The following is a 144,179-nucleotide window of genomic DNA, read 5'->3' as shown; positions in this document are numbered from 1 at the left end:
ATTTGCTTACCACTTCAATTGATGCATATTCCCAGGATTGGATTTTGGATTCTAGTGCTTCATTCCATGTTACTCCCCATAGGGAATGGTTCTCCACGTATGACAGTGGAAAGACAGGTTGTGTGCATCTTGGAAATGACTATGCATGTGACATAGTGGGAGTAGGTGACATAAAGTTTTCTTTTGCAAATGGGTCTACATTTATTTTGAAACATGTGAGACATGTGCCTAAGTTGACCAAGAGTCTTATTTCAGTGGGTTAGCTAGATGATGCTGGTTTTCACACCACTTTTGGCTTTCAGAGTTGGAAAATTCAGAAGGGCTCTATGCTTTTGGCCAGGGGTGCCAAGTGTGGGACTTTGTATCCCTTACATGTATCAGGGGTATTTGATCACGTTATTGCAATAACCGAGCAGCCAAGCACTTCTTTGTGGCATTGCAGGTTGGGGCACATGAGCCAGAATGGAATGAAACTCTTATGCCATTTGGGTTATGTACCGCATTTGAGTTTCTCTGATTTTGAATTTTGTGAGCACTGTCTCTATGGGAAGCAGACTAAATCAGCCCATAAAAGAAGGGGAAAGAATGAGTTTAAAAAGCTTGATTTGGTGCATTCAGACATATGTGGTCCGATGCCTACACGGTCATTAAGCGGGACTGAATACTATGTGACATTCATTGATGATGCAACTAGGAAAGTGTGGGCTTGTGCTATAGCTCAGAAGAGTGATGTGTTCCAGGTATTTCAGAAATGGCTGGCCTTGGTTGAGAATCAGCCAGGTAGAACGCTTAAATGCCTATGGACTGACAATGGTGGAAGAGTATCTCTCTCCTGACTTTCAGCATTTCTTTGATACATGTGGGATTAAGAGGGAGCTCACATCCCCTCGTACTCTAGAACAAAATCTAGTTGCAAAAAAGATGAATCGTACCATTCAAGAAAGGTTGCAATGCATGCTTTCCAATGCAAGTCTTTTTGGTGGTTTTTGGGCTGAGGCAATGAAGACTGCAGTGCATGTAATCAATAGATCACCTAGTAATAGTTTGGATGGTGGTATTTTTGAAGAGACATGGAGTGGCAAGAAGCCCTCTTACTCTCATTTGCGTATATTTGGGTGTGAGGCATATGCACATGTCCCAAAAGAGCTTCGAAAGAAGCTAGATCCTAAGTCTAGGAAATGCATTTTTCTGGGTTATGGTGAAAGTGGAGAGATGGGCTATTGTCTTTGGGATCCAGAAGCAAAGAAGATCATATGCAGCCATGATGTAGTCTTCAGTGAGAAGAAGATGCATAAGGAACCCATGAGGGATGTGGAAATGAGGAGAATCAGTTTCCAGGATGTGAATCCACCTACATATGTTGATAGATAGCAAGCTATCCATGCACCAAATGTGCAAGAAATGGTACCACCAAGTACTCCCACAGGTATACAATTAAGAGTAGATGATGGATCATCTTTGGTGGAAATGATGAGCCAAATGTGGCTGATATGCAGGTGGTACAGCAAGCTGAAATGCCCTTGAGAAGATCATCTAGAGTGTCTGATAGGCTTGTTCCAGGGGTAGACTATGTGATGCTTATTGATTGCGGGGAGCCTTCTTGCTACAGAGAGGCTATGATGCGCGAGGATCAACGCAAGTGGGAGTATGCTATGCAATCAGAGATGAGTTCACTTATGAATAATAAGACTTGGGACTTGGTTTCTTTGCCACATGGAAAGAAAGCATTGCCATGTAAATGGGTCTACAAAATGAAGGTCACAGGTGATGATGTGCCTAGGTACAAGGCCCGTTTGGTCGCTAAAGGTTCAAGCAAGAGAAGGGTGTGGACTTTGAGATGTGCATCTACTTTGGTAAAGGAGACATGCATGTACTTGGCTACACAGATTCAGACTATGTAGGGCATGTGGATAGTAGGAGATCCACTTCTAGTTATGTGTTCACCTTTGCAGGTGGTGCAGTGTCATGGATGTCTCGCATATAGAAGTGCGTTTCTTTGTCTACAACAGAGGCTGAGTATGTTGCAGCCACAGAGGGTTACAAGGAGGCTATATGGCTTGATCAGCTAGTGGGAGATTTGGGGATTCATACAGGTGTACAGACATTGCATAGTGATTCCATGAGTGCTATTCAACTAGCATGGAATCCGATCTTTCATGCAAATACCAAACACATTGAGGTCAGGTAGTACCATTTCATCAAGGAGGTACTTGAGGACAAGCGCATAGAGCTTGTCAAGGTTCATACAGATGATAACCCTGTAGATATGCTGACGAAGAGTCTACCTAGTCATCAGCGGTTTGAGTATTGTTGTGTATTGATGGGCATTGGATAGTATGCTCACTGGTTGTTCTCCCTTAAAGGCACATTGTCCTTTAAGTGGGAGGTTGTGTAGGTTAAAGGTCACTGTGCCTTTACCCCAATTATGTACAATACTCAAACACATATATAAATGAATGAAAAAGAAGATTAGGGTGGTTCTGCACCCACCAAAACTTGTGTGGCTCTCTGTTTCTCTCTCTCCCTCTTCCGTTCTTGCTTCCGTTGAGAGCACTCTCGACTATAACAATCTTCCAGATGCTAGAATGTATAGAGATTCCACATGAGCAACAAGAATATAAATATTGGAAAGTAGAATGTACACGGCAATGCTGTATCTTTTCGCAACATTGCATCTTTTTCCATGCCTTCACATGGAGATAGGTTGCGCCCAACTACAAATGAAATAGTGATTTTTGAGTGTTGCAAGACAATTAGGAATGCTTAATGCTTACAAAGTGCTCAAGGCAAGTATCCATTTTGGTCTAAAATTTCATATCAGGGTATATGCATGGTAAGGTGGTACACTTTTAACCGGTTTTGTGAAGCCTTGAGGATGTGGTTTTGAATATGAATGTGTTTGAAATTTAAAACCCGTTAAGAGGTTGCCATAAACAACCATCACGTTAACAGTTGGCAATCATCAATGCATGCAACACTTTTCCATGCATGTCTTTCCCTTCACACTTTGCATCATCACACTTTCATGCGTGCCCTACCCTACACTTGCCCACCCACACAGATCGAACTCACATTCCTAAGCTCTTTTTCAGGTACATTGTGTGGGGAATGCTCGGTCTGTGCAATGCCTCCCATTCAGCCCATTATTGGTAAAAGGAAGAACAAGGTGGATGAAGGTACACCCTCTCCAAAGGTGAGTTTTCAGTATTGGGTCTCCTTTTTAGTTTTGTCTCCATTAGTTGCTTGGTCTTCAGTATTCAATTGAATATTCGCAAGGCTCCTTTTTTGCTTCTAGTTATGGGATGGGGGCTACAGTCAATAAGCCACTGGCATACTCCCAAGGTAGAAGTGAGAATGCTAAAGGCCTTTTGCAAAACAAAAGATGACGTCAATCACGAGTATGGGTTGAGTATGGAGGGAGAGAACCCAAGGCCGGCTTACCGAAAGATACGTAACCATGAAGGATTGGCTTAAAGTGTTTTCGAAGCTTCCTCAAAGGGTCCACAAGGTTAAACTCATGATTGTCAACAAGCAAGAATGCTACACATAATTTTATACATTGTACAAACAGTGTTCTCCGGGACCTTCGCCAAATTCTAAAGTTAGTCTTGCATTTGCAAGAGGATTTGTATTTAAAGTGCGCACATGGACAATTGATTGGGCCAAGTTTGGAGAGAGTGTTGTGAGTAAACTACGTGCAGAAGGTGGCTTTCTTAGAAAGCTACAAAAGTGGTCCACCAATCAGTGGCCTCCTCAGTGGCATTGCTGGAGCATCCATTAACACTGCATGTACACTAGGCCCAGAAGAACTTAGTGAGGAGATTTTGGTAACCCAAGTTGGTGATACAACTGAATCTTTGCTACCAGATATCTTGGGGATGGTGCAATAAAAATTGCAAAAGGCCGTGTTGTCTATGGATTCATGGGCTGGAAATGTGGAGAGTGAAAAATGCGAGATGCATTGAAATGAGGGCATATTTGGATTGATGGCAACCCTCAGGGAAAGGCTAAGTACATCAGATAAGGCCTTGGAAAAAGCAAAAACGATAGTGTCAAGATGCTATTGTTCTAGAGCAGCTCGAAGATGAAGTGGCGGGCTTATGAACAACATTGCAATACCCGAATCCTTCTCATCTAGAATCATATGACAACTTGCAAACCTTTGTTAAAGGAAGCACAGGTGATGATTGTATTGACTAATTGTTCTTGATATTTATCTTGTTGGAGAAATTAGGAGTTATTTACATGCACCCTAGACCTCTCACATTTCTCACTACATTACTTATTCTCATGTATAGTATGCTTACATGGAGAAGACCACGGAAGTGTAACAAATGAGATTGCAAGTTGCATTTATTGAACAAATAATTCATCAAAGGGGAAGTATTTCATTCTTTCCACAACTACCAAAGTTACAAAAAGAGATGTGCATACTCATCATCACCTAACTACAATTGCATTGCTTGCAGTATGCCCTTATCTGAGGATGATGACATGCTAAATCTTTTGATTTTGTCTTGAAAGCACCCATACCACTCGTTCTACTTCGCACATGCATGACTTTTTAAAGACAAGTGCCTAAACAGTAAGTCATCTAGGAGATTCCTCGTTCTGCAAAAGCGATGGTGTCTAGAAGACAAGGGAGATCTGTCTTGAAGATTCCCAAGAGAGGTAAGAGATCAACATCAAAGATAGTTTTGATACTGGTTTCCACAAAAGTTGGTTTACATTAATGCTATCACAATTGGGGACTAAATAATGGTGGATATTATGTGTAGTGGTATAAAGTGGTATCTATCCCTACTAATCTTTGAGAGCTACCCTTCAATATGTTGTATAGTCTATAAAATATTATCTATCCCTGTTAAACTTGGCAGAGATACATTTCAACATGGTGGATATTGTGTAGTGGTATAAAGTGGTATCCATCCCTATAAAACTTGGAGAGCTAGCTTATTTACTATCTAATCATAGGAAACCTATTGTAATACCTGTATTGTACTACTGACATCATAATTATGCTCTTAATATCACTATTAAATTTGTTTGGATATTTTCTATTGATATGAAGTAGTATTTGTGAGAAGAAACTACTATTAAACTTAGGATAAACAAGATGTTAGAAAGTAGAAGTGTTACGCTTATTGTAATACCAGTATTTTACTCCTAGCACTACTATTCTATTATTAGTACCACTACTGAATCAAATACTAGATGGAAACTAATGCTTATACACTATTGGTATGAAGTGGTATCTACTAGTATGAAACCACTATTATATTGTTAACACCACTAGTAATGCAGATAGAACACATTAGCATGTCACTAAAATAAAAATATATCTCTAGAGTGACCTTTTCTACTTTGATATGATATTGTCGTAATCAACTCCAACACAGGCATGTGGGACTACAACATGTTTAGGTCCTCCTCAGATTAATTTATTTGTAGGTAGTGTTGAGTTATGCTATGGTACCAATTTCTTGTAGGAATAGATGGCTTGGTGCAAGCTCTTTATGCAAATTGTATGCTTTGGCAACTACTATATCCTCACAAAAGGAGGCATCACTTGAATGATGCATGAGAAGCCCAATCAATGGAAATATAGTACTTGGGAGGGGTTCATTGTTGGCGATGCTGATGAAAGCTATGACTCTCTAAAACAAGGAAAACCAACATCTAGGTAAGCAGGCTACACCCTCAAAGAACCACACTCCAACCTCAAAGAAAGAGATGGGTTAGTTGAACTTGGGCTCCACATTTCTAACTCAAATTTAACACGTTTCATGATTGCGTTTGGCATCTCATTCATGCATTGAATAGAAAAATCAGCCCAGAGAAACTTAGGGAGAAGCCCCTTAACACATTCCATGCGATTGGCGGCAAAGGAAATTGAAGAGAGGGTGCTTGGATCAATGGCCTCCCTTGAACATGGTGGGTTGGAATTGTCTCTATAGCTGGAGGCACATGCAAATTGCCTTGCATTAAGAGCCTAATTCCACATTGTTTTTTATTCATGTAGGTGACGATAATGAGACACTCGAACAAATTGCTTGAAAGAAGACGAAGCACACATCCCCCTACAAACCAGGGCAAACCACCAAGAAGAAGAAGACTAGCAAATGTGAAGGTCAATGTGCCAAGATGGATATCAGATACCTAGGTCCAATGCTAATTGTATTCTTATTTTTGAACTTTTAGGTAGGGAACACTGGCCAAACACAACACTAGAGATATGAATGGTGCAGCATGAAGTGAAGGCACAGATGAGGTTGACGTTGACCCTGTATTAGTAGTAGCAAGCATGACTTGGGTTAATACTAACTAAACTATAGTTAACTAACCTAACCTAGCCTGTTAGTCTAACCTTACCAAACCCTAACCTAACCTTGTTTAACACTAACCTAAAGTTAAACTAACCTAGGCTAAGACTAACCTAACCTAACTAAGGTTAAAAATAACCTATGGTGAGTTAGGCTCTTTCTTTTCTTTTCTTTTCTTTTTCCCCAAAAACTGAGGGGGGTGGGTGGGTGGGTGGCGGCCGTCGGGAGGGTGGAGGAGGGGCTGAGAGGGGATGGGGGTGGGAGTCGAGGGGGTGGGGAGGGGGATGTGGAGAGGAGGGGAGGTGGAGAGGAGCAAAGGCAAGAGGAGGAGGTGAGCTAGAGTGGAGATGGCGTGGGCAGAGTTGGCATGGCATGGGTGCCGATGGCGGAGATGGCGAGGCGGGCGGAGCTTGCTGCACACTTGTTGTGGTTACGTAGTGCAGGGAGCAGGGCCTTAGGGCTCTTAGGATTAGGATAGGGAGTTGGGGGGGGGGGGTGCTGGGGGGGGGGGAGGGGGATAGAGGGGGGGGAATGGAGGGGGGAGGGGAATGGAAGGGGGGGTGGAGGGAGACGAAGGGTGGAGGGGGGGGGAATGGAAGGGGGGATGGAGGGAGATGGAGGGTGGAGTGTGGAGGGGGGGGGGGGGCGGGGGGGGAGGGTGGTGGTGGAGGGGGGGGGGGCCAGGGGGGTGGAGGGTGGAGGGGGGTGGAGAGGGGGAAAGGAGGTGGAGAGGGGGGGTGGTGGTGATGGAAACCTGACGGACGAAAAACTTGGGCGAAAAGTCAAAGGGAGGAGGAGATGGTTACCTACAATGCTCTTCAAGTCTTTCTCGATGTAACAAGATTGTTGAGGGGGAATGGACAGTGGGTGGATGGTTAGGTTATCGCTGTGAGAAGGGCTCAAAATAACTCACCATGTGAGGATGGGAGTAGGGTGGTGGTCGATGGAGAGGGAGGAGGGTCTTGCGCAGGGAGAAGAGGATGGAGGCTAGATGTGGAAGAAGAAGAATGAGGGGGTGGAGTGGGTTTTTATAGGAATGGGTGTAGGGTTAGGGCTAAACCCTAAACTTTTCTCAGGCCATAACTTTTCATGGTTAGCTCGGATCGCTCTTCTGTAAAAGGTGAAATGTTTGAAATTGCGAGCTCTATGTATTGATGCCCATTACCTAGCTTGATTTATTCTTCAAATGGCTTCTTTTTAAGAAAAAAAGAAAATTTCTTAAGGTAGTAACCCAAGGTTGATGCTTGCGGTTGATATGTTTGGCTAGAGTTGGAAAAAACAAATGACTCTCATTGCCCTTGAGTGTTACGTTCGTGAAAGTTCGTAGTAGTTTGTTTTTTACACAAACTTGTGTATGTCTACTCGTTGCGGTGCCAAATGTTGGGTCTTTCCCATGGCTTCCGCATGAAGAGTAGGGTATTCTCAATATGCAAGGTTTCAAGGCTTTTTGTCACCTACAGATATTTTGTTGTTGTCATTTGTAGTATACGTGTAGCTTAGGACCTCAGGTCGTATTCTGGTGAGAGATGTAGGCTTAAGTGTAGTAAGAAAACATTGTGCATGCATGTATGAAAGGAACATGCATCATCATGGTTGGGGTAATGAAGGCTTTTGCCTTCATTGGTAGTTTAAGGTTTAGAGGGAGGTTCAGGGTTTAGAAGGAGGTTCCAAGGTTCAGAGAGAGGTTCCAAAGTTTAGAAGAGGTTCTAGGGTTTAGAAGGGTTTAAGGGTTGGAAGGAGGATCCAAGGTTCAGGGTAGAGTACATGGTGGAGAACTCGTCTGTGGGGGTTAAAAAGGTCACTGTGCCTTAACCCCGGTTATGTACAATACTCAAACACATATATAAATGAATGAAAAAGAAGATTAGGGTGGTTTTGCACCCACCAAAACTTGTGTGGCTCTCTGTCTCTCTCTCTCCTTCTTCCGTTCTTGCTTCCGTTGAGAGCACTCTCAACTGGTATCAGAGCCCGAGTGATCTAGCTGAGCGTGCGTGAATGCTAGAAGCTCAGCAGCTCTGTGGGAGGAAGGAGAAGCTCTGTGGGAAGCTTTGTGGGTGACTTTACTTGCATCCGAGTGTGCAGAGACCTTGGAGGAACCTTTGGAAAAGTCACTTTGGCTTTACAAAGTGGTTTTGAGAGCCTGTTAAGTGGTTTGAAAGAAAAAGTCGTTTTTTGAGCTTTTCCCTGTTCCGTTCGATGACAGAGACTCCATATTGACTTGTAGAGGAAACTATTGCTTGCTTTTGGTGTCCACATTACTTCAGGAGCTTGGAAACACCTTCATTCTTGAATCTGGGATCATTTCATTGGATTTCTGACTCACTGTGTCAATTCCTGCGTTTTTTGCCCGGGTGTTGGAACTCAAGTTTGGAGCAACCATTTGCAGATCTGTCAGTTCCGGTGGACTCAGGAGGTCCTAAAACTTCTATGTTGCTCATCATTCGCACTCCGGTGGAGTTTACAGATAGCTCTGTTTCCAAAAACGTTTTTCAGTCCGTGTGTTGGACCCAGTGATTGAGACCACGGTTTCCAAAACCGTCTGTCCCATTGCGTTCCCGATGCCCAAAAACCCCTACCTGTCAGTTCTTGCATGATTCGGTGGAGGATTTTCAGAGTTATAAATCTCTGTGTATTCGATTTCGTCTCTCTGTTATGCATTTTTTCATACTAAGGTTTTGAAACCTTAGATTTATGCCACATGGCAGTGGATAAGTGTTGACTCCCATTTCTCACTCATCGGTTGGGATTTTAGAGTTCTGGCAGAAGAGAGATATTTGTAGATTTTCTTGCTGAGTCCGATTATGCAATGGCGCCCATGTTTTGAAGCATCTCAGGTTCTATTTTCAGTAGCGCTCATTACCGAGGGACTATGATTTCTTGAGCATACCTTATGCAGATCACTCTGGTTGTAGTTTGAGTAGTGTGCGCTCATTCATGGTATGTATTGGGTTGCAGTGGATGATTTATAGGCCATTTGGATGCATTGCGGTCCTTGTTGGATGCGCTGATAGGCCCAAATTGCCTTGTGGGATGCTATTTTTTATGGACGCTTTGCACATGGATGCTATTTTATGCTGAGGGACACCTTTGACACATTGCTGGTGATGATAGTGCTATGCTCTCTTGGATGAGATATTATTGATGCATATGCCAGTGGACGGTGTTTATGCTTGAGTCATTTGGCACTTATTGGCATTTTCTTTTGGGTCAGATTTGCTCATATGGATGCATAGTATATGCACATGAGTCATCTTTTGATGCTTTGAGCTTTGAGTTTTGGTGATATTTCACTCTATTGTGGCATACACATTTGGGTGCACCTGGTATTTATTGTGATTCTCTCTTGCAGGCACTAGCATTTGGGATTTTGCTTTATTTGCATCATGGCATCCTCTTCCATGTCTGAAAAGGAGTTTTTCAACATTAAAAAGTTTGATGGGACAAACTTTTCTTTGTGGAAAGAACAAATAAGGGATGTGCTTATTCAAAAGAAGCAGATTAAACCCTTGGCAGGGATTGAAGCTAAGCCTGCAGATATGTCTGAGGATGATTGGAATGAGTTGGATGCATTAGCAAAGTCTACTATTAGACTTCATCTTGCAGAGTCAGTTTATTTCACAGTAGTAAATGAGCAGACTACGGAAGATTTGTGGAAGAAACTCTGTGCCACTTATGAGAAGGAAACTGCCTCTAATAAAGTTTACCTCATGAAGAGGTTGTTTGAGCTGCAGATGAAGGAAGGGGTCTCCATTGCTTCTCACTTAAATGAATTCAATATTATTTTCAGCCAGCTTCAGGCTCAGAAAATGAATTTTGATGCAGAGACTAAGGCAATATTTCTCTTATGTTCATTGCCATCCTCATGGGATACCTTCCGTACAGCTGTCAGTAACTCTGCACCTGGTGGAGTACTGAAATTTGATGATGTTGTGGGTAGCTTGTTGGCTGAGGAGATTAGACGGAAGTCTATGGATGGCAACAAGCAGGATGCAGCCTTAAATGTGCAAAGGGGCAGATCACAGTTCAGGGGGAAGTCCCAAGAAAGAGGGAAGTCTCGTAGCAAATCCAGGGCACGGAAGATTGAGTGTTACCATTGTGGCAAGAAGGGCCATATGAAAAAGGATTGCTACAAGCTGAAAAGAGAGCAAAAGGATAAGAAAAAGAATGCAAATTGGGGTGCAAATCAAAAGGAAGAGAGTCCAAGGGAAGACAAAGCAAAAGTGAAGATCGAGGAGATCAATGCAGTCACACATGATAGTGACAATGACGTTCTCTTCATGTCTACTTTATCTGTAGAGTTGCTTACCACTTCAGATGATGCATATTCCCAGGATTGGATTTTGGATTCTGGTGCTTCATTCCATGTTACTCCCCATAGGGAATGGTTCTCCACGTATGACAGTGGAAAGACAGGTTGTGTGCATCTTGGAAATGACTATGCATGTGACATAGTGGGAGCAGGTGACATAAAGTTTTCTTTTGCAAATGGGTCTGCATTTGTTTTGAAACATGTGAGACATGTGCCCAAGTTTACCAAGAGTCTTATTTCAGTGGGTCAGCTAGATGATGCTGGTTTTCACACCACTTTTGGCTTTCAGAGTTGGAAAATTCAGAAGGGCTCTATGCTTTTGGCCAGGGGTGCCAAGTGTGGGACTTTGTATCCCTTACATGTATCAGGGTTATTTGATCATGTTGTTGCAATAACCAAGCAGCCAAGCACTTCTTTGTGGCATTGCAGGTTGGGGCACATGAGCCAGAATGGAATAAAACTCTTATGCCGTTTGGGTTATGTACCGCATTTGAGTTTCTCTGATTTTGAATTTTGTGAGCACTGTCTCTATGGGAAGCAGACTAAATCAGCCCATAAAAGAAGGGGAAAGAAAGAGTTTGAAATGCTTGATTTGGTGCATTCAGACGTATGTGGTCCCATGCCTACACGGTCATTAGGCGGGGCTGAATACTATGTGACATTCATTGATGATGCAACTAGGAAAGTGTGGGCTTATGCTATAGCTCGGAAGAGTGATGTGTTCCAGGTATTTCAAAAATGGCTGGCCTTGGTTGAGAATCAGTCAGGTAGAACGCTTAATTGCCTACGGACTGACAATGGCGGAGAGTATCTCTCTCATGACTTTCAGCATTTCTGTGATACACGTGGGATTAAAAGGGAGCTCACATCCCCTCGTACTCCAGAGCAAAATCCAGTTGCAGAAAAGATGAACCATACCATTCAAGAAAGGTTGCAATGCATGCTTTCCAATGCAAGTCTTTCTAGTGGTTTTTGGGCTGAGGCAATGAAGATTGCAGTGCATGTGATCAATAGATCACCTAGTAAGAGTTTGGATGGTGGTATTCCTGAAGAGGCATGGAGTGGCAAGAAGCCCTCTTACTCTCATTTGCGTATATTTGGGTGTGAGGCATATGCACATGTGCCAAAAGAGCTTCGAAAGAAGCTAGATCCTAAGTCTAGGAAATGCATCTTTCTGGGTTATGGTGAAAGTGGAGAGATGGGCTATCGTTTCTGGGATCCAGAAGCAAAGAAGATCATACGCAGCCATGATGTGGTCTTCAATGAGAAGAAGATGCATAAGGCACCCATGAGGGATGTGGAAATGAGGAGAATCATTTTCCAGGATGTGAATCCACCTGCATATGTTGATACACAGCAAGCTGTCCATGCACCAAATGTGCAAGAAATGGTACAACCAAGTACTCCCACAGGTATACAATCAAGGGTAGATGATGGATCATCTATTGGTGGAAATGATGAGCCAAATGTGGCTGATATGCAAATGGGACAGCAAGCTGAAATGCCCTTGAGAAGATCATCTAGAGTAACTAGACCGCCTGATAGGTTTGTTCCAGGGGTAGACTATGTGATGCTTACTGATTGCGGGGAGCCTTCTTGCTACAGAGAGGCTATGATGCGTGAGGATCAACGCAAGTGGGAGTATGCTATGCAATCAGAGATGAGTTCACTTATGAAGAATAAGACTTGGGACTTGGTTTCTTTGCCACATGGAAAGAAAGCATTGCCATGTAAATGGGTCTACAAAATGAAGGTCACAGGTGATGATGTGCCTAGGTACAAGGCCCGTTTGGTTGCTAAAGGGCTAAGGATAATAGCCTGATAATCTTGGCACTATATGTGGATGATATGCTATTGGCTAGCAAGAATACTTATGAGCTAGATGCATTAACGGCCAAGTTGCATGAGGCATTTGATATGAAGGATTTGGGACTTGCAGGTGATATTCTTGGTATGCGCATCACGCGTGATCGGAGTAGGAAACTCCTTTGGCTTTCACAAAAAGAGTATGTTACAAAAGTATTACAGCGTTTCAATATGGAGGGGGGGAAGGCAGTGAGTACTCCATTGCCTCCATATGTGAAATTGAGTCATACAGATAGTCCCAAATCAGATGAGGAAAGGGCCATGATGGCCAAGGTTCCTTATGCATCAGCAGTTGGGAGTCTTATGTATGCTATGATAGCTACTAGACCAGACATTGCATTTGCAGTGGGAGTTGTTAGCAGGTATATGGCTAATCCAGGAAAGAGGCATTGGGAGGCAGTTAAGTGCATCATGAGGTACATGAAGGGTACCAAGGAGATGTGCATTTGCTTTGGTAAAGGAGACATGCGTGTACTTGGGTACACAGATTTAGACTATGCAGGGGCATGTGGATAGTAGGAGATCCACTTCTGGTTATGTGTTCACCTTTGCAGGTGGTGCAGTGTCGTGGATGTCTCGTGCACAGAAGTGCATTGCTTTGTCTACCACAGAGGCTGAGTATGTTGCAGCCACAGAGGGTTGCAAGGAGGCTATATGGCTTGATCGGCTAGTGGGAGATTTGGGGATTCATACAGGTGTACCGACATTGCATAGTGATTCCATGAGTGCTATTCAGTTAGCACGGAATCCGGTCTTTCATGCAAAGACCAAACACATTGAGGTCAGGTACCATTTCATCAGGGAGGTACTTGAGGACAAGTGCATAGAGCTTGTCAAGGTTCATACAGATGATAACCCTGCAGATATGCTGACGAAGAGTCTACCTAGTTAGCGGTTTGAGTATTGTCATGTATTGATGGGCATTGGATAGTATGCTCACTAGTTGTTCTCCCTTAAAGGCACATTGTCCTTTAAGTGGGATGTTGTGGGGGTTAAAGGTCACTGTGCCTTAACCCCGGTTATGTACAATACTCAAACACATATATAAATGAATGAAAAAGAAGATTAGGGTGGTCCTGCACCCACCAAAACTTGTGTGGCTCTCTGTCTCTCTCTCTCCTTCTTCCGTTCTTGCTTCCGTTGAGAGCACTCTCATCGTCTCCCTTGTAGATCATGGAGGTCAAGGGTTGAGGGACTAAGGGTTTAGGGGGAGCATAGGAGTGGGAGAGGAAGGTGTAAGAGCATGGGGAGGAAGGAGAGACAAGAGAAGGCAGGAGGAGGAGGAGGAGGAGGAGGAAGGAGGAGGAAGAGGAGGAGGAGGAGGAGGAGGGAAAAGGAGGAGGGAGGAGGAAAAGGGAGGAGGAGGAGGAGGGAGGAGATGGGTTGCAAGGTTGGAGGAGAGGGGAGTAGTTGCAAGGTTAGGACATGCTTTTGGACATGGAGTGCAAGGAAGCATGGACACTTGGAGACAATTGCTTGGAATACCAAAGCAGAACAATGCCCCAAAGAGTGTGGGCTTCATTCTATTATGAGGTATTTATACAAGTTAGAGGGCTTCTCTCTCTACATATAGGAATTGTAAGATATTCTCTCTCTACATGTAGAACTTGCATATAGGAGTTGCATGTAGAACTCGCATGTAGAACATGCATGTAGGAGTTGCAAGTAGAACTTGCATGTTGAGGATTCCAAAGAGAGATTATTCCTAGCCTTATGCAAGTACAAGCGGAGCTTTGCCGCTACTCCTTCTGCTGCTTATTTGAAACTTGCTGCTACTTTGTCCCGAAGGTCTTTGAGCTTCGGTGGTAGTTCATCCACATCTCCTTTAGTTGTTTGAAGGAGGTCAAATGGTAATCGATGATTGATTCTTGGTGGACTCACTTGGTTTACTCCAATAATGATTGAAATTATGGGATTTCCCCTTGATTCATCCTCTAGGCTTTCGACATCGGTTTCTTCCTGTGTCGTCATTTGGAGTATGCCTTCTTGGCTTAATAAATGTGTTGATGCCATTTTAGCACTAGCTTTCACTTCCTCATCTTGTTTTTGATGCTCTTACTATTCATGAAGTCGGAGTTGAGATATGGGGTTGTCGTCTTGGTGGCATTCATTCTTCTATATGCGCATTGCTATGCCAAGAACTTTAGTGTACACAATTCAAATCAATATGCATTATACCTAAGTTTGAACTTGTGCGAGACTGTTGGAGCCCACCATCTTTCAAAAACATCAGATTGAGATGATCTCATCCCACTAGTCTAAGTTTTATGCTCCACCCGCCCGGATATGGTATACAGATGATCATAGTGTTGTCCTAATAGTGCAAAATGCTCCACGGCACACAATCAATCAATCTCGATCTTTAATTTCCGAATAGCTTATTGGGTATTAAAACTTGTAGGATTGCTAGTGTTAACGGAATACAAGATTCCATTATCTGGGGGGAAAGAGAGGACTAAACTACCAATGCATTATCGAAAGGAAAAGCTAATGTTTGTCAAAAGTTTGAGATATTCCTACAGCAGGGTAAAACACACTTTTCTATCTCTCATTGCACAAGGGGAAGGGAAAAGACATGAGACATTTCATCAAAAAATAGAATTGGAAATACAATGCATAGAATAGATAACAATCGAAGCTATATTGTCTTTCATTCATCATCAGAGAAGATGTTACAAGAACTCACATCGCGTATTCTCTCTCTCAATCTCTCATATTCTTGCCATATCCGACTCGATAGTTATCATTTTAGTTGCAACTTCTAACTACAAAGACGCTTAACTATTCTGATACTAAAATTGGGTTGATAATTTTACCCCTCAACAAAGTAATGGAATGAGCTACAAGTAGGAGGCATAGCAGGCTAGCTACAAATGTAGTTGAAAAATAGAGGCCTCAATTGTTCATACTATGCATAATGTGGTTGATGAGCCTATGACTAGAGTTGCTAATGCTAATGTAAATCAAAATGAAGCCCCACAATCACAAGTGGGTGAAACATCCTCCACGCATAATACTCATGAGGGTTCTAGTCAAGGTATGGCTATATCCTTTTGCTTTAGCTTTGCAGCAACACAAAGGAGAATAGAAATTAGTGGGGTGAAAAACATGAGTTTGTCGACCTGAAATAGGAGCTTGAATCAATTTGCACGACTAGGTTGGATGAATGCAAATTTTATAATGGAGAGAAATTTGGAGGTGGCCTCATATAAGGGGTTACCTATTTGTTTTTGCAAATAAATCTATTGCACTTTGCCATGCTCAAGAGGTAGCTACCACCTCTCAAAAATTGAAAGTTAAACTAGAGGCAAGTGGAAGAAGGCAAAAACATTGAATTTGGAAGGTTATGAGCAATAATTCCAACGTCCCATCTCACACCATTCCAGCACAATCTTAGACTCCAATAATACAACCTTACACAAGTAGTGATTTGCCCAAGCTCATTTCAATAGTATTGGTGCAAGCACACCTCAATTAGAAAACTAAGAAACACCCGTATCTACACCATGTAGAAGCAGAGTTGATGCTCAGAGTGGGATTTAGAACAATGAGGCAACCATCAATTATAATGGTTATTTGGATCTAGGACTTGGAGATGGCCTGATACATTCTTGGTAAATTAATTTTGTGTTTTCTAGTTATCCATCGAGAATGTTTGATTGAAAGATGCATGAAATGGCATCGCATGGTATGGTCATATTACCTCCTACTTATAATTCTTTGTAGACAACTATACTAAGATCACATTAATCATAGTATTTTTCATCTCATGCATAACACAAGATGCACAATTATTTCTAACGGATGGACAAATATAAAGGAATATCCATTATTGAATGAGATGATTGTATCAGCTAGAGGAGAGGCCTTTCATAAGTCCATTGATTCACAAAATGAAAGAAAGTTTAAGGTTTAAATAGAAATAATTATGGTAAAAACCACAAGGGAAATAGGCCGGCACGAAGTTGTGTAGATCGCTATCAACAATGCAAAAAGTTGTAAAAAGGCTAGTAGACTATTACAAAGAAACTTTCATTCAACATTTGTATGCATCAGCATGCTACACTCACACCTTGAACTTGGTGCTGAAAGATATGCCATGGTTTGAGGGGATTATGCATGATGCTCATGAGATTCTTAAGTTTGTACAGTTGCGTCAATGGCTTGAGGCAATATGTAATTCAAGGGTCGGGTCCACAATGTTAAGTGCATGCAGGGATAAGATTTTGCATGAACTCTTTTTTTTTTTATTTTTTGGGTAGAATGCGGGTTTATATTATGAAGTCAAGAAGTTATACAAGTTCTTTTCATCAACAAAAACAACAAAACTCCTTGGGGGAGACCGTACTGAGATGTAAGAGTCTATCAACAATTGATCTGGGAGGTATTTCAGTTCGTTTCCTCCTTCGGCACTACGTGGGATACCACCTTCATGACAATTGTGCCTGGAATGTGAAGGTAAGGAAATGGGCATCGTCATTTTTGGACCTTCCCTAGCACTTTTCTAGCTTCTCTAGCTGGTCTCTAAAGGGTTTGCATGAATTGCTCCCTCGATTTCATTGCGCACTTTAGCTGATACACTTGCCAGGTCCATGCGAGACATCGATCTTTTGTATGAAGGTAGGCTTGGCGGAATTTTTTGCACTTCAAGAGGGGATGAGCCTTTCTGTGCTTGTGCATGTATGACATTTTGCATCGCTGCTCTCTCTTAAGGCGCACTGGTAGGTATCAAGCTAGGATAAGGAGAAATAGGAGGAGGAGTAGTGGTCTATAGCAGCAGGGTCCGGATTTCATTTTCTTGGTGTTGAGGCTGTTCTCTTTCATTTGCTTACTTCTCCACAAGTAGTCGTATCTACTCCAGCAAGCTGTTTTCTTCATGGGCAAGATCATCCTCTTTCTGAGTGAATGCCTGTATGTGAGTCTAAGCTGTGAGGATCTTCTGAAGAATGTCACTGCACTCCTGGTTGGACACATGAATTTCAGAAGACATTAGTAGCATCAATAACTTTATCATTAAAAACTTTTGCACATTGGGAGAACCAAATTGACCAAAGTGCCAAGGCTCGGAAGGTGTTCTAGTTTGGTAGGGCTCTGTTAGGGGTGTCTCCTAGGAGGAGATAAGTGTGATTTAGTGGTAGTCGAGCATGACGGATCTAAGTTGAAGACCATAATGTTTTGTACAGTCTACAATTGAGGAGTAAGTGCCGAATGTCATTCTGGGCATTACTACATCGCTTGCAGATGCCTTCATCGTGTCCGATCCTACGAGATCTTTTAGCAGTTTTGCATGCACTCTTACACATTACAATCATTGAATTGAAAATAAGAATTTTTTGATTTTGACATTCCATTGTAACATTTTTCAAAGATGGACGTGTGAGCTAGGGAGTAGGCTGATTAGAGATAATGGGATTATATGAAAGAAAAGATAGCATCACCAGCATTATGTGCCTATCATCATTGTGCTAAGTACTTTGGAATCAAAGGCCCCAACCATTGGAAAAGCTTGGATGCACTTTTTGAGCATAGATCAAGAAATCATTACTAGAAATCCATCCATGTGTCAAAATAAGAAAAATGTTAGAAGTTCCTTCAATGCACAAAAATAGAAGAATTTATGGAATTTCTTTAAAAAGCGATGGAATAGAGCTCATAGTCACTGCATAGTATTTGGTACCTCCTTGATCTAGAGTGGTGGAACATGAGTCTTGAATAGGTCCCTAGCACTAGCCGAATCTATACTTTCATATAGATGATGAATGGTGAATGGTGCTAGTTGTGGACTTCTACATCTGATTGCCATGAGGATTTTGGCAAAACAAATTCTCCAAATCAAGTTTTTAAAGGAATTGGAGCCACTATAAGTACATCCACAATACTTGAAGGAGCACACTTCTAGAAGGTTGAGCTAAGAAGCTTGCATATATTTATTGCAATCATAAAATGTGGCTTCACGTTACCTCATGGCTCCCTCTTGGCACCTTTCATTTTGAGAATATTATCTACACAATGCTACATTTATTACTAAGCATTATAAGGAGCTAGCTAAGTACCGATGTGTAAAGAGGGTTTATTTTCATCCACCAATGTACAAGCACTAGCCAAAACTATACCTACATTGAAATGGTGAATTGCGAATGGTGCTATTTATGAACTTCTATGTCTGGTTTCCATGAATATTTTGATGGAGCCACTATAAGTACATCCACAACACTTTGAGGAATAAACTCCTAGAAGTTTGAGTTAAGAAGCTTATATATATATATTGCAATCCTAAAATGTAGACTTTTTATTTCACCTCCGTGCACCCTCGCTTTCAACATAGCATCACCACCTTCTTGAGCTTGCTTGGCTTGCTCCTCTACCATCTCAAACACTAATAATGGCTTGTTCTCCCCACCCTCAATAATGAGGTTTGTCTTGTTAGATTGTAAGACTCTATTTTTTAACAACACCCAGATTGCATCCCATTACTCTACTTTTATGCAAAGCCCATATTGCATCCCCTTACTCCAATTGTGATGCATTGACATCATTGTTAAAGGTGGTCTTGCAACACACGATTCTCCAAAGCATGCACATAGACATTGCCGATCTTTAGGATTCAAACCAAAGCAATGCATTAGACTCTCATTTCACGATGCTAACGGGTTTTGGTGTCTACTTCTAGAAAACTCCTTGTATCCTCTATATCTCGCTCTTTAAATTTTGCAAGCTATCTATGCTCTTTATTATGGCCTCCATCCCTCTCTTAGACATGCTATTTATTAGGTTTAGTGATTTCTCTTGAAGCACTTAGTTAACTCACTTGCATTACACCTTTGTTAACCCAACACGCTTGCATTAGAGCTTTGACTTGATGCCATTTTGCAAGAAAACTATGGATACGTAGAGCTTTGAAATTGCATGCAATTTCTACGTATGTTAAGCCACAAGATCCATGTACTAGAACATCTTATGGTGTACAAATGTCTATTCAATAAACATCCTCCATAATGCTCAACTAACATATTCTATGTGCATATGCTGTATGCATTCACTAAAGTTGCTTCTAACACACAATGACACATACACATGATTGTATCCATGCATGACATATGAAACATGCATAAAATGTATTAAATGATTTAAGATTAAAGTTATGAATGTAGAACTACAATAGAACATGCACCATGCATGCATGACATATGAAACATGCATGATACAAAACAAATTTTATATAGAATGCATCCATGCAACATGATATAGCATCCAAATGAAAAAATGAACAAAAATTTCCCTTCAAGAGATTCTAGGCACCTACACCTAAGGAATAGTCCCATCTAGCCCCTACCTTGTGAGTGTAGGGACCAGGTTCTATTCCCTATCTAGGCTAGCCTCTAAGGTGGCTTAAACCCTTCCAATCTAATTTCCCACTAATATTACCATAAATACTTATGGCATTTGTTGTTGGTAGTAGTTCTTCTACAAGTGGTAGTGGTAGTAGTCCTACAAGTGGCAGTGGCACTAAATGTGCATTTATAAGTGGTAAATTTTTCATGTGGTAGTGGTACATTTTTCATGTACTAATAGTACTGTGCATAATACTAGTGATAGATTGTGGCTTCCAATCTTTTATATTAAGTGCCATGCATCTTATTCTAAAACATCCTATTCCATTTTCTCAGCTAGTGGTGCAAAGAGGTTAACAAACCTTCCCTGCCTCGCTTTACTTTTAGCAGCACATACTGATTCAACTCTCTTCAAGGTTTCCTTGCCACTCTCATTAGGCCGAGCCTCCTTCTCTTTCTCATGCACTTTCTCACAAACTTGCTCACTCGAGTTCTCGATCGCTCCAAGAGGATCTTCTTTTCCTTTCCTAATTGTTGTCTTTTCTTTGATAATTCCTTCATTGAAGTCCTTAGCATTTTGCATAGCTGAAACTTTCACCCGATCATCAAACTGCACGTCCTTACTTTGCCCGATGCCCTTTCTACCAGACCTTTGGACCATTTCCATTTATATTACTTTTCAATGCATCAGGTCACCCTTCATGCAAAGCCTCCTTCTTCCTTTTATCTTGCATGCAGATTTCCTCCAACATTTGGTAACTACTCATTCACTTCTACATGTCGGGAAGGGCACTCTCGTGCGAAATGTCCCAAAGATCTACAAAGATAGCACACATCAGGAAAGAAATCTTAACGAAAGCACTCCAACTATTAGGACTTAGTAGCTCCAAACACTCTCCAAAACTTCTCGAGGATCCTTCCTCCTATCCCACAGTAAGCAAGGTAAGCAAACTCTTGGAGATGATTTTACTTATGGGCTGGATGGCACATAAAGCACTTTCACTAGGAGCGAAACGATCTGTATTCACACTGCAAAACCTCTTCTGGCATAAAGTTTGCACTCCACAGGATGGCAATGACCAAGTTTTCGCTATAACCGACTAAACTAGCAACCAACTAGTCCCTCTCTCTAGCATTCCTAACTATTGCTTGATAGAATCCTTTGCCAATGAACCTAAAATCAACCAAACTATTTTTTTTGGTAGGTGTCATTGAACCATTTTTCAAACTCCTCCTGTGGGACCCTTCCCAAGAAAAACATGAAAAATCCGGTCATGGATGCTCGAGTCCAATGCATAGTTGCTCCGGTTTAATGTCCATCGATATTTGTAGTACTCTCTTGGATTCTGCGCCATTCCCTTGCATAGGCCATCTTTTCCGAATGTTGATCTTTTGGAGATCTTTTTCCAAACAGATAAAATCGATAGGATCAATTATGTTCCTTGTAAACCTGGCTACCTCGACAAAAGAACTAGTGTTACATGTCATCTCCATGTCTGCATTCTCCACACATGTTGCACCTTTCTCAATTTGTACTCCACACTGCATAAGAACTAACAGTATCTCCCTTCACTAGTCTCTTGTCCATAGGCCTGTTGCCCGTTAAGTAGTAGTGCCCACCCTCACTTCAACAAAATCCGATGTGCTCCCTATTGGGGAAAAGGCCAATGGCCTAGTATATACCCCTTTGTACCATACATACATAATAAGAGCTTACCTTGATCTGGGTGAGTTAGCACCCACAATTTTGGTGTTCTCCCTTTCTTTGTTGCTCTCCAATAAGACCTCCTCTCCATCAACTAGTATCAGAGCTTGGTTGAGTGAAGCCAACAAGGAGACTGTAGCATTGTAGTGTTGCTGTGCCAAGAGCCCGAACTTGTTGCGTGGAGTCTCCTACTACCCGTGGGCTGCCCCTGGGAGCTATATTTTGACATATAGTAGCTCGTTTTTACTGTTTCAGCCTTATATATCAGGTTGACTCGACTGTTCCAGCAATCTATTGCCTTGTTTGAGCGGGGGAGAAGGAATATTATCCATCTACGGTCAAAAACGATCTGCTGCTCTACAATTTCAGCCACTGGAAGTTGCTTTTTTGTGACCCGAAAGCAAAAACGTCTTTTGCTTGTGGCGAACTCCAGTTGATCAAAGGCGGCTGGTACATTCAGATTTTAGTTGGGTTTATGCCTTCAAGTTGATGCATATCAAGCCAAAGGTTGGCTGAAAGTGATTGCTTACAATTGATGCATTTTGAGCCTTTGTTTAGCTGAGAAAGTGAGTATAAGTGAGAAGTGTTTTTCTGAAGTTTTGTATCCAAGGAAGGGATTATTTTTTGTGAGTGCAATACTCTTCCCACTAAGGGAATTTTTTGGACAACAATTTTCAGAATTGTTGGGCTATTTCATTGGAGTTTATGCCTCAAATGCTTCATGAAAAGTTGGTGATTGGCAGTTTGTAGTCTTGTGACAGCAGTAAAAAGTGAGCAAGTGGCTGTTTTCAGAAGTAAATCTCAGAGATTGGCAGTTGCAGTCTTGTGACAGCAGTAAAAAGTGAGCAGGTGGCTGTTTTCAGAAGTGAATATCAGAGAATCCATGAGGAATTGTCTTCTGAGTCGAACTAAGAAGTTTTAGTTTTTTGGACAATCTACAATCTTGTTTTTGAAAGTGTTTTAATTCAAGATTTAGAGAAAAAGTTATGATGCCTAGTATGCCCATGATCTACAGTTTTGACAGTTTGACAGCAGCTAGAAAAAGTGAGCAAGGGCCTGCATTCAATAGTGAATATCAAAAAATCCATAATGAATTTTGACTTGTAGTAAACTAGAAGTTTGTAGATCTATTGGTTATCTACAACTTTGGTGTTTACAGCAAAGGCAACCGAGTTACGGTCGGGAAGATATTGACAGTTCAAAACACGCCAAAACTATTGTAGACTGTTATTATAGCAGTAAAAGTTTGCAGGTGGTGGCTTCCAACAGCAGATATAAGGAAATTTGTAAGGATTTTGGACCTGCTATAAACTACGAAGTTGTAGAGTTTTTTACAAGCTACATTTTTTTTGTTTACACTTTTTGCATTGGAGCTACCGTGCAAAAGCTATTAGCTGGTTTTGGGATGCCCTGAGGTCACTTACAGCAGAACGTGTATTTGTGACAGTGACTGTGTGGCTGTTGTCATTGCAGTTGATATTTTTGGGCTTGAGTTTGGTACATTGGTGCAGTGTATCCTTGCTGTTCTGTCATCCATTGTGATGGCTTCGGCATCAGAGAATGCATTGTTTAACATTGAGAAGTTGGATGGCACAAACTTCTCCTATTGGAAGGAGCAAATCTACAATGTTCTGGTGCAGAAGAAGCAAGTAAAGCCTATAAAACGCAAAGGCATAAAGCCAGAGGATTGGGAAGATGATGAAGAGTGGAAGGAATTGGATGAGCTTGCAATCTCCATGATCATGCTCACACTTTCAAATCGGTGTATTTCAATGTGAAAGATATTGCAGGTGGTGCCTATGGTGTGTGGACAAAGTTGCATGATCTTTATGAGAAGTAGAGTGCTGCTTGTCAAGTGTATTGGCTGAAGAAACTCATAGATCTTTGCATGGAAGAAGGGACTTCAATGTCTAGCCATTTAAATGAGTTTAACACAATTTTCAATCAACTTTCAGCTCAAAAAATTGCCTTTGATGACTCAGTTAAGTCAATGTTCTTATTGGTCAACCTTCCTGAAAGTTGGGACACTTTTAGGACTACTATAAGCAATTCAGCCCATGCAGGAGGCCTGACAAGCAGTGATGTTGAGAGTAGCCTTCTCACTGAGGAGGTAAATAGAAAGAACAATGCTGGAACTAAAAGTTCAAGTGCTCTCAATGTGAGAGGGAGGTCATATTCAGGGGGAAATACCACAACAGAAATACAAGCAAGTCTAGAAGCAAATCTAGAGGAAAATCCCATGCCAAAAAGGATTTGGAATGCTTCTATTATGGAAAGAAAGGCCATTTCAAAATGGATTGCTACAAATGGAAGAACAATAAAGGCAAAGGCAAAGCTAATGTGCAGCCCAAGAAGGAAGAGAAATCCACCGTCAATATAGAGGAAGTGAATGCCATAAGTAACAACAGTGATGATGGTGACATTCTTTATGCCTCTATGTTTGAGCATGCTTTTCTTGTGACTAGTGATGATGCATTGTCACAAAATTGGATATTAGACTCAGGAGCATCTTTCCATGTCACTCCACATAAGGAGTGGTTTACCATTTATGATGCAAGAAGGAAAGGAACCGTGAGACTTGGAAATGATTATCCATGTGACATTGTTGGAGTGGGAGATATCCACTTGTCTCTTCCTAATGGTTCTACATTTGTACTCAAGAATGTTAGGCATGTTCCAAATTTGAAAAAGAGCTTGATAAGTATAGGACAGCTTGATGATGATGGCTATCATGTGTTTTTTGGCAAGAATACATGGAAAATTAGCAAAGGGTCACTTGTGATTGCTAGAGGTTCCAAGCATGGAACATTGTACTCAATGCATGTGTCAGGCATAAGAGATAATGTAATAAATGTGACCGAGGAGCCATCCGTCTCTTTGTGGCATCGTTGTTGGGACGCAGGACAAGGTTTGATAGAAAAGATTTTTTACCTAAGTGGATAATCAAAAGATCATACAATAAGTACATATGTGACATACACATCCATAATTAACCACCATTATATATATATATATATATATATATATAAAACAATGAATAAACAAAGTAAATAAATAGCAAGCAAAGTAGATAAAAGCTCTTGAAAAGAAATAAATATAAAAAACCACACCCAAGTAAATAAATAAAAGGAAAAATAAAAATAAGGGCATAAAAAGACATATTATATTAAAATACTCAAATCTATCATACACAAGAACAAGTGAACATACCGTTAATGCAATTAGTCCTATTTCATTGTCTAGCTTCGCTCTTTTGTCTTTTCACTATGCAAAGGGTGTTGTAAAATCTTACACACACACACACTTCATAATGGAACACTTGGAGACCAAGAAGATTAGCCACTAAGAATATTAGCATAGTGTGCTTAGTTACATGGTGGTCGCCTCTTTATAGCTATGAGGACGGTAGTCAGATCAACATAGTCGGTGAAGCCGACCAGTCAACCTGGGGTGTGTATGCGGCCAAAGTGATGATATTTGGACTCACCAAGGTGCATGCCACATTTCACCGCAGGTTGAATTCATGCACAAGTCGTCCAAGAAGACTTCTACGAAGTCCCTTTGGTACTCCTTGAAGGCGGTGATCAACAATTAGAGCTTACCTTAATCTTGGTGAGTTAGCACCCATGATTTCAGTGTTCTCCCTTTCTTTGTTGCTCTCCGATAAGACCTCCTCTCCATCACTCCCATCCAGGAATGCCATGGCTTGAAGTTTCAAATGATGATGCTAAGTTGCTTACTAATCACACACTCTTCTTCGTGCAAGCACTTGTCACCTTTACCAGCTTGATCGAGATTCGAATCCATCAAAGAGTGGCCTCACCATGGCCTCTTCTCAGACATCGCTCATTAAACTCACCTCATCATGACCTCTTCTCACACAACACTCTCTAAACTTACAAGACGTGTCACCACACACATAATAGGGGAAAGCTTAGCCCTCCCTCAAGTAATAGTGATTGGACGAAGCGACTTCCTTCTTTTCAAGGGGTGATGGTGACTTGTAGGGGAAGGTGGATTTGGTATGTATGAGAAAAGAGATTGCAATCCACGTCGAGGATAGGCAAATACAATTTGCATTTTTGGGGTTTGTTTTTGTGTTAGAATAGGGCTTGATTCATAGTTGTTTGGATGACTACATAAAAAAATTTTGCCTGGTGTCTAGATCATTCTCACATTCATACTGGAAATGTAGAAAATTGTATGGGACGTATTGGTTAGGGCACGTTTGTAGTAAATCTTATTGGATGACCAGAGTTCGATTCTTGCCAGGATGACCAGAGTTCGATTCTTGCCAGGATGACCAGAGTTCGATTCTTGCTAGGCCCACCAAGTTCACGTGTTTGTGCCTTGGGGGGTGAATGTATATATATATATGTATACATTGATAAATGTATACATATATATATACATTTATCAATATATGTATATGTATACATTGATTGATAAATGTATATATACACATTTATCAATGTATGGGGGGACATACTCGTGCCTTAGGCGGCATGTTGGATGAAAAATTGTCATGGGTGAATTATTGTGTGCAACCTTTATCCCAAGCCCGCCCTCCCCGTGCTCAGTTGCTTATTCGGATGTGTGTGAATCGTATCTAGGTTAGTTGCTTGTTCGGACGTGTGTGAATCGTATCTAGGTCCCGGAAAGCTAGAGGAGAGTGAGCTTGCTAGGTGGCAATGAGTGTGTTGGGGGGGGGGGGATAAGATGAAAGCAAGTAGTAGTAGTAGTAGTAGGAGGCTAGGAGGAAGGCGAGTGAGAGTTGACCAAAAAAAAAAAAATGAAGCTCTTGCAAGCTTGCAATCGCCATAGCCATAGCCATAGCCAAAGCCAAACTCTCAAAACAGTGGTCGTCCCGGAACTTCAAGTGAAATCAAACGCTCATTTTGGCCACTTATCATCTTCCTCCTTTCTTCCTCCAACCCCCTTGCTATCCTCCTCCTTCCATTTCTCTCGCACACTTCTGAGCTCCCATGGCTATGGCTTCTCCGTCACTCGCTTCAGCTCCCAACCCCCTCCTCCTCCTCCCCCCCCAGCTCCTGCTCCTCCTCTCCCCCCCTTTTTGCTCCACCTCCTCTCTTCTGCCACCAGCCTTTACCCCCTTTACGTCCTCGCCGGTGCCTCCCTCGCTTTCTTCCACCCTTCCTCCTTCTCCTGGTTCGTCTCCCGTGGCCCCTCTTCTTACAGCTTCGTCCTCAGCTCCATCATGCTCTCCATGGGCCTCACCTTGCGCCTCCAGGAGCTCCTCGCTGTCATCCTCAAGCGCCCTGTCCCGGTCTGCAATTTTCTTGCTCAGAAATTTTGGTTTTACATTCCTCTGCATGGCATGCAATTCGACGACTTGGATTAGTTGATTGTGAGTCCTTTCTGTACTTGCGCACATTCATCATCCTCTTATCCTTGCCTGGCTTTTGCAGCTCTTGCTCGGCTGCGTTTATCAATATACAATAATGCCTCTACTCGGAGCTGCTATCAGTCGAGCATCACATCTACCCGCATCGCTCTCCGCGGGGCTCGTTCTATTGGCTTGCTGCCCTGGTGGCACGGCATCCAATGTTGTAAGATCTACGAATTCCGCCCTGTTAAGCGCTCTACATTTCTGTTGTGCAACTGATAGTCGCTGTGAATGTCAGCATGCAGCCTACCATTCCTTCTTCGTCGGCATCAACGGTCCGACTAGAAATTCAAGGGCCGATGACTAGTCCTGAGCTAACGAAGCGACGGGATATTATGCAGGTCACCTACATAGCGCGTGGGGATGTCCCTCTTTCGGTGGTCATGACTGTTTGCACCACCTTTGCTGCAGTTTTCGCAACGCCTTTGTTGACTCAGTTCTTCGCCGGGGCTTACGTACCGGTCGATGCTGTCGGTCTTGCCTTAAGTACACTGCAGGTATGCCACTATCTTGTCAGTTGATTGGAAGTTAACAGTAGTCCGAATTCTGTTTCCATAAACTTGGGACTCCACTTCACAGCAAATTTTACTATTCTGTAGGTGGTATTTGTACCAGTTGTTGTTGGAGCATGGCTGCAAACTACTTTTCCAATGGCTGTAGCTCGGATTATTCCTTTTGCGCCTCTGGCTGCAGTCTTAATGTCCTCATTACTGGCCTGCAGGTAATTTCTCGTTCAATGACAATAGGCGGGAAAAAATTTCATCTTGAAAATGATGTAAAATTCCTGCAACGGTCCAAGGTCCAAGCCATCTATCAGAAAAACGTGTTATTAGTTTTAACTGTGTATTTCTGCAGTGTGTTTTCAGCAAATGTTGGACTTCTCGGCAACTTTGTTGAAATGACTTCAGGGTCAACATTGTCAGCCATGCAAACTTCAAGTTTGGCTAGTGTAGCTCAAGCTATAGCGTTACTTCATGCAGCTGGCTTCCTTTTGGGGTAGGTACGGACTAACGATATAACAAAATTTGGCCAACTTCAACAGAAAACCAAAAGTTACATCGGTGGAAACGTTGCTTCTCCATTTACCATCTACCAATTCGCTTACAAACATCTGTTGGCAGGTATCTGGCTGCCGCCCTTTCAGGACTACGGGAATCGCAACGTCGAGCTATATCTATAGAAGTAAATCATCGATAAAAACAATGCATTGCTGGTAGAAAAGTGCTGTTTTTTACCTTCTATGCTATAGAGTTGAATCGTTTACTTCTTTGCACAACTCTTTCTTCTTCATTTGCTTTCAATTTCTATTGGTGTGTGCTCGATTGAATATCGTTAAGAAGTTGGATACTGTCTCGAAGGATGACTATAACCTTTGCGACTTACCTATATGGACGATCCTTCTAGAGTAGATGGACGATTGCAGTGGGGTAGATCTTATTCTCCCTCTTTCCAGGATCATTGCCTTGGAACTTGGAATAAGTTGGTAAGTCTTAGGCTTCACCCATGGTTAGCATGCCTAGATTGACGTCAATCTAGGCTCTTTTGAACCTATTTGGCCTATTTCAAACGCCTTGTTCACCTATACATGGTGCATGCCAATAAGTAAAACATGAGCTTGTTTCTTATCAAAGGGGGGGGAAAAGCATATGCATTTTTAAAAGCTGGGTTTAGGCTCTTGGCATGTTTTTTAATACGCTGATGTTGCTAAGGCGTGATGAAACATGAGCTTATTTTCTAGTGCATCTCCATAAAAAAAGGGGAAAAGATGGCATGAGCACTTTTCTGGGTTCTATTTAAGCACTTCAAAACAAATTTGGCTGACGTAGGTAGACCAAGAGTCCTGGACCAAGTACGCAAGGTGCACAGCTATTTGCAGACAAGAGAAGAGAAAGAAGCACATGAAAATAAAACGGGGATAGATTATTTGCAGGATGACAAGTGAAATTGTGAGTCACGCCGGCTGATACCATTCAATGGAGCAGCATAGGGGTCCAGTTCCTTAAGCTATAGCATAATAGACCCTTTAGAGAGTGAGAGGACACTCAATTGGAGGGAGCTAGCATCCATTGAGCGACTCAACAAGCATGGGCCAACCTCTCAATGGCTGTGCAGGCTTGGAGACCAGTGAGTGGAGTACTCTCAAGAGCGAGGTGCATGTGGCAGGGGGGCAAGATGCCATGACAATTCTTCTAGACTATGTGGCCTAGGCAATTGGGTCCCACCTCCAGTTGTTGAGAGGCGAGGGAGGACAAATGCACTCAGGCTTGCAGGATATCTAAGAGGTGACTATTTCCTTCTATTGGCAGCTCTTTCGACTTGTTACCGAAGGAAGTTTTATTTGGCAGTAAATGTACTAATCAGTTTTATTTTGTATGATACTATCATATTCCTCTTTCATGGCTTCCTGCCACTTGGGAGTGTCCTTGGCATCCTTATATCTTCCAGGCTCTGTTATGTCTTTCATAGTAGCAATCAAAGCATGAATCACAATGAGTGTGTCAGGGGTCCTACGGACCCTAGTAGATCTTCTGAGACCTCCCTTGCTTGTGGAGGGCTCATTAATTATTTGAACTTCTAGTTTAATAATACCATCTGGGTATGGTCCTTGACTTAGGTTCATTCTCACTACTACTTGATGAAGGTTCTTCAGCAATAGGTGGTTCATTTTCTCTCTCTACACCACTTGCTTAAGGATAGGACAAAAAGACATTTTTTGCTGTGAAGCATAAGCAATGTCTCCTTCACCACAAATCTGATGATATTACACACTTCAGGATTACAGATCTTGTAGGTCCTTGCAATCATGACTATAGCCCAAAAAATATATTTATTATCCAGTTTCCTTCTATTGACATCAGGAATACAAGCATAATCCCTGAAACTAAATATCCTTAGGTGATCTATTTTAGGCTTTACACGTGTATAGGCCTCTTAAGGAGTTTTGTTTGGAATGGCTTTCGTAGCACTCTGCTTATGAAGATACTTAGTTGTGTTTACTGCTTCAGTCCACAAGTAATTTTCTTTTATTATGGGCTTTCAACATACTCTTGGGTTTCTTACCTAGAGTACAATTCATGCGCTTAGCAACACCATTTTGTTGGAGAGTAGGAGAATTAGAGTTTTCTCTTAACAGAATTCAGTAAATCTTTTTGACTTATATCTCTCCCTTTATCCGACCTAAGAGCCTTAGCCTGGTTCTTAACCTACTGGCTAGTCTGGTTTTCACCGTGGCAACGAATTTCTCTTCTTGAGGAACTACACTCATGTCTTCCGGGAATAATCTTCTACGAATCTCAGTAAGCCTGCCTTACCTTCTATTGAGTTGACAAAGACCACATAGGTTAGAGTAAATCAATTCAAGGATTTTTTTCTTGAACCTTTCTTTGGGAACTTTTCACGGCTGTGCTTTTCCATGATACATCCTTTGCAATGTCATCTTCTCCTGTCAAACATGAGATGCCATTATTTTCGTTCACGAGAACTAGGCTTTGAATGCAGAGTTTGGAGAGTGATGATGGAGTCAGTATTGCAATCACACGAGCTGGCTAATTTTATACTTGTTGGAGTTGTGAGGCCGAATCTGAAGGAGGACCTTAGCATCATGGAGTGGAAGGGTGGGAGACTTTGGCCCAGTTGTGGGACCAGGTCAATGCCCGAGTCTGTTCCTTTATCTTTCTGAATTGTACCCCTCAGTTGATGCCTCATGTGAAGCTCATGACGCTGCCTAGTATTATTTGGCAGAAGTTGGTGTCTCTCTACAACAGGGTCTCCCCAATGACGCGCGTCTGCTTGGAAGTTTAGATGTGAGTGTTGAACCTCACAAAGTCAGCTACAATGTGGGATCACTAGCAAGTTACAAACGCTTTAGCAGGATGTCCTTCACGTAGGGAAAAAGGTCTCTTCAGAAGACATCAGCATTCATCTTGTCGGAGCACATAACGTTTTACTCATCTCTGATTACGAATGGGAGGCTGAACACTCTCTACAAGCTCCCTGTGCTCTCTTCTCTAACAGATACTCATCTTAGTGACTTAAGGCATTCCTGAGATCGTGGAGCAGGAGTAGAGCCTCAAAGTTTGATTGACTCAGATTAAGGAGGAGATCCAGACACAAGGAGTTTGACATCAGAGACCAGTTGTACCTGTGATCCAGGAGCAACCTCATGGAGCGGCCAGAAGCAGCCAGCCTTGTCATCAACGAAGGCTATGAACCAGGCTGCTGGTAGAGCTGTGTGTGGCTATGAAGGCTACTCGTGGAGGAGGCAAGTAACACGAAGCGTCTTTAGTTGCTATGTAAATACTCCAGCTCCTTGGGTTTGGTAACATGTCCGCTGGTCAACCACGTTGACCTCCCATAGATCCCTTGTGTTCCTCTCCATCTAATCGCTACCTTGGCTACGGAGCAGGACTTGGTGACCAGGGGCTTGGTACTGCTCTTTTTTGTGTGCCTTGGCTTACTTCTCAGTCAGAAACTCAACCTTAGACGTGGTTCGAGTCCTGATCCACCTCTATCTCATACATAGGTCTTCTTTGTTGCTCCTGGTCGGAAGCACACCTTGCTTTTGTTCCGGATACATGCCCTTCCTGCCAAGACCCATGCACATGGCTTGATCCTGGGACTTGGTCGTTGGCTTCTTCAGGAACCAAACTTTTCATGGATGCCTGCTCAGATAGATCACTAGGGCCTGCATATTGCAGCCCTTTTTCCACCCCTTCCTGGACCAGATCTGCTGGGCAAATACCAGCAGCCTTTGCCTTTATCCAGGGCATATTCCAGCCTTAGATCTGGTCCATGTGCATCTCCAAACAGTCGCCTCCATAGTTTTGCTGTTCCGCCTCTGTCCAAGACACCTCCAGCCTTTGGAAACCATTGCCGCAGGTGCGCACTTATTCCATACAATCCCTGCACCAGCCACAGGGTGCTACGTGTCACCGTGGCATCTCCCTGCATGCCCACATGGCAGCTCATGTGCTGCCTATGTGGCAGCCCCATGTCACCTCTTTTGATTGCTTCTATGCTGCCCACATATTTCTGCACATTAAATGCAGATCTAGCCAGGGCACAATGCCAGGGTTAAAGCCTGAGTTTGTTAGCCTGGTTGAGGCTGATTCAAATTGGTAAGGGCCCATAGTTAGGGCCAGTTTGAGGCCAGTTATAGGTTGGTTTGGGACCTTTACCAGGGTCAGGTCAGCCGACCTGACCAGCTCCGGTCAACCCAACCAGATCTGGTGGGGTCAGTCGGCCAGATCAGCAGGCCTCTGCCCCCTATATATGGGGTCCTTTGGCCTTGGTTCTCTTGAGTTGTTTTGGGTGTTGTGCAGGCAGTCTTGAGGTGCAGGTCGACCACATACTCCAGTGCACCATGGCACAGTCCTGTCTTGAAGTTCTACTTGTTTTATGGAGGTTTTCTCAGCTACTGAGTTGAGTTGTTCCCTGATATTCCGTGTACAGTTCCATCTCTTTGTTTTGCTTTTCTTTACTGTCTCAGATCGCAGATCTGCTATCTATTCTCTGTCTGCATATTCCCCTGCACTTTGACATGGTCCACTGCAAGTCCTTCAAAATCAGAGTTTATGTGAAAGATTGTTCTAGGGTGAACTCATGTTCACTTGGCTAGCCTACAACCTAATTCGTATTTTTTTTTGTGAACACAAGTTCACAAAAAGTTGACAACTAGTAACTGAGGAAAATTTGAAGAAAAGCAGGGTTTTTTGGAAAAAGAGCACGTGACTTCACCTAGTCAAACCTGAGCTCACAATTGCGGTCTACCTAGACTTCTTCATCTTCTAACAATTCAAGGCTATCCAAAAGCATTACATTTGATTGTCTACACAACACAAATGCTACTTTGTGAACTCGAGCTCATGAGCAAGACATAGGACATGGGTTGAATTTGAACAAGCTTTCATAAAAGAATTTTTATCCTTAAAGGAGCTTGGGCGAGCGCGGAGGGCTTGGGGTAACTACACAAAGAATAGAGATCTCTTGAACCTGCATGTTTGCAATTATAGAGAGATTGAGCTCAAAATAAAGGGCGATACAGGATTTTTTGAGGGATCTCTAGGATGATTACAAAGTTGAGGTTAGACAAAATTTTTTAAATGCTGTGGATGAGGCCAGCATTGAATAAAATCACAGTAAATTATAAATATCCACTGTCTCGCATTGATGAGCTCTCTGACGGGTTGTAAGGAGCAAAATATCACAATAGATAAGATTGGGGGAGTATCATCAAGTACGCATTAGGATAGAGGATGTATCCAAGCAGCCTTGAGAACTCAATTGGGCATTATTAAAAGTCATGTCGTTTGGTTTGACGAATGGTCATGACACTAATGAATGATGTCTTGAGATTTGCTATAGTATTTTCAAATGATACCTTAATCTATAGTAAAATTAAAAGGCAGCATCTTCAACACTTGGGGCAAGTGTTTCACTGTTGACAGAAAACACTATTTTGTGCAAAAGTTTAAGTGAATTTTTTTGTTCAAAAGTAATGTATGTGAAATATAGTCTATCCCAAGCTCAAATTCATGTAGACCTTAATAATCACCACATCTCTCTAATCTAGAGAAATGAGAAATATTACTAGGATTTTTGCTATCAAATTTTTTGTTGCTTGGTTGGGATTTCAAAGCTTAGTAATCATTGGGTGTACCCAAGAGATTTTGGAATCTTTCAAAACCCATATGGCAGCAAATGCTTGGGTACTGTTGAGAACAGAAGCGTAGCTTTGTTATAAAGTTATGATTGTTTTTTGAAATTTCTCATTTATTTGCAATTTTTTCTGAAGTCGCTTATGGTAACGTATGTAAAAAACTATGCTATGGTCTACACTCACTATTGGGCGCTGATGACGTCAGTGGGGGGTTCATAGTAGCTAGTCCCTGCTATGCGTGATGGAGTTTATGGTTTTCAACCTTATGAGTGACTATCATGAGATTGAAACTGCACTATGTTGTGTTTTAGAGGGTGAGTTTGGGCATGTTCCTGGATTCATCTCTCTCTCTCTCTATATATATATATTCCTGGGATTCTACCATGGATTTATTAAAGAATATGTTAACTTGGCTGTTCTGATGATGGATCAACTTAAGGGAAAGAGAATGACCTTCATTTGAGAAGGAGAAAAAAGAAAATCTTTACCTTAGCTGCAGCCTGTAGATGCTAATAACTTTGCAGCATCTTCGGTGCTTTTACAAATTGGCTCAGCCCGTTGTTTTTGAGAGTAAAAAGCTAGACCAATGCACAACTAAATTACTTAGCGTATGAGGAGTTGTATGTCATAGTTGATGCTTTAAAAAAAGTGTAGGCATTACTTGTAGGGTATCAAATCCGAAATCCTATTTTTCATGAGGGTAAGACATATGCTCAATACTTTGCTTTCTATGACCCAAGGCTTGAGTTCTTGTATGAATCCTGACCCTTTGTATGGTCACCGGTGTCTAATCACTTGTTGAGCTATCCATTACATGTGGTAGCCTGACTCACCCAGGAAAATCGAATGTGGTTTGATGTTTGGTACTGAATGTGTGGGATCCTTTGAACTGAAACTAGTTATCCTGGTACAGTAAAATTGTGAACCTCCACAAAAGTGAGTAACGAAAATCGGTAATAATGGCACGAACTACACAGTAAATGTGGCATTCATACCAAATATAAGTGTTTTTGTAGCCGGATGGTACATGAATGGACTCATGCAATACTAGCTGCTGTGATTATTATGCTCTCCTTTTTCCCTTTATTTGTCTTCATTTGTGGACTGGCGTGACCTTTGTTATTGTAACTCCGTATTTTGTACGTTGCTTCTTTTTCATGATTCCATGCCGTTCTCTGCCTTACTTTTGGGTTTCTTCCAAGCATAATATGCCTTCCCTGCTCCAGTCTTTGGTCTTTTGACCTATCCTCAAGTCTGGGTTCTTCACACCTTGCTTCCTTGACCAATTAGCTGCAGGTCCTTTTGAAACAGGCGAAAATGATTAATGACTAGGCATTCTGATTTTCGAAATGTCTTTGGCAGCAAGCCCTGCTACTGGGTCTGTTTCCATTAGGTTTTTCGGTTTAAGTGTGATGAAGGCTGGAGCATATTATGTCACAATGCCCATCTGTAGAAAGGATTGATATCACTGCAGTGCTCTTAGTGATTGGTTCTTTTCACCCCTTGGAGGAGCATTTTTAAGCATCAATGAGTTCTTTTCGCTTTCTGTAGGAACTTAATTTTCGTTTGTGCTCGGAAGTCTTTGACTGTGGCTTATTTTATACAAAGAAAAACGTTGAGAGAATGCCACAGTGGCTGTCCTAGTAAACGAGTTTTTACGGCTCAAATGTGTTCAAGACGTGTTGACGTGTTGAACTCTCATGCTACATTGTCTTGGAAGTAATACACTGCTTTATGTAGCAGGTTGGGATGCAGAATTCGTCCCTGGGAGTTGTCTTGGCTACAGCACACTTTAGCTCTCCTTTGGTTGCTGTGCCAGCAGCAGTTTCAGCAGTCATCATGAATGTGATGGGGAGTGGTTTGGCAGTTGTCTGGAGACGTTTGGCACATGATGACTCGCTTCAAGAATAACTTCTGGCTGTGGTCCATCTTGATGCTTGAATTTTTTGATTCTTTTTTTATATCATTGTCTTGGATCAATCAAAGAGGGTCACTGGGAGGGAGACGCCATGATTCAGGAAAGAAAGTGAGTGGAATTCACTCTATTTTTTGTGAAGCCTGAATCATGCAAATAATTTGCCATCTTGTGATATTAAACGTACTTGGTTGTGCTTATAATCTACTTTCATTCATGATGTAACAGTTCAATTTCTGCTAATGACTGGTCCTTGTATCAACTGATGTCCTTGCTAAAGAATGAAAGGTGACTATTATTTAGATAACCAGTTCATTGCAATAAGTAGCTTCAACAAGGGATTTCGACTGAGCTCTCATCTGATCATTGTAAAGCTCTTCAAGGGCCAGCTGTTCTTACTCGCCTAGGGCTCTGTTATTTTGAAGTTGGAAGAAGGGTTAAAATCTAATTCTTACTTACAGGCACACCACAAGTGCCTTTGTCATGGCAGCATTTATTTATTTGTAAGTGGCTAAAATTTACCACCATTTGAGAGGAGCTTGACATGAGCTGAGCATATTCAATAGGCCAGGATTTAGTTTGGCCTCGTGTTTTGATGTTCAGAAACCTAGATAGAAAAGACACTCAAGCATGCAGTTGGAGCCCCCTGTTCACATTTATGGCCATTTTTGGCTGCTACCTGTCTATGTTTAAATAAACTTGTTTTATAATCCACGGCTACATTGTGGAAAGCTAGTACATGAAAGTGCAGGCCAAAGATTGAACTGTTTCTGTTGCATTTACATATCTTTTACATTACTAGTTGGTTATGGGTTCATGTATGTTTGCGTTTATTGCAGGGGTTGTTTGTTGACATGATGCCTTGTATAAGGCTTCTAAATACGTTTGGAAGCCTAGCTCTGCCTCAGGAATAAACAGAATGACCTCCTCCTCAGGATTTGCTCCTGAATGAATGTATATAGACATTTTTGTATGGACCCGGGTGAGTTTAGGGTAGGTGTATAAGCTACCTCCTCGTTGCATTTGTGCTACAAGTCCAAATCTAGGACATGTTTTCCTTGCTGTATTCCAAGATCATGCTAATACATGTAACCACATCACAATATGGGAAATCGTCAAAGACATGCTGTGCATCCTCCTTGCACATTTCTTACACATATCCATCAAGGTGGCTCCCACCAAAACGTCAACTAAAACCGTGATTCACTAGCTGGGACTGAATGGTTCTACCTTTCTTTAGGTATCGTATTTCTAAAGTTTTATCAACTTGCTTCCCCTCTTCCAGGGCTACTGGGCTATTGCAAGCCTTAAATGCCCCAGCGAAGGTTAGATGATCTGGTATGACACCTTCATGGTGCATACATGCATGACTGCAAGGCCAGTGACCCCTCTTGCTGCTTGGTTTGTCCCTAGTTAACGGCTTTCCAGGCAATCTCATCACGAATCATCAAAGACATGCCATGCTGCCAGGGACGTATCTGAGTCAAAGCCACTTCTTATTACCTTTCTCTATGCATTCTATTCTCGAAAAGTTCCTATCAGCTCAACTTGCTTTCCCTTTGTTGGGCTACTATGACACTTCAATACACAACAAAAACTAGATGAGTTGGTGTAACACCTTCCTCTTGTATCCGTCCAAACACTTTGAAGGCCGACCTTCATCTTGTTGCTACTACGCTTGATCATTGTGTTTTAGGAAACCATATCACATTTAGCATAAAACCACCAATTAATGTCCCACTAATAGATCTAACGCGAAATAGATATGTACAATTTCATCATGGATGGCTCTAGGCTTTTCTAGGCACTTTTTCCCACTAATAGATCTAACGTGAAATAGATATGTACAATTTCATCATGGATGGCTCTAGGCTTTTCTAGGCACTTTTTCCATAGGTTTTCCATTGGCTTGCTTTTGGCACTATTTTCACAAATTTCCCATCAACTTGCTTCCTTTGAGACGTTGCCAAGTTGTTGTAGGCCTTTAATGGGCCAACAAATGTTACCAGGACATGTAAGTAGTATATGTGCTTAATACATGCTGCTATAATTCTATTGATTGGCTTGGCTTCTTGGGGAAAGTACAAATTTGGTGGTTCCTATTGGCCAATCCATTGCATATGGAGCCGTGGGGATTGCCTATTTTTTGACACAACTAGTGAACTAGATTTTCTTTTTGAACTTATCATCTCATTACATCTCCTATTCTCCTTGTATGGAAGTGTATATGGTAGGCCCGGCCCTTCTGGTCAGCTTACTCCTTGATGGGTGATGACAACCCCTAAAGTGCCCATACGGTAGCCCCTAATCTACCCATATGGTAGCTTCCATGTTGCCATTACCCTTGCTAGATGCTACCATTAGGGGAGATTTGAACACAAATTAGGATTGTAAGTAAGGGCTTAAATATTGATTAGGCTCTAGGCCAACTAGGAGGCTCAAGCATTTCAATTTGAAGGAAATCTTATTCCTCGTTGGTGAAAGCAAGTGGTACCATGCCAAGTAAATCGAGTCAAAAGAAAAATAGGGTGTAACGCTTAGATGTCCTTGTCTTGGTCTTCAAAACATATATGATCCGATTGCCATTGTGAGACATAGGTTTGTTGGCCTCATCCATGGTATCTTTCAAACATGTGGCATCGTGAGTACGTCAAGAATTTAATGGGGTTAGTGATGAGGTGGTGGTTGGTGGTGGCTAAACTTGTAGACCTCATTCAAAGCTAATGGCTAGGGAGTAGCACGATTCGCACGCCCTTGGATCAAGACTTTGATTCTACAATGGGAGAATGACATTGTGCATGCATCATTGGATGCCATATTGGATCATGAGGTTGGAAGGAGGCATTGCACGTGCACCCTTACATCATTTGAGATGATCTAATGGATCATGTCCACCTCCATTTTACACCATTCCATTTGGTGAGAATGTATCCACCCCATCCAAAAATCCCAAAACAATGAAAACAAAATATCCAAAATTAGAGACCTCTTTGCGGAATATAAAACCTTGCATTGAGTACATCTTACCATGACCCTTTTTGCCAAAGATTAGGAATATCATCCATTTCCTAATCCAATCCTCACGAGGCCCTTTTCCACTCCATATCTCCCCGAATGAATGCCCTTATCTTCTTCGAACATCTTTGCCCTTGCATCCTATTATATCAACATCTCCTCCATCTCCTCACAAATGATCAAGTTATGAAGCTCATGTTGGCCACAAATACCCATAGTTTCATAGATGCATGTTGCACCACACCTTATAGCCCATCGCTATTGATTGGTTTCCATCCACTTTAACCTTGGTGATACAAGGTCATGCATCATTTTTTACCTTCAATGAGGCATGCAAGTTTCACTTAACTTGCATGCCTTATTAAATTGAGCATCATCGTAATCAAGGAAACTCAAAATACGAATCGAAATTCAACGCCTTATCAAACCTGCCACAGCACATTGAATTGATTCTGAAGTTGGCTTGCATCAAGCAAAGGGCATCCTTCCTTCTGCATTGGAGAAACATGATTGAGGAGGATGTCTAGACAGTGTACAAGGCATGGCAAGAAAAACTGGGGTCCTATGCCTGTTGGCCACCCACATGCAAAGGAAAAAATAATTAGTATAATTGACCAGTGCTTGGCTTCTAAACTTAAAACTGTTGCACAGGAATTCAAGAGGGCAAACAATTCATTGGAGCTAGGAACTGTAAGTGCAGTTGTCAAGTAACTTAGAGTAGAGAAGGAGGTAGAGATTGAACTACGATCCTTGTAGCCAGACTCCACAAATACAAAGAGGATGTTTGATCTGCAATTGACAATTGGACATATCTCTAAGACCCTGGCATGCTTGGACACCGAACATGCGGAGAACGAAGTGTTTAACGCCCATGCATGTGCATCGAACTTTGACTGTCACTAGTCTCATCTTGACTTGAAAGGTATAAATTTATTCAATGTTTCTAAGACTTGGTCCATGTTGTATCATATTTGCACAAGAGGAATATTGCCTTAGTCTTTGCATCAAAATTCAGCTTTTGAGCCTAAAGCTGGCTGAAAATACTATTAAATTTATTCAAGTGAGAAGCAATGGAGACCCCTTCCTTCATCTGTAACTCAAACAACGTCTTCATGATGTAAACTTTATTAGAGGCAATTTCCTTCTCATAAGGGGTACATAATTTCTTCCTTAAATCTTCCATACTCTACTCATTTACTACAATGAAATAAACTAACTCTGCAAGATGAAGTCTAATAGTAGACTTTGCTAATGCATCCAACTCATTCCAATCATTCTCAGACATAGCTGCATTCCCTTCCAAGGGTTTAATCTGCTTCTTTTGAATAACCACATCCCTTATCTGTTCTTTCCACAGAGAAAAGTTTGTCCCATCAAAATTTTTAATGCTAAAAAACTCCTTTTCATACATGGAAGAGGATGCCATGATGCAAATAAAGCAAAATCCCAAATGCTAATGCTTGCAAGAAAGAATCACACCAAGTACTTGGGCATCCAAAATGTGTATACCAGGTGCAAAGTTATTGACTGTTGTACGGAAGGTATCCCATGAGGATGGCAAGGTTATTTGAGAGATTTCTCTATGGATGCAAACCTAAAATTTTCCAGGTGTAAACCACTTTACTGACATTGTCTTCCACACACATGTCCTTTCCCCTGCAACTTTAGACGGTTGTCCTCCACACACATGTCCTTTCCCCTGCAACTCTGGACGGTTGCACATAGTACACTTAAGTCATTAAGGCCTTTTTTGGCTTCTTGACTCCTTTCTCTAACTTGTGTCCTGTTTTCCTTTCAGAAATTTTCATGGGATGTTTCACTCGCTGTAGTTGACCTGCACTCAGAGCAGTTTTCAAAGTTGGGAGGCCAGCATGCTCTTGCTTTGCAGATGCTACATGAATTGAAGAGCAAGAGGCATGCACAGTTTGTACCTACTGTCCTCTTCCCCGACATGCAGCCATGGGCCAAATCGATGTCTCAAGCTGGTGCATAGGTTGTGGGATGGCCCTTGAGCATGAGAACGCCATTATGTTTGTTAGTTTGCCATGCAAGCATTGTTTAATATGTTCTGTGCTTTGCCACAACTTGCACCATGGTCTCATCATGTAGGGCTTCCGGTTGCAACTATGTAACTGATGATGTTGTGAAGACGATGGTTGGGGTGTTTAGGGACAATGATACTAGAAATGCTCCTATTGGACTACAATTTGCAACATTGTAGGTCTTTGAATTTACATCCCAATATTCATCTAGACTTTAAAATAATCCTTGTAACTTGTAACCACATACACTCTCGATAGTCTGCTATTGCTTTAGTAGGTTGTATCTTGTCGCACGAACCAATCGCTACACTAACAAGGAAGTACCATGTTTCTTAGATGTACCTTCGTGCCTTTCCTATTTAACTTGTAGTTTGTATCCTCTCTCTCTCTCTCTCTCTCTCTCTCTCTCTCTCTCTCTCTCTCTCTCTCTCTTTGTGCTCCCTGGCTCCCTCCCTCCCTCTCCTTCTCTCTCTCTCTCTCTCTCTCTCTCTCTCTCTCTCTCTAAATTATTTCCATATTCTTAATTCTTATTTTTAAACTTTATTTCTTGCTTTTGCCTTTCTAGTTCTCTTCCTTTATTTATATTTGCTTGGTTTCTTTCTTGCCTCTCTCTTCCTTGCTTTGTTAGTTGCTAAATTGTTTTCTTTCTTTTATCCTTTCTTTAATTTGGCATGATGCACTTGAAGAAATTGCATGGGAAACCAAAAGCACTTTCTTGCATCTATTGATTGGTCTACAAAGATGAATTTAACTTTGAAAAAACTACCTAGCTTACATCCCAAACAAAGACATCTGCCATTCTTTCTAATTATCATACTTGTAGCACCCATAAATTAGTAAGCTATGAGCATAAGCTCTATTAAAATTCATATTTTACTTGTAGGTAAATAGGGCCATCTTGCAAATATTACCAAATGGTTTCTTCTTTCTTTCTCTTTTAACCATTTTGCATGTTGTACTTGAAGAAAAAACCGAAGAACCAAGAGAAATGGCAAGCATGTATTGATTGGAATACATGGGAGTTCATAACTTTGAAGAAACTAATTGCAATACCTCTAATCAAGCATGCATTAATCATGTTCAATACTACCTCAAGTTTTGTGCATGACACATGCAAGTTGTTGCTCAGTTGTCTCTACATTAACAATATTAGTCTTGATCTCCAAGATGAAATGTAAACCTAATCCCCACCTAAGGTATGTGAAATTTGTACCTCTAAACTAAACAAGGTGAGCCAAGAGTCTAAACAAGGTAAACTCTAATCCCTCTAAGAGTATATAGTGCCCTGTTTTGCTATCAAAGATCATTTACCTCTCTTTCCTTGGCAGTAGGGTTGCTCTTTGCTTCTTGACATGGCCTTGTTTGTTGAGACAATATTGTGTCTCTTTTGAGAGCATGCCACGTAGTTCATATTCTTATTTATCTTGCAAACTGAGCTAAGATCCATTTTGGAGAAGAAAGGCCATGCATAAGAGCCTATGTGATAGCTGCAAGCTTGCACTAACCTAATCTGTATTTTTTCTTCCTCACTTCTATCTTGTCTTGTAACTCTGGAGGCATCTGCTCTAACATGATGCCATCATTGCACCTTGAACAAGCATGAGTAGGTATCGCTTCCCAATAGCCCATGTTCATATTTGCATTTGTTCCATTTTCCTCATAAGCATTAATAAGGAGTGGGTGCCCCTTTCTTGGATCATCCATCGCTATCTTTTGGTTGACCATTTACTACAGTTGGCTAGCTTGATTCATGGACATTGCATGCTAAGCATCTAGGTTTGAAGGGAAAAAACTATTTTAGACAGGCAAAATCAAGTGGAAGTTGAAGAGTTGTAGGAAGGCAATGGTTATAGAAGGAGAATGGCCTACCATAGCTTGCAAGTGCTGGCAAGGAGAATGGTTGTGTGTGGCACTTGCAAGCCATGGTAGGCTATTCTCCTTCTATAAACATTGACTTCATACAACTCTTCACTTCCACTTAAAACATTTTTTCCCCTTCAAACCTAGATGCTTAGCGCGCAATGTCCATGAATCAAGCTAGCCAACCGCAATAAATAGTTTAAAAACGTTGAGAATATAACTTCAAAAAAGAAAATGGTTTTAGAATGTTGAGAATATAACTTCAAAAAAGAAAACTCTTCATTATCATTATCCATCATGATCACAACAACATAAACATAATACAATCCCCAAGTATCAGCCTGGCACACCATTGACTCTGCAGAGAACGAATAGGTAAAACCTCGAGATGGGGGCTCAGCAATTCAAAAGAGAGTTGATCATTTCAATATCTAGCCCTCAGCCTAAGCAACAAATCATGATTGAAGCTTTCATGTGTCGTTAATAGGTGTTTAGTTGATCTGGGTGGTTTTCAAGTGGAGAAGGCTAGTGAGCTTGAACTTTCTAACTCAAGAAAGCTCGCCCCACCAAGCCTCATCTCTAACCCAATAACTTCGAGCAAAGAAATGGCAATTATGAGTAGAGGAAAGATAAGTAGAGAGATTTTTGACAAACATAGAGGTGACTTGAAAGAAGCATGCACACATATAAAATATTGGCTAGGAAGAGCAATTTAGAGGGTGTTCCCATGATTTGCTAAGATGGCAAATATGCCCACATATGCTAAGGTTTGCTCTGTTCCCCTATCCAGTCCAAACTTCTCATTGACATATTATGGCATTGTAGGTGCCCCATTGGAATTGGAAATTTTCCCTCTCTCCCTGAGCATTGTGGAGTTAGGTCTTGTTCCAGAACTTCTAAGTCACATACGTCAATAACAACATATGAAGGTTTCAAAAGATGACTGCATCCCATATTAAGAACCTCAAAAAGCTTCAATATTGATTTGGTAGCTATGGATTAGATGATTTCAAGAATCGCTTGATAATTGTGGGGGTGGATCCCTGCCTGTGCTGGCATATTTGCCAGCTTGCAGTGTGTGGGAAAGGCCTCTTAGACATAAGCAAGCACCAAGTGGACCTAAAATTGAAGACCTTAAGGGCAACCTAAATAAAATATGAAACTTTTACGATATCAGTGTGGCTGAAGGGTAGTGTTAAAAATGATCATGCTTCATGAAGAAGTTATGCAAGATCTTCTTGTGACAATTAGGTACTTTGCCAGGAAGCATGAAGCTTTTCGACAATTATCTGTTGTAATGGGCGAGTGAGCTCACTACATTTGCCTTCTTGTTTCAGGAGGCAGTCCTTTCTTTTCTTTTGCATTTCCTCTGTTTTGCGCTTAATACATAATCATCTCCTTTTTATCGAGAAGAAAAGTTATGATATGTTGCTGATTTGTGCAAATTGCCTCTCAAAGGATTGGGTCACAAGAATGTACATCTAGACCGTTGGATTAGAAAAATTTCATAAAGGTCCCATGCCCGAACTGCCATGTGTCGACTCCCCTGGCCTTCGACGGTTGGGAAAGGTGGGTTTTTCTATTGAGGAAATGCCGGTGCCGCATGCTCGAAGTCTTCTCGAAGTTTCCCTATGCCATCTACATCAAGGACCAATAAGATGTGCACCTAATCCAAGTGAACAAACGACTCTTTGGGCATACTGCTTTTGTGGAGGTGAATGAGTTGGACAATACTTCTTTGGGATAGTGAGCCTCTTGGAAGGGGACGTTGAAGGGGAGTGTAAGGTGACATATGTCGAGAGGCAAAGCAGAGGGCGGCTAGCTGTAGCCTGTACGTATGTACGTAGTGGGCAATCAATTCACATTGACTGTGGGGCAGTTGCAATTTCCAATCTTTGCCGGGAGAAAGAGAGCCCGGGACGACAATGAGAGCCAATCAAAAAGAGAGATTGTGAGCGTGAATCAACCTCGCTGCTCACTGCTCAGCCAGCAGACCGTGACGCATCTGGATGGATTCATTGGATTGAATGGATTTAAGATGAGACGTGTGAAAGTAAAAGCGCCAAGCTGTGTGCGCGAGCGCTGGACCGTGGTTGGTGGGTGAGGAAGTATGTGCGGGTGTGTGGCTACTGACTACCATACGCCGTTCTGCCCAAAAAGCATTCGACCGCTGAGACCTTATACTTCGTCAATTGAAATTCAGGAACGTAGAGCGGACAGTGCAGAGCAAGAGAAGAAGAAAGATGGGCAATGCGCATAAAGAGATAGAGAGAGCTCAGAGAGCGCGAGGGAGAGGAATAGGGGCGAGGGACACAGCGGAACAGACGTTGATGGCCACACTGCACAGACAAAGAGAGAGGGGGTCCCCGGCGACTGCAATGTGCATATGATCCTCGAGGGGACCGGTATGGGTAGGTGAAAAACGGTGGCCTGAAGGGACGGGTGTTGTCCTCGAGAGAGAGTCCACGACGAAGCGGCTCGGAATTCAGCTTGGCCTGCCGGGTTTTGTGCCTGCACTTCAGTACACATCAACGACGCTGTCCAGTAAACACGAAACCGCAAGGACGCAGCCATAGAGATAGAGACAAAGAGCGAGGAAGAAAGGGGTACAGGGAAGGCAGGAAGAAGTAGTAGGGGGTACCGACAAAGAGAGAGGAAGAGGGGGAGACTAGGAAGGGAAGAAGAAGTAGGGAGGACAGACACAGAGAGAGGAAGAGGGGGGGAATTGGAAGAGAGGAAGAAGAAGGAGAGAGTACAGAGAAAGGCACGGCAGACAGGCAGCAGAAAGAGATGATCTTTGGCCTGCTTCTTCGTTGAGAATGGGACTAGGTGAGGTACCGCGATTGCAGAAATCCGATAACGGAGCCATTCCCAACAATGGCACGCAGAGCTCCGGTGATGATGGCGAATGTTGCTTGCTCGCATTCTTTCAGTGCGGGCATTGGTGTTGTTGGACTTCCCCCGCCAAGATCGAGAATTCTGCCATGGATAGCCCTTGTAGGAGCTCATTCCCAGCTGCTTGAACGAGATGTTGCAATCTTTCTCCAGCGAGAAATGCTTTCATTTGTGTTGATTCAGTTTATGCAGGCTCCAAATCCATGACTCACAACCGATCTTGCGTTCGAATTATGCAGACCAGCCTCGCAAGGAGATTCGTGACACGCCTCCCCCTATACAGAGTTTTGATTCCAACGGAAGTAGTACTCCTCGCAGTGAGGAGGAGCTGCTGGCGAAGTCTCAGTTGAGAAAGTTCAATTTCTATGATCTGAAGGTGGCCACGCGAAATTTTCGGCCAGACAGTCTTCTGGGCGAGGGAGGCTTCGGTTGTGTGTTCAAAGGCTGGGTAGATGAACACGGCACTGCCCCTGTCAAGCCAGGGACGGGTCTAACGGTGGCAGTAAAGACTTTGAACCGCAATAGTTTGCAGGGTCACACCGAATGGCTGGTAAGCTTTCATAGTTCACAGGTCTCATTCTTTTCTGTTCCTCATTCTCCTTATTATTGAACCCACCCTTCATCATGCAGGCCGAGGTGTACTATCTTGGGCAGCTTCATCATCCCAACCTTGTCAAGCTGGTTGGATTTTGTATCGAAAACGACCAACGATTATTAGTTTACGAGTTCATGCAGAGAGGAAGCTTGGAAAATCATCTTTTCCGAAGTAAGCCAACAGGATTGTGTTATTTGGCTAGATGTTTTTCCTTATTGAATAGAACTTGGTGTTTTGACCTTTTGAGGGGACCGATTCAGAAGGAGCTTTGCCTCTGGCATGGTCTATAAGGATGAAGATTGCTCTGGGCGCTGCAGAGGGTCTGGCATTCCTTCACAGTCGAAAAAAACCGGTTATTTACCGGGATTTTAAGACGTCAAACATTCTTCTAGATGCGGTGAGTAGTATAGTTGTTGTTGTATGTTTGGGTTACCTTGTGATAGAACCATACGACCTGTATGTAATTGACCTGAAGGAGCCATTGATAATTTCTGTAGGAATACAACGCAAAGCTTTCTGATTTTGGGCTTGCTAAGGATGGACCTGAGGGAGATAAATCCCACGTTTCCACAAGGGTCATGGGAACCTATGGCTATGCTGCTCCTGAATATGTTATGACTGGTAAGCCTATGTTCCTTTAGATGACTTGTTCCTTATGGCTATGCTGTTCCTAAATCATTGTAGCTATGCTGCTATGTAATTAGCGAGACTTTTTTATTTTGAAGCCTTCTGATTTGTCATTTACCTTTGTTGCAGGGCATCTAACAGCAAGAAGTGATGTATATAGTTTTGGTGTTGTGTTACTGGAAATGGTCACGGGAAGGAGATCCATAGATAAGTCCAGGGCCAGTGGGGAGCATAACTTGGTAGAGTGGGCAAGGCCGTACTTGAGCGAGAAGAAAAAGTTGTTTAAGCTAATTGATCCTCGTCTTGGACAGTATTCTGAGAAGGGGGCTTTCAAAGCTGTCAGCTTGGCTTATAGTTGTCTTAGCCGGGACCCAAAAGTAAGGCCACTGATGGGGGAAGTGGTGCAGGCTTTAGGGCTACTTCAAAATATGAAGGACTTGACAAACAATGCTTATCATTTGCAAGTGGATCCACGGCTTTCTCGATCTTTGCCAAGGCATGCTCCTCTGAGAAATGCACCTCAAAAGATATTTGGACAGAATGCCAGGGTTTAAGAGAGATCTCATATTCATTTGAAGTAATGGAGATTTGCAAGACCCTATCTACATGATGTTGTATGACGAGTCCTAATGCACATTTTCTGCTGGAAAGACTCAGCTAAATTTGCTGCATGCTTGCACGTCTATATGCACTAGGAGATAAATATAAGTTGTAATTTTGTTCTCCCTGAAGCAGTTTGATTTTTCTCTTCATGACTTTTCCTTTTGTTGACCTAATATTTGTAGGCTGTATACAAGGTGCTACAGCAAGTCATTTTTTTAGCTCTGTTTCTAATTGGAGAGTTGTTTGAGCCATGCATTCTTCGAGAGTCTTCTTATTGCTTTCGTCGAGTTTCTGTTTGTCAGTATGCAAGCTATCAATGTGAGTATAGTGTAAGGTTCAAGTTTGGTCATGGCAAGTTTTTTGAGATTAAGACTAGAAGCAAAATTATGCATTAATTATGAAACTCATGACAATTGAAGCACTAGATAATCTTTAAAATTTGCACATGGACACCGAGAGTGATAAAGTAGTGGATGATGATATAATAAACATAGAAAAAGGATCAAAAGGGAGCTATGGTAAAGAAATACATCTATCCAAATGTAGGCTATTATGACATTAAGACATCAACTTAACTAAAGAGCTATGTAGCCCAATAGCCAATTGGAACATTCATGTATAAATGGATGGATTATTGCTTTGTGTGCACGCACATGTGTATGCGCCTATGTTCATGTGCATGCATGTGCATGGGCATGTCTTTTCAAAAAAAAAAAGAGTGCGCGCATGTGATCTATATTGTAGCTATATTGAGTCAACAAGCATGGCATGGTAGTTCAAAAGTTAGACAAGATTTAAGCTAAGTATTAATACTTCAAACATTATCATTTTTTTAAAAGAAACTCAGATAATTTTGGTTCTAACTTTAACATTGACTAATGATAGATTTATAAATCAAGAAAGCAATATAATCCTCCATTAAAAAGCATGCAACTATAATCCTATTATGAGTCTTCTTATGAAATCTATCTACCAAGATTGCTCAAAAACCTTCAATTGTGACACTTCTTAGTATGCTGACTTGGAAGAACAAAATAATTTAAACGCCCTCATGCAAACATTTATATCAACAAATGTCTTTTAAGAAAAGTCAATCCTATTGGCAATTTTTTTGGAAACTAAAACCTATGCTATAGATACCACAATACACTATATAGCTAAACTGGTAGTATACCTAGTACAACTAATATTCACCCATTGTTAGTTCTGCTAAAGTTTGCCATATTAGTGGCCAACAAAGCCGATAAGCCTCACTAACGATCTATAAGGGATTTAAAACATTTCATTCAATGCTTCTCTTCACCAAGGGTGCCTTGACAAACCTTATCTCTTGGTATTGTATCTCTAAAATCTAGAATGCAAAGGATTCCTAAGTGCATAAATTGACAAATGCCATCTCACAACACTTTATGGAGGGGCTATGATTGTTGAGTAGTATAGTCAAAACAATATATTATACTCTATTGATATGTAACATATGCAGCCCAAAAGTTAAAGTAGACATTCACGCTTGATAAAACTAGTTCAAATGTCCTTGTAGAATAAACTCACAAACCAAGAGTTTCCCATGGTGCATGGAGGTGCATCATGACTCATGGAATGCTATGTGCTTCTTAGTTACATATAAAGAAGGGAAAAACCATGAAAGTGATTAAGAAAATATGGCTAAAAACCCACTCTCTAGTGAAAGAGATGATAGCCACAAGTAGCTTTTGCATGATCTTGACAAAAGTATTATGCATTGTGCCATGTAAAGGTCACCACATAAAACATGCAAACTTAGCTCCCACCATTCCCTCCCTAGGAGATTTTAGAAAGTTGGCAACGTCTGTCTTCTTTAGAGGAGGAGGAAAAAAGATTTATCTATGTAGAAATAAGAAGACATAAGAAAAGTAAGAAGAATGGTTCAAGACCTAGTTGGTCACCATGCAATAATTGAGAAAGGCACAACATACTTGTAGGACTCTACTATAAGAGAATTTGTGAGGCACGGGATTCAAGGTCTCTATTATCCAATGCAAGCCAAAAACTTATTAGTATTTTTTAAATATGAGATTGTACCCCCCTAAATAAACAAAATGATCATATTTCTCCCCATTTCCCTTTTGTTGCCAAGCTATCTGGTTATTAACTATAAACTAATCAGTGCGAGTGTATAGTCTACTATGAAATATCATTTATGCACAATAGCATAGGGAGTGGCTCAAGGTGTGCTCCATTGGATATGTAATGGTAGTTCAAATCTGCCTAGTTGGTAAGCTTGCAGGGTACTACAACTCTATTAACCATGTAACATCTAGGTGACTTTAGTACTATACTTCTTTAAAATTGTGCCGCATACTCTAATGCTAAGTGTGCGACTAAGCTCCAATAGTCTACAATTAACATATTCTCTTTTGAGGGTCCATGCCCTAAAATTTTTGTAAGGTAGCAATAACTACTCGAACAAAAGGTCAAGCCCGTAAAGGCATGGGGGTGCCTAAGATGCATTTGAACAATGCACCAACAAGAACTAATAATAAAGAGAGCTCCTCAAAGCAAGATAGAGTTGGCTCTAATACGAACACAAAAAAACTTGCAATAAGGAGATTAAGTTTAAATTGGGCTGAGAAAGAAGCCTTGCAATGGCCAACATCCAAGGCTTTTTTAGAAGGCCTACGAGGAGTTGCAAAGGATGCTAAGTTGTAGTAAAAGGACAAATTGCAACAAGGGCTTGATTGAGACCAATGCGAATTTCAAGTAGATAAGCGAGCGTTTTAGCAAATAAGAGGTCCTCTCAAAAAGTTTTTCTAAGGACGACAAGGTTTGGATAGACTCCAATACAATAGCTACTAGGGCAACTGCCAAAAAGGCAAATATTGGTTTGTGTATCATTATTGTTTGTCAAAAACCATCCATTCAATAGAGGTGATGGGTGAAGGCTCTTGAAATATCCCATAGTCTGGTTCAAAGAAAAAGGGTCAGTGAGCCCTTGCAAAAGCCAATGACAACTCACTTGCCTCAAGCTCAATAGAGCTTTCAATAGCTCTTAAAGTATAAATTTTCACCAATCTTCTTGTGCCACACACAAGTGATAGATATATATTTTTGTACTAGGAGTAAGTGTACATGCATCCACCTGTGTGTGTGTTCACAAAAAAAAACGTATGCATGTGCACATGCGCACGAGTGCATGTGTGTGTAAGGTCAAGTGACCTTTCAAGCTCACACAAGACAAACCACAACCCCATTCACACTGACACTAGACCTAGAAGCTTGATCACACTGAGACTCTGAAATATCCCAACAGATGTATCCATTTTATTTGTATTGGGGACAAACTGGCTATCATGTCTTAGTCCCAGACCTGAAATGTTCCTTGAAGCAAGAACACCCCCATCTAAGATATTCCATACATGTATGCATGTGCACAAATATGTGCATGCACACACATATACAAAGAGAGTTGGAGAGAAAAAGAGACAGAAAGAGGCATACATATGTATCTATAACTGTCTTTTCAAAAGCCAAATCGTGTGCATGCCAGCACATGCACACATTGCATGCAAACCCGATCACACCAGCTGCAAATAGAAACAGGGGGATGGAAAAAGATGCCAAGGGAGAGTAGAATATGCCAACTATGTGATCAAGGTATGGTTGAAACAGAAGAACACATGGTAATGATATGCCCTCACTATGCACACATTAGGGAAGAGTTCAATCACCTCCTTGAGGGACATAACAAACTGGCTGATTTGCTGCATAAAGGGTCACCTTCAGCTTTAGGAACATTTGTGTATAAGCTCTTCAAGCATAGGAATCCACCTGAATCCTAGAAGGTGGTTTCTCTTTCCACCCTCCCATCTTCGGGAGGAGCTTTCATGTACTTGTGATATTGTATTGCTCAGGTCCCATAGGCCGGTTTTGGTCTTCAGAGGACGATAATATATTCTTCTTCTTCTTCTTCTTCTCTCTCTCACACACACACACCCGTGCACGCACGCACACGCACGCAGAGAGAGAGAGAGAGAAAGAAAGAGAGAGAGAGAGAGCAGTAGCAGTTTCCCTTTCATCAGAATTCAAAGGCAAAACTTCCAACTGCTACAAGAGAGCTTGATCAAACAAATAATCCAGGTTGTTACTGCCTTGGCAAGCAATGCCAAGGCAAAACTTCCATCAATTTCCCTTTCATCAGAATTCAAAGGCAAAACTTCCACTACTACAAGAGAGGTTGATCGAACAAATAATCCAGGTTGTTACTGCCTTGGCAAGCAATGCCAATTTTGTAGAGAACAACAAAAGTATCTCTCTTTTGATCTTTGCCTCAGCCTCTGCCTATGGAATCTCTACGTAGCTAAAATTGACCATTCTGCCTAAACGTCCTTGCAACTGCAAATTTTGTATTGTCTCTAACAAGATATTTGGATCACCTCCCTTCAGTTGGTTTCTCTTCTCCAGATTGATGTTATACAACATAGAGTAGAAAATTTATCTTGCTACTAAATCTGTTTGGATAAAAATACATTTAAAGTCTACAGTTAGGCAGCAAAGGACCAGCCAATGGAACGATGGTGTCTCCTCTCTGGATTGCTCAATATCATCATCTTTTAACGCTGGCTCGTTCAAAAACAATAACTTCTACAGTTTATACCCAGAGTGAATGGCTACAACCCCTCCAACAAGGTTCTCATACTCCACGTTCTGAAATCCAACTTGTTGAATCATAGCTGCAAAACTCTCCTACATACAACAGACCAAACCCAAGAGAAAGTCTAGTCATTGTTTCATGGTGACCCTCTATGCCTTTAAAAGAAATCAGCTGAGAAGATCTCAAACCTACAGGCACCCTAATCATTTCAAACAACCAGGCCTAGATTCCCCCAGTTTTGTTTTTTTTTTTAAACCTGAGAAGGGAACTTTCTTATGCTTTCAACCAAGTACTGGTAAGAGCTTCGATCTCCAGCAACAAGATCTCCAATGGTAGGAATGATTGAGAAGGAGTAAAAATCATATCTGTCAGAACAAAATCCATTAATAGGCATTGTCTGTGAGAAACATCTTAAAAAGCTCAAATATGACCTCTGTCTGCCATAAAGCACAACATCAGCTTACAAAAATGGTATCCAAACGTTATACTATTTTCTCTTTTCAGTATTGAGCAATGGAAGATCAAAACAAAGATCAACCCTTCAGATGAAGTATGTCCCTTGTCATACACTAGTAATATTTCACAGATTACCAGCTTGCCCTAGACACAAGACTTTCAAGGCAATTCTTCATGATCTTGCACCATCAAGATAGAATGCTACTCAATGCTTATGAACACAAAATGAATTGTTACATGATCTTGTATCAAGAAAGAAATCAAGTTGCTGATGCGCCCACATGTGTGAGTGAGATTGATTCCAGAGACTATCTGGACATGGCTGATAATGGGTATACCAATCTATTTGCAAGTGACGGGTGTTACAAATAAAAAGAATTTTGTATGTAACAAGCAACTGCACATAAGACTATCATGACCATAGACAATGAATGAGATATTTAGAAGATGCCAAATAATAGACTTACAGCTGCTTGAAAACAGGGGTGTCTACATGACTAAGCTCCAGGCATAGGAACCGGCCCCCACGCTTCAATACTCTAGCACAACACAAACTTTGGAATCAGTTGGAACTATTAATCTAGCAAGGCTTGAGATTTGAATGCTTCCACATACATGGGAACCGAACCTGTAAGCCTCTTGTAAGGCCTTATTGATGTGTGTCACATTCCTAATTCCGAAGGCAATAGTATAGCCATCCATGGAGTTGTCTTTAAATTCAAGAGCCTCTGCATCCCCCTCCACCCACACCAATGACTGTGCTCCACCTAGCCCTATCCAAAACAAAGCACTCATTATGGACAGCTCAGATGTATCCCCGCACCTAAAATTAAGAATAAAGGAAAATATAAGCAGTTACAACTTATTGATTGTCCAATCCCAAATATTCAAGCCATAAAGATTGTAATGTAAGGCCCCCATCTGAGATGTAGCCAATGGGCACGCAGGAAGGATCTAAGAGATTATTAGGCTGATTCAGAGATGAACAATTTTTTAGGTTTGTCAAGGGGCAAGATCTGGCCCAGACCCACTGACCAATGATGGATCAATGGCGGGCGAGCAGTGTGGTTGGACAACCCGCTGCTCAGTATATCTATGAGGAAAACCAGCCAATTGAAACTTGTCCTTGTGACACGGGTGTAGCTGCTTTGATTAGTCGGAGCATTTGAAGTGATGATTCACCTAAGGCTCAACGAATGCGAAGATTCACCCTGAATTCTCGGAGCATCATGTGCATGGTGTACCTAGGGTTGGATAGCAGGTGAACATGGGTTACGGGATAGCATAGGGCCGGATGGCTATTTTTAGCCAAGATTGCTATATATAGAGATTGCTTCATATATAGTGCTTGTTTTATATGAAGGGAGCTATTCATAGCGTCAAGCTATTTATAGCGGGTTTCCTTTTACATAGAGGGAGGACCACTGCTACTGTGGAGTTCAGTTGAGCGCTCCTCAACTGATGGATGGGGCTTATACCCAAGCCAAGACTCTAGCCATCTACATGGCGGATCATAGGTGGTGTATCGAGGTGGATTGAGAACGAGATTCTAGGTTAGTGATAGGGTCAGATCTTTGCGGGGACGTGTCATTTGGTATCAGAGCCGCCCTCTCATGACAGGTAGAGAAGTGAAGTAGCGCACGAGATTTCTAGGTACGATTCTCATATTTGCGTAGGATTTTCCAGATTCTCTTCTATTCAAGACGAGCATATGGGTTGGCAGTTGCGTGGTAACTAGTGAAATCGTCGGATTTCTTTGACTAGTTGGGATTCCTCTGTGGTTCGCCTTTAGAGAAGGAATTTGACGCTGGATTATTGTAGGAGAATTCAGAATCGTTGATCAGCTAGTTGTTTGAGGAAGGTACCTAACATGAAAGATTCGATGAGGTTGATAAATGATGCGATTGCATGAGCGCTTGGTGAACTCTTGCGATGGGGATGATAAAAGGGGAGGATTAGGCCGTATAGGATTGGAGAAGCTGGGTGCAATTATACGAGGCTGGATTGGGCTTATGAATTAGGATGAAAGAGTAATTCGCTGCTGATTGTTGCAGGCTGCGATGCTTTTTTGACGATCTACCACAGCATAGCTTTGATTTCCTTGTACACAAGGATTGAGTACGAAAAGCAATGCTTTCCAACAATAACTGCACGATGCAAATCTCGTCCAAATGCCCTGTTTTGATCGTCTCTATCTGATGCGCCACGAGCGCCTTTCTTCGTCGATGCATTAGCGCAACAACATGGACATGCGTGGGCCTGCGTGGACTACTGCGTAGGAGATGGGCGATGCGAGCTTGGCGTTTAGGGAACCGCTGCTTTTGAGATCATTGCACAACGCTTTACTATTTTTTTGATTCGGCCAAGAATTAAAAAAGCGATGCTGTTTTTTGGGCAGTATACTTTTGGAAAAGCGTGGATGAGCTTTTCCTAAAAGCTGTTGTATTTTTTGGTTCAAAGCAGCAGGCTTTTGGGATCCCCACCTTTATAAGACTCCCACCCTTGCTCTATTTCCCCGATTTCTCCTTCACCCTCTTCGTCATCCTTCCTCAATCGTCTACTATTCATACCTTGCTTGTTGTTCCTATGGAAGGCCATCAAAGCAAACTCCATCCCTGTACTATTGCTTTATCGGGATGGAGGACGAGGCTACATCGAAGATTATTCCTCATAGACCTCATGACCTGCTATGAGAGATGGATTCCTTGATGGATGAACTCTGGGCAGCTCTTCACTACCATAAAACCCCTCAGTACCAAAAATATATTGAAGAAGGCTCGTGTTGTTCTAAATGTAGACAGCTTGTTTAAGAGTCTTTGTACCGCTTCCAAGTTATTGAGAAGCGATGAAGAGGTTGAAATCCTCAGTTTTGACAAACACCCAATTATTTTTGGCTCAACTGGATCTTTTGAACCACTCTTGGTTCAAGATGTTCCCAAATTTTGTATGAATTACGTTCTAAATTGCCTTGCTATTAAATTGACCGGGTTTTGGTTAATTTTATTTTGATTTGTAACTAAGTGGCATTTATAATTTGATGGTTTTTTCAAATTATACTTTTCTTGCCTATATCTTGACGTTTTTACGTATATGGTACATGAGTATCTGTTACATGTTAAACCAGATTTAACAAAGGCTCGAATCCTGTTGAATAGATTCATGTTTGGGTTCTATTTGAAGTTTGATCTCGATGTGATTGTGAGTTATGACGTTTCTTCGAGTTACCGTTTGGACATATGAAGGTTCTTATTGATTAGACGAGGATGAGTCTTGTTGGATACCTTCTTTGAATCATGTCCAAAGACGGGGTCATTCTGATTTAGCCCGAGGTCATGGATAGTCAGGATTCAAGAGTTGTTAGGGATGCTACCTATTGGTTTTCTTCTTTGACCTACTGGTTGGGGTGTTGTAACACAAGGGGGTGATGTAATCACATTAACAAAGGATTGAGAACGGATTTGCCACCCTGACTTAATCTGGCATCATCTGAGTCGAAGAGGGATTGGCTACCTTGATTCACTCATATTGTCCACTGAGTTTTTTATTTGCGGTATACTTTGGTGGTATGGGACACTAAGGTATGTTACATTTAAGATTCTCTGATGTGGTGATATAATCCAACGTGAAACAATACCCAACGGCCTCTAGGGTGAAGTACCAGTAGGATGAATTGGATTGGGGGCAACTTGTTTAGACTTTTTTGCAAGGTAGACTTTTTTGCAAGGACTGATCAAGATTCTTTACCTGAGAGAAGCCATGTATTTTTTGGGTTCAACCCTAGAGCTCCATAGTCTAGACTCAATCTCAAGGAGGGTTACCACATCTCTTCTGATGATGGTCTGTCAGTGCCTTGGTGTTCCTAGATAAGAGATCCTAAGAACTCGATGATCTTGTGATAGGAGCGGTTTATAGTGCACAAGTTTCTACATGATATTCGATAATGGATCCTGTTTTAAGAGATCTCGGATTGTATATTTCCATAGTCTTTGGATCACATAGGATGATGGTTGACTATATACATGTCTAGAACAGTATCATTGACTGTATATACCCAACTGAATTTATACTGATTATCCTCATGTAGGGGCATTTCGAGAATAGATTAAGGGACCATATCTTTGGTCAGAATTTTACCCATTGATACTTCCATGAAGATTCTTCCATCATGAGTTATGAACTGATGGTCTACCAGCTTTTCTCGATGTTCCTGTTTGGACATGGATTATAGCTTCAAAGAATGCTTCTTTTGAAGCAAGTGACTTCGAAAGATGGATACCTAATTGTTCTGCGATGAAAAGTCTGTCACATAGTTGCACGAAACGGCCGTTTCTTGCCAGGAAACGGAAACGGCGTTTCTTCAAGGCGTTTCTTGAAGAAACGTCGTTTCGTATACCCTTTTTTTTGTTTTTGGTGGGTTTGTTTGTTGGGTGGCTTTGCGTAAAGGGGGGGGAGGTTTTGTTGGGGGTGGTTGGCTCTCTTTTGATTAAATTGTTTTTTGCCCTCTTTTGATTAAAACATTTTTCACCGATTTGTCGCCTCATGTCGTCGTTTCCGCCACCTCGTGTGCTGCTGCTCTCCAGCTTCTCCATCTTTGATTCCTGGGCCTTGGCACCCGCAGCCTGATCTCCTCTCCATCCCTCCATTCAGCAAGTTGCTCTCCACCCTACAGGCTACAGCCTGCTCTCCATCCTCTCCATCCTGCAAGCTGGCAGTTGCTCTCCATCCTCAGCCTGCTCTCCATCCCTCCACTACCTCTCGTCTCTTACCTCTCCATCCTCCTGTTGGGGTAAAGGCACATTGCCACCCCTTTATTAAAGATATGACACCTATGACTGTCTTAAGACAGTCATAGGGGGGAAAAACCTAATCCTAATAAAACCTATGAGTTTGTGGTGTGGCTCATCACTTCACACCCGCATGTTTGGAGTCTTCTCTCTCTCTCACTCTCTCCCCCGATGTTCTTCTTCTCCTTACCTTCCCCTTCAACTGGTATCAGAGCCTCTTCCCCTTCTACCCTTGCCTACCCACCCCCTCTACCTATCTTCAGCTTCAACGGGACAGCAAGGGCAGCAGCCAGGGCATAGCGCGGGCCAGCAGGACAGCGCGGGCATAGCGCAGGGCGAGCTGCAGTAGGGCGGCTCCGAGCCGCGCCAGCAGCTGCTAGCTGCTACAGCCTTCGGGCTTCGAACAGGGCGGCGCGCAGGCACGCACGTGTACGGCCGTACGGCCGTCCGTACTGTACGGACGTCGCCGTACTGTTCCTTGGAAACTGCGACAGGGATGTGTTTTTTTTTTCGGGGAGCAGCATCAGGCATCTAGGCACGCAAGCCTAGGAAGCATTCGAAAAGGAAGAAGAAGAAAATCTCGAATTTCGAGAAAAGTACAGCAGGTACAGCGAGGAGATTTGGACTTTTACCGAGGTGCATTGTATTGCATGAAGTACAGCAAGTACTTTTCTTTTATTTCCCTCCTGCTTGGAGGACTTGTGCACAGATATCGGGATTTATGCATCTGACAGAGGATATATGCTTTTACTGGGTTTGAATCTCAGTTTACGGGTGAGCAGATCATAGGGCTTTTGCCCGGCAGTTGATGCTTTGTATGCCTTGAGGTAGTGTGGTGCCAGAGTGCACACATTTGTCTCGATTTCCGTAGTGTGGAGGTGACATTTTCTTGCAGGTCACATTTCTTGTGCAACACTCAGAGAACCTCAGTTGAGCCACGCTTGGCCAGGGCGCATCGAGTTTACTCGGTCCCTAACTGTCCATCGTTGACAGTGCTCAAAAGGTTCCTCATTGAGTGTTTGTACATTGGGATCTGTGTATGTCATTTCTACACAGGGCAGTTTTTGCATTACACTGTTAGTTGATTTTGTCAGAGAGATTTGCACATTGTATGTCTAATCCCTCATTGTTGAGGTTGTTTTCACTTGGTACAAGTGTCAGATCAAGGGGCTTTTGCCCAGATTTTGCTTGAGAGCACTTGGGTTACTGTCAGAGATCTTCAGATGCATTTAATTCCCTTGGCAGAAGGGTAATTGCTTGGGATTTATCCCATTTTCTGTTGCAGGTTTTGTGACAGGCTGAAGTGTCTGGAGCTCTTTTTTTTTCGGTGAACAAAACAGTGTATGCCAAGTGGTTTATGCATATTAAATCAGTGCAATACCTCATCTGAGGTGGGAGAAGTGATCAGGACAGCTATGCAGCAGTGTTTACAGCAGTGTTTTGTGCTTTGTCAGCTGTTGATGCACTGTTAAAGCGCTTGTGGAACAGCTACAGCATTCTGGAGTTACTGTTTTATGCCTATTTGAGCACGGTACAGTGTGTCAGAAGGTACAGTGACTGGAGGGACATTTACTGTTTTGCTGCAGATCCTTTTGACAGTAAAAACAGCACTATTGTGAGTGCTTCTGGCTCTTGATAGAGCGGGTTTTTCTGAGAAATCAGAACTTTATTCAGTCATTTTTTTTTGACTTACAGGGAGTCAGGGACTTTCCTTATCTGATATGGCATCAGGGGGAAGTGAATCATCAATTCTGAACATAAAGAAATTGGAAGGAGCACACAATTATGCATTATGGGCAGAACAGTGTTTGAATGTACTTCTGTTAAAGAAGATTTCTAAGCCCATAAGGGTGAAGGGTGTCAAGCCATCTGACATGGCAGATGATGACTGGGAAGAGCTTGATTTGTCCGCAAGGGCAGCTATCATGCTTACTATTTCTAATACTCTTGTGTTCAATGTTCAGGCTGAAAAGACCTCTTATGGCCTATGGCAGAGGCTAGCAGAGTTATATGCCCAAAAGAGTTCAGCAAGTAAGGTTTATTGGTTGAAGAAGCTGGTTGATCTTCGCATGAAGGAAGGTACAGCTATGACCTCACACTTGAGTGAGTTCAATGCCATCTTTACACAGCTTATAGCACAGGGATTGAACCTTGATGAGGAGTTCAAGGCTACTTTCTTGTTGTGTACCCTCCCTGAGAGTTGGGACACTTTCAAGACCACCCTGTCTAATTCAAATGTCACTCTTATGTATGCTGATGTAGAGAGCTCTCTCCTTATGGAGGAGATGAGCAGGAAGAATAATGCGGGCAGCAAGTCTTCAAATGCTTTGCAGGTACAGGATAGAGGCAGGACTCAGCAGAAGGGGAGATCTGCTAGTAAGTCCAAATCCCGCAGTCACTCCCGTGGCAAAAAGGATATTGAATGCTTTTATTGTGGCAAGAAGAGACATGTGAAGTCTAAGTGCTTCAAGTTCATATGGGATCAAAAAGCCAAGAAGGCTGAAACAAAGGATGCAGGCAGTGGAAGCAAAGGCAAAGGCAAGGCCAAGGTAGATGACTTGGATGCAGTGAATGTTGCAGCAGAGGATAGTGACAGTGACATACATGATGTTTTATGCTCTTCTGCTGTAATTGCACATACTTTGGTTATAGATGGCCATGACATGCACACCTGGCTCTTGGATTCAGGTGCTTCTTTTCATGTTACTCCTCATAGGGAGTGGTTTACTTCCTACACAGATACTCATGGAGTTGTTCATCTTGGGAACAACTATGCATGTCAGATTGCAGGGATTGGCAGTATACAGATAGTATTCCCTGATGGACGCATATTTATGCTTGATGGTGTTCGCCATGTGCCGCTGTGCAGTTTTGCGAAGCTAAGGGCATCAAACGGGAACTCACAGCCCCTCATAATGCATCTCAAAATGGTGTAAGTGAGCGGATGAATCGAACTATTCAGGAGAAGGTTCGATGTATGTTGTCTTATGCTGCATTACCCCATGGCTTTTGGGCAGAAGCCGTGCAAACAGCAGTTCACATTATTAACAGGTCGCCAAACAAGGCTTTGGAGTTGAAAGTGCCAGAGGAGGTGTGGTCTGGCAAGCCACCTTCATATAAGCACTTACGTGTGTTTGGCTGCGAGTGCTTTGCTCATATACGCAAAGAACTGCGCACCAAACTGGAGCCAAAGTCTTCCAGATGCATCTTTATGGGTTATGGTGACGAAGGTGAAATGGGGTACAAGTTATGGGATCCCGTTAAACGGAAGATTATACGCAGCAATGATGTCATCTTTAAAGAGGATAGTGTACACAAGGAACCCGTGCAACCTGTGGAATACAGGAGGGTTATTTATGATGATGTTGGACAGCAAAGAATGCCCATTTATATGCAGCAGCAGGCTGCTGCAGATAACCCTGTTCAAGAGGGTATACAGGCTGAAAATCAGCCAGATAATTTTGCCAATGATGCACCACTGGATATGCCAGCAGATGGGGCTGTAGAACAGCCAGATATAGTGGTACAGCCACCCGTCATGCATGACGAACAGGCTGGACAGCAGCCTAATCCGGAACATTTTGTTAGGAGGAGCACCCGTGTACAACGGCCTCCTGCCAGGTTTGTTCCAGGAGCCAATAATGTGGCTGATTTTATCATGCTGACAGATTGTGGTGAGCCTTCCAGCTTCAAGGAAGCTATGGGAAGAACAGAGAAAAGGAAGTGGGAGAAAGCCATGCAGTCAGAAATGGACTCCCTACTTCAAAATGATACATGGGACTTGGTGCAGTTACCTGCAGGCAGAAAAGTTTTGCCATGCAAGTGGGTTTACAAAGTCAAAGTGGATTCAAATGCTTTACCGAGGTATAAGGCCAGATTGGTTGCCAAGGGATTTAAGCAGGAGAAGGGCATTGACTTTGATGAGATCTTTTCCCCTGTCGTCAAGATGACTACTTTGAGAGCAGTGTTAGCTATTGTTGCTCATGAGGACATGGATTTATGTCAGATGGATGTGAAGACTGCTTTTCTTCACGGAAATCTCCATGATGAGATCTACCTGAGTCAGCCAGAGGGATATGTTGTTAAAGGGAAAGAGCAGCTTGTGTGTAAGCTCAAAAGGAGCTTGTATGGACTCAAGCAGGCACCAAGAGAATGGTACAAGAAGTTTGATGCCTTCATGCAGTCCCAAGGGTATCATAGGTGTGAGACCGATCATTGCTTGTACACCAAACGGGCAAAGGATGGCAGTTTGATGCTACTCATTCTATATGTGGATGACATGCTGATTGCCACTAAATCTCAGCAGGAGATTAGTACTTTGAAGAAACAACTGCATAAGTCTTTTGACATGAAAGACTTGGGTGATGCAAATCATATTCTTGGCATACGGATTACTCGTGACAGGTCCAAGGGACTTTTGTTTCTGTCACAGAAGGAGTACATTGACAAAGTACTGCAGAGATTTAAAATGGAAGGGGGGAAGTCTATTAGAACCCCGATGCCTCCACATTTAAAACTCAGCAGTAAGGACAGCCCCAGATCAGATGATGATAAGGCTGAAATGGCCAAAGTTCCGTATGCATCTGCAGTTGGTTCTTTGATGTATGCCATGGTTGCCACTCGTCCGGATATTGCTTTTGCGGTGGGAGTCATCAGCAGGTATATGGCAAATCCAGGCAAGCGGCACTGGGAAGCAGTGAAAGGTGTCTTGAGGTATCTCAAGGGTACCAAAGACTTGTGCATATGCTATGGTAGGCACGATGCATTGGTGCATGGTTTTACAGATTCAGACTATGCAGGAAATGCAAATAACCGGAAATCTACTACCGGTTATATTTTCACATTTGTAGGAGGTGCTATATCATGGGTGTCTCGGTTGCAGAAATGCGTTGCACTGTCAACTACTGAAGCTGAATATGTTGCAGCCACTGAGGCTTGCAAGGAAGCAATATGGCTTACTCGGCTGGTGGGAGATTTGGGCATTACAGGAGATATGCCAGTTTTGCATTGTGATAGTCAGAGTGCTATCATGTTGGCAAAGAATCCGGTCTTTCATCAGAAGACCAAGCACATAGAAGTGAAATATCATTTCATCAGGGAGGTACTGGAAGACAAGCGACTTGAGCTTGTGAAAGTGCATACTGATGATAATCCTGCAGATTTGCTCACTAAGAGCTTGCCTACAGAGCGGTTTGCACATTGCCGCCACATCATGGGATTAGGATGAGACCATTCTTATTTTATGGTCTTGTATACAGTAACTGTATATTGCTGTAATTTTTATTCTTTTCTCCCCTTTAGGCACATTGGCCTTTAGGTGGGAGGTTGTTGGGGTAAAGGCACATTGCCACCCCTTTATTAAAGATATGACACCTATGACTGTCTTAAGACAGTCATAGGGGGGAAAAACCTAATCCTAATAAAACCTATGAGTTTGTGGTGTGGCTCATCACTTCACACCCGCATGTTTGGAGTCTTCTCTCTCTCTCACTCTCTCCCCCGATGTTCTTCTTCTCCTTACCTTCCCCTTCACCTCCTTCTACCTCTCCATCCTCCTTCTACCTCTCATCCTCCTCCTCCGACTCCTTCTACCTCTCCATCCTCTTTCACCTCCCCATCCTCCTTCCACCTCTCCATCCTCCCTCTCACCTCTCCATCCTCCCTTTCAAACTTCGGATTGTGATAACTTCAAACTTGTTAGAACTTGGAACTTGGAACTTAGAACTTAGTTCATGAATGATGACACATGTTGATTGTTGAAGCATCATTCATGGATAATAGATGATACGAGATAGATCAATCATCGTAGGAATTTAGAATCATAGAAGCATGCATGATGCTTCAAGTATAGATAATTGTATTATGTATGATTTGCACTCTATTGATAATTATATTACGTATTTTTATACATAAATTGTATCATATTGCCGTTTCTTCCGTTTCCGTTTCGACGGAAGCCGGAAACTCCGTTTCTTCTGTTTCTTCCGTTTCTTCCGTTTCGGCTAGCAACTATGGTCTGTCACCCAAGAATTTGAATTACAAGGGTATTTCGTTGAGGGATTTTTTGAATACCAAGTAATTCAGGAATTAGGGTTGATAAAAATTGCAGCCCAGAAATTGACCTCGAGGGGCTCAATTGATGGGGTTGTTCGAACAATGATTTTTCGAACTCAACCTAAGATTTTTGAGTTCAAGGGTATTCAGCATGATGAATACTTTTTCACAAATCCTAAGTTAGAACTCAATAGATAAGGTTGATAGAATCATTTACCTTCAGGTACAGATTTTACCATGCTTGTGTACGGATAGTCAACGGAACTAACTCTGTGGATTCAGGAGTTACTTGATTTCTCGAGGAGAATACTCAATGATACATAACCTTGTTTAGGTTAATAGATTTACTTTCCTTGGTTGGTTATCAAAGATTGTGGTTTTGGCCCTAGATTCTCTTTGATTTGAATCTCATGGAAAGTATAGCACACTCAAACTGATAGTCAGAGTATAGTTATTGGCATTGACCATCTTCACAGAGAGTTTTCGGGCTTTCTGGTGAACTCAGGAGCTTAGAGGAAGGGGAGTATGTCATGTGCATGGTATACCTAGGGTTGGATAACAGGTGAACGTGGGTTACGGGATAGCATAGGGCCGGATGGCTATTTTTAGCCGAGATTGCTATATATAGAGATTGCTTCATATATTGTGCTCGTTTTATACGGAGGGAGCTATTCATAGCATCAAGCTATTTATAGTGGGTTTCCTTCTATATAGAGGGAGGGCCAGTGCTACTGTGGAGTTCATTTGAGCGCTCCTCAATTGATGGATGGTTTGGACCCAGGCGGAGACTTTGGCCATCTACATGGCGGATCATAGGTGGTGTATCGAGGGTCCTCAGGACGGGCTTAAGTGGTCGGTACATCTGACTTTTACAGCTTCAGTACACATAATATTACCAGCTAATATGGGATAACTAGGCATGACATCTTTTAAAAGAACCAGAATTGACTGCATTTTTTCATAAGTAATGGAAAACTGAGTGAGTGAGGTGTCATCTAACTTACCTTTTTCGTGGGACCTTTGTTTCCCAACGTTGAGCATAGCTGGATTGATGTCACAGATGTAAACACGGGTATCATCTTCAGCCTCAGAATCAAAGGACTTCCCACGCATGCCAAGATGTTCACGAGATTGAATTGCTTCTAGAACACGAAATGCAACATCACCTGTTGAAAAAACAAGGGAAAAAGAAAGCTCGTAGTGTCTCTTGGCATTGTCTTTTCGGATTCAATCAATATGCCTATCATGAGATGCAAGTTGTTCTTATGTGCCTATTATCGGATGCAAGTTGTTCATAGTCATAAAAGTGATATGGGAGATAAGAGAAAGGAAGCAAAGCAGAATGGGAAATACATGCTGCAGGTTCCCATTTCGTCTTCAATGCGAGTGGGAGTATAAAATGTACAAAAAAAGAGATCACCACCATCAATGCCAATTGTTCTGATGGATGGAAAAAATGAAGTGCAACCAGAGATGAAAGGTTGAAAGAGATGCACAACTGCTTATATTTCTGAACCCAAGTAGTTAAAATAACTTGGCAAATTTGAACCATATAACCATCACTGTGTCTTTTGCTTGCATGGAATGGCAAAAGGGATAGAAAGACAACAGTAGCGAGGCTCATCTATACTGACTAATTATTACTGGCAACAGATTTCCCCATGTGCAGACTAAATAGTTTTTCATCTTTCTCATGGACCTTCTTAATATCGACTGCTCCTACATTGGAAAACCTCACTAGCCTTACACTTGGGCAACTTACTCCACTTGTACATGCAATCCACAGGTATCAAGTATATGCTGTGAGGAAATGAGGCTCTCATGTCTTGCCACATGTCCATAACCACCATCCCGAGATACTTACTGGGTTTACACTTGTGAAAGTTCAAGCCACCTTGGATGACTTCCACTTACTACATTGCTATAAGCATTCAGTACATTAATGGCAATCAAGCTTGCCGGGCAAAGGATGCGGGTGTCTCAAATTAGCAACACCAATGACACTGAACATGATGTTTCTATGGAGCAAGAAGCTTTGGGTGCTGGCTGAGAAGTAAACATGCATTATTTTGCTGTAGTTTTTTACAAAACCCAATCAACCCAAAAAAGAAAAGATGAGCAACCAAAGAGCAGATAGTGCTTCAATTCAGGATGTTCAACAAAAGATGCCGTACCCAGACTTTTAAAAGAATAGGCTACCACTCCCTCATCATTGGCAGACCCATTGTCGATATAGAACAGGAGCTACTGGTACTTGTGGAAAGGTTACACACATTCTGATCTTCATTCAATGGGTTACACTTCGAGAATCGAATATCGGTCCATTCTTTCAGCAAGTTTCAGGCCAACCAAGTTGACAGCATGAGCTACTTTCTAGTTTATGTAAAACCAAAAGCAAATCTGTGGAAGTCATGTGGTGGCATCAAGTATCTATGCAGCATTGGCAAAGTTCTCCAAAGCTATAAGAAGGCCATGAAAGACGCGATCAGCCTCATAACAAAGGTTGTGATAGCCCAGCTGAGGAGACTGGTGCGGAACTTCCTATGGTCTGGTTCAGACGGTTCCGGCACCACCAGAGCTAGGGTCGCCTGGCAGACGGTCATTCTCCCCCAGGCCAAGGACGGCCTCGGCATCATAGATCCAGAACTGCAGAGTCAGGCACTTCTTGGCAAGCTAGTCATCCGCGGTCTGACCCCAGGAGGACAGACGTGGAAGCTCTTGCTACAGCATGGTCTCAGTGCGTGTACTCCCCAGAGAGGGGGTGTTTGGCAGCCTTCTATCTGATGGATCTTCACTTCAGCTCCTTTGACTCAGCCCCGTTCCCCCTTCCTCCGTAGCCTCATTTCGGTCTGGAGGAAGTTGCAACACAGCCTTTCCCAAGTTCCCCCTAGCTGCTGAGAGGAGACAAACCGACAGCCCCTGATCTGGAACAGCCAGGTGACAGATGATACAGGTCGTCAACTTAGAGAGAGATCCCATATCCCTTGGGCGCTCTGGGCGCGTGGGCCCGCGCGCTCGCTCCGGGTTTGGAGGGACGTCTACAGTCAACTGAGCCCAGGCGAGATGGCAGCAACAGTAGGTACGGCACGTGGGATCCAAGCTCGGCGAGCGGAGATTGATGTTGCCATCCCTGCAGGTTGGAGGATTCCCGTAGGCACTGGACAGCTCTTCCCAGGAGATGAGAGGTGGCTAGGACAGTTCACTCCACGAGGCATTCCTTTGGTGGTGGCAGGCCTCTTCTTGGACTCCTCGGTACACTTCTTCTCCATCACTGATGATAGTCGCTTACAGAGCAGAGAGGCCGTGATCGACCCACTTTGGATATGGGAGGGCCGTTCCTTGTCAGAGGTGGAGTGGGACCCAGGGGAGTGGCGTTGGCCACCATCAGAGACCTCAGAGAAACCTACCCCCTTCTTTTCTTACAGTGCACGCACGGGTCGGCGTGCTCTTGGGGCTCTCCAGCGTGGGCTACCCACACAGGCTCACAGGTGGTATGCCCAGGGGATATCCTTGGTCTTTCTTCGCACTTTCTGGAAGACTCTTTGGGCTAGCTGGCGTCCGAGGAAGATATCCTACTTCCTTTGGATGGTGGCACACAAGGGGCTTCCAGTTGGCAGCTGGCTGAGACAGATGGGGCAGGAGGGGCATTGCCAGATGTGTTTTCAGGAGGAGTCGTCCCTGAAGCATTGCCTTTGGAGCTGCTCGCATGCACAGACGGTTTGGAAGGGAATCATGGGGATCTTAGCTAGGGCTACACCCGAGCTAGGACCGATCACTTGGGGAGCCGTTTGTTGGTGCAGCACTGAGCCGGGACATCACTTGGCCTATGAGTTCTCTAGACAGGATCCCGTCTTTTTCATCACGCAGGCCACTTGGGCATACATGGACAGCTTCCCTTGGCATCTGACAGAGACAGATGCACGAGCGATGCCTCGGCACCCAGTTTGGGAGATCATAGGGAGCATCACAGGCTGGCATATCTGGACTTCCAGATGCGCGCAGACTGTAGGAGCTCAGACTACTACTACCCAGACCCTAGCAGATATCTGGAGCACGATCATTCACACGCTCAAGGGTCAGTGGGATCAAATTCAGGGAGAGTCCCGGGCAGGGAAGGAAAAGAGACGATGTTTCCTTCACGACTGGGACCACCGGGAGTTATTCTTCCAGCACTCCACTCAGAGTCTTCAGTGGCATTACGCCCCTCCACCGTGGCTGTTTGTCCACTCTCTGATGATTATGCCCTAAGAGGCTTGTATTTAGCATTTTGACTTCTCGGGCTGAATCCGTTTTGTGATTACAGCCCGCTGGCCCTTAGGCCTTCTTGTAGTCTCGCTTTCAAGTAATATAACTAGCACTACTTTTTGCGCAAAAAAAACAAAGGTTGTGATGAGCCCATCTAATAAGCTAGATTGGCCCAAAAGCATGAGCCGGCATCTTTCCAAGAAATTCCAACGCTCTGACGAAGACCACGAGGATCCAACCATCCGTGGGATTCCACGCGATCGACTAGTGCAAGGTCACCATGAGTCCAGAGATACCAAGTAGTTCCAGTGACAATGAAGGGGAGTTGTCCGCACCACTAGGCAGGCCACACCTGCAACATCAACTACACCAGCTGATATGCTAACCGTGATGCAGGCAATGAAGCAGATGCAGACACAACAGATCAAGGCTCTTCTCACCAGGGTCTTACAGCACCAGGAAGTCCGTGCCACACAGAGCACTGGGATAGAGGAGACAAAGAAGAACGGTACTGTGCAACCAGAAAATGGGACTGTGTAGTGTGCAGACAAAGAAGGACGAGAAGAATTGTACCATACAGCTAGGGAATGGAACCAAGAGGCTTGAGAATCTAAAGAAGAGCAGGACCAGGAGGATCAAGATGCTAAAGCTAAGCAGGATTGAACATTGATCCTATCTTTGCTCCAGGCTAGAGTAGCAGAGCCTGCTTGACTAGTTCCATCCCCAATAAAATCTGCATTCCCACGGAGCTTAATCTCAACACATACGACGGGAAAACATAACCATTAGTACAGTTATCTTGGCTCAACTAATTTGAGAGTTACTTTTCCGTCATTCAGTTGCAGGGCAACTTTCATGCACATCACTTGATACATCAACTGAATTAAAGGGCTCTGTCTGCTCATTCCTCCCAGCCACAGTTTCCACTGATCTTCATCTCGTGAGTATCCTTTCTTTTTTCATCACCCTGGAGATCTCATGTGTACCACAAGGGACCTTACTCTTCTAGCCCCATGGGCTCCCCTTTGCACCTCTTAACTAATGTCTAGGCCTAGGCGTGACCCTAGACCCAAACCCTCTAGGCCTCATAGTATGCAAGCATTGTCAAGCCCTCTGATTTCCCGCCTAACCACAATCACAATACATGGTTCCGAATTTATGCTTGACGTAACATTCCCTTCCCCGTAAGAATGGTTTACGTCCTCGAAAACAAAATTGGGAAACCTCCTCTGGAGACTGCTTATCCTTTCCCATGTTGAACTCTCTTCAGATCTATCTTTCCACTTAACCAAACATTCTTACCATATAGTATGTCGCATTCTTTTTTCTTGTCTATCTAAAATTCTTTCTGGTTCATGCGGTAAAGATGCGGGTTCAATGAGTTCAACTAGGACTTCATTTCCAATGAGATTATCATCATCTCCTAATTTTCTTTTTGGCTTACTAACATGAAAAACTGGATGTACTCTACATCCCTCAAGTAAGGCTAATTTGTAAGCAAGTTCTCCAATCCTCTTAAGTATTGTGAATGGTCCACAATACCTAGGAGACAACTTCGGACATTTACCTGTCTTTAGAGATTCTGAAGATTCAGGTACCTTAAGATAGACTTTCTCATTTACTTCAAACTCCAACTTTCTACGGTGGGGGTTTACATAACTTCGTGCTCTATCTTGAGCTCTTCTTATGCTATCTTTAGCTAACTTAAGCGTTTGATTCATATCTTCAAGAGAGTCTTTGGCCGCTTGAACCTTCTCTTTTTCGAGTCCCACTGTCATTGGGGCTCTTGGTTGAAATCCATACATCATCATGAATGGACTAAAAACTTTAGCTGAATGTTTGGCACTGTTATATGCAAATTCTAATATCGGCAGATACTGTTTCCAATTAATTTGCCGTTTACTTACATATGCTCGAAGCATATCCTCAATGATCTGATTGACCCTTTCAATTTGATCATCACTCTGTGGATGATCCACAGTGCTCATATTCAATGAAGTTTCTAACCTCTTGAACACAGCCCTCCAAAAATGGCTGTTACATTTGCTATCCCGGTCACTAACAATACCGGCTGGTAGCCCATACAGTCTATAGATATGCTCCATAAATAGCCTAGCTAGTTCTGGAGTTTTAGCATCTTCACTGACAGGAATAAAATGAGCCATCTTGGTCGACCGATCCACAATTACTCACACAGAGTTGTGCCCCCTCTGTGTTTTAGGTAACCCCACAATGAAATCCATGGAGATGCATTCCCATTTGCCAGATGGAATCTCCAATGGGTGTAGAAGACCTCCTACCTTAAGACACTCGGCCTTATTGACTTAGCATTTTTGACACTTCAATACATAATCTTGGACGTCCTTACCTATTCCATGTAAAAAGAATTGTCTTTTCAAAAGTACATATGTCTTCTGAATTCCCGGGTGTCCAACACTCGGACTATCATGACATTCAAAAAGGATTTGGCGCCTTATGTCATTATCATCCGGGACACATACTCTAGCCTTGTAGAGCAATAGTATATTTTTTCCACTCGAGTCCTTTATCACCAACCTGTGGTGTGTCGCCATTTCCATGCAACTCTTCAATGAAAGCCTCTCGATTAGTTGGATCCCTATTTTTAATTGCTTTCCATATTTCAGAGAAGTGAGGATCAAACTCACATTTCCCCTTTAAGGACTCTAGGAAATCATTCTGAAATATGGAAAGCAATTAAAAATAGGGATCCAACTAATCGAGTGGTAGCAGACTCTCTTAGCCGAATGCCAATTGTTAATGAAAGCCTCTCGATTAGTTGGATCCCTATTTTTAATTGCTTTCCATATTTCAGAGAAGTGAGGATCAAACTCACATTTTCCCTTTAAGGACTCTAGGAAATCATTCTGAAATTGAGTAAAACTCGATTCATTAACAATTGGCATTCGGCTAAGAGAGTCTGCTACCACATTGAACTTCCATTTCCTATATGTCAATTGTATATCAAACTCTTGCATTAACTCAGCCCATCTAGCTTTTCTACCTTTAAGTTCTGGCTGATTACAATCTCTAAGCAACTGGAACACTTTTCACAAATGTTTCAAATGCTTTTTTCTGGTTTTACTATAAATAAGGATATCGTCTAAAAATACTACATCAAATTTCCCTAGATATGGCCTTAAGACACTATTCATAAGTGTCATGAAAGTTGCTGGAGCATTTGTTAATCCAAATGGCATTACTTTAAATTGATAATGCCCATACCTAGTACGAAATGATGTCTTAGGGACATCCTCTTCCCCCTAATTCGTACTTGGTGATATCTTGATCTTAAATCAATTTTAGTAAAGTATTTTGCCCCTTACAATTGATCAAAGAGCTCATCAATGCGAGACATAGGATACTTATTATTTTATTTAGTGCTCGGTAATCTATGCATAAACGCATAGTACCATCCTTTTTCTTTACCAGTAAAACTGGTGCAGACCAAGGTGAGCTACTTGTTTCGATATTCCGTTAACTGTCTTTCGACCTCACGTTCCTCCATTTGATGAAGCCTATACTTGACCTCACGTTCCTCCGTTTGACTAAGCCTATACGGGGGTTTACAAACCGGGGTACATCCAGGAATTAAATCTATTTTATGATCTACTTCTCTCTCAAGAGATAAACCATCACGTAAATCAAACGAAAAAACATCTTTAAATTCAAACATTAAATCATTGAAAGAAGATCAAACGAAAAAACATCTTTAAATTCAAACATTAAATCATTGAAAGAAGATTTATACTTTTTAACATAATAAAAAACAACATTACTTCTTTCCGATGTAGAAGACATAAAATCACCAATAAAAGTAAGTTCACAAAGATATACCTCGCATTCTTCTTAGTGTAGTAGTTGTTCCAATTCCATCGAACAAATAAGAGAAGAGTTAGGCACATCATGTTCTCCTTGAATCCGGAAGACTCTACCCTCCTTTTCAAACATAATGGAGTTATTAAAATAACTCCTCTGTAAGCTATGCCCAAGACTATACAGCCATTCTCGACCAAGCACTGCATCTATTCGGTCGAGATGCATGATTTGGAAATCCAAGGCATCTTGATAACCTTGAATGTCCACCTCTACACCATGTATCATGGTGTCCCAAACTTTTTTATCACTGCCCTTTGCCAAAGAGACCACATATTTATGGGCACTGGGACTCTCACGCAATTTTAATTTCTTAACTAATGAGTAGTTCAAGAAATTATGTGTTGCACTATCATCGACTATCACTCTTACTCTTTGCCCCTTAATTTTTCCATGCATCCTCATTAAATCATGAGGACCAAAGGTAGGCTGCCACATTGCCAATGATAGATAGCACATGTGGGTGCTATCCTCATGATAGACCTCTACCTCAATGTACTTTTCAGTATCATTAAGCGACAACACTTGCACCGCATGCACTTGTTTTTGTGGAGGTCTCTTTGGGGCTTTAGCTCCCACTAGTTTATTTTTAGGGTAGTTCCAAGCAACATGGTCTTTGCCCAAACATTTGAAGCAAAGATTTTCTTGCCTGGCTCTTTCATAATCCTCTTTCTTCAAGAGAGGATAATTTTGTGCTTGAGGTTTCTTAGGTGGTGCCTGAGAAACCTCCTTTCTTCAAGAGAGAATAATTTTGTGTTTGAGGTTTCTTAGGAACCTCCTTCTTAAAGTACCCCTTCCTTTTCAAATTGGGAAATTTATTGAACTTTGGAACAAAACATGTTTGCTCTGAAGTTCCAACTCTAAATTCCCCGTCGTATCATCATATATTTGGGCATACTTAATGGCTTCCTCGAAGGTTTTAGGAGATTTTCTTTTCACCTCAATCTTATAAGTGTCTTTGAGACCTCTCACGAAACCCCTTTCTTTTGGAATTCATCAATTCCCTTCAGCTTAAGGATTGCCTCCCTATAGTTCGCTATGTACTAGACTAGAGTGTTTTTACCCATAGTGCAATTGTCCCAAGCCTCCCACGCTCTTTCTAGTTCATTTTCCGGTAAAAACTCGTTTAGGAAGGCTTGTTCAAACTCAATTCAATACCTAGGAATTCTATCACTCTCCTTGAGGCTCATCCACCATTTATAGGCTTTATTTCCAAGGAAAAGACTTGCTTCCACGACTTGATTTTCAAGAGGAGTATTCCTGAGTCGATGAAAGTCTTGCTACTTTTGCAAGAACGTATTAATTGCATCTTTATTACGCTCCCTTTCTTCCCCATTGAAAATTGGTGGTTTTAAGTCCTTAAGGATGTTCGAGGTTTCTCTAAGTCGAGAGGTGGACCTCTCAACTTGATTAGGAGAAATCGGTGCTGTGTTTCTATATTTTGTATTCGACTTTCAAGTTTAGTGAATTCCGTATACGGAATTCACTAATCACCGTAGTCTATGTCCTCCATTTCCATGTTATCCTCTTGAGTTTCAGTTTATACCTCCTCATGTATTTCCTCTCCAACTATTGCTTTTTCCTTTCTAGCCCTTTCCTCGGCCTCCCTAATCATACCATCCCTTTCTGGAGTTATCATTTTAAAGACATATATTTTTCAGAAATTATAAAGCAAAGCGCTTTATGTCAGAGAGAAAAATGCGATGCCCACTTCCCTGGTATTTGTTCGAGGCGTTGGATTCGTCTTCAAAGTCGTCTCGCTTTCTTTGATTCACGGACTTACCTTTCAATTCCATTCTTTCCCTTCTTTGGATCTCAAACTCCTCGATCTTTGACTTGAAATCGTGAAGGCTAAAGGTTGGAGAACCTTAGGATCTTGAAAGAGAGAAAGGGGTGAAAAGGTCCTTAGATCCTTTGGAAAAAGAGGAGAGGTCTTAAACTGTGGAGGGGTAAAAAAGAGAAAAGTGAGGTGGCTTTGTCAAAGGTTGGGAAATTTTAGAAATGACGTGGCATTTATTGTAAGGAAAAACGACAATCTTTACACAAAGAAAGGATTTCCATTGTCGCGCGACCAATTCCGAGAGCAAGCTGTCAATTCGTGACTTCGCACAGCGCCCTGACTTAAAAGCAAGTTATCTGGGGAGATGAAGCTGTTACTACAGCACTGGACTCAGCCTTGTCCTGAAAGCATGGATTGTATAGCTCTTGGAGTCCCTCAGTCCTTGGATTGAATGCAGAATAGACACAGCGCCAACAACGGAAGAGACACCGACTCCCAAGTATATTAATGCACCAAGAGACTAAAGCCAGGGACGGCCGAACAACAGCATGTAGAGAAGCGAGCCCATAGTCCTAGGCTGCAGTTGAAACGTCCGCACGATCGTCTATGGCGTCCACCTTTTTGAGTGCAGAATCGTCCGTAGTTCTCCACGGCTTCAATGCTCTTTTGAGTCTTGAGTACTACAATGAGTAGTACTTCAGTAGCAGTGGCGTAGTCCTCGATTCAGATGCTCAGAGTAGCCTCAGACATTCAAACAGACGTACAAAGTACTACGAACTCAACGTCAAATCACAACAAGCCAGCGCCCCATCAACTGAATTAGAGGCCTCTGTCCGCTCATTCCTCCCAGCCACGGTTTCCAGTGATCTTCATCTCGTGAGTATCCTTTCTTTTTTCATCACCCTGGAGATCTCTCCTTGGAAACCTCCCCCAAGCCCAATGCTTGCAAAGTGGCCTCCTCTTTTGGTGCCATGTGTCCCACAAGGGACCTTACCCTTCTAGCCCCTCATGGGCTCCCCTTTGCACCTCTTAACTAATGTCTAGGCCTAGGCATGACCCTAGACCCAAACCCTCTAGGCCTCATAGTATGCAAGCATCGTCAAGCCCTCTTGTTTCCTGCCTAACCACAATCACAATACATGGTTCCGGGATTATGGCTGACGTAACATCACGTGGTAGCACAAGTGGCGCAAGGAGCATTACAACGCAAAGCTAGACATTGCCACCTATAATTGGAAGAGTTCATAAAAAACACCCAAGACCAATTTCTGTCACTACAGTACATGGACTGTGTTAGTGCTTAGTTCTTTGAATTGACTCAACTGGCCACAGAGTCGGTCAACCACTATGCAAGTGGCTATACGGTACCATAAGGGGACCAGATCAGCAAGGATTTGCATGGTCTCCTTTCATATATCTAGTAGTATGTTCAAAACAAAGACATGCGACATAGCTTATGAGCTCGCTCAAACTTTTGAGCTCGTGAGCAAGGGTCACTGACCACACAGTTAGGGCCAAGGTACACCATGACTTGCCAGCCACAGAGCAGTAGTTCGCTGACAAGAACGCACAGAGTGGAGGATACAGATGAAAAGTCTCAACACCATGCCATACTGACCCACGAAAAGCTAGTAGGCAGTCTATCAATAGATGGCGAGTTAGCCAAAGATGGGATTTGGAGGTAGAAGCAGGACTCCAAGAGAGATTGCTGCAGGTGTCCGTGATCCAGTCCCTCATTCCCAATCCCAAGTCAGAGGTACAGCCAGTTTTTGAGCAGGGGTCTGCAGACTTGCCCGCACTTCCAGTTTCAGCGACAGGATGTCACAGGCATCCCTCAGCCTCTGGCCATCTGCCTAACCCTATGGCAGCCACAAGGGTTGCCAAACTCCAAGAACAACAACAGGGATCTGCAGCATAGTTACAATCATACGTTTGGAGGTTCCAAACGTTTGGAGTTTCCAAACATTCGATAAGTTTGAAAAAATGAGGTGGAGTTTCCAAAGGTGGGTTTTTTTAATATCATAATTTCAATTAAAAAAATGCTATGCTGCATATTTTGACATATATGTCATTATTATGCTGCATATTTTGACATATTGCCATTACAAATAATAATACATAGCTTACAAGCTAGAAATTTCATTTAAATTTAGAATTTTAAAGCAAAAACCAGTTACAAACTTACCACTGCCAAACCAGTCACATTTTGACTTTTGACGCTCAAAGAGTTGAACTACAAAGTTTGGAACTTGGGGACTAGGCCCATAAATGGAAAACAACATTACAAAGTCAAATACAAAACCTTTTTCCTCAAAAAACAGCTTACAAATTAGAACTTGCTAGCTGCAAAATATGAAACTTGAAAGCGATAGTGTCCCCAAACATCAATGTCAAGGCTCGGAACTACTAACTAGCTACTAAATAGCTGGTAGCTAGTAGCTAGCATCTAAAAGCTAGAGCAGGCTGCAGCATGCAACCCTAGGGCCTGGAGAGCTGCAAACGTCACGACCTTGGAGGTAGAGCTGTTGCTTTCAACGCATGAGGTAAGGATGCCGTCGTGCAGGTACGGGCATCAAAATGGGCACGAAAAAAGAGGCAAAATCTTCATAGTTTAAGACTTAGGGTCTTTTTTAAACGTGGGGTTTTTCAAACTTGTGCATGCAAAGCAAAGTTTGATTGAAGTTTCCAAACACCCTTTTTTCAAACATTTCCAAACATTTGATAAATCAGTCAAACGCGTTCGATAGTAACTATGATCTGCAGCAGCCTTTATGGCTTTAGATCCAGTTTTTGAACTCTCTGACCAAGTTGGGTCTGTAGACAGATTGATTCAGTCTATGGAAATGGCAGTTACAGACCAGCCTGTAGATGGCAATTAGAGAGCAGTTTGTGGATGGCAGTTACAGGGAACCTTCAGGGCTATAAAAGGAGGGCAAAGCCTCATTCTTCCAGCCAGTTCATCCAGCAGTAGACTAGCAGCTCCAGTACTTAGCCCAGCAGCCTCTTCAACCTCGGTAGCAAGCAGCAGATCCAAGGCAGTAGAAGCAGTTCCTTCAGCCTCTCCAAAAGCCCTCAATTTTTCTACGGCAGCCATAGCCTCCATCGCCTTCTGCTTCCATAGCCTCTTCTCACCCCATCCGATTATGGGCACAGCAAGCCCTATAGATTTAGACCAAGATGAAGCTCTTCTATGAGGACCAACAGTTGGGACCCCATGAGTACCTGTTGATTGCCAGGCCCAAACCTAAGAATAAATATAGTAGTTAGCATAACAACAATGATGTGATGTTTTCCCAGAAACTAGACAGCCTGGGCTATTGGAATCACCTGATCAATGGAATATGGCAGGGATCCTCAGATGCAATCCATGACTTACTGCCACGACATTGTTGCTGAAATGTCTCTTGCCTCGCTATGAATATGGACCATTCAACCGAGTGATAGAGAACAAAAAGTGTATGCTGATAATAGCATGACCATTGCATACTAACAGACCATGCATGTGAGAATTATCTTGAATATGAAGTCCTCAGGGATCTTGCATCTCGATACGGCCCAAATTTTAAAACCAATTGAATGTAATCAGATTTGCATATAGGAAAGAACATTAGCTAAAATAAGCTGCGAATATGAAGTCCACAACACTTGAATATTCGTATTCAGATTCGCATGTAGATGAATGCAAAGTCTTCATTGATTAGGACAAGCAAGCGTAGTCTTGAGAGATCCAACACGGTGACAAAGTGTCGATAATCTTTAAATACCTGTACCACCAGCCACGTCCAAATGCTGCATTCCAGGAAATGGCCGAAGCTTTGAAACTAGCCTGCAAAATAGACGATCAGACTACTATGTGCTGGCGTTGCTGGGAAAAAGAGTTGGGGGAATTCTCGGGAAACAAGGCCAAGGGCGGGCTAAAGGGGAGGAGGGGATCGCCAATCGTCACCACACAGCACATTTTTCCAGTTGCCCATCTCAAGTCAAAACAGGACATATAACAGAAAATACGTCAGTCACCTAGGTCCAATTCAAGGAGAGATGGCAAAGCCCCATTGAGGACCATCCTGAGGATCTAACCTGTCTTTCCAGAGGCGATGCAATCCTGCGCTCATTATGTCATTCATAAGATCATATTTCGATGCCACACTTTTGAACACATCTCCAACGAGCCTTCCCTTATCCTCTTCTGGCACTTCTCTAAACCCTGTTGCAAGAAACTGCATTTTAAACAAGAAGCGGCACCAGACAAGTGTAATTACAGCACATGGAAATACCGAATGGAGTGAGACGACTAACCAAAGTTGGCGGTGCGAGATCGCTCCTGGGCCTGCTCCGGGCGTTGCGATTGAGGTTGAGATTGAGATTCTGAGTAGGATTGCGAGGTCAGCGAAGCATGGAAGCATCGAGCGTGGATGTAATCAACGCTTAGGCGGGCAAGGGGCTGCAAGCTATTGCAGCAAATTCGCCTCACCATGATGCACACGATTATGTGCCTCTACTCAAGAGAGTAGAGTACTGAACATGGATTGAACATCATTGAAAATTGTGGGCGATCTTGTTTTTAAGATTACAAGATCCTTCCATGAAATTTGAAGGCATGTCATGTCATGAATCTTTGGAATATTTGCGGCTTCGAATCTCACCGGTTGTCCATTCAACTACTAGTTGCCAAACTTCGAAATGAGCCTGGTGCAGTACCAAGATTTACACTATTCTTACACATAGCTGCTTCCACAATGTACAAGAAAATACTCGAGTCCAGTCTTGTTGTATTAGCTAACAAACTTTTGAACTATCCATAAAATATAAACATCACTCTACATCTTTTCCTGTGTTGAAAAACACGGTTAATTTTGGTTTGGTAAAGATGTTGCTATATCAAAAACACAATTGGTAATTGTTTTTGTAAGAATTAAATATTGATCGAACTTGAAAAGATCAGTTTGGGTGAAACTCTGGGTGCTCAACATGTTTCTGCAGCTCAAGCTATTGGTTTGTTCAATTTTCCATTCAAAGGAAGTAGCCTTTTCCACTGACTTCCTCTTCTTCTTTGGATGTCCTAAACTCCTCTTCTGTGAATTGGGACTCTCCCAACTCAGACATGGAGGCTGCTAGTATAATTTGTTTTGATTTTTTCTCTTCATACAACTCTTTCTGCAAGACCTCCAACTATTCCTGTAAGATAGTGTTACCCTCATTGACTCCACTATTTTAAAATATTCAGCAAATGGTTGTTGAAGTGTAACTAGCAGTTTTTCTTTTATGTTCATCCACATTTTAGTCATGTAATCATACAGTCTTCTAGGTAATTCCTCCACACTCTTGTTGGTCATGAACATGCCTTCTATCTCCAGTGTATCCTCATCATTCATGACCTTAATCAACTTCTATCAGTGCATCCACCCTGGCCTGTGAGATTGCATTTTCTGTAGATAATTTTGAATTCCCCTCTATCAATACATTTAATTACTCAGTTATAGTGCTTTTAACATATGTTAACTATTTTTGCACATCATCAACCATATTGATTTTTGCAGTCAGCAAACTCTATAAATGTTTTTGTTTTTTCCTTGATTTGTGAATTCTGCTGCTGCAACTCACCCACAATCCCGACATTAATGCTAACCTCTCCTGGGCTTCCTTCTATTGTTGCATCAGCTGATTCTTCTCTTGAGTCCACCCTGCTTTTTCCTCTATCAGGTGTCTCGCTTCAGTTTGTAATCTAGTTATTTTATTATGCATATGTTTTTAGAATTTTTCATGCCGATCCCGAAAAGTTTAGTGTACTTGTCTTTCTATTTTTAATTGTACCATGATCAACTGATCCTGTTGAAATTTATTTCTTTGTTGATGATAAAATGTGGTCAAAACAAAAGATGATGCCATTTGACTCATTGCCCACTCCACCTAGTGTTCATAAATTTCTTTAGTTAACTCTGTGAGTGATATCCTGTTTGGGCTAGCTACATCATTCCATGCCTTCAAGGGTCGTTCCGGCCATGTGACTGTCTCTACATACTCAAAAAGGCCAGCCAACATATGTCTCAGCTTTGATTGCGTAACACTTCTGTGTTTCTCCTTACCCATGACTTCTCCCATGACTCTGTCATGGAATATGCTTGCCCAATTATATTTGCATCCACTTTCTATTGACATAATCAGTGACTAATTGGACTCTGACATATAGTCATATTTAGTGAGAAACATTATGCGCTCTAAAAACCATAAAACTTGCTTTTGCCTTAGTGTACTTTTGCAATTTTTAGTAATATAGTAAAGTCTGGTTGTCTGAGGCATTCCAAATTGAGTAACCATCTACTGTACAGTGCATTTCATTTCTGATCTCATAGGGGCATCCGGGTACCATGGTAGGTTGAACACTTGTGACACCACCTGCTCTGTCACACAAACCCCTAGTGCTACATAACCCCTAATTCTTGTAACCGAATGAATTGCTCGTCAGCTAGCATGTCGATTTGCCACTTCCACCAATGGCAATTGTGGTAGCCTTCCAACTCCATCTTCTTTAACCAGAATAAGTTTTTTGATACATCATAGAATTTAGAATCTACAAAAGGAGAAGATTCAGTGACAGTGTACTGAGTTACTCGCTTCGCCCACTTCAGGTCTGACTCTACCACTTGTTCCTCGAGCTATTCCAGTACTTTGGAAAGCAATGCTCTGGACGGTTTAAACAACACCTTTCTTTTACCCATACTTTTCGACTGTGTCTGAGAATCAAAATCGGCTTGGGGATGACTTGAATCATATACTGACTCTGAATCCGGTCCTCATCCAATTGCAATAGTTGTTCTTGCCAAAACTGCATGGATTCTTCTAGGCTCATCTTTTCTACTGAAATTCTCAAACTTGATGCTATGAACTCCATTTGGGACAACTGCCTCCAATTTGTATACCAACCGGAATGGTGTCATGCCTGTAGTTACCTTAATGGCCGGGTCTCTGTTAAGACCGCATTTTGTTCACGTTCCATAACACATTGCCGTAATACTAGATTTGCTCCTTGGTGAGATAACATACCAACGATTACTTCAAACGGTCGGCTCTTCAATGCCATCCTCTTCTTATGATCCATATGTCTTTCAGGAAACCTCGTACATCAAAAATTGTATCATGTTATTGCACCAGTACATGCCTCGAATGGGTTCTACTGCAAATAAATCTGCATCCAGTAAATCATCACGAATGCCTTCCAAAGGTACTTCTCCCGACTACAACCTACTGAGGTAGTCTATCATCAAATGTTGGCTTCCAAGTGTATGCACCACCGTGCATTCAAATTCTTGCAGGAGCAAGATCCATCGTGCCAATCTTCTTGTTGGTTGTACTTTGTTTACCAGGTACAACAATGCCTAATGATCTACATGAAATACAATCTTGTTTCCCAATAAGTAATGATGGAATTTCCCTAAGGAATAAACCATTTTGAGGCCTTCTGTCTTTGTGACTGAATAGTTCCTTTCCGCATTGGTGAGTGTCTGACTTGCATAGTACACTGACTGATACCATCCTTTGCATTGTTTTCGCATCAATATTGTGCCAATGGCAATGTCCAACGCATCCACAAATACATGGAATTCCAGACTCCAATCCGGTGGATGTAGTATCAGGGCAACTACCAGGATCTTTTTCAACAACCGGAGTGCTTTCTGGCCCCCAAAATAAATAGGCGTCGGTTCATGTACTCCTATAAATGGCTTCATGCGAAATCCGTTAATTGGTGTTGGGAACCTATTACCATGTAGATCCACGATCCAAAAAGTCCCCTATTTTAGGTCCTCCACAGTCTAGTATGGGCCTGAATACCTCAACTGAAGCTTACCTTGGAATCTTCCCAGTCTGGAATTATACACCAATACCAGATCTCCCACTCTAAACAACTTGAACTTAATGTTTTGGTTCACCCACGCTTTATGCCGTTTTTGGATGACTTGAATCGTACACTGACTCTGAATCTGGTCCTCATCCAATTGCAATAGTTGTTTTTGCCAAAACTGCATGGATTCTTCTAGGCTCATCTTTTCTACTGAAATTCTCAAACTTGATGCTATGAACTCCATTTGGGACAACTGCCTCCAATTTGTATACCAACCGGAATGGTGTCATGCCTGTAGTTACCTTAACGGCCAGGTCTCTGTTAAGACCGCATTTTGTTCATGTTCCATAACACATTGCCGTAATACTAGATTTGCTCCTTGGTGATATAACATACCAACGATTACTTCAAACGGTCAGCTCTTCAATGCCATCCTCTTCTTATGATCCATATGTCTTTCAGGAAACCCCATACATCAAAAATTGTATCATGTTATCGCACCAGTACATGCCTCGAATGGGTTCTACTGCAAATAAATCTGCATCCAGTAAATCATCACGAATGCCTTCCAAAGGTACTTCTCCCGACTACAACCTACTGAGGTAGTCTATCATCAAATGTTGGCTTCCAAGTGTATGCACCACCGTGCATTCAAATTCTTGCAGGAGCAAGATCCATCGTGCCAATCTTCTTGTTGGTTGTACTTTGTTTACCAAGTACAACAATGCCTAATGATCTACATGAAATACAATCTTGTTTCCCAATAAGTAATGATGGAATTTCCCCAGGGAATAAACCATTTTGAGGCCTTTTGTCTTTGTGACTGAATAGTTCCTTTCCGCACTGGTGAGTGTCTGACTTGCATAGTACACTGACTGATACCATCCTTTGCATTGTTTTCGCATCAATATTGTGCCAATGGCAATGTCCAACGCATCCACAAATACATGGAATTCCAGACTCCAATCCGGTGGATGTAGTATCAGGGCAACTACCAAGATCTTTTTCAACAACCGGAGTGCTTTCTGGCCCCCACTAGCACTTGTGGCACTGCTGGCTCTACTGGCACTCGTGGCACTTGGGCACTACTTGGGTGATTAGGTTTATACCAGCTGCAGAGCAACTAGTTTTTCTTGACTTACCGAGATTACTACTTTACTAGATTAAAAAATGCTGGTGAAAAGAACTGGCTTATCGGATCCTTCTGCCTGTCCAGATTGAATGAGTTTTCAATGTTCGATGTTGCGAAAGTGAACTTCCAAAATGGGTTCGCGTCGGTACTCATCTTTGGGTGCTATGTATGCTTGTTTTTGTGCTAAGCTTTCCTTTCATCTCTGTTCGGCTACGTCCAGCACTTCTCGGAAGGTGATGGTTCCGCTGCCTACTTGAGTCAACAGTAGATTCGGATATGGTAGACTCATCATATTCTTTGATTGATTCCTCTGCTATGGGTTCTAATCCCTGTGCCACTACTGGCATATGATTTTCTTCGTCTTCAAATTCTGTGGCCAGATTCTTTTGTTATCCCTCTGACTTGAAGTGGGTCGTATCAAAGCGATGGTTGGTTTGCCACAGAGCCAATGATACAGTTCCAATCACTGAAACCAGATTGCGCTGCAACTGTTCATCCGGTAAAGCCATACTAGTGTCATCTTGAGATGTTGTTTGGACACTTCCGTCCACCGCGGAGGATTCTGCTACAGTTGATTTTGTCTCATCGGTATGCGGATCAGGATCCGGTTCCTACAAACTTTGCTAGCACGATCGCATACGCAAAGCGATGGGTCTCGACTGATCCGTCGAATCTGACATGCGAATCGTCACCTGTTGCTTTCCATTCCACCCGTATTCTCTGATTTCCTTCATGGATGCTTCTTCTTTCTATCGTATCAAATCTCCATCAATCCCGTAATGGAAATGATTCCGGTGTAGCACTGTGCATATCATCCTTGATCTTCCACCCAAAACATTTCTTGCTTCGGCTACCATGGTCTCGGAGTTGGCAAGGTACACAAACAATAGGAACATAAGTGTTTTGCGGTTCATCTAGAACCCACAAAAGTATTCTAGACTACCATAAACTCAAAGCACAATGCACAACTTGTGTATGAAATGCAAAATGTCATTACGGATAGCGCAGACAATAGATAGTTGAAATAAGAAAGACAATAGATAGTTGAAATAAGAAATTCACAACTTTCTTGAACAAATCACTAGACACATTTTTTTGTCCCCAAGAGAAAATCAATAGACACATAAGGAGTAATATCCATTTCAAAATGTAGTATGCTTACAGCAACTCTCTCCACACTCATAATCCTCGGAACAACACACAGGGTTCTCATACGTATCCCATCGTTGGAGTGACGAGGTACACTCGACAGGTGGTGACCCTTCATATCTATAAGCATTAAAATATACTTAAATGGATCTAACATACTATCCAAATAATATCTGCCTATCAGCTAGGTGGCAAGAGTGTGGAAGATGTGACTCATCTTCTGGGTTAGGTTCATGATAGCAATAAGAAAGGTGATAATATGATATTATATTATATATATATATATATTACATCTCTCTCTCTCTCTCTCTCTCTCTCTCTCTCTCTCTCTCTCTCTCTCTCTCTCTCTCTCTCTCTCTTTGTGTCAGCTCAGCCGCCTCACTCTCTCCCTGTGTTAGTCTGGCGCAGTCAGTCCGCTGCGTGGGTCTAGTGCAGTCAGTCTGCCACCGTGACACATGGTGGACGATGGGAGCTTGAAAGGAGCCAGTGTGGGGTCGTGGGAAGCATGGCATCATTGAGAACATGGAAGCAACCAACGTGTCGTGCCAGTGTGCAGCCCTTGAGCTGTGTCTCTTGTCAGTGTGCACAGTATCTGCCTCCGTCACCATGTGTCATAACAGAGCTCTGTTAGAATTATTATTATAATTCAGCAATGACCAATGTAATGTAATAAGTAGGTTGTGGGCACTTTTCCCTCATTTAGAGGTTTTTTACCCTAACCACAGTTAGTTCACTAACTACGGCTAGTGAAGGATAAGGTTTTGTCACTTAGACAAAACCCATCCCACTTCTTGTATTAGTCACTTCTTCTATTGCAAGCACTACGTTCAGCTCTTTTGCTTTCACACTCTCTTTTCTAACATTTGGTATCAGAGCATCTGCTTCTCTCCCCAGACTTCTACCATTGTCCGTGTGTGAGAGTGCTCTTAGATCCGAAGCTCCTGCTTTCTGGACTAGCTCCCACATCTTCTACTTCAACTCCCAAGCTCACGTAGCTCAACCTGCACACCAGCCTCTAAGTGTCGTTACACTCTACCGTACAACCTGCGCTCTTGGACCCTACAGCCTTTTGCTACATCGTCCGTACAATCTGCATCAGCTTCAGCGCCGTACAAGTCTACGTCGTATAAATCTGCAGGTGCCTGGCAGCCTTTCGTACTATTTTGTACCTGTCCCATCCGTACCTCCGTACAGTAGCAACAGCTCGTACTACCTGCTTCTGCTGTTTGTATAGGTATCTGCTCCGTATAGATATTTGCACCGTACGTATCTATTCGTACGTATCTATTGTACAATCGTACGGACTATCAGTCGTCTGTACAGTTGTGCATTAGTAGTCCTCAGTCGTCCGTACAGGTTGCCATTTTATCCGTACAAGATGCGCTAGGCGTCCGTATAGTCGACTGCACCATCTGTACTGTTGCTGCAAATTTGTACGCAGTACGGATTTGCGTACATTTTATAGGCCCTTGTACCTTTCATTGACATACGCACTTATGTGCAGGTTTTATTCTAGCAGGTACTCTAGTAGTTGGTTTTTTGGCAGGCATTGTTTGTAGATAGCCATTGTTTGGCTTAGATCTTGCAGAGAATTTGCGGCATTCTATATTTGTGGGTAGACATTGCATTTGGGTTGCATGTTGTCCAAAATTTGGGGCTTTTGGAATTAACACTGCAATTTTGCAGTGAAATTTAGGGCTTTTGTAGGTTGAGTGCAATTTGTGCAACATTTGGGGCTTTCATACCATTTGCCCTCTTTTGTATGCATTTTCCCACAAGAAATTGGGGCTTTTGCATTTGGGTTGCAATTTTGCAGGTAAAAGGGCATTTTGGAAGTTTGCAAACAGTTTTGGACTCAGTACGAGTCAAATTGCAGACTTTTGCCACTTTTCGCAGATTCTATTTGCAGATTTTTGGGCCATTGAGCAGAGCAATGTGGTGCATTTTGAGCCTTTGATAGGCTGTGATAGTATTTGTCATTGTGGGCATATTATTCTTTGCAGACTTTACTTGTGCATTTTATATCCCAGGAAGGGATTTCATCTGGTCTGTCCGCTGTATTATTTTCTGAGATTATCTGGTGAAAATGGCTCAGAACAACTCAAATGAGGTGTTCGAGGTTCTCACACAAGAGGATAAGTTGGATGGCACCAACTACTCCTTGTGGAGTTTCATGGTTCGCAATATCTTGGTTGGTAGAAACCTTTAAGATTATGTCAATGGAGATGAAGAAAGACCAGATACAATGCCTATACCTGTCACTCCTACAGCTGGAGGCAGGGGTAGAGGTACAAATATAGCACAGGTGATTGGAGCAGCCGCTCCAGGAGCTCCCACAACAGAGCAGAAAAGATCGGACTCTAGAGATGCAAGACATCTATGGTAGCTTGGGTAATACTGGAGAGTATGTTTGCAGTAAGAAAAGATGCCAGAGTTTCCTTTCTGAAGCGAGAACTTTCCCATACACATATGGAGGAGGGAGATTCCATGAATTCTCACCTCACGAAGCTTTAGGATCTCACGGAAGAATTCTAAACATTGATGAAGTCATTCCGGATTCATAGATGATCTCCACCACTTGAACTCTCTTCTTGAGTCCTATCTCGGTTTCCTCACCTCGCTGAATTTGTCATTGAGGGGGGGTGGCAATCCTCTCTCCTTTCACGAGTTGGTAGGACTTCTATTGCAGAGGAACAAACACGCAGAAATATGGTGTTGAGAGTTGTGGTGCCATGAGCACATAGATTAAAGGGCAAAGGTATGTGATAAGGAATGTATTAAAGTAGCCACCCTAAGATGTGGACTACATGATGTGGAGATGTGGATTGAGGATATCCACAAGGAGAGATGTGGATGAGAGGATCACACAAGTGTTGACTATTCAAAGGGCACTCTCTATATAAGAGGCCTACCATGTATTGTTGAACACACATTGCAAGAGATATAGATTTGCTATCTCCCTCTCATGTCTTATTTAGTGTGCTTCGAGCCTCCTTAGTTCTTCCGCTGATCTTGTATACTAGGCTAGTATGATCTGCACTTTGTCATGGTATCAGAGCAGGTTTAGCTAAGTCTAGATTAGTTTGAGGTTCTTTAAAGTCTTGAGAGATTTCCCTTGAGAGATTTGTCTTCTCCTTAGAAAGAGGTTTAGGTCCATTTTGTTTGAGTGTGTATTCGGTGAGAGTATTCTACTCGGAGAAGAGACATTCTACTCCTAAGCTCACAAGCACTTGCCATCTATTCAAGCAAAATAATATACGAGGCAAAGAAAGCTAAAGCAACAAATGTCCTTCGTTCTCCCTTTCCACCAAGAAGATCTGCCCACCTTGCTTCCGCAGTAGCTTTCTGCTCCATACTCGTGCTCTTCTAGCTAGAACGGATGCTTTGTGCATACATGCAGTACAACCCTTTGCAGCAGTGATGACCTTTGAAGAGCAGCCTTGATGGCCAATAGCCCACGAAAGCTCCTACTATAGTAGCTTCTAAACCGATAGCTCTCTACCTGTAGCGCCTAGCCTCAACCAACTTCGACAAGCCTATATGAATTGTAGCAACCACAGAGGTACATGACCTCCAACGAAGCTAAGCGCAACAGCAGCAGCCAAGCCAAGCAATCTACTCTAGCACTAGATCGTGGTTCTGCACCTACGCCACCCACAACTAGTAACTTTGTAAACTCCAAGATGGTCGACTCTCCATAACTCAACGTGGCCTCTCAGCAAGTGAGCTGCCACAGTGCCATAGCTCCAGCCGACGCAGCCGCACAAACGCCAACCTTCTCAATATAGCCCACAGAGCTAGCGACATAGCAACAACAGGCGCTTCCTTCATGAACGACCACCAGCAGTGCCAAAGTGGCTCTCAAGACGGCTGGTTGCATGCAATACCCATAACTTCCTAGCTCCATCGCCTCCTATGCTCAGCCGCGACACAGAAGTCCTCGATTGCCCATTTTGTGGGAAGACTTGATGCAAACATTCCGAGGTCAAGCTAGAGCAATAGCGTGCTGTTCCGATTAAACCTCGCCTGTGGTTTAAGGGACTCCATTCAAGGGCGGGGACCTACTGGGAGGAGAAGGGACCAGGGCCAGAGTAGGAGGAGAGAAGCCAGGCCATGGTTGCCAGCAATGCGACCTTCCACCGATCAGATCCGCGTCATCTCTTCAGGCGTCGTCGTCGTCTCGTCAAAGCTTTCAAAGCTTGCTTGCTTTCTTTCTTTCCTAAGGTTAGACCTTAGAAAATTGCCATGTGGCAGATAATAACTAACCAGGGTTAGTTAGAAGCACCCTTGGTTGTGTTTGTAGTCGCTAGGGTTAGTTCAACCTTGGTCAAATAACTCACACTGAACCATGGTTAGGTTTTAGTTCAGTATTTGTTAACTGCCACATAAACATGCACAGTCAGTAGTGCCAACTAAGCACAGTCCCCTTGCCAAGCACAGTCCTGCAAGCTCCATATGAACAGCCTCTGCCACATCATCAAGGCCCCCTCTTTTTCACAAAACCTTCGACAAGCTGTAACTTCCAATCCAGGAAGAATTTGTATGCGCTCCAAAAAGGAAAAGTGATCATCTTTTCGAGCTCTACACGCATGTCACATAAGAATCATTGTTAGCAATTAGACACTACCAATATTGAAAGAAATCAATTGGTAAGACCTTTGCAACAAATGATAATTCAAAGCATGAATGCACACATCGTTGTCATAAGCATGCCAAAAACACAAGTGTATGAGATGACCATAGCCCGAAACATGGCATCCTCACATAAACCATTAAGGCACATGGAAGAACAAAGCATCATGCATCAAGTTATATCAAGCGAAGAAGACAATGACATCGTCATCAAGCCATGAGCCAAAAGGTGACATCAATGGAATGTATTGAGAAACAAAAACCTTGCCAACCTTGCCTATATTCTTGTAATCAAACCTGACCACATGAGAGTAGCTATGAAAGCACCCAGGGGAGGTATTGACATGTAAAAGCCACACTTGACCACCTTAAGTAGCAATGCAAGCACTAAGGGGAGGTGATGGAATGTAACTCACATCTGACCACCTTGCAGTAGCCAAAGGATCATGGCACCAAGGGGAGGTGTTGAGAGTTGTGGTGCCATGAGCACATAGATTAAAGGGCAAAGGTATGTGATAAGGAATGTATTAAAGTAGACACCCTAAGATGTGGAATACATGATGTGGAGATGTGGATTGAGGATATCCACAAGGAGAGATGTGGATGAGAGGATCACACAAGTGTTGACTATTCAAAGGGCACTCTCTATATAAGAGGCCTACCATGTATTGTTGAACACACATTGCAAGAGATATAGATCTGCTATCTCCCTCTCATGTCTTATTTAGTTTGCTTCGAGCCTCCTTAGTTCTTCCACTGATCTTGTGTACTAGGCTAGTACGATCTGCACTTTGTCATATGGCAACCCGAGTTGGCGAGCATGCTATGCTCTCCAAGTTCAAGCCCAAGGGTAAAGGGTAGCATAAGCCACATGCCAATTAGCCCACACATCAGCATAAAGCTGATTCTGGACAGCCTTCTTATAAGGCACAGGGTGATACAAACAAGCAGAAAAAGAAGGGCATCTGTCATTATTGCAAGAAGCCAGGTCATTATATTGGAGAATGCAAGAAGCGCATAGCCAAAGAAAAGAAAAGGGATTCCGGTATGGCTGTATCAGATGCATCAGGTCCACATTGCCATGATGGAGGAGATGTTGCAGCCAACTTGGTTGAAGAGCACTATGCCTTTTTGACTTGCACTTCATATTTTTTAGTGGGTAGTTTAGATACTATAGCCATTAATGATGATGACCCATATGCTTTTTTGACTTGCAGTTACGATCCTTCAAAGGATGAATGCATGAATGCTCTTTTAGTGTTGATGAGACAATACATACTTGGTATTTTGATAGTGGTGCTTCAAAGCACATCACTTCCAAGAAAAATATGTTTGTAACTCTACATTCTTCACCCACCAAGAAGAAGGTCACTTGTGCAAATAATTCTTCTTATTCACTATGTGGAGTGGGAGATATTATTCTCACATCCACTGATGGCACATATTTCAGAATTTTAGATGTACTCTATGTGCCAAGTATAAAGAAGAATTTGCTTTTAGTGTCCTCACTCAATAGAGGAGGATTTTAGGTTGTTTTTGATGATGACAAGTGTGCAGTCAGAGACAAAGAACATGAATATGCTTTGAGGCTGTCTGGCACTTTGTATTGGGGCCTTTTTCAGCTTGATCTATATGAAAAAAGATCCCATCTTGCATTATCACTTAGCACTCCCACTGCTGCGATGCAGAATGCAGAGTTATGGCATGCCAGGTATGGGCAAATGAGCTATGGCAGCTTAATGACACTTCAAAGGCATGATATGGTTGATGCATTACCTCCTTTAGAATCGCCTCCTCCTCATGCATGTGAAGGTTGCATTCTTGGCAAAATGCATAGGCTTCCCTTCAAGAACGATGGTGCAGTGAAAACTACAAGAAAATTGCAGCTTATTCACAATGATGTTTGTAGTCCCATGAGGACACCTACTTTTGGGGATTATCTCTATTTTGTTACATTCATAGATGAATTTACCAACTACACTTGGGTCTATGGTCTCAAGGAAAAATCATAAGTGTTTATGCATTTCAAACACTTTGTGGCTATGGTTGAAAATGAGACAGGACTCAAGGTGCAGACACTTCGCACAGATCGAGGGGGGGAGTATATGTCTCATGAATTTGAGACATTTTTGAAAGAAAAAGGCATTATGCATCAGCTTACAGTGAGGCTTACACCTCAACAGAATGGCAAAGCTGAACGGAAGAATCACACCGCCATGGAAATGGATAGATGCATGCTCACAAGTAAGAAGTTGCCTCACAGGTTTTGGCTGGAAGGCCTTATGTGTGCAAACTATATTTTAAATCGGGCTCCTACAAAGGCTTTGAAGACAATCACTCCCTATGAGGCATGGCATGGAAGAAAGCCTTCAGTGGACCACTTCAGAGTTTTTGGTTGTGTTGCATATGCCCACGTGCCTGTGGAGTTCAGACACAAGTTGTCAGATAAGGCACTAAAATGTATTTTTGTGGGATATAGTTCACAAAGCAAAGGCTATCGTCTCTACAATCCTGCTACACACAAGATTTTTGTCAGTAGAGATGTCATATTCTTTGAAAATTATGCACATACAAATGCTAAATTTCAGATTCTGGCCTCTTCAGATGATGTGTTTGAGGGGATGCTTCCTATAGCATTTTGTTCCCCCGCTGAAAATCAAAATTTATAGCAACCTCTGCCAGCTCCACAAGTACAGATTTAGCCCCCAACTGAATTGTTACAACCTCAGGGTGTGGATGAAGTTGTCAGGCAAGAAATTCAAGAGATACATGCAGCCAAAATAGTCTCGCATTGGTTGCTTCAGACTCTCAAGAGAGTAGGCTTGAAGCTCCATTGCCTGCAGAACTCGCAGTGCAATAAGGCAGATGGAGGGAGCTCATTCAATTGAATCAGCTTATGCAGGTACTCTTCTTGATGAGGAGGAGCCTGAGACATTTAAAGAAGCAAAAGATAATGTGCATTAGATGAATGCCATGCACGATGAGTTACACTCCATTCATAAAAATCAGACTTGGGATGTTGTGGATTTGCCACCAGGTAAGAATACCATAGGTACACAGTGGGTTTTCAAAGTCAAAAGAAAGCTAGATGGGTCCATTGATCGATACAAGGCAAGGCTGGTTGCAAAAGGATATGCTCAAACAAAAGGCATAGATTATGAGGAGACTTTTGCTCCTACATCCAGGATGACCACCATCAGGTCAGTTATAGCAATAGCTGCAAATTTTGAATGGAATCTTCATTAGTTGGACATTAAAATAGCTTTCCTTAATGGAGACTTGTTGGAAGAGGTTTATGTCAAACAACCTCTGGGCTTTCAAATTTCAGGAAATGCACTTCAGGTATGCAAGCTGAATAAAGCTTTGTATGCGCTGGAACAAGCCCCACGTGCATGGTATGCCAAAATTGATGCCTTTTTGACCAGCAAGGGGCTGCACAATAGTCCAACTGAGAGCACCCTCTACATCAAGAAGGATGGGGGGGATATTCTAGTCATCATTCTTTATGTAGATGACATGCTGCTCACCGGATCAAATGAGGAAGTAATTGCAGATTTCAAGGCCCAATTGAAAGCTACTTTTGATATGTCAGACTTGGGCTTGTTACATTTCTTTTTGGGGATCCAGTTTATTCAAGAGAAACGTGGCATTGTTATGTCTTAGTCCAAGTATGTTCAAAAGCTCTTGGACAGATTCAACATGCATGATTGCAAGCCTATGTCCACTCCCATGGAGCCAGGGTTGAAGCTTACAATGCATGATGCAGGTGAATCAATTGATGTCACACTCTATAGTTAGGCTGTTGGATGCCTCATTTATCTCTGCAATACACAACCTGATATTCAGTTTCAGTTTCTCAGGTGAGCAGGTATATGCACAGCCCAAAGATTATGCATTGGCAGGCTGTAAAACGCATCTTTCGTTACTTGCAAGGTATAAAGTCTTTTGGCTTGATGTTTCCCAGGGGGGGTGACTTGCAGATGCATGCTTACAGTGACTCAGATTGGGCTGGAGACTATGATACTAGGCAGTCCACCAGTGGGAATTGTTTCTTTCTAGGACATGCTTGCATTTCTTGGTTGAGCAAGAAATAGTCTACAGTGGCTACCTCCTCATGTGAAGCTGAGTACAGGGTAGCTTTCATAGCGATAGTTGAATGTGTTTGGTTGCATCGTTTATTTGCTGATCTTCATCTTTCATTGGAGGGTCCTTCTTCGATTCTCACTAATAGTCAGAGTGCTATAATAGTGGCAAAGAATCCTATGTTTCATGCTTGCACGAAGCACATTGAGGTTCACTATCACTATGTCAGAGAGAAGTTGCATGCAGGAGAAATCAGTATGATCTATGTGTCAACACATGACAATGTTGTAGACATCTTCACCAAAGCACTTCCACGTGAAAAGTTTGAGGCATTTCGCAGTGCCCTGAACTTATCTCCTTTTGGTGATTGATCATTTCCTTATAAATGACATTGGCACTGCAGGGGAGTGTTAGAATTATTATTATAATTCAGCAGTGACCAATGTAATGTAATAAGTAGGTTAGGGGCATTTTCCCTCATTTAGAGGTTTTTCCCCCTAACCACAGTTAGTTCACTAACTACGGCTAGTGAAGGATAAGGTTTTGTCACTTAGACAAAACCCATCCCACTTCTTGTATTAGTCACTTCTATTGCAAGCACTACGTTCAGCTCTTTTGCTCTCACACTCTCTTTTCTAACAAGCTTGCCACTCCCAAGCCTCACGCAAACCTTTCCCAAACCTATCGCGAGCCTCCCTCCTCCTCTCTCTAAATCTCCAAAAGGCTCCACGTGGATCCTTTCCTTTAAGAATAGAAAGAAGCTTCAAACTAAGCCACAGAGAGAGAGAGAGAGAGAGAGAGAGAGAGAGAGAGAGGTTTTATCTTACCTTCAATTATATATTAGGGGTAATGGAGGGGTTCACTCAATAAAAGAATGCCACACAAGTGATGGTTATGCATGGAAATTGCCATAATATTTGGGAGGTATTGTTAGGAGTCAGTTGACTTATAGTTGAGTAGTATGTGTGGTGATAAGAAACTTGGGGTTGCATAGTGAGATGATCCTATCAACGTCATGGACTAGTGGAGAGCAAAATATGAGCCATGAAAATGATGCAAGGGTTTACTATTCAACGTTCGACTCACTCACATGGTTGACTAAGTTCACAAAAGGGTGCAAATTGGACATGGGAAAAGTCATGATACTAGAGGAAACTAGTCAAACTAAGCCATGTGCACAAAGCAAAACATAATAATATTTACTTAGTATAAAAGACTTAGTTTGCACACAATGGCTCTAGCCTCTAAATTTTATAAGCATGGGGCATGAAGGAGAAAGGGTTACATGTGCTAATATAACTTCCAAAATAAAGAAAATGAAAAGCCAACTTTAATATATTCATGTATCCTATTCGCATCTGCAACCTAATCCTCCTCCGATCCCTCATCCTGCTTTTTCGCCTCTGCTCTCTCCTCCTGCTTCCTCCTGCTCTCTACCTCCTCCCTCAGCCCCCCTTCCCTCACTCTTCTCCCTCATCCCCCGCTCCCTCCTCCCGCTTCCTCCCCCTCTCTACCTTGTCCCTCATTCCCCTTTCCTCATTCTTCTCCCTCAGCCCCTTCCCCTTCTCCTCCCTCCCTCCTGCCCCCTTCTCCTCCCTCCCTCCCTCCTCACCCTCTCACTTCTCCCACTCCTCTCCCTTCCCCCTACCTTTCACTCAACCCTCTCTCCCCCTCCCTCCCCTTCTCTTCCTCCTTGTCTTTGAGAGGCCTTCACAACCCCCCTGCTTGCAATCTACCGCCCCTCCTCCTCCCTTTATATAGTTTGTAAGAGGCGGTTCATCGAAACATCTCAAAGCCTATGGAAACTGCCTGCTGCCCTGCACCTTTGGTTTTTATACCCTGCACCTTAATTTCTCAGTCCCTGTTGGCACCTTAATATTGCTTAGGTTAATCGGATCCTGTCGCCCCCCCCATCTCAACAAATTATTTAATAGCGAGTTTCTTCTCATTGGAGGGCCCTATTAGCCCTCATAAAACAAGTAAATTTTCTCAAGACATATATAAAAATTGCATTCCCCCACCCCCACCTCCTCCCAAAAAGAAAGAAAGAAAAGGAAGTGGAAAGAGGTTCATGTAGCATTACACATGTGCTATTGAAAAGGTGTTGCACTTGGAAGAACCTAGCTATGGAGGAAGCTCTTGTAGTATTGACCCTAGTTTTTTCCAACCATGGGTTTGAGTGACCTTTTCCTTTCTTTCTTTTATAACCTTCTCCCACTCCCACCCCACCCTATCTACCACACTCTCACTCACCTTCCCCTTCATGGTCCTACGTTGCCTTGGACTAGCGGGCAATTAGCCAGGTGCATGACTCGGGTTGAACACATGCACACCCCCAACACACATACATCCCCACTTTGATTACTAGGCTAGGACACCAGGCCAAAAGACATTTTTCTCAACAAATCTCAAACATGGGGCTTTAAAATCTCGAAGGTTTTTCTTCAGAATTCGCATATTTTCAGGCTGAAATGAGATGGAATTCCTTGGAATCTTACAGATTCGAGAAAAGTATGTTCGGAAGGTGAAAATGGAAATGGTTGGAGGTTGATTGTATACAGTTGATAGGTATTCTCTGAACACTGACCATAATGGTATACAGTGTAGAGGGTTTTCTATGAACACCGGGGCCATTGTTTAAAGGTGACAAGTTTTCTGTGAACACCGAGGCACGCCTTGACAAGTTATATGTGAACACGGAGGTGCGGCGCGCGGTGGAACTTCATGGTTTGGAGAGAGGCACACTCAAAAGTTTGGGAGAGGCAATTGAAATGGCCACCTTGAATCAGAGGCGAAAAGACATCATTAAGAGTTGGAAAGGATAAATAGGAAACTTTTCCCAAAAAAAGAAAAAAGAAGAAGAAAAAGAAATTATACACGTGCACGTGGTTCTTCGTCTCTCTCGCGTGTGGATTTTCGGCCATCGCCATAGCTCTGCTTTCACGAGCTTTCTGCAGTTCAATTCCTTGTCTCTTTGGCTTTCATCTTCTTCCTTTCACCACAGTTTGTGTCATTCGCTTCTCCTTTGAGATCATTCTAGTGAAAATTTGCTTCATATTGCATTCGCGAATGGGGAAATTTTGATGCTGCTTGAAACGGAACATCTTGATCGCCTGAACTGCTCTTCTTCTGCAATCCTCTCGTTGCTTCTTTTTGGCCTCCTTCCTGCGGCTTCCCCCTCAGATTGTCAGAGGTCGTTTGTCTCTGCTGCAATTCAACGTCGGAACTTGGATTTGCCAATTCAGCGTCTCTACAATCCAGCGATCTTCGCCGTCAGAACGGAACTGTACCCTTGTACGGAAAGATTCGGACGCGCAACCATCTAGCATTGGGGCATTTTTTGGAGCTTCAAGTTCAAAATCGGAGTGGAGCTGTTGTTTCACCTTTGAAAGGGCGCGCTCTGGCGTTGCATGGCTTCTTCACACCGCGAGAAGGGGATAGCAGAGAAACTTGCGTGGTCGGGACTCTGAAACGTTTACTGAAGGTGTCTTTCTGTTTCTGTTGATGAAGTGTCCGCGGGCAAAGAACGCCGATGGCTGCATGGGGGACGGATGAGATATTTGCGGCGCAGCTTTCTAGGAAGCACATGAGCGGACTAGTATTTTTCGCAGCTGCAAAATTGCTATGTGGGTTCCCCAGGAGATCGTCAACCGAGGCGCAAGAATTCCATGCAAGCAGCCGCGGCTTGATGTAAAGTGCTGCGATCTGCGAACTGGGCAAGAACTGTCATAGCGAAGAAGAAAGCAAGGCTCGCAACTTGCAAGCGAAAGACGCTGGGTGCTTGAGGGAAGAAAGAAGAGGAAAAAACATCGATGGCGCCAAGATCGAGATGGAAGCAAGATCTTCAAACTGCTGTTTGCTTGCTGTGATCGGATTCCAGGCGCTGGCTATGGCGTGTAGAGCGGCTTCAGAAGATGACCCGTGGAAAGTCTCTGCCTTAATATCAGCTTTTTCAGAATTAATGCTCCTCATCCTTTATCTACTTCAAACCATCGTTGCATGCCTTTCGTTCCAATTGATCAAGTTTTTTGGTTTGCCAAGTCCTTCCTGGGACGCACTGCATCGCCATTCCGTGACCAGAGGTCGGCAGACAGAGCCTTCGCCTCATAAGTCCCGGGAATGGTTCGGACATTGTCGTCACTTCTTGACATCTGGAGCTCCAGCATTGATGAGAGGGTTTGACGTTGCTCAAAAGCGCACTCTTTCGTCTGAGGCAGGGGCTCTATTGACGCGGAGATGCGATGATCAAAGCTGCTCCAATAGCTCTGGTAGCGGCAATACACGTTCAAACCCTTTGAATACTCAAGATTTCTGTGCTCTGAAAAGCTCTTTGCTTGTTTGCCCCAAATGCAATGCGGCTTGGAGTGTCAGGCCAGTCGCGTCCTTCAAAGGTACGGCGGACATATCCCAAGGTCGACCCCATTCCGAAGAAGAAGAAGGGCTATATGTGCAGGGTAGAAGAGGGCTAACCAATTCGGCGTGTATGACTAAGGAGACAGGGGGGGATGCTGGTAGTGGAGGCCTATCCACGAAAACAGACAACGAGAAGAAGGGGGATAGAACGAACAATGATGCATTCAAAAAAGTCCAACTCAGTCAGTTCTGCGAACAAGCACAGGCTGGAGCTTGGACAAATCCAAACTCCTATGATCAAGTGCAATTAACTGCTCAAAATGCCCAAGAGTTGCAGATTCAGGAGGTGGTTGAAGAAGCTTTGAAGAAGGATCTCAAAGAAAGTAAGACAGATTCTTTCGTAGAGGATGAAAAAAAACCTTCATTTCAGGAGCAGATTGGACTTGATGATTCAAGGACAGAGAATAAGAACCAACTTTATGGAAGCCATGTACCAATAGCCACTCTGGAACCTTCTCATTTCCCGGAGGAGACAGAGTATGGCAGCATTGCTGGACTGACTGGACCTGCCCAAGGTTCTACTGAAGAAAGGAAACAGAGAGCTGCATTCATTGAGATGGACGCAGGCCTCACCACAGAAGGAAATTATGAGCCCCATGATGTGATTTTGGGCTTGAAAGAGGCACTCCAAATGGAGCACGAAAGTCTTTGTGCTGTGTACACAGAGTTGGAGGAAGAAAGGAATGCTGCAGAAACTGCAGCCAATGAAGCAATTGCCATGATATCACGTTTGCAAGAAGAGAAAGCTGCACTTCAAATGGAGGCTGCACACTACCGGAGAATGGCTGAGGAAAAGGCCATCCATGATGAGCAGGCTTTGCAACTTTTGAAAGAAATGCTGCTTAAGAGAGAGAAAGAGAGTTTTTTCTTGGAGAAGGAATTGCACCGTTTCAAAACAAGGTTAATAGAAGCAAGCAGGTTAGGCAAGACAAGTAAAAGCAATGAAACTAATCCATTGTCTTTATGGGATAGTGGACCAGTACTTTTTTTGAAAGGAAATGAAGAACTTTTGCTTGTAGAAAAGCAGCAGGAAGATATAGGTGCAGAGTCAAACCCTCAAGTGTATAATGGTGTTAATTCAAGTGAGAGTTCTACAACAAAGTCATCATCAGCACCATTGACTTCAAAAGAAGAGCAAACTGGGAAAGGACAAAATTGTTTGCACAGTACAACATGGGCTACAGAAGAGCAGCCTTGCAAACGACTTAAGGGTTTTCTATTGCAACAGGAGGAGCTGAAAGTTGGCATTGTTTCAGACACACGTCATCTATTGAACAGTACATCCGGAGCTGCAATTGAATCTGCACAAGATTGCCAGGATACTTTTTTACCAGGTGAGCAATCAGAGCAACCTGAACAAACTGGTGGAGCTTCTCCCTCTGCTAATGATGAAGATGACACAAGATCTATATTGAATTCTCTATGGGCTCTCGAAATACAGCTTCAAGCCTTGGGAGGAGCTGAAGGATTGGAGCCTTGGGATCCCCCGTCTCAGAATTTCTTAGCATCAGATTCCATGAAGTCTGATGCAAGCAAAACTCACGGAGGGTTAGGTCCAATGATGGACAACCTTCATGATTCTATGGGTATGGTGGATTCTGATGGTACCAGTGGTTTTCGTATTGATGAGAGTAGGAATATACACATCGACATTGCCCATTCACACAAGGAGGAAGCTCAAGTTTCTACTGTGCATGACATCTATGATGAGAGTAGGAATATACACATTGACATTGCCCATTCCCACAAGGAAGAACCTCAAGTTTCTACTGTGCATGACATCTATGAAGTTGATGGGCAAGAGAAGTTGATAGACTACAATGCACAATCCGAAGGAGATGTTATGCCTCAAGCAAACAAAAATCATCTTGATGAAACGTATTGGTCACCATCTGCTTCATGGGATACTTCATCACAAGCTGACTCTGGCAGTACTATCCAAAAACTTACACAGGTGTTAAGAAGCTCTGCGCAATGCATCACTTTGAACCGGATTGCCATGAAGGGTCTAGGTACACAAGATGGTGCCGATGTCCAATCTTTCCAAGGTTCATTGCATGAACCAGAGTTGGGTTCTAAACATGGTAAATGTGGAAATGAGATGCAAGAGTTCGATTTGAGGTTGCCGGTTCTTGAAACCAACAGTGTGCTTTGGACGCAGCTTTCTAGATATCTGGATGAAAAGGATATTGGTGTTAATCTGCTTAAAGAGATACTATACCAGTTGGACGAGCTCCCCAAGGCACATAATTACACTGCTGACTCAGTCGAGCTACCACCCCAGGTGAAACCTCGTATTTGCTCTACTTCAAAGGTACATCAAGTGGCACTTTATTTTTTAGTTATAATTTTTTGTTGATATAGGATAAAAGTAGAAAATAAGAGTATTTGGGGAATTTTAGCAAGACGTATTGAGTGCTGACTGGAGCAAAATTACATCTGGTATTATTAATAGTTGCAATTTGTAATGAGCTAGTTTGTGTCCTTTTGAGTATGTGCTTATAATGTGTGAAGTTTTTTCAACTTTCTTATGATTGATCTTCTTGGTTGCTCATGTTCAGAAGAGTGTCATCTAGAAAGTCTCTTTTGTATTAATCTGCTCATATTAACTCTATACTGCAGCCCAACAATCTTATCATGAGAAAGCGGCCTTACTGTGAGGGCCCAGGACAAACCTGAAAGCTGAGGATGCAAAAGGGAAAATTCACTGCTTTGGTATTTTTGGAAATGAAGTCTTATGGAGACATGGCCTACTGCTACTGAGACTAGATTGTAAGAGATCGAAGTGAGACATCCATCATCATTTTTATCTCAGGGCTATTGAGGAGCCCCAGCAACTGCTTTTGTTGTCCGTAGCCTGTGGATGACATGGCAAGGTAACAAAAAGCTGCAATAAGATTTCAACTGGGTATTAACATTTTACCCACATAGGGCTTACCAAAGAGAAATGCATTACAGAGAGAGCTCCATCAATTGTACTGCAACTGTGTATATCGGCTTTCTAGTTACCAGCTGATGTTGCATATACTTTTAACACTCTGCTTAGGTGGCTTTTATGAGTAAGTCATTTGTTTGTAAATGGTATTTGTTTGTTCAAATGAAGAGTGTCATCCTGTGCTGATTTTCAAACTGTTTTGTTGATTATAGATCTTTGGAGAACAGGGACAGTTTTGGAGTCTTCAAGCTATTTGTACATAATGAGGAAATACATCTCTCAAGCTAGCCTGCAGTAACTTGTCTTGATATTCTTTGTTCTGCAGATATGTAATATTCTTCTCATTGCTTCGTCTGATAGGGAACATGTATATTTTGAAGTCGCTAAAATTTGAATGTGAAAATTTTAACACGACCTGGAGATTGATCTGAGAACATGAATCAATTAACTCTGTAGAATGGGAAAGGAACAAGTACAAATTGTGCTAGTCGTGATAAAGGGTTAAATCATCACCTACAGTTACTGTTGTGATACCAGCATTGATAGACACATGGACACACAATTGCCCATGCTTTTCCAAAAGAGTAGCAATGATGAAAAAATGATGCTTATATACTCACATTTTAGAAATTCCCGTTATGAATGAGTAAATCATCCCTTTTCTAGAACTATCTTTAGGAGATCCATGCTCTAGGTCTTTGAAAACAAGTTGTGCTCATTAGTGGAAGACCACATAATAAAAGTCCTATTATCCCGCATTGACCTTGTTCCATGTGAGACAAATAAACAAATTATTAAAATACTACAAGAGTTAAAGAGCATAGTGATGCATGTGGGGAACACTACCAAAATGGAAGTTGGTGACACCTAAAATTCCACATTTCGACATACCATAATAACAAACTATATGTGAAACGAAGTAAAACTATCTCAAAATATGTTTCAATCCCATTCCATAGACTACTTTTGTAAAAGCAAAAGGGAATGCACTAGGCCACATAATTAGAGTCCTATTACCGGACCTTGACCTTGTTGTGTGTGAGACACTTGAATAAACTAATTATATTTTAGCACTACAAGAGTTAAAGAGCATAATGATGCATGTAAAAAACACTTGAATAAACAAATTATTTTAATACTATAGGAGTTAAAGAGCATACTGATGCATGTCAGGAACACTACCAACCCCCAAATTTCCACATTTGACATGCCATAATAAAAACTATATGTCAAATGGAGTAAAGCTATCTCAAAATGACTCCCATTACGGTAGTAAAAGAAAAAGGGAATATGCTAGGCAACAAAATGAAATTTGCACAAGAATTATCCATTTATATCAAAAAAAGTTGATGTGACCTACAAAGAATACATGAGAAAAAGGTAAGTTTTATTTGAAGTTATGCATTTAAGCTATTGCAAATGATGTGAGAACTATTGTGCACAACTTTAACTGAATGGAATATTCATTTTTATCTCGTTAAAAAGTGCCAAGTCTTAAATCCTTTTAGGAAACATCTTCTTATCATAAGTCCAAAAAGAAAAACACTTAAAAAAATCAAAATTTTAAATCTACTCATCGTGAAAATTTATTTTAAAAAAAGCATATGGAAAAAATTCACAGCTTGACCTAGATATATTTTTGCGGATTTCCTCTCTTGAGATTCAGGTAGACTCATAAGACTATTTTGAAAAAATATAAGGAACATAAAAAAAGCATCACGTATATTTATAAAGTGCCCAACATAGTTTTTCACTTAGGCAGGATTCAAAACAAGTTCCAGAATAAGTCTCGCTTTTATAGTCTTGAAGTATCCATAAGGTTCTACATATATGTATTTTATGTTGGTATCACTCATTAAAGACTAGAGTCAATCTTTAAGTATAATATATACCTTTTAAGGTTCCTATGGTATCACTTAATCCTTATATCTTGGAATTAGGATAAGTTGCAGTGTAACAAACGATTAAAATAAGTTTTGAATTTGATGTTCTACATGATATTAGGCACCCTAAAAAATCATGCTACTCCATAAATCCAATTGAAGACATATACAAAGCATGGTTGAGTTTGGAACTTGTTAGACATGTTAAAGAATGTGCAAAACATCAATTTCGCCTAACATCAGCATTCACAAAATTTAATTATAAGTCCATAACCCATAGTAAGTATGATTATCTAAGTCTAGAAGCAATCTAAACATATGCGCTATAGTTTTTATTAGACAATGGGCACTGGGACTTAAAAACTATGAAAAAACTAATTTGAATCAAGAAGTATGGCCATTTTATCGAAGGTTGAGAAAACAACTTGACATTTTGGTTGATAGCATTTAGGTAAAACTCAAAGACATAGGCGTGCGTTCCAATCCATAATAATTCTAATATTTTAAAAGCATATGAGCTAATATGTTCAATAGTCAAAGCCCCAAAATACCTTATTAATGCCTTAGAATATTCTAGAAAGTGGTCAAGTTAACAGGACATAAAAGTGTCCTAGGGACATTTTTATGTCGTGTTACCAAACTAGTTTTAAGGAAAGGCCATTGTTTGATCTCACCCTGTACATGTGATTAGCCATGAATGTTGATGAGTCAAAATCTCATTAACACATGTGGTAGGAAAACACAACTTATTATTGCCACAACTAAAATTTGCATTATTACTAAGTGATAATGAAGTTGTGGCTATGGCTATAGCAAAATAATTTACCTTAGCCACATCCATAATTTAATTATCACTAAGTGATAATGATGTTTTGGCTATGGCTAGACAAAACAACAAGTTGGCATTACCTCCATTGTACTCCTAATAGACCAAAACAAAACCAAAAGGTGCACATGATGGAAAGGTGGAGAAATCACACTATAGTGTCCTTCTCCATGAGCCTTTTCGTCCTAGCCAAAGCCAAAAAACCATTATTGTTGAGCAATAATGGACGTTTGGCTTTGGTTGGGAAAAAAATCACTCCCATCTAAATAGAACATGATGTAAAAAGAGGTGGTTTTCTGAGGAAAGTCACACCATTTGTGGAAGCCCTAAGGTATTTCACTATAGTCTTTGACCATTGGAGAATTGCCTCCCTTGAGACAATAGGGGAGGAGGTCCTAAATGTATTCTGGTGTTAGTATGGTGTTGTGGAGGAGGTCCTAAATTCCCTTCATTTGGTGTTGGTGGCCAAACAAATATGGAGAGAGGAGAGGGAAAGAGTGGTGTTGGTGGTGGTGTTGGCCGAACAAACATGGAGAGAGGAGAGGAACAAATTTGGTGTTGGTGGTGGTGGTGGCCGAACAAATATGGAGAGAGGAGAGGAAAAGAGTGGAGATGAGGAGAGAGGGCACAGCTAGAGAGCACACCACAAATGACTAATGACACACTATATTTAGTTGAAAATAAAGAATATATATAAACCCCTTTAGGGTTAGGGTTACGATTTCCAACCCTTTCTTTTTTAGCACTCTTTTGTGCTATGCACAATATCGAACATGATGTTGATGTGAATCCTCAACACAGGCCTTCCCTCAAGATGATGATTATGGGAAATTGAAGAAGGACTGAACACTGCATTCCATCACACCCCTTTAATGGGAATGTCCTTCCTCTGCGTTAAACCAAGAGCTTGTCGATGCTTCTCGAAATGCTCTTTCCAAGTGGTTTGGTAAAGATGTCTGCGTAAATCACCATGCAAGAAAGCATTCTTTACATCCATCTGATGTAAAGACCATCCCTTTGATGCAGACATTTTCTTTGATGTGACAATGTTGCAGTGCGATGTCACCAACAAGTAACACCCTTTCTCTGATAGAAAGCTCTCTGACATCAATGTGCTTTATCCTGGAGTGATAACTAGATTCTTAGCTAATGCTTGAGCCGATTGATTATTGCAGTATATTGTTGTTGGCTTCGACTCATTAAAGTAATCTGTTTTTAACAATAGTCTTCTGAGCCATATAGTCTCACATGCACCTGTTGTGAGTGCCCTATATTCAGCTTTTGTTGAAGACAAAGAAACAGTTGGGTTTTTATTTGGCAACCATGATATAGCACCTTGACCAAGGAAAAATGCATATCCTTGTGTGGATCTCCTGGTCTCATGATGTCCTACATAGTCATTGTCATAGTATTCATGCAACCTTGGATGACTTCTTTGTATTCTATTCCAAATTATCTTGTACCTCTGATGTATCTCAAGACTCTCTTGGCTTCATTCAAGTGAAACTGTTTCGGATTTGCCATAAACTGTGCTTAACAAATATCTGGCCTCGTGATAGTCAGATATAAGAGATTTGATGAGTCGTCGATAGTACTTGTCATTGACTCTTGGCTTTTCTAGATCTTTAGTAAGTTTCAAATCTGTTCCATGGGAGTGGCCGCAATCTTACAATCTGCCATATGACACTTTTTTAGGAGACTATCTACATATTTCTGCTGACTCATGAAGGTGCTGTCTGAGTCTCTCCAAAACTCAATACCAAGACAATAGTGCATAAGTCTAAGATCTTTCATGTCAAACTCTGCATCTTGTTTTAGCTTGCTAATGAAGCTTTCATTGCTTCCTATCGCAATTAGATCATCTACATACAAAAGTGCAATAGTAATGTCTTTCCTTGAACTTTGTAGTAGAGAGTATCATTTGCATTGGACTTCATGTATCCTAGATTAGCAAAATACTTGTCGATACTGCTATACCAATTTTTGGGTGCTTGCTTTAAGAAGTAGAGATCTTTCTTGAGATGGAAAACCTAATGCTCTTTCCCTGGTTTCACATATCCTACTAATTGCTGCATGTAGACTTCCTCGTCTAGGTAACCATTGAGAAAAAGCATTTTTGACATCTAGATGATACACATTTCATCTGCTGAGTGTCGCTAGTGATATTAAAAATCGTATGGAATCCATCTTTGCTACTGGAGCATAAGTCTCATCATAATCTTGGCCATATTGTTGTGCAAAACCTTTTGCAACTAGTTTGGCTTTGTATCTTTTGATGCTTCAATCTAGATTGTATTTCACTTTGTAAACCCATTTTTTTGCAATGGACTTCTTTCCTGGTGGAAGGTTGCATAATTCCCAAGTGTTGTTTTTGTACAAAGCATCCATTTCTTCATTCATAGCAGTTTGCCATTCTAGCTTGTCAATTGCATCTTCAAAGTACACTAACTCTTTTGTAGCCATGCCAGGTAGTCATAAGAGCATAATTGGCGGTTTCAATCTGAATTGCTTTGCCTTTCTGAGAATATGCCAATTTGGTTGGTGGTCTGCTTTCTTTGGTAGATCGTCTAAGTTGCTGCTCTTCTCGGGCTATTGTCTCTGGTAATTCTTACTCTTCTTCATCAACCTTCTCTATAGGTGACTGAGGAATCGGTGTATCTATCTCCTGTGTATTTGATGTTTTCCATTCTAATCCTTCATCAAAGATAACATCTTTGGAGATTATGACCTTTCGATTGATGGGATCATACAACTTGTATGCTTTCTTCATTGTAGCTAACCATGATGCATTTACAGGACTTAACATTCAACGTTTTGCAATGATCATCATGTATGTGGGCATATGCTATGCAACCAAATATGTAGAGATGCCCAATGCATGGCTTGTATTTAGTGAATGATTAATAAGGTATCATACACTGAATCGGTTTGGTCGAAAGCCGACTAAGCAAGTAGTTTGCAGTGGCAATTGCTTCTGCCCAATACTGATTTGAAAGATGCTTCTCATTGACCATTGCCTAGCATTGTCTACTAAAGTCCAATTCTTCCTTTCAGCTATTGCATTCTGCTAAGGAGTATCTAAACATGTGAATCGTCTTCGAATGCCATTACTTCTGCAAAAGTTCATGAATGGGGAAGATACGTATTCACCTCCTCTATCTGATCTCATGCTTTGATCTTTCTACCTATCTGGTTCTCTAACATGGCTTTGAATTCTTGAAATCTAGAAAAAACTTTAGATTTCTCTTTCAGAAAGTAGACCCAACAATATCTGCTATAGTCGTCGATGAAATTCAGGTAATATAATGAACCATTGATGTTACGGGTCTGTGCATAACCCAATACATTTGTATGTTTCAAATCAAGAATACCTCTTGCTCGAGAGGCGCTTCTGCCAAAATTGGTCCTCTTTTGTTCAAAGAAGCAACATGCATTGCAAACTTTTCCTAGAAATTGTAGCTTAGGAATTCCAATTGCCATATTTCGATTTCTTAGCTACATCAGGCTTTTGAAATTGACATGTTCATATCTCTTGTGCCATATTGTAGAAAGTCGCATCAGTTGCTGCTGAGCTAACATGGCATGCAAATTTGGTATCGAAGCTAGCATCTTGAGTATGCGTCCTTCCTTGACTATTTTTCCTACTAGCTAATATACTCTAGATTTGTCTCTGATTGTACATTCATCCCCATCAAAGATGACTCTATTGTAGTTGTGTAGAGTCATTTTCTCAACTGACAAGAGATTCTTGTGCTGAGCTTTGGAACATAGAGTACATCTTTCACCAATCCTCTCGTACCAGTGAAATTGTCCATAGGGACAACGCCTTTCCCTTGAATTGGATTTGGTGTGTTATCTGCCTTGTAGATAACGTTCTTCAATCCTTCTAATGGTTTCATCTCTGTGGACCATTCTTGATGCTTTGTCATGTGAGATGATGCACCGTTTTTGATGTACTAGGGATCTTGATCTGCTTCATCAACTTGATAGCTGCATTCCCCTTTGGAATTACAATCAATGTCAATGTACACTGTATCAGTCTTCTTCATATCCTCACTTGCAAGATACATATTCTGAGGTTCCTTGGCATAATGACTGTGACTTAAATGTCCACCATGGTGATTTCCTCTTCCACGAAAATTCCCTCGATTGCTACTAGATTGACCTCCTTGGTCATACTGCTTCTTGTGGCAATCTCTTTCATAGTGTCCAAACTTATGAGACAGTAGTTGCACTGAATGTCTGACACATTAGTGGATGCATTCCCTCTTCCTTGAAATCTTCCTCTATTGGAATGATTTCCTCTTGGATGTTGACGTTGATGTTGATGATGATCACTTCTTTGAGATGCTCTACCTCTGCCTTACCTCTTTTTGAAGTTGTAATGCTTGATCATTGGAATGACCTTTGCATGCTTGAATGGCATGAGTCCAAAGTTCTTCACCAAGTAACATTGACTGTAACTCTTTTAGTGTTGGAATTTGCCATTGAATGGCACCATATTTGTTCATGGTATCAGAGCATCCTTGCCTTCCACTGAGGTGTTGCGATCTGTATGAGAGAGAGATTGATTGAGAGATTGAGAGCGATTGTGTGTTCTTTTATTCCCTTGATGAAACAAAATTTCCATCACTTCATTGAGAGGTATATCCCTCCGTTGAGACTTCTTTACTCCTTGGAGGATTTTTTGTTTTGAGAGTGAGAATTCTGTCCATTCCATTTAGAGAATGTGTGAGAATTCTTTTCATTTCCAGGTGAGAGAGGTTTCCTTACTCATTAAGAGAGAGAGAGAGAGAGAGAGAGAGAGAGAGAGAGAGAGAGAGTAGCAAGACTAATTCTGGTTCTCTAGTAGAGAGGCGTACTTCTTTGCTTCCTACTCAACCTCAACGAGGCAAAAGCTTCTTCAACCAACTTCCAAAGGTGGCTAAAGCGACTCCAAAGGAACTTAGCTCCTACATCTACAGTGCCTCTCACGGCTCCTTACAACAAGCTCGCAACAGGGCAACTACAACTACAAGTGCATCTCTGAGAGTCAACAACAAACAGTGCCCTCCGAAGGCTCCTACAACTAGAAGAAGTGACCCAAGGCAAGCAAGCCTTCAGCCCTGCGACACAGGTGACTTCTAAACGGTCTCCAGTAGCAACTACAACGAACCTACAAGCAACTACGAGCCCAAGCAAAGGCATGACTTCACAAGCAACACAACCTCTACTATAGTTGTGTACAAGGTAGCGCCTATAGCACACGATCACGTCTAACAACAAATGAGCATATGCAATAGCACCTTCATTGTACAGTGAGATCAAGAAGCTACACAAGCAACCAGCCTCCACAAAGCACTCGCACTCAACAGCGTAAGAAAATCTAAAGGTTTGATCAACTCAAGCAAGCAAGGCAACAAAAGCAACAAAGCACGTAGCTGATGGCTCTTATATAGCCCCTACTTCTTTGACAAAGTCAAAGCAAGATAGGAAACAGTTGACTACCACGGAGCAGCCTACTCTACAATAGCTACAGTCGCCTCTACAATAACAGTGAGCAAGCAATAGCAACCTAGGCGACACCCTTTAGCAAGCATTGTTGCAACGAGTAGCCTGGTTCCTGCTGCCAAGCATCACCTAACAGTGCCTACATGCAATGTACAACTACCTCCACACAACGTCCAGTTGCCTCCAACTAGCTGCCGTTTTGGCACATGTCACACACCTTTTAGCCTCAGCATCAAATCCACTGCCACCATAATAAATCCTTATAGTCTATTTTTTGGCATTTGTGCACTCTATTTGAGCCTTGTAAAGCCTCTTGATTATTCCCGACATCATTTGCCACCCAAGCCTTCTAACGGATTAGAATGTATTGCAGTTCTATCTTCACCAATGGTTAAGATTTCAATTGATACAGACAGTATTTTGTAGTTGATTTAGACAGTGGTATTCATAGGCACTTTGAGTACATTTCTTGCACCATGTCCAAATAGCAACCTCAATTTGGAGGCATCTGCTAAGGTAGACAACTCCAACTACATCACATATATATATTGAATGGAGGACATTCTTATACTTCAAGACAAATCGGAGTATGTAGATGGGTCTACAGCTAGACCATCTGATAGTCCATCATCAACTCCCAACCTTCTCGTAGCACAAGAAAGATAAATATGCATATCATCTAATCTAACAGAACGTCCAAGATATCATGCTTGGATAGCTCAACACAGTAAAGACATCAAAAGAAGCATGGGATATGTTTGTAGCTCTTTATGAGTCCAAGAACACATCCAGGATTCTCACACTAAGAAACCAGGTCAACTAGAGTTTTTGCAATATAGCAATGAAACTGGTCATGCTTACGTACTTAGAATCAAGGATTACATCAATCAACTCGCAGCAGAAAGAGAGACTATGAATCCCATAGAGATGGTTCAAGTCATCTTGAATGGACTAGGAGAGGGATACAAGAATCTGAGTAGGCAATCTGAATTGTACCTTTACTCTTTTTGGGCAGAACCTAGGAAGAGGGATGGACCACCCGACGGAGCACCTTATCTTTTCCCAATTTATAAACATGTAATCAACAATAGTATAGGGACAAGCCTTCCTTACTAATCTCTACTTCTGTTGTGGAGTTAACCCTCGAGGAAACATGCCTTCTTCCACATATTGTTGAACATCTTGCAGTTCTAGCCATCCAGTGTCTACCAAAGAAACCACCCCCCAGTCTTGTACTACAATGGCTTGAGTAGCTAACTCATCTGCCCTTTGATTTTCTTTTCTATTTATATGAACAAACTTGCAAAAATCAGACTGACTACATAGTGCCATAGCCTTTTGATTAAGCTCCTTCAAATGAGGACTTCTTCTCTTGTAATGCCCTTGCATTTGCTTTATAATAAGATAAGAATCTCCTCTTACTTCTAATTCTTTAACTTGAATTTGAAGACAACCCTCCAAACCAAGAATCAAAGCATTATACTCAGCTACATTGTTAGTTGTGATACCTAGAAGCTCTTGTCCTCTTGCCCACACCTCTTGACCTTGAGAATTCATCAAGACTATCCCCCCCGACTCCTTGGCATGAAGGACTAAAAGCCCCATCAAAATACAAGACAAAAGCTGTTGGTGGTGTCTCCCTTTCATCATTAATGTCCTCTTTATATTTCTTTTCTTCTCTTAGATCCTGCCGTCCTGTGAGCAAATCTGCCATAGTGGACCTAGTGGTATTTTCAGTGACAAAAGAGAAACAGAACTCTTGAAGCTGTGACAACCCTTTTGCAAATCTCCCCCCAGGATTAGGCTTGCGAACTAGATATGCTAATACAAACTGAGAGGTAAGGAAGAAAAATGGCCGAGGTAATAAATAGGAGCGAAACTTTCTGACTGAAAACACCAAAGAGAGGCCTTGCTGCTCCATTTCTTCATACCTTATTTCCACCTCTGTAAGCTATCGGCTGGCATAACAGATGGGTTGCATTCTACCTATCTCTCCTTTTTGTAGCAATATAGTAGCAACTGAATGCAAGGATACACTTGGATTTACATAAAAGTCTTAAGACCAATTAGGGGGCTTCAATATTGGGCCCTTACTCATGGCCTCCTTAAGTTGCTGAAAAGACTCTTGTTGCTCCACACCCCATTGGAAAGAAACTCCTTTTCTTGTCAACAAGTTCATGGGATGCACTATCTCTGTGAAATCATCACAAAAGCGTTGATAATACTTGCTCTTTCCTAGAATTCTGCAAACACCAGTGACACTCTCAGGACTTGGCAATGCCATGATAGCTTGAACCTTGTCAGGATCCATTTGCAGGTCTTCTTCAGACACAATATGCCCCAACAAGACTACTTTTGTTTGAGCCAAATGACACTTGCTAGGATTTAGACACCCTTTTGCTTCATCGATCCTAGCTAAGACCATCTTTAACTTCTCCATGTGATCTATGCGTCGAGAATAAATGCAAAAATCATCCAAAAACACCCTTATGAACTTTCCCAAGGAAGGCTCGAGCACTTGACTCATAAACCTTTGAAATGTAGCTGGTGCATTAGTCAACCCAAAAGGCATTACTCTGTAAGCAAAAACTCCCCAAGGTGTTACAAATGATGTTTTCTTTTGATCTTCCTCCCGAATACGAATTTGAAAGTACCCAGAATACACATCAAATACAGAATACATCTCATGCCCTGCTACTTGATCTAGTATTTCATCTTGGAATGGCAAAGGAAAATGATCCCTCTTAGTGCATGCATTCAAAGGACAAAAGTCCACACACCCGCCACTTATTTCCTTTCTTTGGTGTGATAACTATAGGAGAAATCCATTCTGAATCATCAACAGGAAAGATGAATCTTGCCTCAAGTAGTTGTGTTACCTCTTTCTTTAGTGCCTCAGCTTGGATCACCCCCAATCGCCTTAAGCATTGCACAACTGGCTTGCTTTCTGGCTTCAACTCAATCTTGTGCTCCACAAGAGAGACTGGTCAAACCTGTGAATAGCTTGTTGCAAAGAGACATGGAAAATCATGGGTCACGCGGGTAGTAGCGGTGTCAGAGAGGGGGGGGTCACGTGGGTAGCAACAGTGTCAGAGAGGGGGGGGTTTTGCAGCTGAGGGAGAGGAGTGTGGAGAGGAGCGGAGGGGGATGGTGAGTTGAGTTTGGAGGGAGGTGGGTCAAGCATCGGGCAGAGGGTCGGCAAAGGAGTCGGAGGTAATCTCTTATTAGGCCCTAAGAAATGGCATTGAGAAGCCTAAACTCACATGTGCATTCTTCTATGTAGTCATCACTGTCTCCGCTGTGTAGAGATCATATGGAATTGTGTCAATCTCTGTGGAGAATGCCACCAGTGGAGAATGGCAGTGGTGCTAATCTCATACCATGAACTGAAAACATGCACAAGGAATCCAAAACTCACATGTGCATTCTTCTATGTAGTGCTGTGTAGAGATCATATGGAATTGTGTCAATCTCTGAGATCATCAAACTCACATGTGGAATGGAATAGGACACCACTCTCATATGATCACTGGAATACCCCTCCTAGAATAGTAGGGTAAACATTTGTACAAGTGGAGAATGGCAGTGGTGCCAATCTCTTATTAGGCCCTAAGAAATGGCATTGAGAAGCCTAAACTCACATGTGCATTCTTCTATGTAGTCATCACTGTCTCCGTTGTGTAGAGATCATATGGAATTGTGTCAATCTCTGTGGAGAATGCCACCAGTGGAGATTGGCAGTGGTGCTAATCTCATACCATGACCTGAGAACATGCACAAGGAATCCTAAACTCACATGTGCATTCTTCTATGTAGTGATCACTGTCTCCGCTGTGTAGAGATCATATGGAATTGTGTCAATCTCTGAGATCATCAGACTCACATTTGGATAGGAATCGGACACCACTCTCCTATGATCACTGGAATACCCCTCCTAGAATAGTAGGGTAAACATTTGTACAAGTGGAGAATGGCAGTGGTGCCAATCTCTTATTAGGCCCTAAGAAATGGCATTGAGAAGCCTAAACTCACATGTGCAGAGATCACATGGAATTGTGTCAATCTCTGTGGAGAATGCCACCAGTGGAGAATGGCAGTGGTGCCAATCTCACATGTGCATTGGCACTTTTGCCATTTGATGATGGTTCAAATAAGATCCTAACCATTTTAGTTGTTATGCAAATCAAATGTGAAAAAATATTGTGAAATTTGGAACCATAATAGAATGATTTAGGCCATGCTCTAGGTAGCAATCCTTGTTTAATCCTTAGAAAGAGTAATTGGCCCCCATGTTGGTGATTGTGGTTTTTAATCTAACAATAAAGGCTAGAAATGATGTGCACAATGCCGTGAAATAGCCAAATAGGCTTTACAATGATGGCATGTGTGTGTGAAATCAAATAATGTGCTATCTTCCCACTGAACAATTGGCAATGCCTCTGAACACTCTGAAGTCTGCTCACTGAACTGATGAACGTCAAGTTTCAAGTAATGTGATGATGTGAAACTGTATGTGAGCGTATGGACTGACTCTGAGTAGGGACTAGTTGGGAATTTCGGGCATGCCTTAGATTGGCAACTTGCAAAGATTCAAAGCGTCCCCTCTATGGAGATCTAGTCTACTCAGATCTAGATCTGTACTAACCATTGATCGATGAAAGGACCATTATGGGTTTTTTAACATAGCAGGAGAGGCTGTGAACCCTGCATAAATGGTTCAAGTCATCCTAAATGGACTAGGAGAGGGATACAAGAATCTAGTCCAAAATATTGCCATCCAATGGCGAATTCCTACACTGGAAGAACTTTTGTTAGTCTTACTTAGTGAAGAACTCAGGATGCAATCCATTCATGCACACAAAGGTCATTCTAATGATCAGGCATTCACAGCTTTAGACAGAAGCAGAGGCAGAGGCAAAGGTAGAGATAGATCATTCCAAAGTCAGTATCATCATCAACATAAAGTAATCAGCAAAGTCAGTATCATCATCAACATCATCCTCAGCAACATCAGAATTAGCAAAGAGGACATCATTCCAATCGAGGAAGATTCCAAGGACGAGGGAATGCATGCACCAACGTGTCAAACATTCAATGCAACTACTGTTATAAGTTTGGACACTATGAAAGAGATTGCCCCGCAAGAAGCAGTACGACCAAGGCAGTTTATCCAACAATAATCGAGTGAATTTCCACAACAGAGGAAATCATCCTGGTGGACATTCTAGTCATAGTCTCCACGAGCTTCTGGGCCAAAGCTTGGTGATGTGTATTTTCAACGATCATTCATGCACCCACATCCTTTTCTACCCATTTCCTCCTGCTCATCAGGATTAGAAGGAATGAAGTCTTTCCCTTCAGCAATCCTCCAGAGCTTGGGATCAACATGTTCGCTTCTAGCATCAATGTTTTAAACGCTGCAGTTCCCACCACGCTCTTCACATGACTCTCTGCATCGTCGAAACGGTGTCCACCCCCTCCCTCTTCTCTCTCTCTACCCCCCTCTCTCTTCTACCCCCCTCCCTCTTCTCTCTCTCTCCCTCTCTCTCTCTCTCTCTCTCTCTCTCTCTCTCTCTCTCTCTCTCTCTCTCTTCTACCCCCCCTCTCTCTCTCTCTCTCTCTACCCCCCTCGCTGGCCGCTCCACTCCCTAACCTAAATCTAACCAAGGGCTCTTTAGCCCATCTTTAAAGTAAGGGCTTATAAGCCCTTACTGTAGGCTCATGCGGTGCTTGCCATCGCGTAGCGCCCGCCAAGGGTGGCGCAACTAGCCGCACATGGTGACCACTGCCATTCTCCACTTGTACAAATGTTTACCCTACTATTCTAGGAGGGGTATTCCAGTGATCATAGGAGAGTGGTGTCCGATTCCATTCCACATGTGAGTTTGATGATCTCAGAGATTGAGACAATTCCATATGATATCTACACAGCGGAGACAGTGATCACTACATAGAAGAATGCACATGTGAGTTTAGGATTCCTTGTGCATGTTTTCAGGTCATGGTATGAGATTAGCACCACTGCCATTATCCACCGGTGGCATTCTCCACAGAGATTGACACAATTCCATATGATCTCTACACAGCGGAGACAGTGATCACTACATAGAAGAATGCACATGTGAGTTTAGGCTTCTCAATGCCATTTATTAGGGCCTAATAAGAGATTGGCACCACTGCCACTCTCCACTTGTACAAATGTTTACCCTACTATTCTAGGAGGGGTATTCCAGTGATCATAGGAGAGTGGTGTCCGATTCCAATCCACATGTGAGTCTGATGATCTCAGAGATTGACACAATTCCATATGATCTCTACATAGCGGAGACAGAGATCACTACATAGAAGAATGCACATGTGAGTTTTGGATTCCTTGTGCGGATCCTGCCACCTTTTCCAACACTGTTTCTACACACACATCAGCCTCTACATCGACACATCTGACCTAGCACGTAAAAGGAACCAAAGAAAAGAAGAGAGAGGGGGTAGAGAGAGAGAAGAGGGAGGGGGTGGAGAGAGAGAGAGAGAGAGAGAGAGAGAGAGAGAGAGAGAGAGGGGTGGGTAGAAGAGAGAGGGGGGGTAGAGAGAGAGAAGAGGGAGGGGTGGAAAGAGAGAGAGAGAGAGAGAGAGAGAGAGAGAGAGAGAGAGAGAGAGAGAGAGAGAGAGAGAGAGAGAGAGAGAGAGAGGGAGGGGGTGGGAAGAGAGAGAGAGGTGGTGGAGGAGGTAGATGGAGGGAAGGTGGGGTGGAGGAGATGGAAGGGGGGGGTGGAGATGGAGAGCGGGGGTGGGTGGAGGAGATGGAGAGGGGGGTGGGTGTAGGAGATGGAGGGGGGGCGGAGGGGGGGGGGAGAAGGGGGTGGTGGTGGAGGGGTGGAGGTAGAGGGGGATGGAGGGGGGGGGTGGTGCAGGGGGGTGGAGATGGAAAGGGGGGGGGAGATGGAGGGGGGGGTGGAGAGGGGGGGGTGTGGTGGTGGAGGGGGGTGGAGGGGGAGGGGGTGGTGGCGGAGTGGGGGTGGAGGGTGGAGGGGGGTGGTGGAGAGCGGGGGGTGGAGGGGGTGGGCAGTGGAGGGAATGGTTGTGGAGGGGGGAATGGTGGAGGGGGAGGAGGTGGTGGTGGAAGGGGGGGTGGAGGGGGAGGGGGGAAAAAACTTGACGGACGGAAAACTGTGACGGAAATCCAAAGGGAGGAAGAGATGGTCACCTGAACACTCTCCAAGTCTTTCTTGATGTAACGGAATTGTTGAGGACAAATGGACGGTGGGTGGATGGCTAGGTTATTGCTGCGAGATGGGCTTGAAGTAACTCAACATGTGAGGATGGGAGTAGGGTGGTAGTCAATGAAGAGGGAGGAGTGTCTTGCGTAGGGCTCGAAATGTGGAAGAGGATGGAGGCAAGATGTGAAAGAAAAAGTATGAGAGGGATGGGTGCACTTTTATAGGGAAGGAGGGGGAGCTGTGGATTTAGTCAAACACATGTGCACCTTTGAATTTGTCCACATTTGAGTAAACAAATACATGTGCAGCTTTGAATTTGTCCACGTTTGAGTAGTCAAATACATGTGTAGCTTTGAATTTGTCCACGTTTGACTAGGGAGGTGGTTTCAATTTTTCTTTTGGGTTATGGCATTTAGAACCTTTAATCATTGATTGATTGCACATAACTTTCGGTGGTTGTGTCAGAATGTGCTTCCGTAAAAAGGAGAAATGTTCAGAATTTCAAGCTCTACACTCTAACAACCATCACATGGTCTGATTTATTCCTTAAGGTGCTGTTTTTCCAGAAAACATGCATTTTCCTAAACCAGTAATGAAGAGTTTCAGCTAGGAATTATTTTTATTTTTATTTATTTTCACTTGAGTTGGAAAAATTTTAGCTCTCCTAGCTCTTGAGTAATATGTTCGTGAAAGTTTGAAGTAGTTTGTTTTTTACACATACCTACATATGTTTACTTGTTACTTGAGACGCTAGCCTCTTCGACAGTGGTGCCAAATAATGGCTCTTTCCCACGGCTTCCGTAGGAAGAGTAGGGTATTCTCAGTATGCAGGGTTCTTGAGGCTTTTTGTCACCTACAGATATATCGAGGTTGTCGGTTGTAGTATACGTGTAACTCAGGACCTCGAGTCGTATTCCGATGAGAGATGTAGGCTTAAGTGTGGTAAGCAAACATAGTGTATGCATGTGTAAAAGGAACATGTATCATCATGATTGAGGTAATAAAGGCTTTCACCTTCATTGGGGGTTGTAGGGTTTAGGAGGAGTTTAAGGGCTAGAAGGAGGTTCCAAGGTTTAGAAGGAGGTTCTAAAGTTTAGAAGAGGTTCTAGGGTTAGAAGGAGGATCCAAGGTTCAGGATAGAGTACATGGTGGAAAACTCATCTCCCTCGTAGATCATGGAGGTTAAGGGTTGAGGAACTAAGGGTTTAGGGGAAGCATAGGAGTGGGAGAGGAAGAAGGTGTAAGAGCATGGGGGAAAAGAAGAGAGAGGAGGAGGGAGGAGGAGGAGGGAGGAGAAAGGAGGAGGAGGGAGGAGGAGAAGGGAGGAAGAGGGAGGAGGAGGAGAAGGAGGAGGAGGAGGGAGGAGGAGAAGGGAGGAGGAGGGAGGAGGGAGGAGGAGGAGGGAGGAGGAGAGGGCGAGGATGGGTTGCAAGGTTGGAGGAGAGGGGAGGAAGAGTTAGAAAGGTTAGGACATGCTTTTGGATATGGAGTGCAAGGAAGCATGGACACTTGAGACAATTGCTTGGAATACCAAAGTAGAACTCAACACAATGCCCCAAAGAGTGTGGGCTTCATTCCATTATGGGGTATTTATACAAGTTGGAGAGCTTCTCTCTCTGCATGTAGGAATTGTAAGACATTCTCTCTCTACATGTAGAACTTGCATGTAGGAGTTGCAAGTAGGACTCGCATGTAGGAGTTGCAAGTAGGACTCGCATGTAGGAGTTGCAAGTAGGACTCGCATGTAGGAGTTGCAAGTAGAACTCGCATGTAGGAATCACAAGTAGAACTTGTATGTTGAAGATTCCTAAGAGAGATAATTCCTAGCCTTATGCAAGTACAAGCGGAGCTTTGCCGCTACTCTATACACACATTCTGTACTACCTAAGTCCATGTTGGCATAGAGACAACATCAACTTTGGGTAGAGCTAACATCAACAGGTGCAACATGCGGAATACAAGCCATGGCAGCGATTGGCGAGTAAGCAATAACCTCATCTCCTGGGAGACATTAAAGCATCTTGGCCAGGTATGCCTTGAAGTATGTGATTCTGAAGTACCTCTATTAAGGTTATTGGTTCTTTAATGTTTAATGCTTCCATGGACAATTATGTTGTGCCTTGCAAGTTTTTTGTAACTCCTACAAGTACCTAAATGAAAGCCGCCATTCTTGGTAAAAAATGGATGCAAGACAGGTGCAAGACACTTATAAAGGATTATTTGGTAATGAGCCAACCCAACAAGATGTGCTAAGAACTACCAACCAACCCAGCATTCAAGCATCAACATCCACTTCCACTTCTCAACCTTAGCAAGCACCTCACCAACACAAAAAATGAAGAAGAAGAGCAACCAAGCAAGTGTGGGTCTGAAAGGATCTACTAGAGATCCAAGGGTACTTTGAAGGTGAATCATACATTTGGGTTCTGACAAAACCTCGACATAAAAAGCCACCCCAATATATAAACAACAAACCTTGACATCAAAGAACCAAATGACACCATCCAATAAAGAAGGTACAATACCATTGGGTTTCCACAAGATTACTAGAGGCTCAGGGTGTGGGAGAGGAGAGCACACACAAAGGGATAGGAGACACCAAAAGTGGTGGAGCAAAAGCTACTCCAGCTTATTCCTCTATCATATATATATGAGTATACATGGGCACTGTACAAGTGGGTGGGCACACTGCCCTTTACCTCAACAACCTCCCACTTAAAGGCAGTGTGCCTTTAAGGGAGTATAGTACACATATAATACAATCAGGCATAGGCTGAAAAACAAGATGACCACACCGTCATCCTATGCCCATCGGCACTTTACAATGTGCAAAGTGCATAGAGAATAAGCTGCTAGCAGACATCAGGTTTGCAAGATAGAAAATGACAAGCTGTAGATGCCTTTCAACTAAGATCTCATGCCAGATCTCATTGGGAGAGTGAACTCTCACCACCACGTGCTCCTGTGCTAAGTCCATAGCACCTGAACTGTCACTGTGTAAAGAAAATGTCTCTGTACCACCTGTGACCATAAGCACATGCCCTACAATAGACCTCTGCTGGTCTACCCAACCTGCATCACCTGCATGCTGCTCCTTGAAGCATAAGGACCTGATGTCCACAACCGCTTCCCTACTGCCAAAATCTACCATCATGCTACCAACTCCCATTGCAACGGAAGCAAGAACAGGAAGTGTAGCCCAATGGCAAACATGTGAGAACCAAGTCTCAACATAGTCATGGATGCATGAAGTACTATGGCTGCCATATCAACCATAACTTGCTGCTCAACTGATCTGTGATCGTCAAACCTGCAGTGTTTCAAGTATGGAGCCAATACAGGCAATGGAGTACTCAGTAACTTCCCCCTGTCCATACTGAAATAACCAAGTATCTGACAAACATCATCAAGATCATGCAGCTCCCACTGCAAAGCATCCCTGTCCATAAGGAACCATATGGCAAGTAACCTCAGAAGGATAGCAACCTCCTGAATACTGAGACCATAACCTGTCTCACTGCGCATCACATCCTAAGCTCTCATAACGGTATCAAACCTATGAAGCCAAGCTCGAGGGGATTGCTTCTGGCCATGAAGGCACTTACGAAGCAAACATATCAATGATTCCTGCCCATGCGCAATATGACCCGAGTCAATAACTGCAGAAACCACATCTGTCCTGGCATAACCAGCCAATGGATCATACCGGGCATCATTAGCCAAGGTATCCTCCTCACCATGCATAGCCTCATCCTCATTTGCAAGAGGCACTCCGCATCCTGGGAGTAAACTGTAACTGTCCATAGAAGATGCATCAACAATCTCCATAGGAGTATAAACCTGTGGAATACTCGAGACATTTGATCGTCTCTGACCAAAATCAGGAAGTAATCGTGGCTGTCCCAACTTTATAACCTGCTCACCGTGGGAAAAACCTCCCACTCCAAGGGATATGGGCTGCCCTTGCAAAGAATTTGGAGGTATCAGTGCACTTACACCCTCCTGGAATACCACTCTCCTGCTATCCATAGTCCTGGGCTGTCTAAACATAGCATCCTCTCTGAAATAGACATTATGGCTGCGTATCAATTCTATAGTTGAAGAATCCCATAACCTGTAGTCCTTACTGGACTCACTATATCCAAGGAAGATACACCTCCTCGATCGGGAACCATGAGCATAAGCCTCGCAGCCAAACACACGTAAATGCTCATAACATGGTGCCTTGCCTGTCAAGAAGTCAAATGGCACTCTACCATTCAGAGATCTCCTGGGTGACCTGTTAAGCAAGTATGCAGCTGTCTTACATGCCTCAGCCCAATAGCATTCGGTAAGACTTGCATACCGTAGCATGCTACCAATCCTGTCCAATAGAATCCGATTTATGCCTTCTGCCAAAGCATCGTGAGCAGAAAGATGAGGAGTGGTCAACACCCTCCTGATACCAAGTGAATCACATAGATGCTGAAATCTAGGAGAGGTAAACTCTGCATCACCATCAGTCATCAAGCTCAATAGCTTCTTTCCTGACTGATTTTTAGCATTATTCAAGAAGCGCTGAAATGTATCATATACATCATGCTTCTATATACCCATATGTACTTTGTAGCAGCATCAATAAATGTCACAAAGTAAGAGGCGCCACCCAGTGAAACGGTAGGCATAGGCCCACAAACTGCACTATGAACCAACTGCAATGGCTCAAGATACCTCTCACTGACTGTCTTCCTCACAAAGGAGGATCCTGACTGCTGACCATCATCACAATCATGACATAAAATTTGAGAGACATCCATAACAGGAATGTATCTCAATGTTGTAAGGGCTTCCATACCTGCAGTAGACATATGTCCAAGTCTGGCATACCATAAACTAGCTGATGGCTGCTTACTAATCATAAGCATATTATTCTGGACACCTGATACATGCAATGCATAAGAGAATCCAACCCGTGATCCCCTAGCCATAACCAGATTGCCTCTAGCAATCTTCCATGCATGATCACCCAAAGAGACATGATAACCTGCCTCAACCAACTGTCCAGTACTGATCTTACTCGTAGCAAGTCCTGGTATATGTCTAACCCTCTGTAGAACAAGAATAGAGCCACTAGGCATAACAAGGTGGATATCCCCATAACCATAGACATCCATAGAATGATCAATGCCCATCAAACCACTCTCCACAATGCATTCCTGATATGCACTGAACCATGACCTATGAGGGGTCATATGACATGAAGCACATGGATCTAACATCCAATCACCAAGAATGGGTACATCAGTGGCCAAGAAGGAGGTGTCAGACATAGACAAAAGAATGCCTTCATCACTGCTACTGTCAGTGGAAACCCTGGCATCCATGCCTTGAAGCTCAACATGCTTCTTCTCCTTCTTCTTGTCATTCTTAACCTTGCTCTTCTTCTTGTATTTTCTCAGCCATTTCCAGCAATACTTTTTCATGTGGCCATACTTTCCACAATAGAAACATCTAACACAAGTCCGCCGAGAGCTAGACTTGCTCCTAGAATTCCCCATTGAACATGACCTGTTTCTACCAATTGATCGACCTTTGGAGTGCATATCAAAGCTGTATTTCAGCCCGTCAGGACATTTCAGCCCATCATGCTGTAACATAACACTATCATGGTCATACATCCGGCATATACGAGTATAAAATTCATATGCATGGTAGTCTACACCCTGTACACCATCCTGTACCTGCAAGTAGACTGACTTCGAGAGTGATGACTGAATGATAGAGCATGCTTGCTCATCCATGTCATCCCAATCACTCTGTTTAATGCTATTAGGCTTGACACCTTTGCATTGAATGGGCTTATGCTGCCTCTTCTGCACTAACACATCATAAATCTGCTCTTTCCAATACTGAAAGTTTGATCCATCCAACCTCTCAATATCAAAGAGGGCACTACCAGCTGTAGATGCCATATCTGTGGCACAATAGGTCACAACCAAAGAGCAGTATAGTGCAATAGGCAACCCAAATGACCAAAAAATATAGTGTTGTCCAGACCAATCAGGTCTCCAAATAAATTGGCTGATCCAATGCTCAAAAGCACTCAGCCATAAAGAGGCATAAACAAGAATATATGCAGCCCAGTAACCCGCTAATGCCTGGCAATCCAAGTAAGAAATGCACTGAACCAAATGAGCAATGCCTGCTCAACCAATGGCAATAGGAGCCCAGCTCAACTATCCATACACATCAGTGCAGCATCCATTAATGCAAATCCATAATGCATCGAAATGGCATTTACTGCAACACCAATGCATCACCTCAAGTGTGCAATCCTTTGGCAACAAAATCAAGCATTCACCACTTGCCAAATGTGCCAAAGTGCTTTGCCAAAATGCCAATAATGCCCTTGGACTGAAGTGAGATCCCAATCACTTTCTGTAATTTACTGTGAGTTCCCAATTCACTGTTGTGCAAGAGAAATTCCTACAACAATACCTCACAGCCACTTTGGGCAAAATAACACGCTGTCCCTGTTTTTGAACAGTGATATCTTTTCACTGAAAGACCAGATGCCAAAGCTGTAAACAGCAAAGTTGTAGCTGGTAGAAAGATCTACAACTTGTCAGTTGACCTCAAGAGCCAAATCCTTGTGGATTCTCATATATTCTCACCTGAAAAACAGCTTCCTGCACATTGGTTACAAATAGACAGTAGACTGCAACTTTTTGTGATTTTGCAGAGGCTGTAACTCCTGCAGCTTATACCGGATCAACTTACTTCCAAAAGCAAAGTTGTAGTATATTCTGTGAACTACAACTTTCCAGCTAAGCACAAAGTGCAATTCCGCACCAGGAAAGAGATATTCAGTCCTGAAAATGACTGTTTTGTCATAAAAACAGCAACAGCAGCTTCCTTGAATGTTTGCTGCCCTTTACAGCACTCATCTGCTCCGGCAAAAAACAGCCCCAAAAATGGTCAAAATACATCCAGCAGATCACCCCGTATGTCAACTGCAACACCAGCAAAATGGCAAGTACAATGCCCAACCAAATCAGCCCCAAGAATGCTCACAGATCAGCAATAAAATAGCCCAAAAGCACTGGCAAAACAGCCCCGAAATGTGCTCCAATTGATGCTAATCTGACAGGATCTCAATACATCACCGTACCACCGTATGTATCCAACATAGGCAAACAACCATGCATCCAACGAACTGTCAATGCATCTCAACCAGGCATGTACCACTGTCAAAGCATGTGTTAATGCCACTGCCAAAGTGATGTACAGATCGAAAGCTCCTTGTGCAAGACTGCAAAATGGCATATGACCAGTCCCGCAAAGTGCCCAAGCAACAGCCTCAAATCAGCCTATCCACAGCTAATGTCCACGAGGCGTACTTCTACAAAATGTCCTGCAAAGAGACCAAAATCAGCCAATGCTCAGCTCCAAGACCTCAAATGCAACACCGGCTATCTCCCAAGCATACAACTGCATCAAACATGCAATCCACAAGCTCCCCAACAGCTCATCTTCTCTAAAATGGATGTTGCTATCACTGGGCTGCTCTTCCTTTGCTCACGGGATGGAGCATCCTTACAGCCCTCCATGCAACGGACTGCCACGAGTGATCCTCAACAGAGCTAGCCATCATCAACATTGCAACGCCCACAGCTCTTGCTCCTAGGCACTCAGCCATCCACAGTAGCTTCAAGCAAAGCTTCAGCACATGTTTGCCTCCAACGTGAGCAACTCTTCATGCCTCGGCAAGCAAGCTAACTCAACATAGCTCACAACACAGTCAACCCTCCATCGGCCAAGTCCTCTATTCAATGGGACAAACCAGCAGTCCGCAGCTGCGCCTCCACCACACACAGATGAGCAAACTGGCAGCCCCGCAGACAGTCAACCATATGAGCAGCCAAGCCATATCCCTCAGCTACTCTCTCACGAGCGCCATCTCCATAGCCCTTTAGCAGCACCACAGCCTCTACTCCAATGCTCAGCCTCAACGTCCATTGCTCCAAACCCACAGATGGCGATTCGTAGGCCAAATAACAAACGGCTCCAGCATCGACAAACTCAGTAGCGACCTCTCATGGCATCCCTCGAATGTCAGAGCGGATCTTATCCTCCACACACAGCAACTCCAACAACCTGCAGCCAAGAGCTCCTCATCACTGCGCCCATCGTCGTGGAGACTGGCAAAACCAAAGCCACCTCCCAGCGTCACTTCCCAGTGAGCCGAGTCTCCATATTACGTCTCCGACACCGACCTCGTCGCTTTGATACCAGGCTGCTCCTCTCTAACCTTGCTGGCCACACTCACCAAGCTCTCCTTAGCTCTGATACCAGTTGTGGGAGAGGAGAGCACACACAAAGGGATAGGAGACACCAAAAGTGGTGGAGCAAAAGCTACTCCAGCTTATTCCTCTATCATATATATATGAGTATACATGGGCACTGTACAAGTGGGTGGGCACACTGCCCTTTACCTCAACACAGGGATATTACCTTGGAAACACCACTTATATTTGGATACCCAAGGTACTTAGTGCAACAAGAGTACCTCATCTTCAAGCAACAACGACAATGTGCTAAATAAAGATCAAATGAACAAATGGAGGCCAAAGCCTCAAAAATTTTCATCACCAACAAATGAGAGGAAAACATCAACTTCAAGCCTATCGATTATGAAAAATCAAGGCAAAGATTGAGAGAAGAACCATAAGAACCTACCTTGAAAAAGGTAGAACCACAAGAACCTACTCATAAGGACAAGGGAAAAGCACCAATAAGGAGGTTCACACACCATGGATATCCTCTACCTCCTATCGGATACTTACACAAGAACCTATCTCAAAAAAAGAGACACTCACACAAGAACCTACTTGACCACTAGTCTATCAAGATGTCGTTAAATTCATTGCATCATTTTCAAGGCAAACGACAACTACACAAGAGCCTGTCTCCAAAAAACAGATAGGAACACAAGAACCTTCCATGAAAAGAAGGGAATCTACTTTGGGAGCTACACAAGAACCTTCCTTAGTACAAAAATTTGCATGAATCTTTGTGACAGCTACACGTGTCACACCAACCATGCGAGACACAATGGAAGTCACACAAGAACCTTCCAATGAGAATGAAGAATTATTTTCACTGGCAACTTTCTTAGAAGCAACTTGGGCTCAACAAAAATAGGAGATCTCCAAGACACTACGGTCCTACTCACATTTGCTCCAAAGGACATACATCACTTTATTATGGTGAGACAATGGAAGTTGAATAGGCTAGAGGATGTAATTGACAAGGCCACTCAAAAGATGGGATTAGGAAGGACTACTGCAAGCTCAAAGATCTTGTGATGGAAATGTGGATCCCTAAGCATCATTAACATGGCAGCCCACCTTTGTGTGCTTGTATCATGGCCAACTTTGAAAATAAGAGGAGAGATTTGAAAGGTTTGAGTCTATTGCAAGCTCAAAGAACTTGTGACGGCAATGTGGATTGCTAAGCATCATCAACATGGCAGCCTTCTTGTTCTTGTATCATGGCCAGCTTTGAAAATAAGAGGAGAGATTTGAAAGGTTTGAGTCTACAACACCAACAACAAAGCATTCACTAGCAGTAGCTACACAAGAACCTACTGCAAGGTCCACAAAGAGCAAGGCAATGCTAGTTCAAGGCCTTCATCAGTTCTTCCCACATAGAAATACAAACCCACTCCTTCCGTACAACATTCAATCAACTCCATAGCAATAGTAGATCCACAAGAACCTACTATGACAAAAGATATTGGAGCCCTTCACAACATGTTGCTACCATGGAAGCTCCTCCTCACCAACAAAGTTTGGGGCTAGTCAAAGACACATTAAGCCTGGGTATCCCAAGGCACTCCTCCACATATAGAGAAACAAGTGATCCTACACCAACAGCTATACAAGATGAGTATGATTGCAGGGTGACTATAATGACAAAAAAAAGGGGGTTTGAATGAGTTTCTTGTGACCCTCAAAGCTTTTTTCTACATTCCCTTGCTAACACCACCATTAACTATCTATCTAACTCCAAATCATCCTCTTCTCTTTATTTTGCCATCCTCTTTTTCTTATTACTTCTAGCTTAGAAGACTTTCCTAAAACCCATATGCTACAAACCTCTTCAACCATAGTCCTCATTTTAGGAGTTTGTATAATGTATTATCAAATTCCTCAGGATGGATTTGATGACTTAGACAAATATTGCTACAGATTGAATCAAAGGCTTATTGGGCTTAAAAATAGCTTTAAAAAATGCCATAGTGCTGTGTAATCCATCAACTGGACTCAAAAGAAAAGCTCAAATGAAAATAGGAAGAAAAACATGGCATGTTAGAAACATAGTCTGATGAGATTTTCATATATGTCCCACTCAATTTAAATATGGGACTTACAGAGGAGCATGATAATACATTAATACTTACTCCATTAACACTAATCCCACTTGGATCTTACATCAATCCTTACTAGCTTATCCCTTAGATTTTTCTTTTTCTTTTTCTTCTTCCTTCTTTGAAAGGTCACAAGTACTCAACTCATCTCACTCAAACCCTAAGGTGCCATCTCTAGAATAATCACTCATCCATACGTCTAGCAACAATTCCATAACAAGGATCCACTACATCCCTCTGTTACAATGTAGCAAAAGAAGATTTAGCCCAGTGCACAAGAAAGATAATAAGGGATAGTCCTTCCACTAGGAGCTCTGAGAGGTCTGACATGCTTGAAGTTCTTGAGGAGAAGGTTAGCCCAATCCCTTTCAAGGTTAGTGATGGCTTTAATTATCCATGTAGCTGCTAATTTGTATGCTGCTAGTTGGATATTTATGACACCCAGTCCTCCTTCCTTTCTTGGTCTAGTGCAGAAAGCCCATTTAACTTTGGCTATCCTTCTTCTGGTGTCACTGCCACCCCAGAAGAAGGATCTGCAGATCCTTATGAATTTTTCTAATCCTGTTTTGGATGGACACCATCAAGAGAGATAAAAGATGGCAATTGGATAGATACAGTGATTTAGGACTACCCTTCTCCCTGCCAGGTTTGCCTGCAGTCCCTTGATAATGTTTAATTTCTTTTCGAACTTTTCTAGGAACCACTCCCATCTATCTTTCATCTTGACATTGAATCCCATAGGGATACCTAGAAGCATGAATATCTGCCCATGGGGGATCTTCTTGCATCCAAGCTAGTCCAAAAGGTCTAGGTTGTCCCCAGATAATAAAGAATAACCTATTTTGGAGTGGTTTATTCTTGACCGAGATGCACTACAGAAAATGTCCATGCATTCCATAGCTCTTTGTATGTCAACATCTGTGTTTCTAATTGTTAGGGTAGTGTCATCTGCAAATTGCTTGTTCACCATTTCCTGAGGGGAGTTCTATACCATTAATTTCTCCTACACTTACTTGTTCTTTTATCAGCCATCCCAAGGCATCTGCAGCAGCAATAGCAAGTAAGAGGGGGGCTAGAGGGCAACCTTGTCTGATGGACCTTTTCAACATAAAGCTCTGAGACATCTCACCATTCACACACACCCTTGCAGAGGCATTTGATAGTAGCAGAGCTACATAGGAGATAAATTTTTTTCCCAATCCCAGGTTGTTGAGTGACTGTAGTAGAAAGTCCCAATTTAGTCTATCATATGCCTTATCAAATTCTATTTTAATAAGACATATCTCTTGATTGCTTTCTTCAGCATGAGTGGACCCTTCCCATAAATTGATGATTGCCTCTAATAAATGTCTGTTCTTGATGAATCCTTTTTGTTCCTCTAGGATCCACTTGTGATTAATGTAAAATCAAGGAGAGAAGTTTACTTACTCATCAAATTCATTGCCCATTTCATCCAAAGAGAGATCCCCAGACACCACTCTGCCAAGCATAGACTTAATTAGAATCTCATCTTGAATTCCCTGCATGCTCTTCCATGTTGTGGCTCGAATCTCTTCAGGTAATGCCTTCAAGGTTTGAGTTTCTTTCTTGACTCCTTTAAGTATGAGTTTTTTTTGCCCTTTGATTTCAAATTTCTCCCACTTTGAAAAACTTGCATTTATCTGATCCCAAACTTCTCCACTACGAAATGCAATTTGAAACATCTTGTCCCATGATCTGAAGCTATCACTTGGCCTTGACGGATCTTTAATTGTTACGAAAATCCCAGTCTCATTCAACAAAGACAAGCGGAACTCTGGAGTGATCAAAGAACAATCCTCTTTGAGTTTTTGGTAATGAACTCATTGTGATAGAAATGAGCCCGTTCTATCTAAGACATGGACTTCCTATAGTCATTGTCATTATTGTGATCAAAAGCCAATAAGTTTGCCTTCATATCAGTCAAACCAGCATAAATTGTACAATTATATGTCTTGTAATGAGAGTTGCATGGAAACTCAATATTCAACTGCCTTTTTGCCTCTGCTGAAATGGGAGCCTCCAAGAACAAAGTAGTTATAATCATTTGCTTTTCGGCAATCAAAAGATGCCTTGTCAGGACAATCTTTTGGATCCACGAGCACAATGTAGTTCACAACTTGTGCATGTGGATTGTCCTTCATTCGTGTCTTCAAATTCTCAATATGGAAAGGATGTATTGTAGGCACCTCAAATGGCCGAAGGCTAGTGCCAGGATCAATAGGAGGTATGATAACATGATCAATGTGCAAGAAGAAAGTCTATCGATCCACAAGGTTATCTCATTGTACCTTTGCACAGACTCTATTTTGAAGTGTATCTAAGTTGCCATCTCCAATGGCAACTCCTGGCACTTGCAGCTCACCACTGGTTGGGATTTTAATGATATCCAATGGCTATACTCTCCTTGGAGCCTTTGATCTCGGTTTACTCCATTTTTTCCCTTGTGCAATAGATGGATTCTCCTCAACAACATCCTCATAAGACTCCAGAGGAAACGCACTTGTAGCCAACAGAGGTCGTTTTTAGGGAGCAGTGCATTAAACCATGCCCACTTGGGGGTGTACTCAATCCATGATGGCCTAAAAGAGAAGGTACTTTCAATCCATGTGAACTATGGGAGTTCTTAATCCTTGTGTACTAGAGCCAAATTTTTCAGCTTCAGCATGGGAAGATCCCTTTCCTTTTGACTTTGAAGAACCTTTTGGTCTGATTGGTGATGTTGCGGTATCTTCTTCATAACCCTCCTCTGCATGCTTCCCAGAATCACTATTAGAAGTTGATACCTCCATCTCCTCGATTATTTCATCAACCTCCACAATTTGATTTGTCAAGTGATAAATGAGATCCTGGACACACAAAACAAAATTGAATCTCTCATAGTATTCAAAAGAAAATTAGAAATTACTTATGGATAGTAACTAACCTTCTCTTCCTCTTTGATTTGTTTTAATTGTTCCGCTACAGTAGGTGGAGTAACAGCTTTCAAAGAGAACTTCTCCTCCATAACAATACAAACAATAGGTTTCTTATTGTTATCAATCCTAAGCATTTCAACACTTTCCTCATTGGACTCACTTCTTGCGACATCTTTAATCTTTATTATTGGCTTAAAAACTGATCTTCCAATGGGAAGTCTCTTTGGAAGCAACAAAGTCATCTCATCTGTATCAGTGTCAACTTTGATGGTCCATTTTGAATCAATGTTATTGTGTACTTCCACTATGTCCCATAATTTTCGAATTGGCAACAAACCTTTTTCAAAAGGAGCAGGAACATCATAAATCTACTGAAGCTGTTGCACCTCAAGACTTGGATCCTTGGCACTTTTCTTTGGTTCCTTGGTGCCTTTCTTTTCCACCCTTATCTTTTGGATCCTAGTGGAAGCATCCTCCAATGTGGGCTTTCCAAAGACACGGATTTCTCCAAAAGTTTGTTTGTTCGACAGGATACCTACAAAAGACATAAACAATGTCAAAATATTATGATATCATGGAGAGAATATCTCAAGTTGAAAAAAACAAAAAGTAATACAACAAGCTTGATGGTTTCTAAAAATACTTTGAGCTTCTATCATAGACATTCTTCATGGAAAAGGATCTCGACGTGCTTATTATTGAAACATGATTTTGGACTAGAGAATAAAAAACAAAAAACCATGAAAAGTAACAACATTACAATTCAAAAACAACAAAATTATGGCCAAAACGCCTCTCTCTCTCTCTCAAATTTAATTAAAAACCACTAAGAAACAACTTCGTAATTTGAAGATAAAACTCTGCTTTTTAATAAAAATCGTTTGAAAAATAACAAAAATTCACCAAAAAACCCTCTCCAACTATCCCTCTCTCCCTCTCCCTAATTCTCTCTCTCTCTCTCTCTCTCTCTCTCTCTCTCTCTCTCAAACCCTCTCTCTCTCTCTCTCTCTCTCTCTCTCTCTCTCTCTCTCAAATCCTCTCTCTCTCTGTCCCCTCTCTCTCTCTCTCTCTCTCTCTCTCTCTCTCTCTCTCTCTCTCTCTCAAACCCTCTCTCTCTCTCTCCCCTCCCCCCCCCCCCTCTCTCTCTCTCTCTCTCTCTCTCTCTCTCTCTCTCTCTCACTCCCTCTCCCTCTCTCCCTAATTCTCTCCCTATCTCTCCCTCTCCCTCTCTCCCTAACTCTCTCTCTCCTTCTCTCCCCCTCTCCCTATTTATCCCTCTTCCTCTGTCACTAATTCTCTCTCCTTTCCCCCGTCAATGATATCAATGATCAGGCAAGCGCCGAGTCAATGATATCATCGACCGGGCAAGTGCCTGGTCGATGATATCATCGATGGGCTAGCAACATGGTCGATGATATCATCGATTGAGGAAGCACCTGGTCAATGATATCATCGATTGGCTGCTAGCCCATCAATTTAGGCACCATGTCAGAGCGAGGAGGCGAGACAATTGAGCGAGGAAGTGAGGCGATTGAGCAGGGAAGAAGAAGAAGCCTATCGATGATATCATCGACCGGACGAGATCCCGTTGATGATATCTTCGATCGAGAAAAAAGTCAGCTCCCTTCAGTTCAAAAAAACAAAACGGATGCATGAGAATTGAAACGCTTACCCGGTATTAGCTTTGTTGAGGGTAGGGGGAAAGATGGAGAGCTGAGAGGGGTAGATGGTAGAGGGAGAGATGGAGAGGTTAGAGGGCTAAACAAGAAGGGATTGAAAGCTTAGAGGGTAGAATATAGAGTAATTTATTTTTAGAAATGTTTCTTACTATTTATAGTAAATAGGATAGACTAGTAATCAAACCAATGTGTTTTCCAAAAAGTAAACATAAAGTAGTTTAAATCATATTCAAGCACACCACCCCCATTTTCAAAATACAGTAAATTATATTGAAGCACACCTTAAAATTTGATTTCATGACCGAATTAAAAATTAAAAACACTTAACCATAAGAAAATTACACATACTTAGTGACTTCTTTGAACTCTTGGGGTATTCTGGAAATAATGAGAAACAAATGTGGGAATCTCATGTTTATAGAGAAAATTTTCTATTTTTAGAAATTTCTCTATGCTCAAAACCCTAAACCTAACCCTAGCTTTTATGGTCAGGCATATAATTTCCACCTTTCATTGTTGCATGGCACTTTTCAAGCATCCCCTTTGAAGCTTGCCAAAGTTCTGCATGGGAGGTTCATTCGACACTATGTCTATCTCAATTTCTTCTTCTCATAGTTCCAAGGGCACTTCCTTTGCTACATTGGATGTATCTTGTACTAGTGGTGGAACCTCTTTTGCAACCTTGGATGTGTCTCCTACTCCTTCACCTAAGCATGATGGTGGAGATAGAAGCCCAGGTACTCAAATCCATGAACCTGATAATTTCATTCAATGGCTCTCTTTGTTTTGTTTTTGAAGCTAGAAATTATTTCTTACAGGGGACATCTAATCCAGATGGTTCTCAATGACTGTCTCGGCTATCACAAAAGGGGAGCGGAATTCAATCTCATCTGTTGAGGAGAGACTCAAGGGAAGACCAATGAATGTGGACCTCAAAAAGTCTAGCTACACAAGAGGGAGAGCTCGCATAATGCTAGACACCGCACATCTGAAAGAGACCTACAATACTCTTTGTTGTAGCAGAATGTGCCTAGTCAGTTTTGGGTTTGCAAAAATAAGAGTATTACGACAAAATTATGTTCAAATGAATAAAGATGATTAAAACTTTTATTTAGCATGGTCTATAAGACCTAGGGAAAACAATATGAACAAAATTGTGTTTGAGTACTCATTTAGTTCAAGGATTTTTGTCGCAAACATATAGACTTGCACATTGTCTTGGCAATGAAAGGCTAAAAAGATTGTAGGCCCGCCTCTATAAATACCCCCACATTTGTACAGCAGGACAAATGAGAGTGCCTGGACCACATGGTAGTATGGTATGCTTGTGGTTGCAAGACTTTGTGCAAAAACATGCCGAGGCTCTTCCAAATAGTGGCTAGTTACAATAAACAGATAATTTCTCCAAGCATGAGATCCATTCCATGTATAAGGATGCCATGGTTACTGCAACTGACAAGTATGTGTCATACCAGCATTTCTGTAGGATTTGGAAGAATGAGATTCAACAATGTCAAGATACCAAAGCTTTGTCGCTTTGGTGTGTGTGCCACATGCGCGGACTTGAAGGCCTTGCATAATAGAAATCAAGGACAAGAGAGAGAGGTGTGTAATGATGCCATGAATTTTTTTTCTTTTTGACAAAAATCGTTTTCTTGCAACATCTAATCGTTTTCTATATTCGCAGAAGAAGCAATTGCAGAGTTGCAAATGCATCGAGAAATGCAAGCTCTAGAAAGGAAGAAGTTAGCGAAGCATTGCAAGAAGAGCTACCAACAGCCTGATAAGTACATAACCATCATCATTGATGGGATGGATTAAAAAAAACCAATCTTCCACACTTCAAACGAGTGCCCAAGGATTTGAAAGAGGAGAACTTCATCACATATCATGTGGTTGGATGCATGATCTACCATGGTGAATTAATCCTCAAGGTTTATTTGACGACACCAAATGTAAGAAATGATCCTAATCTCACAGTTTCCATTCTTAATGATGCATTCAGGAATCTTACACAACCTCTTCCAAAAGTGTTGTATGTCCAACTTGATAACACATCAAGAGAGAACAAGAATCAAGTTGTGTTGGCATACCTTTGCATGCTTGTGGAGAAAGGCATATTTTTTAAAGTGAAATTAGGATTCCTTATGGTGGACCACACACACGACCATATTGATCAAATGTTTAGCCGATCAGTAAAGCTGAGAAGGAAAGAAGCATGGGATGGGGATGCAATGATTTGCATTTTACACGATGCATATGTGCCAAAACCGATAATTGCAAACATGGAAAAAACAATAGATTTCAGATGCTTTATGTTTGTTGACAAAGAGCGAATTGATCGATGTATTGAGAAGCTCAATGAGTTAAGCTTTCAACACCAATTTTGAACGAAGAAAGATCAAGAAGGCACGACGTTGTTGTGGGGGAAATTCTATTCCACACCATCGACTTGGGTTCCGACTTGGGTTCCAGTCAAAGGATTGAAGTTCTTGAAGTGTGTTCCAAAGCGTGAGTTGTATGTGGCACCCTTACAACCTTTACAATCAGTGAGGGAGGTGCAACGACCATGAAGGAGGGGAGAGATGTAAACCCTATAAGTTTAGTCAATGAGATTAGAGAGACAATCCAGCATGCTGCAACGTATTTTGAAGATGTGGTATGGACATGGTGGAATCCATTCTTTACATCCCAAATACCTATCAATCACCAACTAGATGACCCCTAAGATGTGTCAGATTTTAGTTGGCCACAATGGATTGAACAAGATTTTGTAAATGCGCATATGAATGCTTCTTCAAGTGTGCATTTACATGCACCTTCAAAGAAGAACTATCTTGGGGAGGAGAGAGAAATGTACCTTGGAGCAAGAAAGTCCAAAAAAGCCAGGGAAAGGGTTCAAGAAATGTGGAGTGGTAGCATCGAGAACTTGGCAGTGGCTATGATGGTTGCTATGCTAGCAACAGATGATCCTAGTGGATTTTCTTTTTAGATTGCTAAAGTTGTGAAAGTAAAAAAGGAAGGCTCAAAGACCAAGTCAATAGAAGTGCATTGGTTTTTCACCAAGTCCATGGATGCTTTCATAGGTTGATATAACCCAAAGATGGTGGTAACAAGGAAGCGTGGCCAAAAAGGGAAGAGGGCGACAAAGAATTGTCCAAGAATTGATACTCTACAATTGGATGAGGTAGATATTTTGGTATATGCATTTCAATTAACACAAGCCGGGCATTTGCCAAAGGAGTCACAATACATAATATCCCAAAAAATTCCAAAGACATTAATCGGATGCAATGAACAAATGAAAGCCAAGACACGCCATGCAAAAAAGAGGGTGGTAGCTAAATTTGCCTAGGTTGACTCGGAGAATGTTCTAGTGGATAGCCTAGAGGAGGAAGGATCCTCAACTTCTACCGCACAAAGCTTAGGCTCTAGCACATTTGAAGGTGTAGGATCAGAGGATGAGTATTGTCCTTTGTAGGATCAGTGGCATGTATGTTTGTGCAACAATGTGATTTGTACCTTTTTAGGATTTTGAAATGTGTTATGCCATGGTCCTTTTATGTGAATTGGATGCATAGGCCCTTATTGTATTGGTTTTAAAAAATTAATGTATTTTTTACAATTTTGGTATTCCAATTGTAGGTGTTTGTGCCCATTTTCCAAAAAAACTTTGTCAGCAAAATTTCAAAAAAGCATGGTTTTTATGTATTTTTTCAAAAACCATTGCGCAAAAAGGCCATCTTTTTCAAATAAGCATAAAATTCACATGAAAAAGAGGGAATCTTTCAAAGATTTCCCTAGAGTTCTCTTTTTGAGGTTACAGTTCTCAAATTAGATGTTACATTGTTGCATGCTTCTAACACATCACAACGCATTGCCTCCACCTCACAACACACTGCACAAGAGGCCTCCCAATCAATCTCCTCCTCTACTCTCATGGATCTCTCCAAAGAGGCTCTCAATCCTCTGTTGCACCCCTCACCACTCCCACAAAGATGATGAGCTACAAGAGGAGCAATCGTCCTCACCACTCTCAACGATGACGAGCTACAGGAGGAGGATACATTTCCAACGAACTACAGACCCAGACCAGTCCCCTCTAGCTAAAGAACCGGATTGTTGGCCGGATCTTGGGATCTTCCAAGACATTCCCAATAGTGCCAAAATGCATCTCTGGAATAAATAGCTCAAAGGGTTCCATCTACATCTCTATGTAGTTTGACCCTTCACAAAATTCATTATTCACACATTCTGGGAGTGGAGGGACAAAAATCCCCAATGCATGTGAGGAGGCTACCACTTAGCCAAGAATGCCCCCATACCAGTCAATGACAAAGATGTAAGGTCACCGCTAAATTGGAGGGTTCCTTTTTTTAAGAAAGAGAAATTTTGGCAGTTTGTCCCATCATACACCGCATCTACCCACTATACATGCCAATGAAGAGGCAATGGGGCTATCCAAATTCCACGAGCTACAAGTGAAAGATCCTAATATCATATATAACTTCCCAAATTTCAACTTTCTCGAGGCTCTTAATCAGGAGGGGCTCTGCCATCACTGAATTGAGGCCTTCAATGACATATACGCTCTGTCCCCAAATCAGTTGTCATGGCAGTCGTCCAGTCCCCAACTCAATTGTCATGGCAGCCATTTAGTTCAACCACTTGATTATTCTTCTCCTCCATAATCTCCCAAATCATAGCCGCCCCATCAATGACAAGTTCCACAATCTGATCAACTAGAACTCAATGCATCATGTGAGTGAACTACCTCTAATAAGGCCTTAAGAACTTGTGGTGACCCATCGCTATAATAGATAGAAACCTTCTTAGTAGCAACAAACACGATATCCTTCAAGTAGATATGCTTCTTAGAATGCATCAAAACTACATAAGATAAACTCATTTGCACTTTGACTATTTTCAATAGGAATATAGGAGAGAAAATTTTCAAGACCATCAATTATAATCAAAAAGTTGCAACCTAGTAAAAATGTAGGCAAGAAAAGGCAATGTAAAATAAGAAATATCTTCCATAAAGAAAGCTCCCGCCTTATACACGGTGCTATAATAGACCCTCCTGGAAAACCAATAGCCTTCAACATGGAAATCATCACCAACAGTAGGCTCCTTGTGGCATTGGTGGTTTTCAACAATCAGCCCTTAGCACACAATCAAAGCCCTTTGTGTGAACACTAAGAACTCCTTTGAGACAAGGGACTACACTCAAGGTAGAATAACAAATGTCAATGCTTTGCCTTTGATAGATGCCTTCAACAAGGCCTTTTAGCACTTCAAGTGAGAACTGCCTCAATACAATGTTGGAGACGTCAACCAGTTACCTAGAAAATAGGAAGCTACAAATGGAAAGGATATTGGAGAAGAGAAAGAGCTACCATGGCTCTAATCCCATGTTAGAAAGTAGAAGAGAGTGTGCTCAAAGAATAGAAGAGATCAAAGATCAGGAACAAATGTGGTAGATGGAGAGACACCTTATCCAAGTACAATGTTGAACTTCATTCCCTATATCACATTTCAAGTTTGTGTCACATTTCAAGTTTGTGACTCACCTTATGCAAAAGAGGATTCCAAGGAACCTTGATCCCCAACTACACACTCACCCTCATTTCATTGGTTGGCCCTTGTGCTGAGTTTGTGCATCATCCTAGTTGTCAAGTCTATATCGGCATTGCGACGTTCACTTTAATGGACCTCTCTTGGCGCTCGAGTTCTTGTGTGGCTACACCCAAAGCGAGGGCAAATTGTTCTGGTACACGGCCTTTGATTTGATAGGAGTAGGTAGCATATTCTCCCACACTTGACCAGACCCATTAGGATCATAGGGATGCCTAAGGCAAATTTCGTGATTTAGAAACTCTTGGACACATATACAATGAGGTGCCAGGACATGATCATGTCTATAGATTCATCTAGTATAATACTAAAGAAAGAAGATATTTGAATCTATTTCATGTGGTATAAGCACCAAAGTGGACACACAATTCACATGTGGTTGCAACCATCTTAGTGGTGGTTTCCAATGAGCTTAGTGGTGGTTTGGCTTGATGGTGACTTGCAACCACCCCTATGGCTACAAGTTGATGGCGACTTGCAACCAACCCTGTGGCTGCAACGAGCATGGTGATTGCAAGGAGGGTGATAATTGTAACTCTAGTATGGTGGCTATAATTAGCACGTTGGTTGTTATTTCAACCACTAGGCTCATTGCTTACAAAACAACTCTCTTTCTCTCTCTCTCTCTCTCTCTCTCTCTCTCTCTCTCTCTCTCTCCCTTCAATGCATAATGATTTGGGACGAAAAAAGATACTAGCAAACAGCATTGTTGGTGGACTACTAGAGCACGTGGAGATTCAAAGCTAACTTACCATGAGGAGAAGGTGCAAGAGAAAAATGAGAAGCCACTATGGACAATTGTGTAAGAAATTTCATGCCCTTGCATGCATGCTGACTAATTATAATAAATGACATAACATGAGCTATAGTTAAGTGACTTTTAGGATGGATACCCATCATCTTAATTTGGGTGCCATTTAGTGGCTCTATTATATATGCAACTAACAGCTGCTGGCATTTGCATCTTAATGTGGCATGTGCTCAAAACAGGGCCTAATCTTATAGCCATTAATAGGCTTTTTGAACTTTTTGCCTTGCCTACTAAAGATGTGTCATCATAAAACCACTTAACAATCCAACATGGTCCTACCCATTAAAGCTTGAGTTTTCCAAAATGGAGACCTAGATAGGATTAGAATAATAGTATCACCTCCTCCTCTTTAAAGATTCAGATCTTTGAGTGTCAATCCACCCATTTTTTCCCAACATTGTTTGACTACATCTATGATCTAGGAATTGACGTACCAGTCCTCACCCAATTATTGCAGTTGTTCCAACTGATGGGAAAGAGATTCATCTAGACTTTGTCATTTGGACACATAAATATGGAGACTTGGTACTCATAACTCCATCCTAATGACACCCTCAATGCCGTCGATAAGTTTTAATGGGGGTTAGTGTGGTGCCAACATTGAATGCTCTTAGGAAAACCCATAAGGCGACATACAATTTTTCATCGCAATCCATCTAGTTCTCATTGGCAAGGTTCTCCATTATCTTCTATAGACATTGTTGTATTATTCTACTTGTCCATTGGCCTGTGGGTTGTACAGGGTCAACTTCTTGTGAATGATCCCTCAATGATCATGTTGCAAGAAATTAGCTCTTGGATCACCTTGTTTACAAATGCTTGCCTTGATTACTATTTAGTTTGATCGCATAACCAAATCTGGTCATAACCATTTCATTAAGAAATTTTTCCATGGATGCTACCAAATTATCATGCATGGCTTATGCTTTTATCCCACTTTGTGCAGTAGTCGATAGCTACTAAGATGTATCAATTTTTGCTACATTCGGGCTACTAAAGGCCTTATTTATAGAATGATCAAGGGCTATAATTGGGTTATGCAGCATTTGATGTTAGATGTTGGGTTGTCCTAGTTGTTGGCACACATCACATTACTGAGTATACTTTCCATTAGCCACCATAATCCATCTTATAGTACCTTCCATTCAATCACATTGTTAGTGGAGTGTTGACTAGAGAGGCCTTAATGTGCTTCTATTTCATGTGGTGGAGCACATTGCCAAAGAATTGTACTTACACTTTGGCGATAGAGTTGTCCTACGATGATATCTTCGACTTTGTAGGGGTAGCTTCTTGCATTGGTCACAAGATATATGATGACTCAGGACTCTTGTTTCCACAAATTGGAATATGTCACCGTATTACATTGACATGAAGATCAAAGTCTTGCCTTTGAATTTGAACAGGTCCACATCTAGGAAATTATTAGTAAATAGGTCTACCCTTTCTCCATTCTCTAATTGGGAGAGGTAGTCCATGATGGCATGTGTGGAACCTAGAGTATGCATAGCAATAAAGTCAAATTGTTGTAAAAGTAACATCCAACGGGCTTACTTACCAGAGCAAGTTTTTTGGCTTGTTGGCTAGATATAGCATTATCAAATGGTCCAGGTGGGACACAAGCTTGTTTCCAAGGAGGTAGTGTCAAAAATTTCAAAAATTTTTGATTGAATAAATCATTTTGAGGACCTCCATTTTTTTGCTACTATAGTACGTTTTTGCCTTTAATAGTGTCTGACTAGCATAGTAGACCGATTTGTACAATTTTGGTTGTTGTTCCTACATCAATACACTACCGATCGCAATGTCAAAAGCATCAACAAAAACATTGTTTCCCAACCCAATGCTGGACAATGGGGGTACTAGCCAACACTCACTTTAGGTGTCGGTATTTTATTGAGTTTTTCATTGACCGATGCCACTATGCCATTGAGGTATTGGAACATCAAGTTGTGCCACCAAACTTGGCTAAGAAACTGGGCTAACTATTTGTTGTTATTCAATCGGTCAACTTTTTGAATAAGGTTTACCCTTCTTACATCCATGGCAATTCCTTCTTTAGAGATGATGTGTCTTAGGTGCATTTTGCTTTGTAAGTCAAGCATCACAACACTTTGTCAAGCATAAGGTAAGGTGGTTCAAGTGCAGCTCATGTTCACCAAAAGCATTGAAACCACCAAGGAAAATCTACATGAATGCAGTCAAGTATTCATCAAAATTTTCTTGGACCATTTTTTGAAAATCTATGGGATCATTCTTCAACCCAAAGGTCATGACATTGGAAGCAAAGGTCAGTACTAAAGATTTTTATCTCAATCTTGTTTGATGATGTAGATGAATGCTTTGATTTGTGCACTAGAATTCGTTTGGTCTAGCTCAATGATTCAACTATTTAGTCAAACTTCATGTTTGCCATATCTGCAAAGGCCACAAAATATTTTAGGCTTTTTGATAAACCATGAATGAAATATGAATATGAAATTCGGTGTTGGTAGCCATTTGCAAGATATGCCAGAATTTGGTTGCATATTCATCGATCGATAGATCCTTTTAGTCCATCTAGCCTAGCTTTGCTAGAAAGTGGTTGGCCATATTTTTCTCTCGAACTCATTCTAGGAAGGCATCGTGCAAGGCATCATATGTGTTGAAGTGCACCTTGTTATATTCTATTACCCACACTCCCATCACTTTTTGATGTGTTGGAATGAATATAGCCTTTTTTAGGGCATGATCTCCTTATACCATAGCCAATGCATCAACCTCCCATAAATTTTCAAAGAAAATAATGTGGGCAACATCATCGTCTGAGGACTAACTAAAATATTTGGGGTATTTTACCATCGTGATTGGTTGCTAACAATTGTTCGCATGGTCAACATAGTGATGCAACTACACCTGTGGAGGAAATGGCAATGGAACTAGTATTGCTATATACCCAGGTGTAGTAAATGAAGAAATGGTGTGAGAAAATTGTTAGTGATATTGTTTTGGGATGAAGCACTACTACTTGTCTTATTGCTCAATTGGAGAGTAGCTGCAAGTTGCTCAAGCCAATGGTGGTAGCACTTCTCATGCATAGACATCCATTGAAGTTATTTTATTTATTGTGTGGTCACCACAAACAATATGCTACATGTAATTCTAGAATGTTAGCATCATCTTCCTTTGTTAGGAGTGACAAAGAAGGTGTGCTAGAAACTGCAAATAAAACTATTCAAGACAAAGAAGAAAGGATAATTTCAAGGTCAACCATATATAAAGTTTGGGGTGGAAAATTTTACAATGTCAAGAAAGGATAATTTCAAGGTCAGCCTTATCTAAAGTTTGGTGATAATTCAAGGTCAACCTCATATAAAGTTTGGTGGATAATTTCAAGGTCAACCTTATATAAAATTTGGTGTGGACAATTTTACACAACGTCAAGACACCATCAAAGAAAAGGGTGTCAAAATACAACACATGTGATGAATTGAAAAATGCAATTGGGCATAGTAAACTTGAGAAACTTTAAGGAAGATATATAAAATGATAGGCAATCCATTTACATCATGTGCATGATGCTAGAAAGTTGCATGCTGATTAGAGGAAGGAAGCTATTCAAATACCAATAATTCCATGTACTATTGGTGGTATGGATCAAAATACAACAAGATTGACAGAGTATCAGCACACCCCTCCTCAAATAGAGGGTAAATGTGGACTAAAGATACACTTGTGTGTAGTGTTAGTACATGGATACTAACTATTTATGATGTATGGACTGATCGTTTGCATGAAAATGATAGCAATCAAGTATGAAAGGTGAAGGATGCATGTAGATGTTAACCTTGCATCTTGCATATAGAGAGAACAAAAGAACTCATAGATACATATTTGGTTTGTGCTCTACTAGTTGGTTGAAAATATTTGAAGAAGTGGCAATCAATATTCTTCTTGTCACCCACACACATGAAGACATAAATCAAATATTTCATGTAATCTCTAAAGAGTTAAAGTCAAGGGATGTTTTGACTATGGAGGATATGTTAGATCAAATTGGGAAAATTTTTGGAGGTTCTTGAAAGGGAGAATTAGACATGGTTATCTTAGAGAGGATGGTAGATTGGAGAGAATTCATAAATCTACATTTAAAACAAGGAGATGATGCACTAATCGGCATACAAATCCACACTGCTTTTAGTTAAGCCTGTAGAGTCCCGTAGGATAGAATAGATGCATCTTGCAAAAGGTGTGAGAGCACAATGAAAGAAAGATGGTAGTTCTCTATTATGGATTGTGAGAGAAAGAGAACTCTCTCTTATAAAAAGGGGGAGAAGGTAATACCTTCCCTACATTAGTGGCAATCAGCCCCTACATCAGTGGGAATCAATCCCTACATCAGTGGGATTTCCTTTGTCTTACATCATCACTTAGGTCACACACTAGACACATCATAGCACTTGATGTGCCTTTACAACACACACAAACACACATGTGACTCCCCTAGATGCATACATGCACCATAGAGCAAGCCCTTGATCATACTTATCCCAACATACCCCCCCTCAAGGGGTTGCCTCTTGCAATGTCAAGGATACATCTAGTCTCATAGTTTCTCATGCCATCTCATGGTGGTCAAGGATAAATCTATGGCTAGGATCTCATGCTAGCAAGGGTTCCCAAGGGTGTGAGGTTCACAGAAAATGGGATAAAAAACACATATCACATGGTCTACATCATATGGTGACCAGAGGTGATTTACATAACATATTCTTTTTGGAGTACTACTCCAGGCAGAGAACCTCAAAATTTGACCAAGTGATGATAAAAAAAAAGTGCTTAAAAAGCATAGTCTTCATAGGAGGCCTCATCTTGTGGAGGCACATCAACTGAAAGTAGATTGGCAGTTTTTGACTTTGTAGTTGCTTCCTTTTTGGCTTTACAATACTTTTCATGGTGATTGTTTTTGCCACAATGTTTGCAAGGATTGATCTTGAAGCAATCTTTTGAGAGGTGATTAGTCTTCCCACAATGTTTGCAAGGTGAAAACTTGCCCTTTTGAATTTTTATGGCATAAGCCATGTCATTGCCTCTCCAGAGTTCCATGTGCCTTTCTTCTTCTTGAAGAGCAGTAATAAGACCTTCAAGACTAGGATTAGGAAGATTTTTCCTCGATTTTTCAAAGTGGTAACAACATGATCATAATCTTCAGGCATACTTTTGAGCAACACTGCCATTGCATCATCTATAGTGATTGGAGAGTTGATAAGTTACCATTGAACTTATCCATATTCAAGAAGGTAGCCATGAGAGGGTCTAACCCAAAATGGGTAGTATCTACTCTCTTACAAGGCTAGAAAGAGTTAAAAAACTTCAAAGTACAAGCATTTAGTGTGGCAAAGACTTGTACCCAAATTCCATACTACAAATCATAATGGAAATGATGCTTTCACTTGCATGCTTCATAGAGGTGGCTAAATGAAAGTATTCCAAGCAAATCCAGGTATAGTAACTTAAAGCAAAGCTGTAGCCACAGTTGTAATGATGCTATTCAACACTTTAAAACATCAGAAATGCTAAAGTAGCATCTAATGTAGCATCAAACTCACAACATTGTCAAAACTGTCCAAAACAGAGGCCTGAACTTGGAGGGCGCAATTCTCATAGCTCATAGCTCTATTCAAGAGGATTTTTATGCAGGAAGAAAGGCCTTATACCAGAGAAGGTCCACCACCAAGGAAGGGTGCAATGTTGTGCCAGGTTGCCATAGCCAAGCTTGAGAAAACCGACTGTTTTTTTGTCTGTTGCGCCTCCATTTCTTGTCCAAATGAGCTCAGATTTCAACAGCAGCTTGCCTTCAGTGTCATCCACAACTCGGGCTTAGAGGAATTTGCAGATAGGTAAGCACAGAGGCGGCATTGCGCAAAAGTTCGTCGAGGAGTCTTCGTGTTAGCGTTACGCGTACAGACGAAATTTCCCTAAATGCTTACAGCTGGAAGTTTGCCCATATGTGAGGAGTCTGTAGCTCAAAGGGTTTGAGCAATTGTCACTTGTAGGCAGAGAACATAGCTCTCAAAGATTTGGGGAAGAAGGAGGAAAATGGAGAAGATGAAGAAGCTTTGAGAAACTAGTAGTTTATGCTAGAGAAAGCATCTAATGCTAGGCTAGGCTAGATCTAGAACCTAAAGCTCTGATACCAAGTGTAGAATCCCGTAGGATAGAATAGATGCATCTTGCAAAAGATGTGAGAGCACAATGAAAGAAAGATGGTAGTTCTCTATTATGGATTGTGAGAGAGAGAGAACTCTCTCTTATAGAAAGGGGGAGAAGGTAATACCTTCCCTACATAAGTGGCAATCAGCCCCTACATCAGTGGGAATCAATCCCTACATCAGTGGGATTACCTTTGTCTTACATCATCACTTAGGTCACACACTAGACACATCATAGCACTTGATGTGCCTTTACAACACACACAAACACACATGTGACTCCCCTAGATGCATACATGCACCATAGAGCAAGCCCTTGATCATACTTATCCCAACAAAGCATCCATGATAACACTCTAGTGGATGAAATGGAAGCACTGATCAGTGGATGGAGATCATTTTTTGATTGAGTCATATGCGATATTAGAATTAATAACTCCATTTAAAGAAACTACATTTGTATTTGCAAAAAACGAAGCACATGACATAGATGAAATGAGAGGCTTATAGGCGTTTATTCACATGTTAGGAGTATAATGCAAAAATATCCTAATAAATCAAATAACAATATGGAGATAATCAAATCAAATGAATCCCTTGTTGAATATCTAAAAGGATAATTTTTTTGAAGGAGCATTGAATACTCTGAATCTTTTTGGACAAATGAAGACAAAGTGAGATAAATCACGAGGATTGGAATTGGAGAGAAATACTATGATAGATATGGAAGGCATTGACCAATGTCTTTTATCTCAAAGACATCATGAGAGGAAGGGTGACAAGCCCTTACCAAGGTTTATACCATCTAAAAAAATTCAAGAGGGTATTTTACTGTAATTTGGGCACCTGTAGGATGCTAGATCTTAAGATACAATAGAAAACTAGTACCTAGATTTGGTGAAATAGGGGGGGGAATTTATTTTGTTAAAGCTAGGAATTTTGTTATGAGAGTTATTCAAGCTAAGAATTTTGGTGAGGATGCCATCAGGGATACAAGTTGGCAGGAAGAGGTTGCGGGACTACTAGAGGGTGTACGCCTAAGAATCTTTGAGCATCAACATGGCCTGCTTGCCAGACCATTCTCCACAAAAGAGCTAGAAGAAGCGTTGAATGCTATGGAGAATGATCGAGGCCCTGGCCTTGACGGCCTCCTAATGGAATTCTTCAAATAGTTTTGGGATATGTTAGGTGATGATGTGAGGGACATGGCCAATGCATCTATTATCAAAGGTTCCCTCTCTGAAGACATGAATGTTGGTCTAATGAAGCTCTTCTCGAAAGGGCAGACGCCTCAACTCAATCCAGGGGGAATGACCATGAAACAAATGAGGCAATCCCTCACATCAGGGATTCCCAGACTGACCTGAAGCTTGGGAGACTTTAGAGGCTCCCACAGGATGTGATGAAGCCTTCTCTTTTTGACACATTCTATCAACAGGAAGGCCTACAACAATCGCTCAAACTTGCCCCAATTGGACTTAGAAAATTTCCAAATAGTGGCTAAATAGGTCGATGTGGCAATTAACACATGCTGGATCACCAACACTCTTGCATTCTAGCTCAAATGTAAGCCATGCCATGCTTTCAATTTGCCCTTGAGTTTTTCCATGAACGAGTTGAACCTTTGTTTTACCATGACTCCTATACCCAATAAGGCGGCCCCAAGGTACCTAATTACTTCCCCACACTGGATGAAGTTCACTTGCAGGGAGGTTAGCCAGACTGGAGGAGGGGACCAGTTAGTCCTCGGACCTCAACACAAATGTTTTCTCAAGGCTGTATTGGGAACATGACGCACGACAAAATTTTTGCATCACTTCCATGAGTGTTTTGACATTGGATTCCTCTTCGACCGCGAAGGCAACCATATCATCTACGAAGAGTTGGGTGACTAGTTGTTGACCCAACAGGAGAGAAATACCCTTG

At 42.1% G+C, this 144,179-nt stretch overlaps 4 protein-coding genes across 12 annotated transcripts; 3 read left to right on the top strand and 1 right to left on the bottom strand.

Annotated features, from left to right (window-relative positions):
• The first annotated feature begins 26,287 nt into the window (after nucleotides 1-26,287).
• On the top strand, nucleotides 26,288-36,224 carry LOC147896047 (uncharacterized). Of its 4 annotated transcripts, XR_015541906.1 has the most exons (8): nucleotides 26,288-26,821; nucleotides 26,964-27,104; nucleotides 27,283-27,438; nucleotides 27,541-27,662; nucleotides 27,797-27,937; nucleotides 28,063-28,123; nucleotides 35,343-35,625; nucleotides 35,743-36,224. XR_015541906.1 is itself a non-coding variant. In XM_087382987.1 (7 exons), the coding sequence occupies exons 1-7, from the start codon at nucleotides 26,327-26,329 to the stop codon at nucleotides 35,508-35,510; spliced, it is 1,284 nt and encodes a 427-aa protein (XP_087239113.1). In that variant the 5' UTR covers nucleotides 26,288-26,326; the 3' UTR covers nucleotides 35,511-36,224. The 4 variants fall into 4 exon arrangements, 3 of the variants coding, with proteins under 3 accessions (XP_087239113.1, XP_087239115.1, XP_087239116.1); XM_087382987.1 differs by having other exon boundaries at nucleotides 35,343-36,224; XM_087382989.1 differs by lacking the exon at nucleotides 35,743-36,224 and having other exon boundaries at nucleotides 28,063-28,154; nucleotides 35,343-35,465.
• An 8,286-nt stretch (nucleotides 36,225-44,510) lies between these two features.
• Nucleotides 44,511-47,336, top strand: LOC147896046 (receptor-like cytoplasmic kinase 176). 2 transcript variants are annotated; one of them, XM_087382284.1, is made up of 6 exons: nucleotides 44,511-45,428; nucleotides 45,566-45,876; nucleotides 45,957-46,092; nucleotides 46,185-46,318; nucleotides 46,419-46,542; nucleotides 46,678-47,336. In XM_087382284.1, exons 1-6 carry the CDS (start codon nucleotides 45,251-45,253, stop codon nucleotides 47,100-47,102), a joined length of 1,308 nt encoding a protein of 435 aa, XP_087238410.1. In that variant the 5' UTR covers nucleotides 44,511-45,250; the 3' UTR covers nucleotides 47,103-47,336. The 2 variants fall into 2 exon arrangements, with proteins under 2 accessions (XP_087238410.1, XP_087238409.1); XM_087382283.1 differs by having other exon boundaries at nucleotides 46,182-46,318; nucleotides 46,678-47,335.
• A 3,914-nt stretch (nucleotides 47,337-51,250) lies between these two features.
• On the bottom strand, nucleotides 51,251-77,632 carry LOC147896045 (S-adenosyl-L-methionine-dependent methyltransferases superfamily protein). 3 transcript variants are annotated; one of them, XM_087382286.1, is made up of 8 exons: nucleotides 77,291-77,632; nucleotides 77,072-77,198; nucleotides 76,759-76,820; nucleotides 64,080-64,118; nucleotides 52,866-53,010; nucleotides 52,705-52,776; nucleotides 52,038-52,146; nucleotides 51,251-51,873 (listed from the first exon to the last, which is right to left on the bottom strand). In XM_087382286.1, the coding sequence occupies exons 1-8, from the start codon at nucleotides 77,466-77,468 to the stop codon at nucleotides 51,772-51,774; spliced, it is 834 nt and encodes a 277-aa protein (XP_087238412.1). In that variant the 5' UTR covers nucleotides 77,469-77,632; the 3' UTR covers nucleotides 51,251-51,771. The 3 variants fall into 3 exon arrangements, with proteins under 3 accessions (XP_087238412.1, XP_087238411.1, XP_087238413.1); XM_087382285.1 differs by having other exon boundaries at nucleotides 64,080-64,241; nucleotides 77,291-77,631; XM_087382287.1 differs by lacking the exon at nucleotides 64,080-64,118.
• A 17,096-nt stretch (nucleotides 77,633-94,728) lies between these two features.
• LOC147896044 (uncharacterized) lies at nucleotides 94,729-99,749 on the top strand. Of its 3 annotated transcripts, XM_087382699.1 has the most exons (4): nucleotides 94,729-98,554; nucleotides 98,863-99,116; nucleotides 99,199-99,299; nucleotides 99,388-99,749. In XM_087382699.1, the coding sequence occupies exons 1-2, from the start codon at nucleotides 95,657-95,659 to the stop codon at nucleotides 98,917-98,919; spliced, it is 2,955 nt and encodes a 984-aa protein (XP_087238825.1). In that variant the 5' UTR covers nucleotides 94,729-95,656; the 3' UTR covers nucleotides 98,920-99,116; nucleotides 99,199-99,299; nucleotides 99,388-99,749. The 3 variants fall into 3 exon arrangements, with proteins under 3 accessions (XP_087238825.1, XP_087238824.1, XP_087238823.1); XM_087382698.1 differs by lacking the exon at nucleotides 99,199-99,299; XM_087382697.1 differs by having other exon boundaries at nucleotides 98,863-99,299.
• The last annotated feature ends 44,430 nt before the right edge of the window (nucleotides 99,750-144,179 follow it).

Source organism: Dipteris shenzhenensis, chromosome 12 (genome assembly GCF_047967505.1).
Source record: "Dipteris shenzhenensis isolate YYH24624 ecotype China chromosome 12, Dip_SZ_1.0, whole genome shotgun sequence".
NCBI classification, from domain to species: domain Eukaryota; kingdom Viridiplantae; phylum Streptophyta; class Polypodiopsida; order Gleicheniales; family Dipteridaceae; genus Dipteris; species Dipteris shenzhenensis.
This window is presented reverse-complemented; position numbering and strand designations above follow the sequence as displayed.

Excerpts from the sequence above, each read along its gene's own strand:
- LOC147896047 (XM_087382987.1), top strand. The coding sequence starts at position 26,327 with ATGAAGCTCTTGCAAGCTTGCAATCGCCATAGCCATAGCCATAGCCAA. Across the intron at positions 27,938-28,062 it reads GCAGCTGGCTTCCTTTTGGG|GTATCTGGCTGCCGCCCTTT; the intron begins GTAGGTACGGAC and ends ATCTGTTGGCAG. Across the intron at positions 28,124-35,342 it reads GTCGAGCTATATCTATAGAA|GTTGGGATGCAGAATTCGTC; the intron begins GTAAATCATCGA and ends TTTATGTAGCAG.
- LOC147896046 (XM_087382283.1), top strand. The coding sequence starts at position 45,251 with ATGGGACTAGGTGAGGTACCGCGATTGCAGAAATCCGATAACGGAGCC. Across the intron at positions 45,877-45,956 it reads AGGGTCACACCGAATGGCTG|GCCGAGGTGTACTATCTTGG; the intron begins GTAAGCTTTCAT and ends TTCATCATGCAG. Across the intron at positions 46,093-46,181 it reads GGAAAATCATCTTTTCCGAA|AAGGAGCTTTGCCTCTGGCA; the intron begins GTAAGCCAACAG and ends GGACCGATTCAG.
- LOC147896045 (XM_087382285.1), bottom strand. The coding sequence starts at position 77,468 with ATGGTGAGGCGAATTTGCTGCAATAGCTTGCAGCCCCTTGCCCGCCTA. Across the intron at positions 52,777-52,865 it reads GCCTTACAAGAGGCTTACAG|AGTATTGAAGCGTGGGGGCC; the intron begins GTTCGGTTCCCA and ends GTGTTGTGCTAG. Across the intron at positions 52,147-52,704 it reads ACCCCTGTTTTCAAGCAGCT|ATATGATTTTTACTCCTTCT; the intron begins GTAAGTCTATTA and ends TTGTTCTGACAG.
- LOC147896044 (XM_087382698.1), top strand. The coding sequence starts at position 95,657 with ATGGAAGCAAGATCTTCAAACTGCTGTTTGCTTGCTGTGATCGGATTC. Across the intron at positions 98,555-98,862 it reads GTATTTGCTCTACTTCAAAG|CCCAACAATCTTATCATGAG; the intron begins GTACATCAAGTG and ends TCTATACTGCAG.